Here is a 136,368-nt window from a genome sequence, read left to right as displayed (position 1 = left end):
TTGTTGAGGATAATAAAGTAGTTTACATAAGGATGTTCTGAGACCCCAGGGTGAGGACACACATCAAGAAAAGGCTAAAAACCTTGACACTGAATTTCTTCCTCCCCCACCCATGTCATCTCCCCAGTTGGCACAGCTTACAGAAACAAAGAGATACCCCTTACTAACTTCCTTAAACAAATGAGCCTGCCCAGCAGGAAATTCTGGAGATAACTACTATCTTTAACTCGCCAGGGTTACAGGAAACAATCACCAGGGTTAAAATGAGCACTCACACGAAGTAAGCGCCCACTAAGCCACAAGGGAGGACTTTCAGCTGAAGCATCTCCATCACTGATGGGCTGGCGGATTGAGCAACAGGGAGATGTGGGCAAAAGCCTTCACAGCTGTTTCCCTGGGGAAGGACTGGTGAGGATGAGGGTGGGGAACGGTTAAGCTGTTGAGTGAATAATACGCCCAGGCTCACAGGCACAGGGACTGTCTTTAGTTGCCTAGACTCTGACCCTGGGGTGCGTAAGACAACCGGACAGTGGCTAGAGCATAAGATCCCATCAAGAAGGTAGCTAGGTAGGGGTAGTGCTGATGCTACCTTCCTGCTGCCCAATTGGTTCTTGATCTGTCAGTAAAGAAGCCATGGCCAATTGCTGGGCGGAGAAGGGACTTCCGGGTCCCTGGAGAAGGCAGACAGACAGAAAGGGAGGAAGGAGAGCGAAAGTACGCTAGTCTTCTGATAGAGAAATGACCAACCATGTGAGATCCTGGAAAGTAGCGGCCACACAGGCTGCTCCTACAGGCAGCTGGTCAGAGGAGTTTAGCAACTAAAGTTTAGGACAGGTGGGAGGTGCGGAGCTAAGAATATTAATAAGAGGCATGCTTTTCCAGGTGGGAGATAGTAGCACCCAACATTTATGCCAAGAAGGCAAGTTGAAATTGAACAACTGTGTGTCTGTGTCTTTTATCCATAGATTCGAGGGAAGCTGGGTGGGTGCTGGTAGCACAGCCCGTCCCAGAGCTTAGGCGGGGGTATCGGAAAGCCAGATGCAACAGTAAAGTCTCTGAGTTAGTTTGCATCTGAAACATGAATGGCAGGTGACTTATTTGCTATTTCCAAGAACTGGTTAGCCCTGGGTCATAGATCTGGATCATAGGGACCTTGTACTCCAAGATTCCAGAAGACATCTATCGCCTCAGACAAGCACAGAGACCTAAGTAGTCGCTGATTTGTTGAAACAAAGAGCTACACTTTCAAGGACAGGGTACTTACCAAGGCAGCCAAGTGTCCCTGACTCTCTGGTGTTGACTTTGAGAGACCTCAGAGGTTGAAGAAAGACTCACTCTAATCTCATGAACATTAATGTGGAATTCCCTACGAATTGACAGGGTATTCCTAGGATCCAGAGGAAAAGAAATGATTGCACCAAATGTGGCGAAAACACATTTACATTAATTAAGGGTAAGAACAGGTGACCAAGCTCGGCATCCCTGGAGTCCACAGGTAACTAACTGTATTAGTCAGGGTAGCAGAACTTACAGAATGAAGCTCTCTCTCTGGGGGAGGGGGATTCATTGGAATAAATTATAGGTTATAATCCAGCTAATACAACAATTGTGGGCTATGACCAGAAAGTCCAAGAATATAGAAGTTACTCAGTGCACAGGCTGGATGTCTCAGCTGGTCTTCAGTAGACATTAGAACCCTAAAAAGGTAGGCTGCCGTGCCAGGGATGGATGTGATAGCAAGGCGAGAACATTCAGGCAAAGAACAAGATCTTTCTTCCCAGTCCTTACATAGGCTTCCAGCAGAGAGTGTGGCCCAGATTAAAGATGTGTCTTTCCACCTCAAGATCCGGATCATAGGTGTGTGACTTCCTACCTCAAAGGTCTGGACTAGAAGTGGATTCACCTGCTTCAAATCAAGCAAGTTATCTCTTACAAGAGTGACCCCTGTTTCCATATGTAGTCAAATTGACAACCAAAAATAACCATCAAATGCTCCCCAAGAGTTGAGTACTCCAGCAGGCTATTATTATAAAGGGCTTAGGATAAACTAGATTGTACATTCACCTATGCTGAGTTGAGACCATAACAATCTGTTAGTACATTTATACTTCATTGCTCTAGGTCTCTCGGGATGCTCAGGCTGCGGGGAAGGGCAGATTTTCTAGGGACAGTGAGATCTCTGAAGTCAAAGCATCAGATAAATCATTCTATCATGCATACCCTTGTCTTAGAGCTCCTCTCTGAGCTCACCTCCTTGGGTTGTGCCTCAAAGGAAAACTCTGCTCACTAGACCTGCATAAATGCATATGTTTTGGGTAGAGAAGGAGTAGGATGGGTATTAGGTAGCCTAGGAAAGCATTTTTTCATATACTCAGTTATTCATTTAAATATTTTTTAACTAGCTATGAGGATGCCAAACAGGGTTGCCTCCTGAAGGAGGGAGGTGAGCTTAGCCTTAGATGGAGATCCATCCATTGAGCAGAGAACTCTCTGTTACAGTGGGACATGGGCGCCATCAGACTGTGTCCAGGCCATGGACAGAGATCAGCAGAACAGAGGAAGGTGGGGAAGGGGAGGAGGTGTGCTGTGGAAGCAATTAGCAGAAAGCCGAAATGGCTAAGGAGTCTCCAGGGATGTCACAACGGTGAGTCTACCAGGAAAGGGGCTCACCACGGACAAACCGTACTTCACACATGAACTCGGAGCCTGTAGTGGTGAATTAGCTGTGTGCTGCGCCCACCTGAGAGCTCTCTGAATTCGAGAAATGAAAGACACACCTGCACCACCAGCTAATTTTGATATGCCTTGATTGGGCAATTCTAATCCTCCCCAAGGCTAGTATACATTTCCCTCTGGTATTCCTGGCTTAACACCTTCTAAATCTATGTTTTCTCTTTGCTGCCCTATTACCTTTTGGGCAGCCCTCCCCCCACATAGGGCCTCTTGCCCTTTCCACCTACATTGCTGGATGTTTTCTCCTGGAATTCTTAAATCTGATCCTTCTCCCTCTGAGTCATGGATTCTCTCCTCTTTCTCCCTCTGTCTGTCTCACCCCCTCTCCCTCTCCTACTCTCTCCCTCTTTCTCCTTCTCTTTCCCGCTCTTCCTCTCTCTCCCTCTCTTTTTGCCCTTGCCTAAGCAATCCAAAAGTCCTGCCTCCATCTTTCTGCCCAACCATTGGCTGTATGGCAATTCTTTATTATCAACTGAAACCAGCTGGGACAGGGACCCTCCGGGGAAGTGAGGCTTTGGAAGTTGAATTAAGACAAAGCATCAGAACTGATTCCCAACAGGAACCACCCCTGGTTTATTCACCTTTGTAAAAATACCAGGTCTTTTAAGCAGACAAAAAACAAAACAGGAAGTGGAATGGGTTCGACCCCCTAGTTTCTAACTACAAAGACTTAGCATGAAAATGAGGAGAACATGAATAAGTTTGGGCTAAGGTCTAGTGACTACTGGGATCTGAATCCCTGGGAAAAAAAGAACTGTAGAAATAAATCAAATAAATAAATGAATTTAAAAAGTATCCCTGCACATGTGGAAGACTTAGCCCCTTCACATTGTTTCTAAGATAAGTCATTTCCTATGCTGAAACCAGAGTTCAGTCTTAGTGTGAACTTGGCCATGAAAATGTTGAGTCATGTGGGAAGGGGTGGGTGAGAGAAGGGCCAGGCAGGGCCAGCTGCTGCTGTAGGATATAAATAATCATGTGGAAGCTACGTGTTGATATTTAACTACCCAAATATTACTCAAGTCATAACGGCAGGATTCAATTCCTACTTTAGACACACTTGTCTCAGGATGGCAATACAGGGTCAGCCTAGGCATAAGGAAGAAAAGCAAGAACATATTTGACATAATTCAAGCTGCGGTGAAGTAGGAATTTTAAAAATAATAAACAGGTTGTAATACAACTCATATTGCCCAGGGAGATGGTTAAGAGACTTTATTCCCCTGCAGGAAGTTTACTGGGGGAAGCTCTTGGGACCTGTATTGAAATGGAAGTAGGTCTGGACAGAAGTAAAAACATAACGTCTTAGACAATCCCCTAGGGAGCTTTATGCTGGGATGCCTTGTAAAACTGTGCCAAGTTGCAAACTGGGGACCAGGCCTTACTACCCCGATAGTGATCATCACCTGTAGATGCCTTGCAGTTCCTGAGGACAAGATGAATTAATTTTATATCTTTTAAAGAATACAGAATGCCATTGATTGTGGTTGGAGGAGAACATGCCTTTGTTATCATCATAGAAAGAACTAGGGAGGACTGGGGACGTAGCTTAATCAGTAGACTCCATGTCTACCATCATGAAATACCTTTAACCCTGGGTTTGAGCACCAGCACCACATATATCAGGCATGATGGCTCATGTCTGTAATCTCCACACTTAGGAGGTTGAGGCAGAAGAAGCAGAAGTTCAAGACCAACCTCAGCTGTCTACAGAGCACCAGGCCAATTTGGGGTTCATGAGACATCATGGAACCTATCCCTAAAGCAAAGAAACAAGCAGGAAAGAACTAGAGCCAACTTTTTTAAAATTTGTTTTATTTAATTTAATTTATTTTATATATGTGAGTATACTGTCACTGTCTTCAGACACACCAGAAGAAGGCATCAGATCCCATTTAGACGGTTGTGAGCCACTAGGTTGTGAGCCAACCATCACTTCCTAGATGGTTGCTAGGAATTAAACTCAAGACCTCTGGGAGAGCAGTCAGTGCTCTTAACTGCTGAGCCATCTCTCCAACCCTAGAGTAAACTTCTAACAGCAAAATGGGGCTTTCCCTTCACCCCTTCAGACATTTATTGAGCAGCTACAATGAGGAAAGCTACATGAGGAAATAAGTGAGGTCCAAGGCAGCGTCTGGTTGTCTCCATTCCCTTCTCTCCTCCATCCCCTGGATTTTGGGATGCACTCTGAACTTCTAGAGTATGTAAACTAGTAGTCATATATTTTGATAATGACACTATATCATTAAAAAAAAAAAGCAGAAACATGAATGGTAAATTGCAAGTTAGCAAACACTGGTGTTAGATTTGGCTGTAGACAGCCCATGACGCTGATTTATACCAACTAGATATCTTAAAGTCTCATAATCCGTTAAGTGTCCTTTCTCAGGATATTTAATGCTGCCAGTAACAACTTCCTGTATACACTTCCTGCTCCTGGCCCTTCTTGCATGTCACCCATCTTGTTGACAGTTACCCACCCCCTGGCCCATCCTTCCCGACTTTCTCCTAAAGATTCACAGCCTCTGTTTCTGCCTGTCTCCATCCCCTCTCCCTAGGGTGTACTGTTAATCCCTCTGGGAAAGAATAAGACCAATATCACAATTTTTGAGCCAAATTTGCAGCAAGCTTTATTGAATACTGAGAGTAGTCAAGTCTATATCTGGAATTCCCAAAGAATGGCTGAGAATTATGTTAGTCAGATCCTTATAAAGGCAAAAGCCACAAAGCTACTCATTTTCCTCCTTCATCCACTGGAGGCAAGCACACATCCTGACATTCTTCCTGCCTACCTGGGATCAAGCACATCCTGCACAGCTGAGACAGCCAACCTTGTTGACAGAAGTAAAAACATGTGGCTTGTCATCTTACCTGAACAACGCCCCCCCACCCACCCACCCCCAGCATTCTCTTATCTGCAGGGCTTACAGGTTAGAGGCATTTTTTGTTCTATAGATCTCCTAAGCATAGTAATTTGAATTTAAAACATAACTTTAGCCCTCACAGCTGTTCCAGGTAGTTAATGGAGAAAAGGTTCTGGTGAGTGATAACATCACGGCTAAGTACAGAGAAGAGTGGTTGGGAATGGAAGGATCTAGGAGAAAATAGATGCACCTAGAATAGTTCATACAAGGTTCTGGCATTTCCCGACATCTCTATGGCCATTAGCATCACGTTGGTTCCAAGCCAACTACCCACGGAATGCGTGTAACATACACTCTACCACACTTTGGCAACACGTCACAGTGAAAATGAGAAATTGATACCTGTGATGTAATCCCTCCCACGTGAAGCCTCTCTAGTACTGACCCAGTCTTTAACCTCACGAGCTTTCTGTGAACACCACTAATGATACAGCATTGCTGGGGAAGGAAAGGGGCCTTCAGCCAACAGTGGGAGGCAGAGGTGTCTGTGAAGGGCATGCTGGTTTGCGGTAAGGTGCATACGTGATTGTGAAATGCAAGTAGAAATGCCAGTGAGGTGTTGCTAATGTACAGAGTGGGGGTCGGGAGGTCAGGAAGGGTTGCTGTCTCTGATCCAGCTGCTAACTGTCACAACATGGCTGACGGTAGGCCTCATCCAGACACAACTAAGCCGGCCAGACTGTGTGCTAAAATGTTGATTTACTAAAGCTATCCTTTGAGAACTCATTGGGTGATAACTTTTCCACTTTTCATTTTCTAATTTGTCAGATTGGAGAATGCTCAAGTTCTCCCCGGATTCCTCGAGAAGTGATTTTTAACCCCAGTTTGCTTTCTTAGTGTGGTCATTCTGGAAAAGTTAATTCACTGAGTGCTTAGCTTTCAAAATGTCGGGTTTAAGCACAGTGTTTCCAAATTCTGAACAGAGAGGGAAGTTTTAGGACCAAAATTAAAAGAAATGTGTGCTTTGATACCCGAGGAGGAATGTATATGAGAAGCTGTGATAACCATCAGACAGGATCCCAGAAGGAACATTTTTGGAAAAGGGCATGTATTAGCAACCAAATAGATCAGAATCCAAGCCACAGCAAAGGCTGGTTTGTGTGTGTGGAACTAATCTCAGTCTGTCATGTTCCTCTGCAAATGCCTGAACATGTTCCCGGAAGGGACAAACCCCATAAACAAAAGTTTTCAAAACCCCTTGTGATTAGCATCCTGTTTTTCTTTCCTATAGAGAGTCTGAACCTCTGAGATTAAAGTTCACAGTTGTCTGAAAATGAACTATTTCAAGGGAATAGAGAAATCTCCTAATAAAGTTTCTTCCCAAGCAGCTACTGATCCCACTGGGGGGGGGGTCTTTCCTCCATTGAGCACTCAAATGGCTAGCACAAAGTTCAAGTTGGAACTTCTAGATTTCTCTATGTGTCACGGGAAGATAGACATTACAAGTCAAAGACTGATGCTGAGCAGTGGTGGAGCACACAAATAACCCCAGCCCTGGGGAGGCAGAGGCAGGAGGATCTCTGTGAGTTCAAGGCCAGCTTGGTCTATAGAGTGAATTCCAGGACAGCCAAGCTGCATTTCACTGAGGATAGTATTGGGCATTTCACCATACGTCTATTGACCATATAATTCTTCTGTGCTCTCTCTCTCTCTCTCTCTCTCTCTCTCTCTCTCTTTGAATCACCTATTCAAACCTTAAATCTAATTAAATTTTTATTTCTCTGTGAGGAGATGTATGCATGAGCAAATGTGTGTTCCTGCAGCAGCACCTGTGGTGGTCAGGAGGTCAGGGCCATCATTTAGAAACTGTTCTCTCTTTCTATAGAAGACTCCAGTGATCCAACTTAGGTTATTCAGCTTGCGTGGACTCACTCTGAGCCCTTTTGCCCTTAAGCCCACTATCAAATTAGAGTATTTATTATTTTTGTTTGGTTGGTTTTTGCTTGCTTTGCTATTGGGTTATTGGAAATTCATTATAAATCCAAGATATTAACTCCTTGCTAGATGTGTAATTTATGAATATTTTGTCCCACCCTACTGTCTTCTGATTCCTTTGTTTCCTTTGATGGTCAGAAGTGTCTTAGTTGACTGCCATCCTATTTGTCAATATTTGCTGTTACTCTTTATGCTTTTAGTTCATATCCAAGAAAAAAAAGGGGTTCTTTTTTTTGTTTTTGTTTTTGTCTAGACCAATATCTTAAAGAATTCCCCATGTGTTTTCTTCCACTAGTTTCAGAACTTGGGGTCTTTCATTTAAATCTTTAATCCACTTAGAGTTGGCAGTTGTTTCTATTGTGAGGGAAAGGTCTCACTCCATGCTTCTGTATGAAGATAAAGGGCAGAATTCTTTTCAGTTTGAGAATGAATGGGTTTTCTTTTGTTTGTTTGTTTTGTTTTGTTTTTTGTCTACTCAAGACAAATGTTAATCAAGAGTGCAACTAAAATGTCGTTATGGCCGCATGCTATACCTCACTCAAATATTAACCCAGAATGTTTACACAGATCAATTATTCATTGCAGAGATGAACGGAGAGCATGCGTGCCTTCCAGGACTCGTTCACTGAATAACTTTCCTGATTCCTTTCAGTGGAGGACACTGGTGAAAACCCATGCTCTGTCATAAAGAAAACTTAAACAAGACAGAGATTTGGGTTCTAATTCTGCCTTTCCCATTAACCTCAGCTTGGGGCTACTGTTGGGCTTTGTTCTTCCCTGTGCAAAACAGAGCTAAATGCGCCTTCTCTCTGGCTCTGTTCACATGAGGGAGACAAAAGGAACCGCGCGATGGGAAGCATTCAGACTATAAAAATACATGCTGACTTTGGCTTGTGCTCAGAAATTCCTAGGAACTAGCACTCCCTAGACATGTTCCCACTGCTGCCTAGATCCTGGCATGATCCTAAAGTCCCTAAACCCACTTAGGACGAGAAAGGAGAAACTGGAATATCTGCAAATGCAGATCTACCAATTCGTAGAGAACGGGCTCCAGGACCCACCCCCGCGCACACATATTCGATTGCTATATGTTAGAGACAGAAGTGGCTCTCGCCTCTGCAGACCCTGGTAATTCGATGATGTGTTTACTCACACCCACTACGATGAAGAGAGGGGTGGACAATTTCTCCAAGGCTAAGCTTCCTCTACACAGAAAGTGGTGAGAAAATGACCGGAAAGATTCGCGCTAATGTTCTGAGTTTTGAGAGCTGAAGGAGAAGGAGATCTGAACGACGGCCGTGTGAGTCCTTGACCCGGTCAGTCAGATGCTCGGCTGCTTGGCCGTTCTCTAATCATGAAAATCATTTCAGTTCAGTTAAGGCCAAAGTAGCTTCAATCTACACCTGGTTCATGAATCAGTCTGTAGATGAACCCAGAAGCTGCTGGCTCTATTCCTGTATGGCTTTCCATGCCAAAACCCAGCCCCCAGTTTATTTGGTTTTAATAAATTTATTCTGTTTCGGACATTGTGTAAAATGGAAAAAAAAAGTCTAGACTGGTTTCAGTTCAGGATGTGAGGGCAGGGTCTCTGTACTACAAACAAACATCCTCCCTCGGCTTCCTCTCCGTTCTTCCTTGCCAAGCAGCTCCCTAAAACCCTTGGAATCTGGGGCTCCAACATCTGATTATTGCTGGGATCGTGTTCAACACCTGACCCTTTTGGAATGATAAAGCTAAGAATAAACAAAATCAGTTCTTCAAGGTCTGCAGCGTTCACTGAAGATGAATGATCGGCTTCCTCGCAGGACCTTTTGTTTTTCTGTTATACAAGTCGCCAAATCAGTTCCAGGGAGTGAGCTGTATTTTTATCTGAGTTTTGCATGGTAACTTTTGGCTTTGGCTCTCCTCTGGGTTACTGGCATGGCTTTCCGTGCAAGAGCACACATAACCACACACACACACAACACACAACTCACACAACACAACACTCACTCACACACATATTTACATACACGAACACATAACTATACATACACACAAAACACATAACCACACACACACACCACACACACATACAACACACACAATACACATTCACACACATTTACATACATGAACACATAAACACACACACATGACAACAACACACACACATTTACATACATGAGCACATAACCATATACACACAATACACATAACCACACACACACACACAACACTCATAACCACACTCACAATAACAGCACACACAATACAACACACACTCATATAACTACATACATGAACATATAACCAAACACACACAATATACACACACATACACACTCACTCACTGACCCACACGAAAAAGCAAAGGAAATGACCTTGGTTACCACCAAGAATAAATTTGTTTAAATGCCTTGGTTTTCTCCTCTAAAAAAAAAAAAAACCTGTGTATAGGTTGGATTCTAAGAGTCAGAGAAATAGAGATTTGGCTGCGAGAGTGTGTCTCATAGAAATGTCAAAGGATACACACATAAACTCTCACCAACACGGCTGTCTAAACATGGCCCCAGCAAGACAGGAACCAACAGACGAACTAAATTAGGAAGTAGCTCAGAAGGCTGCAACCCTAGACAAGGACTATGAGCAGCAAAGGATGCTGGGAGCAGCTAAGCGTGCTGGGAGCAGCTAAGGATGCTGGGAGCAGCTAAGGATGCTGGGAGCAGCTAAGGATGCTGGGAGCAGCTAAGGATGCTGGGAGCAGCTAAGGATGCTGGGAGCAGCTAAGGATGCTGGGAGCAGCTAAGGATGCTGGGAGCAGCTAAGGATGCTGGGAGCAGCTAAGGATGCTGGGAGCAGCTAAGGATGCTGGGAGCAGCTAAGGATGCTGGGAGCAGCTAAGGATGCTGGGAGCAGCTAAGGATGCTGGGAGCAGCGGAGGTAGTTCCCTCTGGGGAAGGGTACGCCAGCTGGTTACCTAATCCCGAATGCCCTGAAGCAGACATACAAGCAACATTATACAGACCGAGCATGGTGTATTTATGTATTTGTGAATATATATTTCATATATATCGTATATATCAACAGTTAAAGAAAAAGAAAAGGAGACACATGAGAGGGCTGGAGAAAGTGAGGGAAGTGATGTCATTACATTATAATCTCAAAAATGGTTGAAAAATTCTTTTTTTAAAAAAAATCTGTCTGTAGGGACTGGAGAGACGGCTGAGTGGGTAAGGGGTGCTGGCTGCTTTCCGAGAGTCTAAATTAGGGTCTCAGCCCTCATATCTGGCAACTCACAAGCGCATATAACTCCAGTTCCAGGAATTCTGACGGCCTCTTCTCTGCACACCTGCAATCATGGGGGCAAACCCATGCGGACACAGACATATAATTTAAAATAAAACAAAAAATTAAAATCTCATGTGCCCGTGTAGATGGGCTTCTCGAGAGGACCATACAAATTAGCCCCGTTGAGCAAATTCGTGTTTTGAAATTTAGCGAGGTAACAGAGGACTCTCCAGGAATTTGTAAACATAACTAAAACCAAACATCCGTATATCAGGGAAGAGAGAGAAAGAGTTGAAATATAAGAAATTATTTTTTGCTCATGGTTATTTGTGAACAAAGAGTCAAGATTAATAGAGAGAAAAAGAATACAGACAAAAACAGACACGGGTTTCCACTGTGATATGAAAAGGCCCAAGGTATTCCCCTCCCCGACTCCTGGCAGTCCGATTCTGGAGATGATCACCAGGATGATCTCTAGGAGATGAAGACTAGGAGCTCTGAAAGCAACAATTCTTTAATGGGATTCAACAGCTTTAAAGGTAACCTGGAGAAGTGGAGAGTTCTGATCACAGCCTTAGCTTTTCCTGGTTCTGTCTACGAACAGATTATGCTTTCTAAGCCTAAAACAAAAGCAATATTCCCACCCAGAAAAAAAAACCATGGAAATTAGGAATAAACTAGGTGTCTGAAATATAATAAGCCTTTATATCAGTGGCTCTCAACCTTCCTAATGCTCTGACCCTTTGGCAACAGTTCCTCTTCTTGCAGTGATCCACCCCTCCCACCATAAAATTATTTTCATTGCTACTTCATAGCTGTAATTTTACTACTGTTATGAATCACAATGTAAATATCTGTGTTTTCCGATGGTTTTATGTGACCCCTGTGTGAAGGTCATTCCACACCCCAAGGGGTCACAACCGGCAGGTTGACAGCCACTGACTTAGATGCTAAGGGGATGCTAGTGGTGACTGATATTAGCTTTACAAAATACATAAGACAATAAGGTAAGCACAATTCCTAACCTCAAGCAGATTCCCAGGAGACAAACATGTGGTACATGAACTTTAAAAATGTAATTTAATGAGTTTAGATATTTATTTATTTGTCTCCTAAAAAATGCCTGGGGATTTTTAAAAAGTAGCTAAATAAGTTTATCCAAAATTACTGGGAAAGAGAACGATGCTTATGACTCACGAGGGCTTCCAAAGGTCCCTTCAGAAATACACACAGCACAATGCTTTGCTATTTTCATTAGGAAATAGATTTATATCACAACTGTGTTAAGGACAATTCAATAGCTTATCAGTGGACACCTAAGAAATAGGACTCGCTGCTCCATAGAAACCCGGAAGGAGCTGGGTGCTCCAAGATCCAAAAAGAATGCATTGATTAGAAGCAAAGAGACTAAGACCGTGGATGGTCCTGGGCTTTTAGACACCATTCAAGACCTGCACGCCCAGACGGGGGTTGGGGGGGGGGCAGAAACTCTGGTTAGCTTTGTACATCCACAGCCTCTTAGACGGTTCCTTTCCCGCACTCGTCACAGTGAGCTGCGATCCCAGCTCTTGTCTGCCCACGGTTCCTATCTACAGCCTCACAGCCTGCCTGGGAACCAGTCCCTGGCCTTGCTCCGATGGTTCCACCCTCTGGTACCCTCAGCCTGTCTGATCTGGTCCCTCCAGACTCCTCCAGCTCATCTCACGAGCCTATTTCTGCCAGGGTTCATGGCAAGGCTTTGGTCCCTAGGGACAGAATGGAAAATACAAATTGTCGTTCATTTTCCTGAAGTACAGCATTTGAGAAGATATGTCGTTTTGAAAAAGCCAAAACTCTTTTTCAAAATCCTAACATTCTTTCCACACTGTCCTTCTGGGGGGAAAAAAACACTCCATATTTGCCAAATTATATTAGTTGATTAGGCTCACAGTACCCAAAAGCTAAGTGACAGATTGAAACTGGGTCTAAAGTCATGCCAAGTCACTGACCTACCTTTGTCACTGAAAAAGTCAGCCTCAGGGGTAGGAAGGCCTTTCACTTCATAAACGGGGACACAAACTCAATTATAAGCTATCCCTAAAAAAGTAATTTAGCTGTATTCTCAGTGTGATTTGGTCAAACCAGGATGTCTATTCTATGAAATTCACTCCTCCCGCCCCCGCCCATGGATTCCTGTGTTTTGACCTCTCTATATTTAACTCACTTTTGTTGAAATTATGCAATATTTTGTTTGGTTTTATTATTACTCATGGAGGAATAAGAACAGTAAGTCACCATAGGAAGTCCTCCTTTTACCCATTGTTGGTCTAAACACTTGGTGTTTCCACAGGGGCAAACAAGTGGGAACCACTTAGGAAGAAGGAAGATCCACTCGTGCTGGAAATAGATAGGTGTGGGGTTTGCATGAATTGATAATTCCTAAGTTTGTATTTCTGAGACAGATCCAACATTCAACCTCAATGGCTATTTTACTTTTTTTAGAACTTGATACGTGGGCACCATGTTTCCATCATTCCCACTCCTCCCTGTCTGTTCCTCCAACACCTCCTGTGCCCTCCATGACCTCTCAACTCTACAATCCTTTCTTTTAAGTGTGTGCGTGCCTATGCACATGTCTCCTGCTCAGTCCATTTAACGTTCACAAGTATGTATGTTTAAGCCCGACTACTTGGGATTGGATACGTTATCAAGGGGCTCATCCCTGGGTAAGACTACTTCTTTCTCCCTCAGTAGCCATTAATCACTTACAGCTCTTAATGTAGGCATGGCTCCTTGTGAGATTTTCCTGTCTGTGCTGGCATATCAGTTCGTGCTGTAGCTGTGGCTGTCTCGCTTAGGAAGCTAGATGTTGAGAGTTCATGGTTGTAGCTTCCCTGGGTTAAATAGGAGACACATTTCCAAGAAGACATTGCCAGATCTTTCTTTTTTTATTGTTGTTGGGGTTTTTTGTTTTGTTTTGTTTTTGTTTTGTTTTTCAAGACAGGGTTTCTCTGTGTAGCCCTGGCTGTTCTAGAACTCACTCTGTAGATCAGGCTGGCCTTGAACTCAGAAATCCTCCTGCTTTTGCTTCCCAAGTGCTTCCCACCACTGCCAGATCTTTCATAGTCTCTCTGCCCTCTGGTCCTCCATGTTCCTTGAGCTTTAGGTCAGTGACTTAGTTTTATATTTCTAGCTATCACAGAACAATCTTGACTCAACACACCCATTTTTATTTCTCCCTGAAAACTCAGCTGCTCTAGAGCATCCCTAATTGTAGAACACAGGGATGAACACAGGGATGTAGCCCCCCTTAAACTATATTTTGATCCTCTGATATTGTCTTAATGTTAACTCTATTTTTCCTTTATTAATTTTATCAGAGTTCATAATCATACTCTTTTTTATAGTTACCTCATTTTACAAATAATGCTTCCCCTCTGGGAAGAGGCCTCCTACTCTTGTCCGTTAGCATAGCACAGTGCACTGTTGGATATCTGGGAGATAAATGGGGGGGAGCTAACCCAAGAGAGCGTCAAGTGACTCCTGTGCAGGGTGCAGACTCTCCAAGCTTGCCTCCCACCCTTCCTCTTCTTCCCAGCATCACCTCCTCCGGGAGTTTCCCTTCTCTTGTTTGTCTAGTCTTTATCGCTTCTACCAGAACACATCTCCGGGAGAACAGAATTTTGGCTTCCCATGCATAAACCTGCCTACACAGAGTAGGAAGTTCAAAAAAAAAAAAAATCACATGGTTTGAAAACTGAGTGAAAGCAAATGCTACATTGAAATGAAAACAAAAAACATTGTAATGATTCCAGAAAAATGGCTCTACGCTAAAAATGAACTTGCGAGTAAGTCTAAGGAAAGAAAGAATGATGTCTGTAGCAGGGAATTAATATAAGGTGTAAGGGTCTGTGGACCCGGAGAGCAGAGCACAGCACAGCCATAGGCACACCTCATGCTGAGGTGCGTGGCCACGATACTTAAATGTGTCCTTATATCTCTTCACTTATCGTGATCATTGTGGTTTCACAAGAATGGGTAAAAGCTAACAAAAACTATTAGCCAGAAAGGAAGAGTCTAAGAAGTATCTTTTGTTGTAATCACCAGTCCTACCAGGACTGTAGGAAGCCTTCCCTTTCCAGTGTTCGTATGTTAATCAAGCTGTAGAGCCAGGGATCTATGGACTAGGAGGAGGGGCCCAGGCCAGTGTTACTCTAGCGCTTTCAGAGGCTGAGGACAGTTCTGCTTGTGTGTCTGATTATTTACTGCAGTTCTGGAGATCACGCTCAGGGCTTCGCACATGCTAGGGAGGAGCAGAACCACAGAACCACAGAGCAGCATCCCCATGCACAGGACTTACGTGGTAGTAAAGCAATAACCAACTCAGGCAAGGTATCCTCTGGCCTCCACATGCATGTCATGGTATACAGACATGTGTGCATGCACACACACACACACAAATAAATGAAATAACATTTTTGAGCTGAGCCTGATGATGTATGTATGCCTTTAAATCCAGTAATTGGGAAGCAGAAGGTAGAGCTCTATATTCAGCATATTAATTCACTATATGAATGTATTATACGTTCATATATAATGAGTTCACTATAGTAATACAGTAATTAGTACCTACTATGTGGCGTTTCTTTCCTCTCTCTTCCTGGTCTACCCAAACAAGCTTCTCATCTATGCTACAAAGTTTAAAACATGGCACATTTTTAATTATATAATTTTTGTAACTTTTTTGAGAATTTCCTACAGTATAGCTTGATCTCACTCACTGCTCTTCTTCCAAGTCCTGTCTTGTGCCTTATTTTTTTTTAGAACCCATCCAGTCCAATGTATGTGCACATATATGTTCCTGCATGAGGCCATCCACTGGGCTTACTCAACTTGCTAGGGGCCCAGGTACAATGGTTAAAAGGAAAAATGCGAATTCAGTGTCTGTAAGTGACAAAGAGACAGTTAGCTCATGAAGAAAGCATAGATCTTTCAAAGACACTCCATTTTTTTTGTTTGTTTGTTTGTTTTGTTGAGACAGGGTTTCTCTGTGTAGCCCTGGCTGTCCTGGAACTCACTCTGTAGACCAGACTGGACTCAAACTCATAAATCTGCCTGCCTCTGCCTCCCAGAGTGCTGGGATTACAGGCGTGCGCCACCACCGCCCGGCTAAGTCACTCCATTTTAAAAGAATGCTCCTTCTCCTCTTTCTTTCTTTCTTTCTTTCTTTCTTTCTTTCTTTCTTTCTTTCTTTCTTTCTTTCTTTCTTTCTTTCTTTCTTTCTTTCTTTCTTTCTTTCTTTCTTTCTTCCTTCCTTCCTTCCTTCCTTCCTTTCTTTCTTCCTTCCTCCTTCCTTCCTTTCTTCCTTTCTCTCTCTCTTTCTCTCTTTCTCTCTTTCATTTACAATCACACATTTACTGAGTAACTGAAAAGAAGACAACTCTGCCATGTTCCTCCTTTTCCAGGGCTCTGTGGTGTATTTGTTGGAGCAAATCTTGAGCTTCTCATCCTCGGCTGCCAGTGGCCATGTGAACTTTCTCACCAGGTCAGGACACGAGCTGAAGCCTGCGGAAAATGCGTGCTCTGGAGCGAGAGGCTGCGGCAGTGAGTGGAAACCAGTGTGATGTGAGCGGTTCTCTGTATCACAGCAGTGCCTGAATGCTTCATATTCCATGGCCAGGAATGAATCCAACGGGCAACAATACAATAAGAAAAATGTTCTTGGAACAGCTGCGCATCAATGTTGACCTTAGCTAAACTTAGCTAAGCTATCATGGGTTTATTTCTCAGGCCCCATCTGGTCTTTACAATGTGTCAGGCTCACCCCTTCCAGGGCCAGCCAGAACCTGGTTGAGACTTTTCCTGTGTAGGCTCGAAGAGATGTGAAGTGCCTAACCCACTGCCTTCCTATTGCATAGGAGAGCAAGAGCACAACTGGCAGGGCCACCCTGGCCAGGCTGACCTGAGGGAACGGTTTCCATACCAGTAGATGGTTAACTCAAACACAGAATGCTAGGAGAATCCTAAGCCATTTTGAGTGTCCTGAGATTAAGATCGAAGTAAGAAGATCGTAAGCCTTTCGGCGACCCTCTGAGTGAATTTGTGCATGCATGGCCGATGGCCTCTTTGTTAAACTATCAAGGTTTCAGTCACATCTTAGAAGGAGAAAGCCCACTAGCTGTATGTGCCAATATTTGAAGGTTTATTTATTTCCTTTTCTTATGTGGGTGTGACGGATGTGATGGGTGTGACGGGTGTGACGTTATGTGCACCATGAGCATGCGTGTGCCCTCAGAGTCAAGAAGAGAGTATTAGATCCTCGACAGCTGGAGTCATGGGCAGACATAGGCTGGGATCCAAGCTCAGGTTCTCTGTAAGCACTGCGAGGGGGCCCTGGGAAGATGAGAGAGGTCAGTAGGTGATGCTCGATGCTAAGTCCTAGAGCATCTCCTTGACTCCAAAGATCTGGCTCTCTCTCAGTCTCTCCTTACGCCATGGTGGAACTGAGCCTGCACACAAGAATGGTATTAGCTCGGTTCAGGAAGTCACAGTGAGGTGCTGTGTATTTTAAAGACAAATATGGTCCCTGGTGGTAGCATACTTTGTAGTACCCCAAGTGCCCTTGGGAAGCTGAAGCTGGAGGATTCTGAATTTGAGACCAGTTTGAGCTACTTAACAAGGCCATGTCTCAAAAATAAATAAATAAAAACAAGCACATAAGTAAATATTAATATGACCCAGAGGCTGTCTTCAGAGAAGTCTGACAGAACAATAAGATCAACAAATATCCCCTGGACTCTGACTCACACCACACCCTTTACTGTGCCTGGTCTGCAAGACTTCTCTTGCTTTCTCAAACAGAATGAGTGTGTAAAGGCATCGCACTGTGGCCTGTCCTCGTCATCTGTCTCCCGTCCCTTTGGTCCCGCCCATCCCCCCACTCATGTATCTCCTACCCAAAGAATCCCAGCAAAAAACTTGACTTTCATTTTCTTGACAAAATAAAATTTTCTTCCAAAAATGTCTTTATGTCGGGAGGTAAATAATGGAGGAGTAAGAGAAGACAGGAAACTTGGGAATGATAAGTTAGAAGACTCTCAGCCAGCAGCGAGACCTTTCAAACTCAAAGGAGCAGTGATTATAGAACTCTTGCCCAGACTCCAAAGGGCAGGGCTGAAATGAGCCCCCACAGGTCAGCTAAAACCCCACTTCTCTGCATTTTTCCATTATAATTCTATCAGTGAGGCTCGGATATGGAGACACCCTGCTCTCAAAGGTACGGCCCTGTAGTCTACCCTGCTTAATATTAGCCTGGAAGCGTTTCCTCTGCGCCCTCCCTCCACTTCCTCTATGGACTCCATCTAACCTCTGAGTTTGCAGTAATTAGACTAGGTAGCCAAGGAGACGAATTACAGAGCTTTAGATCTGCCAAAGGAAGGGTTTTCTCTCAGGAACCAAACCCTGGCTGGAAAGATTGCTTTTCTTGTGGTGTGCATTTCAAAGCCTGTCGGTGCAGTTATTTGATGGCTGAGAAATTACAGCAGAATGTATGATTGGGCAGCGATCTAAACGGGGCTTTTGCAGGCTGAAGTGCGGACATTCCAACACAGGCAGCCCCTGAAGGACCAATGGAGACCCTGCAGGAAGAACTAAGTGTTCCTTCAGGCCCTGGCTCACAGAATTCTCTCCCCAGCTTGTTTAGCCTTTCGAGACTGAAATAATTTAGAACCCCCAAACAATAGTGGTCTAGTCCAGCCCTTCGGCTTACAAACACAGGTGACCTGTTCCGAGTTCACACGGCCATGGAGTGGGTTTCTCAGAACCAAACAGACTTTCCAGGTTCCACGTCATCTCTCACTGCACAAGCCCTTGCTGAGCTGACCCCAGACACACCCTTCTGCATTGCTTATGAGCAGTGGTACGGTTCCCCTTGTACTGAAGGAGAGGTAAGGGACAAAAGGGGGCCGGGGCGGGGCAGGGCGGGGAGACACTTGATGGAGGTGAGCATGTGTTGTGATTGTTTTAGTAATGCGCATGTGTGCATGTTTCATGATATCTCATAACGGCCTTTAAACTGGTAACTTTCTGTGTGTCTTGTTTAACTTAGCCAATGCTCCTCCAGAGTTGGATTTTAGAATTCCCACTTGTGTCACTGAGAAGCAAGAGACTCTTGAGTTTAAATAACATGATGAATGTAACATGTGAAACAGATGGGAGAACTGGGGTTTGGGTCCAAATCCAGGCTTTCTTATCCCCCAAAACCACTTACAACCAGAAAGGTGTCACTTTCTGGGAAGCTGGTCCTTCAGAATCCAATCCAGCTGAAGTGGGGGCTGTTTTCCAGGGCACCGGTAGTTTGGAAGGGGCAGCAGGATGCGGGGAAGCCCGGACAAGCTCACTCTTCTAACGTTCATTATTATTTTTTAAAAAGCTGCTTCTTCTTTTTTTTTTTTTTGTTTGTTTGTTTGTTTGTTTGTTTTTTGTTTTTTGTTTTTTTCGAGACAGGTTTTTTCTGTGTAGGCCTGGCTGTCCTGGAACTCACTCTATAGACCAGGCTGGCCTCAAACTCAGAAATCTGCCTGCCTCTGCCTTCCAGGTGCTGGGATTAAAGGCGTGCGCCACCACTGCCCGACGAAAAGCTGCTTCTTAGAGCTGCTTTTGGTCAGCATTATTTAAAGTGTTATTATTTCCATCTTGTGCTGTCCAGAGTCCCTTTGTTTAGGTTGAGTCTAACAGTGTGTAGTTCAGGCTAGCCTTTAACTTACAATCCTTCAGGGTCTTCCTCCCTGGAGCTGGGCTTACATGCCCGAGTTCTGTGTATAGCACTTGGGTGAAAAGATCATCGCCTTCTCTGCTTTGTACATGATGAGCGTGGTTCCACTCTGCCTCCACGCCCCTCGCAGAGGCTGCTGTCACCTTTAACCCTGCACCTCACCTGGGCAGCACAGCAGAGCTGACGTGCATGGCGGAGTCATGGGTGAGCTGGCCTCAAGGGTGTAAGCATGGAAGAACTGATCCTGCAATCTGTCTGCCATGGGCCAGTGTGGGCGAGGGAAAGATGCCTTCACCATCCTCACCCTTTGCTACCTACAGCGGGCAGGAGAGTTGGTCCTGCCTCTCAACGTTGCAGCACTTGGGAGAGCTGCCTGGCCCTGCGCCTCATCTGGGCAGCACAGTAGAGATGGCCCTGGTTGCAGGGGTTCCTGGTGAGACCTCTTAGGTCATTTGACCAGGAGACCCAGTAGGCTGACCAGTTCAGATACCTCTCAGGCCCAGATCCAGGGCTTTGAATTGGTTCACCCCCAACATCTACACCATTCATGATCTGCTGGAGCACATAAAGGGGCTGGTCCTACAGATCCAAAACTACAGGATCTCCATGACATGGGCCAACAACAGTACATCTGAGAGGAGTCCCAGTGAGGTTCCAATATTGACAGAGTAGCAGAAGCCAGAAGCCTTGTACCAGACCAACAACTCATTCCAATGAACATTTGCAAACAAAAAATTGTGTGTGAAAGGGTATACACACCACAGATACTACAATGATAATTTTTCCCCTCTGTTGTTGGGGGAGGTTGCAAAGAGGCGGATGGGGCAGTTATGAGGAAAAGAGGATTTGGGGTGCGTGATGTAAAACTCATAAAGAACCAATAAAAAAATTATTTAAAAAAATGCCTTGGTCTCCAACTAGGACCTTGGAACCAGAAAAAGTTCCCCAGACTTCATCTTCGTTAAGTTTCATCCAGAGAAAACAGCTAGGGTTGAAAGCATAAGCAGAGCGCTGGCCTCACCTTCATCAGTAGCCAAGCTGGGCAGCAGACCCTGCTGTCTATTTTGCTTTGACTTGAAAGAGCATTTTGTAAACGAAGCCTATATCCCCCCTCCCTCTCTGAGGTCTAAGTAACCGTAGGAGCTGGCTTTACAGGCACTGGAAATGGCTGCCTGAGTTCGCCAACCAGGGAGCTGGTATCAGATGACAGTCAGCAAACATGAGTTCCCAGACTGGGAGGAGACATCCGTGGTGACTCCTGAAGTGAGCTGAAAGGTTCTTGGAATGTCACATGTTTAAACTGGAACATGTCTGGGCAGACAATACAGGGGTAGAGTGCCGGCGTGGGAGGCGGGCCCAACACCTTTCTGCTTCCTAATTCATTTTGGTTTTCTGGGGCTTCCATGGTCATGTGTAAATCATCAAGTCCTGCTGTTCTATTTTAAAAGATATTGAGGAAACTTATTTTTAATATATACAACCTTTTGCTTGATTTTGTCTTTAGCTCTGTGGATACAGTCTATGGTCTGTGAGGATGTCTGATGCTTGAGGGATGTTGAATGATTATATCTATGAAGAAAATCACATTCTTTGAGTCCTTTTGGCACATACTTACTGTGCAATCTTACATAAACCATAGAGGCTCCTAGAGCTTTCATACACAGAGGACATGGATAATATTCTATCATTTTGAAAAGTAGAAGACAAAATGACTGAAAACTGAGCAAATTCTCAACACAGAATCATACCGCACAGATAGGCAGTGATTCTTATCTGGTGTTTACTCTCTGTGTCCGTAGTTTCTGTCACTACCACAAAAATATCCAAAATAATAAACTTGCAAGGCGTCTGAGTCACACCATTTTGGAGTTTTTGGTCTGTGTTAGTCTGTGTCAGTCTGTTTCTTTGCGTCTGGCAGGGAGATAAAATCTCACCGTGGGAAAGTGTGGTGAAAGAAAACGGCTCATCTGGCAAAGCAGGGGGTAAAATGGCAGAGAAATGGCAGGAGTCTTGCGATCCCCTCTAAGGTACTGCAGGGACCGGAGCACCCACACCCGCACCCACATCCACCACTAACTGCACCATCACCTCTCCCTGGCACCAATCTCAGGACCAAGCCTTTACAACGGGCCTTCCTACAGCGCCATCCTACTGCAGTACCATTGTTTTGTTATTTTTTTTTTGAGAAATGAAACCTTCTATAAGAAGGAAGCACATGGCTGACATAATATGGGGTAAGGAAAATGTGAAGCCGTCCCAACCAGCAGTTCCGTTGCTTTACCGTTTCCCTGGAAATGTCTGCCCATGGTCAGCCTCTGCACCCCGACCTGAGGCTGACAAAAGCTTCTTCTCACTTAGTTCAACTTAGACAAATCAAGAAAAGGAGCAAATTATTCTATGACTGGAAAACTAAGTCAATCAAGGAGTCAGAGACAGAATTCATTCAAGAAACTCCCATTAAACCAGTGGTTCTCCGCCTGTGGGTTTTCAAGCCCTCGGGGTGTCTAGCAACACTCTCATGGAGGTCCATAAGACCATCGGGAAAACAGTTACAGTATGACTCATAACAGTGGGAAGATTACAGTTATGAAGTAGCAATGAAAATAATTTTATGTTTGGGGTCACCACACCATGAGGAACCGTGTTAAAGGATGGCGGCATTAGGAAGGTTGAGAACCAGTGAGCTAAAAGAATGGACTTGAAGGGCTGAAGAGATGGCTCAGCAGTTAAGAGCACCGACTGCTCTTCCAGAGGTCCTGAGTTCAAATCCCAGCAACCACATGGTGGCTCACAACCATTTGTAATGGGATCAGATGCCATCTTCTGGTCTGTCTGAAGACTGTATTCATGTATATATAAAATAAATAAATCTTAAAAGAAGAATAGACTTGAGTCAATAAAGTTGGCCTTGTTTCTGTTTCTCAGTCATTGTCACGTAATATTCTAGGAAGTGACTGCTGTTTTTTGTTGTTGCTTTGTTTTGTTTTGTTTTGTTTTTAATTCTCAGGGCTTTTGCTTCCTACCTCTCTTCTCATTTGCCTTTCTCTTTGCTGGAAAGGGTAATAGTTTCTGTTCTGCAACCAAAAAACTTTTAATGTACTTACAAAGCTAATGTTCCACTAATAAAATTGAATCTCATGGCACAGTAAGATTTTTTTTTAACTTTATGGGAGCCAGGAAAAATTTTCAGACACAAAATGCTTAGCTATCAGAAACAGGGCTTATTAGAAATTGATAGGCAAGAAAAGAGGGGAGAGAGAGAGAGACAGAGAGAGAGAGAGAGAGAGAGAGAGAGAGAGAGAGAGAGAGAGTGAGTTGATAGAGAAAATATATTACCTTTATAATCCCTGTGTAATTGTTATATGCTTCACAAACACCAAAGAGGCAGGAGAACTCTTGGGTGATACCTTCACTTCCAAATGCTTTTCTGAAAAGCATCTCCCCACAGGAAGGGCTGACAGCTTTCTTCCGTTCTCTCTCTCATCTTCCCCGATGGTCATCAGTGCTTGTCTTGTTGCTCTGGATATCGAGATGCACTCAGGTGCCAGGAAGAGCCAGTCCCATATAAGCCGTGCATGTCAAGTTGTCTTCTCTAAGGCCAGCCAGTGGCTGCAAACAAGACTTTAGATAAAGGAGACACTAATTAAATCTGTGTCCTAAAAGCTCCTGAATGCACAAGGATAGGAAGCATAGTGGTACTTTTGTTTTCCTTCTCTGTATTTCCATCCTAGAATTACACATAGGAAGTACTCAAAACATTGGATGGATGGTAGGTGGAAGGATGGAAGGATGGATGGGTAGGTAGGTGGATGGATGGATGGGTGGGTAGATGAATGGATGGATAGGTGGGTGGATAGGCAAGTGGATGGGTGGATGGATGGATGGATGGATGGACAGATGGACAGAAGGATGGATGGATGGATGGATGGATGGATGGATGGATGGATGGATGGAAGATGGGTAGATGGCAAATTGATGCTTGGCTAAACAATGATATTCTGTCTTCCTCCTGAGAGTGGTGTTGGGACATCTTGTTTTCTTCTGTGATCTCAGTCAACTGGTTACTACCCTGCCAGTTTTTCTTGAGAAGATTCTGTAAATTAGGAAAACTAGCACTGTGTGGCTGCCTTCCACTGTAGCAGGTGCTCCTGAGAGTGCCAGTCACTCTCTACTAAGTAGCACCTCTCTTTGATTAAGAAATGATGGCTCTCTAGATGTCTGTCATAATTATTTAAATCCAAACATGAGTTGGAGTGACAGATGATTCAGAATTTATATTATCTGAATTAGGAAAACATGCACTGTCAGTCAAAATGAATTGGGTGATTCTCAAGTGATAATTAATTATCTCAAGGAATTCTGTTAATAACCAAAGGAGCATTTTGTCTTCCTTTGTCTATTCAGTACATCTAAGGGCATCTTAGAAGTTTAGATAGAGTAAATTAAACTCTATCTAAACCTCACCATAAACACCACACCTGCAAAGACCTACTCATCTCTTTCTCCCCAATTTCTTTTCTATTTCCATTCTTTTTTTAAAACGATTTATTTATTATTATATCCAAATTCACTATAGGTGTCTTCAGACACACCAGATGAGGGCATCAGATGTCATTACGATGGTTGTGAGACACCATGTGGTTGCTGGGATTTGAACTCAGGACCTTCAGAAGAGCAGTCAGTGCTCTTAACCACTGAGCCTTCTCTCCAGTTCCTTTTATTTCCATTCTTTTTTCTCTTTATTCAGATGGGTCAGTCTGGGCCCTTTGCAATGTAGAGTCCTGTGAAAAGAAACACACTCAAAGCAAACCAAGGAAAGTTGAGACTCTTAGGTTGGAGAAGGCATGTTGGCTTTAGAGCCTATGAGAAGCTGAAAGAGTGCTGTCGCCGTCTGAACCCAGGAACAGAGAACGGGCCACTGGGGCCGAGTGTGTGTGTGTGTGTGTGTGTGTGTAGAAGATGGAACTTCTACAGTGTGTTTCTGAGACCCAAGACTGTTGGGCCATGAAGACGACTCAGATTTCCAAACAGCCAAGACACTACGGCGTAGAAAAATTTCCTAAGGGAGGGAGCTAGAGAAAGAGGCCCTCCAACTAGCCAAGGCACCATATTGAAATTCTCCTTGTAAAATAAGCAGCAGCCTCCAGACTTAACAGTACAGAGAAATACAGACTTGTGAAACCTGCATGGGAGGGTACATTTCCGTCAAGGGTAAGAGGCATAGCCGGAGCTATTTCTGCCTCCTTGGAGAGGTGCTCTCTCAGTCTGTCGCTAGCACACAACACCCGAATCCAATGGTTGCTCGTGGCTTTAGCTCAGTAGCGAGGTAATGCTTGGAGAAGATGGGCAATCCGCATCTTCATCCCTGCCTTACTTGCTCAGGCAGTAGCATCAGTCTGAGAGAACATCAGGGCACAAGACTAGATTCATATCACAAAATTAAATAATCAAATTTTTGTGTAGCTAGTGAGCAAAACCAGGGTACCACATCTGCACCCCCAGTGAACCCTTGAAAACTGCATAACACGACTATGGCCAAGTAAATGCTCAATTGGTCTAGGGTTCAAAATTCTGCCCTTCCGGGAAGATGCCTAAGATGTCACAGCATGGGGGGGGGGGTGTCTTTCTCCCCCAGCCTCTCTCCTCCATCCATCCGGGTAAGCAAAGAGAACACTACAGCTCTGTCTGTGAATCAAGCCCCAACGGCCAGTGGTCAGGGCCTGCGAGTAGATCAGAGGAGGAATTCGAAAGGCAAACCTGTGTTTGTGGTAACTGCCCTCTCCGTGGACATGTGCCCGGGGTCTGGCTCGCAAACATGGGGTAGCCACAATTTCTGCATCCTGCTATAGCACGGCCAGGACTGGGAGTGAGGGGAAACTGCCCACGCTGTGTGTAGATACTCTCTGGAAGGAATGAGTACTCGGGCGAAGTCCCAAGGCAAGTTTAGTGCCAAGCCATCCCACCTTTTCCAGCCCCCTCCCGCCGGTTCCTCCCCTTTCAGCTGCTCAAGTTCCTATAAAAACAGCTCAGCCTTCCCCAGAAGCATGTAGGAGCCTCTCCCCTCGGCTGCTGCGCCAGACACAGAGGCAGACTCAGAGGACACCCGAGACACCATGAAGAGCCTGCTCCCTCTGGCCATCCTGGCTGCGCTGGCCGTGGCAGCCCTGTGCTATGGTGAGAAACCTCTCTCCCTGCCGTCGTCCGAGGGGTTTTCCCTTCCTCCCTCGGGCTTCCCTTCACACTGTCACCGCTGTCCTCATCCTTCCCGTTCTCTATTACAACCCAGAGTATCGCGAAGTGAGTTTCTCTGTTCCCATGGTCATCGGCCATTCCACTGCATGTTTCATATTCTAGATATCCTAATGCATATTTTAAGGGGGGGCACTTTTAGGGATAAATCTACACACCTAGAAACCAAAATATTTCAGGGATGCGTCAATTTCCCGCCTTTATAACCTTACCTTTAAGAATGCTTATTCAGACTTGAATTTTGAAGGATAAAGGATAGTTAGTGAATTATTTACTTTAAGAAAATAAGTTCTCATGGCAAGTATGAGAGAGAGAGAGAAAGAGAGAGAGAGAGAGAGAGAGAGAGAGAGAGCCCTTTTTAGGGACAGAAGAAAGTACCATGCATTTAGTGTGTTTTTGTCAGCCAATTTATTTGTAAAAGAAACTTTACAGATGAATGTTTAGAAAAGCATCAATTTCACAATTGTTTACAAAGGACAATTTTTTTCTGCTCCCTATTTGTTGTTAAGTCATATGTGATTTGTTCACAGGTTTGAAGCCCAATTATGTACATAGGGCTGCTTAAATTGTTTTGATTATCTTTAGTTGTTTTTTAAAAAAATCTAAATGGTATGAACAGCTCTAATGTCGTGCCTCTCGATTTTCGAATTATCCATAAACTTTCTGCATGTTTTTTGCTCGCCGTGACTCCTTTCTCACTTCCCGGGCAGGCAGACGCTGATAAACACAGGCTCTTGCTCCCGCTTTGCGCGCCGTGTTCAGGAGACATAGAAAGCAGAAGCTTTGGCTTTGACGTCCTCTCCGCCCTGGCTTTGTGCCCAGCTTTGAGCAGGGAGAGGGAGCCAGTGGTTTCTGAGGCTGCCAATTTAACACCCATTCTTAAGAGCCGTTCCGAACCCTCTTAGAAACTGTCTGGGTCACGCAGCTCAATAACTACCCTGGAGCTCCCGACCTGGAGAAGCCTGCCGCTGTATACCCACCTCTAACGCCTCGTGTCTAGTCTCTGACTGGCCCCTGAAGGCATCGGAAGAGAGGGCATTCCAGAGTCTCCACGTTACACTGAACACATTGTCCCAAGTGAGTTATGTCTGAGCACTTCAGCGACCTCAGGAAGCCTTAGCCCAAACTGGCAAACTACCTCTGATATCGGCAGATGGGCAAAGATAGAAATAAAGAAATACCTCATAATTGCTATGCGACCAGAATTTCCTCACAACAATCTTGTTACGTGCACCGCTCCCATCTTTTTGTCCCTACAGCGACGGTGTGTGACAAATAACCCTAAAACGAGTCTTTCTTTAATTCCAGAATCTCACGAAAGCATGGAATCCTATGAAATCAGTAAGTAGATGCTTGGATACCTCATTAAAGAATATCACCCCATTTTCTTTTAAAGCTAGAGTGCTGGTCAGGTCTGTGAGGGGGGGAGGGAAGAGGGGGCCTCTTTGGGAGAGCTGAATTTTAAAACCCAGTGACTAAAACTGTCCAAGTAAACAACGTTCAGCACTGTAAGTGGTGTAATGTGACATTAAACTGCATCCAGAACCCTTGGAAATGTTAAGTTGACATCACATCAGCCACACAAATGGAAAATGAGGAGTCATGTCAGCCGAGAAGGCGCAGAGAGGGAGCTGCCATCTGGGAGACCACAGGCGTCGGCATTAGATTGTGCGCCTGAGCAGACAGACTTGGAAAGTCTGGCTACAGCATTCACATTTTTTTGTTTGGTTGGTTAATTAGATGGATTTTTCTTATTTGGTTTGGTTTTTGACTCGGGGTCTCCTGTAACTCAGTTGGCTTCCAACTCAGTACACAACTGAGGATAACTTTAAACTCCTCATGCTCCTGCCTCTGCCTCCCAAGTAATAGGATGGCAGGTGTGCTCCCCCACAGCCCCTACGGGCCTCCATCTTGGGTTTAATTTGCTCCTCATTTTCAAACCGTTTACCTTGTTCCCATGCTGGTGGTGCTAAGGGTGAGAACATTTCTCTTAAATACATTTAAAAACACCTTGAGTGGATATTTCCAAAAATAGCAAAGGATTTCACAAAGACAAAGCAGGTAAGACTGTTGTGGCCCGTGTCCTAAGTCCCCAAGACACATAATTGGTTACTCATTTCCTTCGATCATGCAGTTTGTAAAGTCTGCTTTAGACTCTTTTTATATGTTTGCCTAGCTCCAGTTATGTAAAATATAGGAAATTAATGAGATTTAGAAAATACTCCCATCAGCTGTTCCCATGAAAGTACATTTGTTTATTTTTCTGTTTCAGGTCCCTTCATCAACAGGAGAAATGCCAACACCTTTATATCCCCTCAGCAGAGATGGCGCGCTAAAGCCCAAGAGAGGTGCGGACTGGAACTCGATGGCCATTCTTTCTGGGGTTGTAGGCTGGCTCTGAACAGGGCGTGGAAGACCACTCGCACTATGTCTATGTCTTGAACTGAAGGAATTTGAAAAGCAACACAGAAACAAAGCAGAGCGCTTAGAAACTGTTTTGCTTTGGTCTTAGAAAGGAGGCAGGGAGGAAGGAAAGGGAGACCGAAAGAAAGCTTCTACTTTGATTTATAAAAATAATACCCAAACCAAAACCTGCTCTCCCCATGTCATGTCTGTTCTTCAGATATCTCTCAGTACTCGGGGAAGGGCTCTCCAGTCCCCCCTTTCTGACTGTACCATTGTCTTTCTACCACTCAATTGTGCCTCTTTCTCTACTCTCCAGAGTCCGGGAACGCAACAAGCCCGCCCACGAGATCAACAGGGAGGCCTGCGATGACTACAAGCTGTGCGAGCGCTATGCCATGGTCTTTGGCTACAATGCTGCCTACAACCGCTACTTCAGGCAGCGCCGGGGAGCCAAATGAGAGCGCAAATGAGAGCGCAAATGAGAGCGCAAAGAAACAGTCGTTCTGTCGTGCTGTCCCATTTTATATCCCCTGCAGTAGCATTACTGAAGTAAGCAGATACATTGTGTCGCTTGTTCCTTACATGATACGCTGTCTGGCTGGCCCACTCCTTCCTTCCGCGGGTTGAAAGTAATGAAAGAACAGTATTAAGAAATGTGTTTATATATAATAAAATTCTGGTTTGATACTTTCATTTTGTGATATCAGTTTTTTTTTGAGGGGAGGAGGAATGCTAAGATGTTTTAAATCATAGCCAGCCTAACCAGGAGAAGGAGATTGTGTCAATCTTGTGTGTATTGTTGAATGGAGGTGTAACCACATAGAAAAGAGAGTTCTCTTCATTTATTTCCCATCTCCTGTGCATTAAAACAAAAATCACCACGGTGCCATGGCCATGTAGAAAAGGAAAAATAAAATGAAAAGACAATAATGGAAAACACAGGCAAGATGGACGACTTCGGTCCAACTCTGTCCACAATCACACGTGGGAATAGTCTATGTGCAATCCAGTTGTAAGCATCTCCATAAATTAGTGTGGTGTGTGACTTTTCCTTAGTAGACACAACACACATACATAATGCACTCACACAACCACACATATACGCAAGTCTAACTACCCAAGATAGGAAACCTGTGACATCTCAGTGCTGTGAACCATTGAGTTTCTATTGTGGGTCACATACAGGAGTGTGCGGGGAGGGTTACTTAAAGGAGTAGAGACAACGCCAAAGCAGTTTCATCGCTGAAAAGCCCACCCCAAGGAGCCTGCAGGCAGCTAGCTCACTGTGTGGGGAACCTCCTCTCAGCAGCGCAGCTGCTCAGCGCCCCCTCCACCTTTGCTGCCTCCACAATCTTGGAGCCGCCTTCCCCAGCCTGTAAGGCAGCTTCCTCTGACAGGTGGAGCGTGTTCGCATGCCAAGTCTTATTCCGGAAACGAGGTCTCAATCAGAGGAAACTGTGGTACAACCCTTAGTATATTGCACAGTATAGTAAGGTTTTTTTTATCATTCTTTTTAAAGATTTGCTTTACTTTTAATTATGTGTTTGTATGTATGGGGGGGGGGCACGCATCATTCCACCTGAAGTGCGTCACTGAAGTGAGTCACCTTGCCCCAGTCAAAACTTTCTCTCAAAGCTGCTCAGCACACGAGGTATAAGGTATTCCAGCACTCTCTGGTCTCTTTAACTCAACAAAATTAGCTAAAGTAAAATTTTAATGATTCACAATTCTCTCCTGAAGTCAGTTGATCCCTAACTGTGGCGCCTTGCTTAGACTCCTTCTGTTTATCTGTTCCCCTGCCAGGGCTCTGCCTTCCTCCAGAAGGCCTGCTGCCACGCCCCCTCCCCAGTGATTAATTCCCAGGCATCCATGCCACTTTGGAGCAAAAGAGACGGATCCAGTGTGAGGGTCTAGCCCGTGGTTCCCCGCAAACTAAGTACCCCCCGAGCAGAATGTGTTACAGCCTTGATCCAGCAAACATTTGTAGCAGTGTTTCCAATGAGAAGAACATAGGAGCCAGCAGCTAAGGCGAGAAAGCAAAAATCGCTGGGTTTATTCCCCTTTAAGAGCTTCAACTCTGCTTCTAATCAATGGATCTGGAGATCCTGGTTTACCCGGAGTGGAAAGCCCAACTACAGAACACAGAAAGAGTTCCACATAATTCCAAAAACCCTTGGGAACTTGGGTCCTTCATGCTGGAAGGAGGCTGGGTGGTGAAAGAAGTCAGCGTCTTCCCCATAGGGTAATCAGCCCTGTCCATCAGGAAAAGGCGGGGCTTCTGCGGAAGCAGGAAACCCACACTTCAAGCCCTGGCAATGCACTTTCGCATCTCTTGCTACTTCTCAGATGAGCTGTGGTAGCAGACGGATGAAGCAAAGCCAAAGACAATGAAGTGAGCTAAGTTTGCCACACTCAAGAGTGGGGTTCTTTGTCCCCAGATAGGTTGGACACCAGGGTCACCAGATGTGCTGAGAGTTAGGGAAGCCAAGGGGCAGGGAGTCTCTAAGAGGGAGACAGCACATGTTAGTGGTGGCCTTGCAACCAGCCACACAGCTACAGGGTTACAGTGATCCCGCTAACCTTCACAGACCATGGCTTTCTGGGAGGTGTGAACTACCGTCACCAAGATCTGACACTGAAGGAAACATTATACGGAGGGAAGGGGGACTTCTAGTGCATGAAAACTGGAAAATAATATTTCTGTCAAACCAGCACAGCATCCGGGAGCAACTAGAACCTCTCCGTGATCCTCTTTTCCGAGAAAGACGCCAACTAGAGAGTCCTAGAGAGGCTGCTCCCGGAACATCCTGTGTGGAGCTAGTGGGAGAAGAGACTGCAATGTCTCGGTTCTCGACTTGTGGGTCATGACCCCAAAGGTCACTCTCACAGGTGTCACTAAGACAATCGGAAAACCCAAGATGTTTCCACTATGATTCATAAGTGTAGCAAAATTATAAAGTAGCTAGTAGTTTTATGCTTGGAGGTCACCACAGCATGCGGAGCTGTATCAAAGGGCGACAGCCCTGGAGGGCCACTGCCCTAAGAGAATGAAGTCCTGCTGGAGCCACGTTGTCAGTGTGTCGCAGTGTCTATTTCAATTATGGCTTTCATGATTACATAATTGTGGAATTGTATTACTAAGATGGTATAATGACTTAGCAATGTAGTAAGGAAGGCAAGGACACAAACCTGCAAATAAATAAATAAATAAATAAATAAATAAATAAAATAAACCAACCAACCAAAAAAAAAACAACAACAACAACAACAACAACAAAAAAAAACAAAACAAAAAACAAAAAAAACGGATGAAGCCCAGAAGTGAGTTAAATCGTCTTGAGACAGTTGAGACGCATGACAAAGAGATGGGCTAAAGAATTTGGAAACCCAGGGTGTGTATCACATACGATTACTTTAAGAATACATTACAGAATGATTTGGAAGTGATTTCATCAAAATAAACATCTAGCTTACATCCAGTTAAATAACTCATTTGTATATCACTTTTGTTGGTTGTATTTCAATAAAGATGGAAACGTCAGTTAAAAAAAGAAAGCGGAGCTCCCCGCCCACCTAGTGCACAGGAGGGATCTGTGTGCCCTGAGATCTGTGAGTTCCTTTAGAGGAGTGAACTGGGTGACCCAAGGGGGTTTTTCCATCTCTGGCTTTTCTGAATTCAGGCATTGAAAGGGAACCAGGAAACATGAAAGCCAGCAACCCGAGTCATCTGGGGTTGGTAAAGCATGAGGTGAAACTTTGAAAAACACTGTTCAAGAAATGTACTCCGTGCTCGCTTAGTTAAAACAGGGCGCTTTTTACGATGTTTGCCTAGAAACCGTCTGATCCCTTTACTTTGGGTCCAGCCACACACAGGGCTTGTCTGCCCGCTCCTTTCATCTAAGGATAGTGGTCACTCCTCTGGCAACAAATTAAAAAATAATAATAATAACCCATCTGCATACACATGGATGTTTCCAAACAGCCCGAGCAAGAGTTCTGCGTCCTTAGGAGAAATCTTGGAAAGACGCAGAAAGGGTAATAGCTCTTGTATTTTAAAATTATTCGAAGAAAATTCTATTTGCTATGGTTTACCCATAACAGTGAGTTGGACCCCAAACACTACAATGTACCAAAAAAAATGAAATTGGGGGGGAGGGAGGGAGGGAGGGAGGGGGATGGAGCGAGGGAAGAAGGGGGAGGGAGGGGCATTCTTTTCATTGTGCAGATAAACACACAGGGGAATGTGGAACTGAAAGAAAATACAAGGGAAAAGAGGTTGTTATTTCCCAGTTGAGTAGTCAGAGCAACAGAGTTCTGGTTGGTGTTCTGCTGGAAGTTTCTGTAAGCCCAGATAGACTATTCAGCTTTGTTGTTATTGTATCTTGCGCGTGCGCGTGTGTATGTGTGTGTGTGTGTGTGTATTCTTGCACATATATGTCTATGTCTGTATGTGTTTATGCATAGCTGTGTGGGTGTGGGTGTGTCTGTAGGTATGCATGTGTGTCTGTTGCATGTATGTGTTTTTGTATGTCTATGTGTGTCTGTGTGTTTGTATGTATGCAAATGTGTGTGTGTGTCTCTGTGTGTGTCTGTATGTGTTTGTGTTTATCTGCTTTTGTGTGTGTGTGTGTGTGTGGGTATGTGTGTGTCTGTGTGTGTGTGTCTGTGTGTGTCTGTGTGTTTGTGTGTCTCTGTGTGTTTGTATGCTCACATGCATGTGCATGTGTGTGTATGTCTGTTTGTATGTGCATATGTGTGTGCATGTGTGTCTGTGTACGTGTATGTGTTTGTGTGTGTGACCTAGTGAATGTCATTAAACTTGTTTACAGGAATATGGGTGCCTTGTCAATAGCTACACTTCTGGTAGGGAAGTCTCCTCGTCCCTTATTAACAGTCCTCCAGGAGGGTGGAGTCCCAGGAGCCCATCCTTTTTGTGTGATGAGGTGTTGAAGGGCCCAGTCAATCTACAAATCTTCCTCACTCAGGAAATCACAACTGTGATTTCCAAGAATGTCTTAAACAGAAACTGGAACATGGGCAGAGCAGGCTTGCATTTTCTGTATAACATTAGAACGGGGACTCTTCACTTTTATATCACTGAAAATTAATTCAACAAGTCATTGCAATGAACATTCACAAGCAAAGAAGTGTAGACAAAAGGGTCCCGCACTGAGGGCCGTGCTGTGACACGCTACAGCTTCCACAACAAAATTTGTGGAATACAAAAGGTCACAATGAGTGTCATCATTGGGCATAATTAAAATAGGCTAGTAATTTGTTTTAAATATTTGTAAAGGCATAGGAAGAGAAAGAAATCATTTTCTACTGAAAAGTAATCAGTCCCTTTTCTAGAATGCACTAGATCCTTTGGACAAAAATCAAATAATTTTGCAAGAGGGAAAAATAAAACTGGGCTTCAAAATATAAAAATATTTACAGATTTTTTTTTACCCCTTTGCACTCTGTGACCTGAAAGATGAAAAGAAGGTTCTGATCCAAACCAAAACCTGCCCGTGGTTTTCTCCAAGCTGGACTGAGTATTTCTTACGGTTGCCACGGGAGAGCTTCAAAGCCGGGCTTCAGGTCTGTGCCTGCCTGGTGTGCACACAACTCAACAATTTCAACAATACTGTGATTTATCTCCTCACACTGAACGCAGGAGAGGCTAAGAACTGGGCGGGGTGAATGAAGGTTGTAGACATTTGTTTAAGCTTTTGAACTGGCCCTATGTGTTCTACAAAGTCATTTCAGTGTCTTTGCTGATGAGACTCTGGCTTTCTCTTCGCTTTCCCTCAGGCTGCCCCACAGGACAGCTTCTTGTCTACCAAGAGCTGTCTTGCTCTGCTCCTTACAGTGCCCCAAGGCAGGTTCTCAAAGAAAATTGATGAGATGCCCTCATGGTGGCTTCAACTGCACAACAAACTACAGAACACCCTAGGAAATAGAGGTCCACAAAAGTGAGGCCTCTGGACGGTCCGTCCCTATTTGGTGACCTCGCTCCTTGCTTTGTTGTCACACTTCATCCTTGCCTGGCATTTTAGAACCTGTAGTCCCCTGGGAAGGCTGGGCTGGCCGACTTGCTGCTTCCCGGAGGGTACCGGATGCAAATCACCTTCATCTCCAGTGGTTTCTCTCGAAGCTTAACTGGGGCGTATTCAGGATCCCTTGCCATGTCTTCTTAGGTCTCAACTTTAGGGGGAAAAGCCTACCCATGGAATAGTAGAGCCCCCCACAGGCCAGTCTCACAAAGCCCACCCACATGTTTTTGCAAGCGCAAGGCAATAATGCATCTCTTAAATCAAAATGGATGCCTGTCTCCTGATCATTTCAGGAGTCTACACCGTGTGGGCTAGAGATTAGGGGACCACATCCAAGAAGGGACCCAGAAAGCAAGGGCACTTAAGAGTAAGCCTGGTGATAGCTCCGTTGTGAGGGTGTTCGGCTACCATGTTCAAGGCCCTGGCTTCAGTCCCCAGCACTGTGTATAAGCAGGCAAGATAGCACGTGCCTGTGATCCCAACCCTCGGGAGGTAGAGGCAGGGGGTCTTAGGTTCAGGGTAATGCTAAGTTGGATAGTGTCATTAGGAAGCTTGGAGCTTCAAAATTCAAGAGCTGAGTGCTTGCCTATGGTAGGTGAGGCCCAGGTTCATTCCCCAACATTGGAAAAAATAGATTAAATAATCATAACAGCACCCATTTGTTACTAGATTCCCAAACCACCTTTGTTTTGTTTTAAATTTCTAACACAAATCGTTCATATCATGACTTCCCCTCTATTACACATAGAAATATAAAAACGTACTATGTGTCTCTGCATTTCTAAAACTCAAAAACTTTTTTAAAAGGTTTCTTATTTATTTCGTGTGTATGAGTGTTTGCCTGCATTATGCATGTGTGCCGTGTGCTTGCGAACCCAGGGAAGCCGGAAGAGGGTGTCTGATCTGAAACTGAAATTGCAGATGGCTGTGAGCTGCTATGCGGATGCTAAGTACCAATCCAGGGTCGTCTGCAGGAGCAGTGAATGTTCTCAGCCAGTAAGCCATCTCTATGGCCCCCTTCAAATGATTTTTAAACTAAATCTGATTGATGTTTTTATCATTAAAAAAATCCATGTAAAATACTAAGAGAGATCTGCCTACTCAGTGACCCTCATTTCCTCGCCCTCCCTCTGCCACTCTTTATTGCTAGGTTAAATTGAATCTGGTATCAGCTTCCTCAGTTCACGCCCCTGTTAAAAATCTCCCTGTGAGGAACAATCACCCACCCATCTCAGTACCCTCTAACGTTTTGGATAATGACTGCTCCTTAAGATTCATCTACCTCTGTGACCTGAAAGCCAAGACTAAGGTCACAGAGTCCGAGGCTGGGTCAAGCACACGTGGTTGAGCAAGAGACCAGGCGTGGAACCTTCCCATGCTTTCCCGCCGCTGGCTTGGAACGTAATGGTTCAAATCACAGAGAGGATTAGAGCTGGCCATTTACCCAGTCAATACGTGAACAGTGCCTAAGCTGGACTCCGAGTGTGAGTAGCTGTTTTTCCTGCTCATTAGTCACAAAAAGTCAATGTTTATGTGACTGCAATTGGAATCCAGAGGCACCAGATTGACCAAAACTTTCCTTTCTCAACATTACAGTTTTGTACACAACTTACATGAAAGCGTAACTGTGTGGTCGATCTTGCGTTGGCTGCAAAACACTGTTTTCCTTGACAGCAATTAGGGTTTTACCCAAAGATCTGCCAGCCTGAAACAACATTTAAAGACATATTTTTTTTAATTAAGGGAAGAAAATTACTATTAATGAAGCGATGAAACCACATGCTAAGACCAGAAAAACCCATGTTACGTTTCAGCTAAAATGTGTCTTGCTGGGTTCTACATTAGGATAACAGCATTGTGTCTTTCAGTTGACACATTTACAATCAAAAGTGTGTTGAACTTGAAAAGCCTTTGTTTGCAAGATACACACGGCATCATCTTCTTCTATAGGAACAATAACAACAAAGTACAGTTATCCTTAAAACATCCATGACAGAATAGGAATCCACTGAGCTAGCAAGACCAAGTCAGGAAACCTTTAGAATACTACTTATTTTCCCCACTGTATACGCACCTAAAGAAAAGCTCACTTAACCATTGGCACAATTGATGCCAAGTGTGTGAGGTCTCTAAGGATCTGTAGAGCTCACCTGGGAAGCTCAAAAGCATCTAAACCAAAATCCCTTGTCTCTACCTGGCTTTATGGGACCTAAGTTGTTCACAATAAAAGGATATCAAGTTCTAGAACAAGTTAGGTATTTAAAAATAACCCAACTCTAGGTGGGCATGGTAGCACAAGCCTGTAATCCTAGCATCTTGGGAGAAGCAGGAGGATCAGGGTTACAAATGGTACTTTGGTAGCTTGAGGCCACGTGGACTACATGAGACCATGTGACAATAATAATAATAATAATAATAGACGTTCAAACAAAAAGGATGAAAAATTTGCATTGTTGTAACCCACAGGGATGTCTCTAAGGCCATGGGAACTGGAAGGAATTTGTCTTAGAGCCTAGAGAAGCTGCAAGGAAAACCGAAGGGAAAATTAAGCAGACGTGTGTGTAAGATACCACAGACTGTGGAAACTATGAGGTGTGAATCCCTGCCTACCAGTGTCTAGTTTGGCACCAGTTGTATTTCTGTGGGTTGCCTTATGTCTTAACAACAGTCTGAATTTCTGGTCTGTATCCTGGAGACCCTCAACTTCATGCACAATGGGCAGCTAATTGTGTTAGAAGTTAGCATCTTACTTAGGGGGGTGTGTGTGTCTTGAGTTTTGGATGCTGTTTGTGGAGAAAGCGTAAAGACTGAGGTTGGTGGTACCTGAAATGGACATTTACTGTCTTCTGCCGAGCAGCCAATCAAGCTTCTGAGCTGAGTTTGGATTGGGTATGCTGGAGTTACCTAAGGGAGCCATGACTTCGTGTTCATATAGCTATGGACTTCTGTACCCTGTCCTTAGTGTGAGGTTTGGGGGTACTGAGGGATTTCCTCTGGGGGGTTCTGTTTTACTCTCCTCAAGCTTTGTCATGCAAGCTCTGGGAGTAGGGAGTCATCTCCTCCATCCATTCCTGCCTAGGTGGCAGTCTTGTTTCCCCCCCCCCCCCCCCGCTCGATCCCTACTGCTGAGCCTGTTGTAGGTGGAGGAAGCGACTCTCTCCTGGCACAGCCTTGAACTTTGTTTGTTCGTAGGAAAGAATTGAGAACAACACACGCACACACATTTCTTGGGTCCGGGTTTCTCAGCGGTTCTAAAATAGTTCACCCACGCACACATAAAAGTTAAAAACCTTCACTGCACAGTGACACTGTAGATGCCCATGCAATGACAATCCCAGTCCTTTGCTCTCCCAACCATCTCCTCCGTCCTTTTTCTGGTGGATGAACCAGCTCATTCCCCCTTCCCCCGAAGGGGGTCCTCCTCCTGTCTAGGACTGGGAAAGTTAGAAAGAAGGAAGAGGTTTTGTTGGCCACACCTTGCGCAGGCTGAGAATCATGTCACCATGCCAGGTTTTACACCAGTTCTTAGGGTTGAACTCAGAGATTCATGTCTGCCAGCTGAGTGTCCTTCCAACTCAGTCACATCTGTGGCTGCAATAATGAACACTTAGGGACCAAAGGTCTCAGCATGACCTGGGCCATCAGAGGGGAGGGAGGTGACCCCTTTCCTTTACATTGTTCCCTGACTAGAAACCTGCTAACTGCATCTCCCTTGAAATAGGGTATAACAAATAAAAAAAAGTAAAGATTTATTTAGCACATGGCCTTGCAGAGCGGGAGTCCTAAGACCTGCTAGGGCCTTTTTCCCGCATCTCAACATAGCAGAGGTGTCCCTTGGCTGGAGCACGGAGCTACACGGCCACGTAGTTCCAGGCTATGTTATCTCCAGCTGGAGCATGGAGGGTGTTTTCCGGGAAGACAGTGAGCATTTTAACTCCACCGGGGCTCTTGGAGGGATTCCATTCATCCTAATTACCACCATAGCTCCCACCTTCAAATGCTGCTGACATAAATTTAGAATGTAAGTTTCTGAAACATCAGCTTCTGGAGGACACATTTGAATGAGAGTACCATTTATTCAGTTTCTAGGAAAATGTCTGGGAGGCAGGAATCCTGGTGAAGACCCAGAAATGTAACAGTAACTGAAGGTTTACGGTCCCGACGCCCACGAAACTGAGAGCTTTGGAGGGATGTGAGGGCTAGTCCATGTATGATGGCGACAGAAGAGTTAGGAGGAGATGAGGCGAACATCACTTTCCCACGGGGGATCTCAAGCCAAATAAACAAACAAACTAAACTAAAAACTCCCACTCGGCTTATGTAGCTAGGGAACTGAGATTATAACGGACAAGCAGTCCCCAAATTGTCATTTTTTAGCAGAAGATGAAAGCTCTACAGAGTAAGAGACACAAAGCTAAGGGTGCTGGAAATCACGCTCTAGGGAAGATCGAGGTCCCAGAGGAGTCTAAGGTGAGGATGTAGGACAGCAAGAGAACCTCTGAGAACCTTACACAACATCGGGGCAGTGGGGCCCAGGTGCTTCCGAGGACCTGTGTGAGGTAAGAACGGGCTGTCTAGACAGACAGTGATAAGCACAGAAAACTACAGCTGAGCAAACGTGGAAAGTGTCCAAGGAGTACTCTACCACAAATGGGACATCTACATCACATACACACACACACACACACAGAGACACACACAGAGACACACCCACCCACAGACACACACACACACACACACACAGACACACACACACACATACACACACCACCACCACCACCACACCACACCACACACACTCACGCCATTTCAAGGCTCAAGAAACTTCACAGAGAGGGGCGGTAGAGCAGGAAGAGTCGGAGTCCTGGAGTATCAGGTACAACAATATCCACTGGACGTGACGGTACCTCTGCACTCTTGAACCCACAGTAGCTGTGGCCACTGTCACAAGGCTAAGCCAATGAGCATTCTAACATGGAGTGCAGAGTCTTACAAGCCCCCACCCTAAATCAGATGCTATTGATGGTCGATGGCTTCTGGAGAAGGCAGACTATTTTTCTTTAAGGGGGTGTCTGTCCCCTGGATGTTCCTGAGGATGGCCCGGAACCCATGAGCATATGGGCAACACACATGGACTTGGTGGGATATCTGTAAAGAGGACACAACACTGGGAGGGGTCGGGGGAGGACTGAAGACCCAGGAGGCACTGGGGAGTGGTGGGAAAGCAATATGATCAGAATGGATTGTATAAGATCTTCAAGGAATTGATAAAAAAAAAATTATAGTCCTCAGAGGTCTGTCCAGAATAAATGAATGTATGGGGGAAGATGAACAGCAATAGGTGCTCCCTCATTCATTCATTCATTCATTCATTCATTCAACAAACACCTTTCCAGCTGTTGTAGGACACGGCTACAGCCGAAGATGCTTCCTCCAAAGGGCTGAGAGTGGATCGGTCCCCAGTCACCCGGGCAGCTGACGGCTTCACTCACTTCTCTAAGGAAGTCTTGTCGACGGTAAATGATAACTGAGAAGTTAAAGTACAGATAGCTTAAAAATGATTTGACTCTCAAATGGCAGGGCCTCTACAAACTCCTTTCCTGCCAACAGCATGGACCGCTCCCAATAGCATTGCCTTGATAAAGCCGACACACCTGTGAGAGCTCAAGAGCTCAACAGGAACCGCTGAGACTCGTGTAAGGCTATACAACATCTCCCACCCCTAGACTCTAGGCAAGACCCTCCCAGCGACTAAACTACTTAATGTAAGGTCTGAAAGAAAAAAATCACACTGAAAAACACTTTCCTCCCACAACACACAACACCGAGGAGTCACATTAAAATGTTATCAAAGTCCTGCTGCCCTCTAGTGGTCGTAGTCTAGAAGTGGCGTTCACAGTCAAAATGTTAAGGAACGCTGCCCAAATAAAAATTACAAATTGACACCACTTGTTTAGTCCTTGGAGAGACAATGGAGTATGAAGGAGAGAAGAGCAAGTAACTCGTTCAACTTCCAAAACTTCACTCAGTAGCCACATCTAGGGAGTGAAAGTGAAGGTGACTCTTCCGGGACTGGAGAGGTGGCACAGAGGTTAAAAGCACTTACTACTCTTGCAGAGGACCCAGCACCTACATCAGATGGCTCACAACTGCTGTGACTGTGACAGTTCCGGGGGAGCTCATGCCATCCACTGACCTCCAAAGGCACGTGTAGACACGTGGAGAATATAAACTCATCCATGCACATATAAGTAGGATACATACATATATACATGCATACACACATATATGCATACATAAGCACATAGACAAATGATAGGGAGAGAGAGAGAGAGAGAGAGAGAGAGAGAGAGAGAGAGAAAGGAGAGGAGAGAGAGATGTGGTTGAGTGGTTAATAGCACTGGCTGCTCTTCCAGAGAATCTGAGTTCAATTCCCACACAGAGGTTCGCAGCTGCCTATAATACCTGAGGTTGTGATACCCTCTTCTGACCTCCACAGACACCAGACACACATGTGGCAAAGAGAGATACTTGAAAGCAAAACATTATTATGATACAATAAAAATGAAGATATAAGATTCTCAACGTCTCTTCTTATGGTGCTCTTGCAGGCAGAGAAAGCAAACATAAACCCAGACAAAAGGAGTGCAGAGCAGAACCTCTTACTAAAGCAGGACTCTGACCTCGCCAGCCTTCCCAGCTCTAGGAGGCCCAGCAAGACCGCTCACTTGAAAGTGAGCTCAGCCAGTGTGCAGAGCGAGGCGGTAGCCATAGTCGGAATGCTCGGAGTCTGACTCCAGTTCATGCTGGGCCTGAGCACCCTAGGAGCAGCTGGTAATGGGGAATCGGAAGAATTTAAAACATCTTAAGAGGCTATTTTCAAACATCACTGGCACTTGCCATTAAACCTAAAAATACACATTCATATCTCTACAGTCAGTTCTCTGGATTATGTCTTCAAAGCTGTGGAAAACACGTGTAGGCTTGGGCCAAGAGCACGTCCGAGAGTTAGTAACGATAGTCCAAAATCGAACGCAAAAAAGCAGGCGTGGTCTGCCCGAGACAGAGCCCTCAGTGGTCCATAAGTGAGACCACCGAATGAAAGATTATACACCCACAAAACATAAGTCCTGCATATCGGCCTCAAGGGTGATAGGCTAAGTGGGAAAGGGTTAAAACTAACTACACCTTGCGTGATTTATTTACCAATATCCCTCAAGTGACAGAGGGATGGTGGGAAAATGGATGCTATTTCTAGGGATTAGGTGGTGGGGAGGAGAGGGAAGGTGTGACTCCTAGAGGTCACAAGTTCATGATTAGGTCTCTGTAACGATATATAGTTTTACATTTTTCTTATATTTTATTTATTCATCTATTTATTTTGTGTGGGGGTGCTCTGCCTGCCAGCATGTCTATGCACCCCATGTGTGCCTTTTGTCTGTGGAGGCTGGCTGAGGATATAAGATCCCCTGTAGCTGGAGTGACAGATCATTGTGAGCTGCCACTTGGGTGCTAGGAATGAAACCTAGGTCCTCTGTGAGGGCGGGAAGCCCTCTTACCCACTGAGCCAATTCTCCAGCCTCTAGTTTCACATCTTGATAGTGATGGAGTCTCCTCAAGGCTACACACGTGATGAAATGCCACAGGCACACACGCATTCCACCAGGGTCTGTTTCCTGGCTTTAATACTGGGTCATGGTTCACAAGACATAGCTACTGGGAAGAACTGCGTGTGGCAGAGCACACAGGCGTCACTGCGCTGTGGTCAAATCCATGGCCAGTTCAAACTGCTGTTAGGTGTAAAGGTAAATTTAAAATTTACAGAGCTGCTGGCTGTGGCGGAAAACACCTTTAATCAGAGTACTCAGGTAACAGAGGCAGGTCTCGTTAACACTGAGGCCAGCCTACATCTGCATGAAGAGTTCCAGGCTAGCCAAGGCTACAGAGTCAAACTCTGTCAGAAAGAGAGAGAGAGAGAGAGAGAGAGAGAGAGAGAGAGAGAGAGAGAGAGAGAGAGAGAGGGAGAAAGAAAGAAAGGAGAAGGGAGGAAAGAGAGGAGGGAGGAAGAAAAGCAGGGAAGAGAGAAATGAATCACAAAGTAAAATCTTATTTAAAGCTATTATAAAAGGCAGTTAAGAAAGCGGCTGGATCGCACCTCCTGGCAGTACACTCTGTGCTCATCCTAGCCTAATCCTCTCTAGTCCTGATGTCTCCACCTAAGCATCCTGATCGTGAGCAGGCAAGTTAATTTCGTGAAGTATTAGGTATTAGTGGGAAACAGTAAACATGGCTTTATCTTAAGCTGGGAGCTGTTGTGCACACCTGTAATCCCAGCACACCTGAGATGGGGACGGCAAGTCAGAGCCCTACACACACACACACACACACACTTTAATAAATATTAAATTATGTATATTTACTTACAGTAGAATGCTACGGTGCCGGCTGCTGGTGTCGCTACATTGGTAAAGTGCTTGTCTAGCATAAAGACATGGGCGGTCTGACCCAGTACCATATAAACAGGTTATGATGGCTTTCCCCTGCTATCTCAGTACCCAGGAGGTAGAGGCAGAGGACCGAAGGTTGAGTGCCAGCCTCAGTTCCACACTGAGTTCAAAGCCAGCCTCGGATACATGAGACCCTGTCTTGAAAAAAAAATCCCTTGAAGCATTCATCCTTAGGGCTGGAAAGATGGCTCTGCGGGGAAAGCACTTGCCATGCAGCTCACAAGAACTCATAAGGCAAAACAATAACAAAAGAGCAAACACAGTACAGGCCTGCAGTCCCAGAGCAGGGAGGCAGACAGGGCTTCTCAATCTGTTTCCCAAGGTCTGTGAGCTCCAGGGCACTGAAAGCCTGGGTCAAAAACTAAGGTGGAGAATGAGGGAGAAAGACACTTGAGTTGAACACATACACACACACACACACACAAACATATACACATGCACAAGCACAAGCACACACTCATACACACACACATACACGCACAAACATACATACATATACAAACACACACACATACATACACATAAACATACACGCACAAGCACAAGAACACACTCATACACACATACACACATATACACACAAACACACACATACACACATGCATAAGCACACGCTTATACACACATACATGCACAAACATACACACACAAACATACACACACAAACATACACACATACACACACAAACATACACACACACATACATACATACACACACACAAACATACACATACACATGCACACACACATACAAACATACACACACACAAACATACACACATACACGCACATACACACAAACATACACACACACAAACATATACACATGCACACACACACATACATACACACATGCACAAGCATAAGCACACACTCATACACACACACATACACGCACAAACATACATACATATACAAACACACATACATACACATAAATATACACACATACACACACATACACAAGCACAAGAACACACTCATACACATATACACACAAACACATACACACATACACACACATGCATAAGCACAGGCTCATACACACATACACGCACAAACATACATACATACACAAACACACACAAATATACACACATACCCACACATACACAAGCACAACACACCCATACATACACAAGCACAACACACTCACACACACACATATATAAACACACAAACATACACAAATACACATACATACACACGTATGATAAATAAAATGTTAATGGGAAACTATACAAAGTCTTGTAATTTCATTTCTTCTGTGTGTGTGTGTGTGTGTGTGTGTTTGTGTGTGTTTGTGTGTGTGTGTATGCACGTGTGCATGTGGGTGGTCGGTATAAAGCCAAAATGTAAATCAAAATAGTGGCTTTCTCCGAGCAGTGGGTTTGGAATAATTAGCATTTCTTCTTTTATGCTTCTCTCTATATTCTGAGCTTCTGCTAATGAGCGAGAACCACCGTGGTCTTCAGAGACTTCAGGGAGACCAATATTTAACATGGTAAAAAAAAAAAAAAAAAAAAGGCAGGTCCACAGTTTCCAAGAACGGAATTTGGTTTCTCGTCACAGTTAGATAAGAGGTAGGGAACATAAACAATGTCTGTGAGCTAGCAGACTCTGAAAGGCCGGGAGCAGGGGAAGGACAGGCAGACTTGAGCAGGAAATGTGTTTAAGAGTGGAAGGTCGGACTTAACTCTTGCCTGCGGGACTCATCACAGAATACCGAGATAGAAAACCTGAAGCTCTCAGAATAAATAAATATTCAAAGCTGTGGATCCAACAGCCACCGTCTCTGGACGGGGATGATTCCAACACACTGAGGAGAAGCGGCAAAAACACACACTGTAAAGCCCGTGCTGTTGCGGAGGGCAACATCAGGGCAGGGCTATCAGCAGCGCCAGAAGAGCCTGACACAGGTCCACCTTAAGATCGCATCTCCGCAGCTGCGCCCGCTGCACGTGCCACCGTCCTTGCTCACAGGGAGAGCCTGGGGCTCCAGATAATGGGACTTGGCCCCACTACGGCTGGAGCATGCCTCTTCTTGTCATTCCGGGAAAGCCAAGGCTGAACTGCGCAGCCTGACCCCGAACAGACCTTTGGCATTCCCCAGGATGCCGACTAGATAAAGAGAGGAATTTGCCTTCTTTAAACTGAAAACCATTGTGTGCCGCACACATCTGGCTAGATGTCTACCTTGGAGGAAGCTGTTGGTTGTTGATACTCAACAGAAGTCACAGCTGCGGCAGGAGCAGAACCTCGGACGCAGCCAGAAGAGAAAATGCCAAAGGAGGACCTTAGAGTGTATTACGGGATGAGGCTTTCAGAAAAAAGAAATGTTGCTGACACAAACCACCGCGGCGGCCCACTGACCAGTAGATCTAAGAGAACGTGTCTACCAAGTACTACTGACAGGAGGATGGCACTCTGGCTTCCGGGAGGGCAGCTCACCCTGCTGCTGCTGCTGCTTCTGCTCCAAGTCCAACAGACACCTGCGGGGAGCACTGAGGTAGGGGCTATCAAGAAGTTGGTCTCTCATGTGATCAACGCACCATACAATATTCACCTGGTGGCCACCTAAGTGCTAAGAACTTAACCACTGGCAATCTAAGAGTAAACCATGTTAGGAAAAGAGTGACAGGAACAAATGCTATAAAAATTTTAAATTTCTGTACAAGTCATAAATCTGGCATAATTGACGTGAGTGCCATGGAGTTATTTCCCTGGTTCTTTTAAGTATTAAAATAATGTTTCCACAGGAGAAATAAGGTGAGATCACCTATTTGACTTGAAACTGCTTTATACAGACAGCACACATTTGGAGTATTCTAAATTTAAAAATCTATAGACTGAAAATAAGCTAGTGATAATGGATGACAGGAAATATTTGAGATCTGGCAACATGTTAAAAATGTGTCCGAGTTCATTTTGATATTTGACAGAATGTGATTCTTGGCTTGGATTAATGAAGGCTTGTTTTAAAATCTGGTGGACTGGTTAACATCATTCAATCAGTCTTAAAAAACTGAATCTAGATTGGATGCAACTAGACAGCATGTCATCATAAATCACATGGTTAAAATACCAAATCCTATGTTCTCTAGTTCAGTCCCCAACAACACTGACCTTGGGCAGAATCTTGCCTTTCGATGAGTACTGTTCACGAGAAAAAGCATCCTTGCTTTGCCAAGAAATAAAGATCTGTTTGAATGTGGGGGCCGTTGACACGGTTCTCACTGATGAGTTGAGAGACAGAGAGCCTCTTTTCTAGTCCTCATTTCTGCACTCTCTAGACAATACCACTGTTTCCCCGCCTTAAAGAGGAGTGTATCCCCAGCCCCTCGCTACCAAAGAGGAGGCACTGCCAGGCACTGTCCAGCTCTGCTCCCCCAGGCCTGGGTAACCTTATGTCTGTGGCATAAGTGCTTTCCCCCCATGACAACTCGTTACCTGAGAGGCCTCAGTCCTGCACTGCCAGCAACCGGGGAGACAAGTCTGACAGGCTCTGGAATTTACTTTGTCCAACTTGCCACCAGCTGCAGAGGTATGTGTGCCCCCGGGGCCTAACTGAGGAGGAAGGTGATACTTCTGCTTCCTTGTTTGCTTTAGGTTTTTTCCTCCTTTCCCCCCTAGAATCTAAGTCAGCAAGAAGGTTTTTATTTACCAAAGTCTCTCTTGGAAAACCTAACGCTACTTATCACTCAAGGTTTTTCTTCAATAGAGTTGGAAGATTTATTTTAGGGTGGCTGCAAAGACGGCTCGGTGGTTAGAGTGCTTGATGCACAAGCATGAGGACCTGAGTTCGAGTCCCCAGAATGCACATAAACTCCAGGAGTAGGGGACTGCACATCTGGAACCCCAGCATGGGCAGTGGGGAAGGGTCGCAGAGACAGTCTAATCCCTGGAGCTCTGGAGATCCCTAGCCAACCACTCAGCTTAACTGCCAAGCTCCTGGCTCAGGCCAAGACCTTGTCTCAAAATATGAAGTGGAGAGTAATACAGGAAGACCTATGTCACTGACCTCTGGCTTCTGTGTGCATGCAACCCACAGCGAAATATACAGTTATGTGTGAATATAAGGTTGCTTCAGTATTACTGGGTTGGTTGGGTGGAGACAGAGTCCCACACTGCAGTGCAGACCAGCCTTGAATTCACTATGTAGTCAGGCATGTTCACACTCATAGCAATTCTCCTGTATCGGCCTTCTAAGGATTATGAGCAGGAGCCACCACACCCAGCTCTTAATGCTTTCTGACACCCATGAGAGAATATGAGGAGGAGAAAACTGAAGGAGGTGGAAAGTCTAATGAAACCGCAAGGTTAGTGCAGAAACACCATAGTTCTATTGTAGACAACACTTCCTTCCTGGGGAAATGAGCCTCGGAGGGTTCTATGCCACTTAGGAATAATAATAATAATAATAATAATAATAATACCAGCCCCAGTAGGAATAGCCTGGTGTCATTATAGTGGGCACAGCTTGACCATGTAAAATACTTCAGCCAGCATTGTTGGGCACAAAAATCTGCAACCTCGTTTCCATCTGATTTGAGTAATGCAAATCTAGATTTCTTTTTCTCATAGGCTGCTCCTAAGGTCGACGTTGACTTGACACCAGATTCCTTTGATGATCAATATCAAGGATGTAGCAAACAGATGGTGGAGGAGCTAAATCAAGGAGACTATTTCATGAAGGAAATAGACACTCATAAATATTACTCCAGAGCATGGCAAAAAGCCCACTTAACTTGGCTGAACCAGGCAAAGTCTCTCCCGGAGGGCATGACTACGGTGCATGCCGTGGCCATCTTGGTTTTCTCCTTGAATCTCAATGTGAGCTCTGACTTGGCCAAGGCCATGACCAGGGCTGCACGGTCTCCTGGGCAGTACAGTCAGTCATTCCACTTCAAGTATCTGCACTACTACCTCACCTCAGCCATCCAGCTGCTGAGGAAAGACAGCTCTACAAAGCACGGCAGTCTGTGTTACAAGGTACACCACAGGATGAAGGATGGGAACATTGACGCCAGTGTAGGGTCCACCATCCGATTCGGCCAGTTCCTCTCTGCCTCCCTGCTAGAGGAAGAGACGCAGGCGTCTGGAAACCACACCTTGTTTACTATCTTCACTTGTCTGGGTGCCTCTGTGCAAGACTTCACTCTCAGGAAGGAAGTCCTGATCCCCCCCTATGAGTTATTTGAAGTCATAAGTAAGAACTACACTTCCAAAGGACATCTGATAAACTTGTGGTCTGCTGGGAACATGAGCGCGTATGACTGCCAGCTGCTAAAAGGTGAGCTTGCTCTAAATTGGGTCTGTACACATGAGAATGAGAAGTCACTCTTCGTTTATAGACGGTATATATACATATATATATACATATATACATACACACATATGCATGCACATGCATACATGTACATGCATATACATACACACATATATATACATGTGCATGCATATGTGTGTATATACATACACACACACACACACATATATATATATATATATATTTACTGAGTGGGCTTGGAGTGAGGGAGTGGAAAGCAGGGAACCCTGTCCCCAGTGACAAGGAACGGACACCTAAGTTTACTTTCTGCTTCATGTCCCACCCTCTTCTACCTTTAAAAAGAAAAAGAGTCTCTGCAGTGGCCCCATATTAGGTCCTTATCCACTGGGGCTCTGTTCCAGCAACCCAGAAGATGCTTGCAAACCTAGATACTACCAAACTCTACATATATGATTTTTTCATGTATATGATAAAATTGAATTTATAATAAGCCAAACGTATTTTAAACATTCACTCTCCCCACTCCACAATATCTTATTGCAGCTTGCCCCCCTCCTCGCTGTAATGTGACTCACCACAACGCATGCGTGTTGAGGAGACATGAGAGGAACGGTCTGGGTGGGTAGCACACACAGTGATTGGCATCCCGCTAGGGACGGAGTAAACTCATGCACGATTTCATTCTGCTGCTCGGAATGAGACCCAATCTAGTTTGAGTGGTGACGTTTCTGAAATACTTTGTGTACAGTTTTCAGAGCAAAGTTGACTAGAAATCAAGTCATTAAAAAGTAAAATTGATGATTTTATTTTCTTATTACACGAAAAACACAGACTTTAAAAAGCCTTGATTGCTGCCCAAGTTCCAAGTACCACAGAGCTGAACCATTCAGAAGTAAGCCAAGAGCTCAAACTGGTAGCAAAAGAAGATTCTAGGGAGCATATATGTAAAAGGAAAAGTTAAATTATTCTACATTGCCCTGTCTCCCCTGTAATTATTTTGTTGCCCCTCACATGACCTATACTGGTTACCACAGTAATGTGTTTCCATTTTTCTTAAAAGATTCAAAGTATGCCAACTAATGTGAACTTGTTTTTCTCCCTTAAGTGGTTTCTTTCAGCAAAACAACGTGTGCTGAAAATACACACCCACAAATACACAATCTACTCTTTATCACTGCACTTACAAAGAAGGATTTATGTCAAAATGTTTCAGATCATCAAAATTCTGGGCATGCTTTTTAGAAAAAACACAGACAGCTGTTTGGAGCAACTTGTTTCACCTGTGACCTTTGCCAGGGACAAACCATGGTGTTGTGGCCTTGGGGGAGGGGCTTAGCCTCTGTGCCTGTTGCTTCCCATGAAAAAGGAAAAGTTATCTTTTGAACTTGTCCTGTAAGATTCCAGTGACAAGAAAATGACTTAGTGTGTGGGAAGGCTCAGTGCTGGCCCTTGGGCACACTGAAGGACTCAGACCTCTGGCTCCATTACAGTTCTCTCCTGTTTCATCTTAGCCTGGACTTCAGTCCTCTGGACCATCTCCTACCTGTGGTGTAGCACTGGCCCTGAAGTGCAGTGACTGTCTGGGGGATTGGGTAGAGCTGCCTAAGCTGTCTAATGACTGTAATCTTGACTCTAGGAGAGAGAGGCTGAGGCAGGAGGATTGCTGCAAGTTCAAGCCTATACTACATAGTGAACTCTAGGCTGAGACCTGGTCTGAAAGAACAAGTCATTGAATCTGACCTGTTAAGAGTTAAAAGTGAGCGGATGTTGTAGTCTGGGGCCTTGTGAGCCCTTGAGCTGGTTAGTCTGCTTATGAAGTAGAAGCAGTGCCTGCTTGTGGAAATGACGTGACAGCACCTAGGTGTCCACTATCCCCTCAAACAGAAGCAAGAAACTCAGAATGTTTTGCATGTAAAAGGGGGATAAATGGCTTAATAGTATAGCCATTTGCTTTAGTGACACTGACAGTGAGGACAGAGACAGGCAGAAAGAGAAGGTCTAATACATTTTAAGTGCACACTTTTTATAGGGAATATTCTAAAGATTAACAGGAAGGAAAAGCTAATTTAACCTGATAGGATGGCATTTTAAAAATACAAAATTGGGGCCTGGAGAGATGGCCCAGCAGTTAAGAACATGTACTGGTTGGCACTGGGCAAAGGGTCTGAGTTCGGTTTCCAGAAGACCCCGCAGACAGCAACACTAGCTGTAACTCCAGTCCCAGAGGCTCTGAAGGTTCTGGCTTCCTCAGGCACCTGGCCTCATCCAGGAGCCACACACACACACACACATACACACACACACACACACACACACACACACACACCACAGTTAAAAATAATAAAAAATTATTATGCCAGGGTCTGAAGAGGATGGACAGGATTATAGGATGCCAATGCCACTTTTGTGACTGATGTAGTAGCATCCTCATAATAAAAACAGCTAGAGGGCCTGAATCAGGCAGCTATTCACACACACCTGTGTCTGCACACACCTGTGACAGTCACATCCTTTTGCTACAATTTTATCGATTACAAAATGAAGACAAGGAAAATAAATGGTGTTTAAGTTCATTGTGAGGCCTGAATAAGCTAACAGACGGTGCAGGAGGCTGGGTAATGGTGGCCGAGCCAGAGAAGCAGGTGCTATACAAACTTGAGCACCCGAGTGCGGATGGCCAGCAACCAGACCATCAGAGTTCAGGCTCCTGGTGCTTCTACAAACAGCAAGTCAGTCGGGGAGAACAGGGTTTAATCAGCTCACACTTCTACATCGCTGTTCATTATTAAAAGGAGTCAGGACAGGAACTCAAACAATGCAGGGTCTTCGAGGCAGGAGCTGATGAAGAGGGCATGGAGGGGTGCTGCTGACTAACTTTCTCCCCAAGGCTTGCTCAGCCTTTTTCTTATAGAACCCAGGACCACTGGTCCAAGGATGATGCCGCCCACAATAGGCTGGGCGCTCCCACATCAATCACTAAAGGAGAAATCCCCTACAGCTGGAGCTCATGGTGGCATTTCCTCAACTGAGGTTCCTTCTGTTCTGATGATTCTAGCTGTGTCAAGTTCACAGACACACACACACACACACACACACAATTCAGGTGTGGTGACACACATCTATAAACCTAGCACTGAAGGGGAACAGGAAGAGACAGGTAAAACGCCAGCCTGAATGGCCGACCATTATAGCCAATCAGTTAGCTTCAGGGTCAGGAAGAGACTCTCTCAAAAAGCCATGTGGAAGTGATAGAGGAAGACCCTCAGTGACCTCTGGCCTCCACACACACATGCTTACATGTCTATGTGCACTTTTACACATGCCCACAGAGGCACATCAATACACAATTAATGCCAAGGGCTCAGAACAGATCCCAAATAACCATCAAACATTAGCTTTCATGGCAGTGGTGGAAATAGTGATAAAGATAGGGATGGGGGAGGGTGGAGTCACACTGCTGCTGCTGCTGCTGCTGCTGCTGATGATGATGATGATGGTGGTGGTGGTGATGATGATGATGGTGGTGGTGATGATGATGGTGGTGGTGGTGGTGATGATGATGATGATGGTGGTGGTGATGATGATGGTGGTGGTGATGATGATGGTGGTGGTGGTGGTGGTGGTGATGCCAGGGCAGCAGAACAAGTCTCTGGACCTCTCCCTGTGCCTCTCTCTAGTCTCATCATATGCAAAATGACTTGAGCTCTCTGAGTTCAAGAAACCTAAGAGGATGCTGCCTGGGTTCCATTTCTCAATGCCATGGCAGTAGCTTAAAGGACCAAGGGTTTATTTTGGCTCATGCTTGAGGAGATGTGGTTCATCATTGTGGGGAAGGCCCCGGGACAGGAGCATAAAGCAGCTTCTCAAGGTGAGTCCTCAGGAAACAGGAAGCAGACAGGCAATAGGGCCCTCCTCCAATGAGTAATTCTTCCACCAAGGCTGCACCCAGTAAGGGTTACCATACAGCACCACCAGCAAGAGACCGAATGCAAGAGCAGAGCTGGCGGGACATTTACATCAAACCACAGGAGAGAGTTGTCTGGGTTTTTAAAAGTAACTGGTTTCAAAGTTTTCCATTAGAAAGTCATTGTGCCAAGTTGAATCAAGGAAGACATGAGCTAGTTCCCAAAAAAAGTTCTCTGCTGCTGGGGCCGGTGAGATGGCTCGTGAGTTGAGAGCCCCTACAGCTTCGGCAGAGGAATGCAGTTCAGTTCCCAGCACTAGGGAGTCACAACCGCCCATATGGACTTCTACACTCCGGTATTTCAAAGCAAAAGCAGATGTCGCACAGGAGGCAGAGGCAGGGGGATCTCTGCGAGTTAGAGGCTACCTGTCTACATAGCAACTTCCAGACCAGCCAGAACTGGAGAGTGAGACTCAATTCAAGCATACATAAATGCATGCATACATGCATGCATGCATGCATACATACACACATGCATGCATGAATACATACATACATACATACATACATGCATACATGCATACATGCATACATACTTACTTCTGATGCACTGCCTCACTATGTAGCCCTGGCTAGCCTTGATCTTGCTACATAAACAGTCCAGCCTTGAACTCACCGAGAATCACTTGCTTTTGGCACCCGAGTGGGAGGACTGAAGCCATGCTCCCCCACGCTCATCTCTCCGTTGTGTCTTGGTTTTCACAGCTTCCAGCCAGAAGCGCACCCCGGCCCCAATGGTTATTGTCTGCCTCTGTCTGGTCACTGTTGTTATCTCGTCCAAAAGCGGAGAGCAAAGGAATCTACTGGCTCCTTTTTAAAGGAACTTCTTAAACGTTTTTGCTCCTATTTAGTTACCAGAATCTGAGGCCCACACTTCCCACCGTACCACAGAAGACGCGAGAGACAGAAAAGTCTGAAATCCCCACCTAAAGGGGTCTATATTGGCTGCTTTTTCTTGTTGCTGTCACCAAAACCAATCACAGAAGTTCAAAGTTCAGGAGGAACGCTTCACTTGACTTATAAACGTACAGAACATCGTAGCCAGTATTGTTTGGGACCAGAAGCACCAGGCACTATAGAAGCCAATATGGGGCAGGATATCCAACCTCGAGGCCCCGCCCCTTGTGACTCACTTCCTCCAGCCAGGCTCCACCTCCTGAAGGTTCCACAGCCACAGAAAAATAATGTCGCCCTCAGGAGATAAAGCACTCAACACATGAGGGCCGTTTAACATTCAAACCACAGCAAGGTCTTAGTGTTCAGTGCGCTCTTCCAGGAGAGGAGATGGGAGTCCAGATAGACAGGGGCAGAATATCCCTGCTCTGAGCAGGCTTTGCCCTACACAGACCTGTCTGCTCTGCCCTCTGCAGGGATCTCACAAAGGCCCACTCTCTGCAGCCACTCAAGCAGAACTGGAAAAGGCCCTTATCACACTATCACTGAGAGCCATGCATAGCCTCCTCCTTGTCCCTCTGTGCCTTTGACTTACCCAGGCAAGGCACCCAAGGACACCATGTGCCCATTACTTGGTCAGAGATCCACGTCCAAATGACAATCTGAAGGAATCAGGCTACATTTTCAAAATTAGTTTTAGGTGCGCAGCTTTGAGAATCTTTCTTTTGCATGATTACAAAAGCAGAGCACACAGGCACTCAGACTTGTGGCCAGCTATCTCGCCACCAAGAAAGAAGAATTTGCCTCCCTGAGAAGCTAACTCAATGGAGGCAGCGCTAAGAAACAGGAAGGCAGGCAAGAGTGCGTTGAGCCTCTAGTGCCGAACTGTGCCTCTGCCGTACAGTCAGCCTCATCTTTTCGTGAATTAATAAATGGCGTCTGTGCTAACGCAACACAGGCTATGTCTTCTGTCTCAAGTGACTGGAGAGGTTCAGGTGAGTATAGGCTTGCACTGTTTTTTTTTTTGAAACTGGTGACCCTAAGAGAGGCAAACGATCTTTCTCCAGAGATTTTTATCAGTTATCGAGATCAGATCAATGTGTTCACAAAGCGGAAGACACATGGGAACGGGGGGGGGGGGGGGAGAGTGATGGGATATGTTAGTGTGGGAATTCCTAAGGCAGTGGAGAGAGACAGAAAAAGAGACTGGAGACTGATCCCAACAGACCTGATTGATTATTCCAGAACAGGGTGGGGCAGACACTCCCCTGAGGGAGAGGGGTGCCTGTGCCCAGCAGAGTCTCTTCATAGGAGTGGAGTGAGGGTATTGCTTGCACCCATAAGGGGATAGCGCAGTCCCAAAGTCTCTCTTTCCGTGGGCTTAGGATGCAGCCTCGGGGCACCAGCGAGGTGCCAGGTGCAGGACAGATGATTGCCCGTCATGCAGCCGCACGAGCCAGCTCCTCTGGCTCTGTTCTTTCTGTGCCCCCTCTCTGTGACAGGCTGACCCAGCAGCATCATTGCAGGCACCCTGTCCTATGCCATTCTACCAGTTTGTAAAAACTTCATCCATGCCTGTAACAAGTTCCTACATGCATATCCCCAAAACATTCTTAAAAATTGGGGTTTAGGCATGTTACCTTATAGACTAGATGGAAACCTTTATTTCAAATCTCTATAGAAAAATACCTCTTATCTTGTCGGGGGTGGTGGTGGTGGATGTATGTGGAAGTCAAGGTGAGAATATGGAAACGCTGATTATCAATGACTACCAAAATATCTGAGCTTCATTATGCACTAGGAGATACAGAATATAAACTACCAAAATTGAGAACTGGAAACATTTTCCACCCTTTCCCTCAAGAAGTACACAGTGTAAATGCAGACCTGATCTCCAAAGGCCCTGCTACTGGGGGACATGGAGGGAGGAGTCTAGGGGCTTTTGAGCTGTGACTATATGCGCCATTCTTGGCCTCTTGAGATAAAAAGTAGCAGAAATGGAAATCAACTCTTGTGCCCCAGGGAGGAGTATGGGAGGGGCTGTGCTACAGTTCAAACATCAGAATGGATAGCTAGCAATGCTAACCACCTGCTGTATGTTCAGCCTTTAACACACTATCTACAAGTGGGCAATCCCAGACTACCAGGGCTGGGATTCTATTGCTGCCACAAAGCACAGTGGCCAAAGCAACCTGGGGAGGAAAGGGTTTATTTGGCTTATACTTCCACTGCACCATTCATCACCAAAGGAAGTCAGGACAGGAACTCAAGCTGGGCAGGAACCTGGAGGCAGGAGCTGACTCAGAGGCCATGGAGGAGTGCCACTCATGGGCCTGGTAGAGTTTCCCCGGGTTGCTTTCTTATAGAACCCAGGACCACGAGCCCAGGGATGGAGCGACCCCGTCTAGGTCCTTTCCCCATCAATCACTTAAAATGTTCCACAGGCTTGCCAACAGGGCAGTCTTCCAGAGGCATGGCTTTTTAACTGAGGTTTCCTCCTCAGATGTCTATAACACTATCCAGCACAAAGAACAAGAACTTCCACAAATAATTCCTGTCGACCTTGGCATGAGGTCTTTGGTAGCTGTCTAGGAGACAGCTTTGCAGTGAGCCCTGGAGAGGTAGCAGTGAAATGACATCACAGGAAAAGAAGCCACCCAACATCTGGCATGTATTTCTTTTTTGTGCTATAAAAATACATGTATTGATCTGTATGATATGCAAACTATCTGGGAGTGTTTGAAGGTGTGACTACAGTGAGCAAGCTGATTCCTCAGGTGAAGGTGCTGGCTGCACAGCTTAACAAGCCAGTGAGATGGGAAACAGAGTCAGAAGAACCTCACGGGAGACCAGAAACATCAACAAGGCCTAAGCCTTAAACACAAGGCAGGAGGGGAAAAACTTCCAAAGGTTACCTTCTGACGGCCCTGTGCATGCCATGGGCGTGGCCATAATGTCTCTCTCTCTCTCTCTCTCTCTCTCTCTCTCTCTCTCTCTCTCTCTCTCTCACACACACACACACACACACACGCACGCACGCGCACGCACCTGCACACACACATGCACACACAGCAGTAATTACAAACTTCTTTTAACTTTTAAAAGTTGAATATACTTGAATAGATCTCTCATGGATTTGTAATCTCTAAGAAGAAAATTAAAAACAAGCCACAAGAGGACTATCAAAAGAAATGAACACCAAGTTTTATGTTTGTGAGAGTCCAAACAAAAGATGCCTTGAAGAGCCAGGAAGCTTTGGATGGAGGCGGCATCTGAGCCAGGACGTAGGACGTACAGTGGGAGAAAGGGGCGAGGGAGGGAGCGGGGAGGAAGACAATCATACATTGTACATGGCGGCGCTTTGTGCCAAAACCAAGTATGAACCATAGACGCTTGAAACTGAGGAGAAAACGAACCGCCTCTGGTCCCAGGATAATGGAGGTTTCCAGCAGAGGAAGGGGTTTGTTTAGGTGAGATGGAGCCACGTGTGGGTAGGAGAGAGGCAAGCAGAAAGGCACCACAAAGCAGGGACGATCCTGGAGCTCACAGAGCCAGGAAATAGCTGTGGCAGAGGATGAAGGGGGAAGGATTTAAAGCCACAGTGTGGGGCTGCCGAGAGGGCTGTGGGGCAAAGGCACTTCCCGCTGAGCCTGATGACCTGAACTCGATCCCCAGAACCTACAAGGTAGAAGGAGACTTCCAGAAGTTGTCCTCTGACCTCCACATGTGCATCACATGCCCATTTGCATGCACACACACACACACATATTCTATCTAAAATATTTTTAAATTTATAAAGCCACATAGTGACGTAAGAGAGCCAGTGGAGAGCTTCCCATCTCATGCAGTCAGGCTTCTGAGTGAAGCGGTTCTTACAGGTGAGCTTTACAGAGTGCTCTCCACCCGTGCCACATTGGACCTTGTGGTATCGCTTCTTTCGTTTGTTTTTGTTGGTTTCCGGTTTTGTTTTTGTTTTTGTTTTGAGCATCCCTGAGTGAACACAGTAGAAATGTGGACTCTGAAGCCAGGAGCTGTGTCCTCAGACTCGCTAGCAGTCTGCGCCCTCATACAGTTTTGTTCTCTGCTCCATCAACGGAGAGAGCACTGTGCCCGGGATGCAGTCATGATTCTCCAGGCGGAAGTTTGCCAAGGATGGCTTGATTCTCCCTCCTTCTGCTGTTCACAGGGCCTTTGAAGCTCTGAACACAGAAATAATTCTCTCCAAATGATGTAGATTTATGAATTTGGTTAAGGATAAATGCAGGGCTCATAGTCTCTTGAGCTTTCCCAAAAGATCAATGATTCACAGTATGAAATCTGCAAAGTGGGCCATTTATTTAAATTAGGCCAAAGTTCAAGTGAACATTTCTTGGTTGAAGTTAGACATGATAACACCTAAAATCTCACCACTGGGAGGTGGAGACAGGAGGACACCTAGAGTTTGCTAGAAGATAGTTGTAGGCAATCTGTGGGCTCCAGGATCAAAAACAGAACATTTCTCAAAAAATAAGGTGGGAGGCAATAGAGGAAGACACTTGATATGGACCTTTGGCCTCTACACAACACACACACACACACACACATATATACACACAAGCTCTCCCACACTCATGAAACCTTAGAAGACTCGTTTAAATATTTCACTGTAATTTCTCATTTCTCTTCCTCTGTTAGTCTGGAATATCTTCTATAGGTAAAACCAGTGCTCAGATTATAAATTTGCATGGACTGTTAAAAGAAACTTCTAGACAAGGTATATAGTGAGTTATCTCTCATAGTGATTTCATTGAAATGATACAAGCATGTCTTAGTTAGGGTTTTACTGCTGTGAACAGACACCGTGACCAAGACAAGTCTTATAAAGGACAACATATATTTGGGGCTGGCTTACAGGTTCAGTGCATTATCATCAAGGTGGGAGCATGGCAGCATCCAGGCAGGCATGGTGCAGGCAGAGCTGAGAGTTCTACGTCTTCATCTGAAGGCTGCTAGTGGAAGACTGGCTTCCAGGCAGCTAGGATCAGGGTCTTAAAGCCCACACCCACAGTGACACCCCTACTCCAACAGGGCCACACATCCTAACAGTGCCACTCCCTGGGTCGAGTACATACAATCCATCACAAAGCATATGTTGTCTGTGTACATAATGATATCCTGAATCAATTTACTATTTTATTTCTGTCATAGTGCTGTGTTCTCTTTAATAGGCCCAGCTGACATTCTGTGTGGCTCGGAGACTGGTCCATCATTTGTTCTTCTTGCACAGGACCTAGATTCAATCCACAGTACCCACATAGTCACTTACAACACTCTAAACTTCCGGTTCCAGGGTATCCAATGCTCTTTTCTGGCTTCTGAGGGATCCTGCGTGTATGCAGTACACATACATATATGCAGGAAAAACACCCATAACTTAAAATAAGAAGTAAATCTTAAAAAAAAAAAAACAGTGGAAAAAATGTTTGGATAATTTGCTTACATAATCGGGATTCTGGGATTTCTTTCTCCAGTGATCTGATTCCAGCAGATTTAGGTTGAATTAACTCATTTTCTTTTTTAAATAGTTTGTCGTTTTGTTTTCTTTTTCTTTTTCTATATTCTTTGTTTATATTCTGAATGCTTTCCCCTTTCCCGGTTCTCCCCTCCCTATATGTCCTATAAGCCCCTTTCTCTCCACCCATTCTCCAGTCACCACCCCCCCCTCCCTTTTCTCTGTCCTGGTACTCCCCTACAATGCTGGATCAAGCCTTTCCAGGATCAGGCCCTCTCCTTCCTTCTTCATGGGACTCATTTGATATGCGAATTATGTCTTGAGTATTCAGAGCTTCTAGGCTAATTAATATCCTATCCCAGACCTCAAGCAATACCACAGAGCAATAGTGTTTAAAAAAAAAAAACTGCAAGGTATTGGTACAGTGAGAGGCAAGTGGACCGCTGGAATAGGATTGAAGACCCAGAAATGAACCCACACACCTATGGCCACTTAATCTTCGACAAAGGAGCTGAAAACATCCAGTGGAAAAAAGATAGCCTTTTCAACAAATGGTGCTGGTTCAATTGGAGGTCAGCATGCAAGAGAATGCAAATTGATCCATTCTTATCTCCTTGTACTAAGCTCAACTCCAAGTGGATCAAGGACCTCCACATAAAACCAAACACACTGAAACTAATAGAAAAGAAACTGGGGAAGACCCTTGAGGACATGGGCACAGGGGAAAAGTTCCTGAACAGAACACCGATAGCTTATGCTCTAAGATCAAGAATTGACAAATGGGACCTCATAAAATTACAAAGCTTAAGGCAAAGGACACCGTCAAAAGGACAAAACGGCAACCAACAAACTGGGAAAAGATCTTCACCCACCCTACATCGGACAGAGGGCTAATATCCAATATATACAAAGAACTCAAGAAGTTAGACCCCAGGGAACCAAATAATCCTTTTTAAAAATGGGGTACGGAGCTAAACAAAGAATTTTCACCCAAAGAACTTCGGATGGCAGAGAAGCACCTTAAGAAATGTTCAACATCATTAATCATCAGGGAAATGCAAATCAAAACAACCCTGAGATTTCACTTCACACCAGTCAGAATGGCTAAGGTTAAAAACTCAGGAGACAGCGGGTGTTGGCAAGGATATGGAGAAAGAGGAACACTCCTTCACTGCTGGTAGGATTGCAAGATGGTACAACCACTCTGGAAATAAGTCTGGTGGTTCCTCAGAAAACTGGGCATGTCGTTTTGTTTTCTAAAACAATGTTCCTGAACTCCAGGCTAGCCTCAAACTCCCTCCTTCGCTGAGGATGATCTTGAACTTGTGATCCTCCTGCCTCCACCTCAGGAGCACTAGGCCTGCAGGTGTGTGCCACCAGGCCCAGGTTTATTCAGTCCTGGGGATCAAGCCAAGGGGTTAGCACAGGCTAGACAGCAGCCTGACAGCTCAGCTAGATCCTCAGCCCTAGCTCATCTTGATTTGGCAAAATGCAACATTTAGCCTCCTTGACAAATGCTTAAGGACAATAGCTTTGCACCCACCAACATCTTACATATAAGTATTATAAAGACAATGAAATATGATCTTAATTTACTTTTATTTAAAATTTTATATATTTTATATTATATATTCCATGCCCCAGACTCTTCCCAGAACCTACCCACCTCCCTATCCACGCTACTTTATGCTCTCTCTCTCTCCCCCCCCTCTCTCTTCCCACGCCTTCTCAAAATTATCAATTCAGGCAAATCAAAAGAACAAACAAAGCACCAATTAGATAAAATAAAAATAAAACAAAAGGCACCCACAAAAACAAACTTACAAACAAAAATGGAGGTTACTTTGTATTGGCCAACTATTCCTGGGGCACCTATCTGGAGTGTGGTTAATATACTCAGTATCACTGCTCACTCCATTGGAGAAACTGATTTTCTCTTTGCAGCAGCTGTCAACTGCAACAGTTCCTTGGTGAGGGTGTAACTTGGTGTCCATTTAATCTTTTCAATGCCCAAGCTGCAGTGTGACTCCTATCTGAGGAGACCATACTCACACACTCGGAGGTCCCCTCCATGTTTAAAGCATATATTAAAAATACTCTTTTAGTGAACTGTGGCTCTCCCTGGAGGAGCCCACGCCTATGCTCTGGGTGTGGCCTGCTTTCCTTCTGAGAACTCTTAACCTTCAGTCTCTCCTGAGCCCCAACTCTGTGTTATACTGGACACTCCTAAAATTGTTTCCTGTACTGAAGCCACGATTCCTCGTTTGGCCTGAGGGGAGGTCCCCAAAAATATGAAGAGGAACTTTCTGAACTGCTGTCAATGGGAGAGTGGAGCTATGTCCCCTCTGTCCACCCCACAACAATACCTATCCTTTGTAACTACTAGTGTCCCCTTACCTTAAGACCTCAGAGAAAGCAAATGGGAACAAGCTGTGTGCTCTGGTCTTACTCATGTAAGCAAGAACATTATATTGCTATCCACGCATTGTTTTACTTAGTCCTAAGTAAATCATATCAGGAATAACTAGTAGTTTATGACAGTCAAGACACTGGAAATTATAGAAATTGTACTGAGGAAGGAGAATAGGACTAAGAGAGCTCCAGGAAAAAAACTGACAAGAAGGAAGTGGAAACTCTAAGGGTTCTTTGGAAAGTCAGTTGTGTTGGAAGGTGTTCTGCTGGAGCAAACACATGAAGGAGTGTTTTCTTGAAGTGGACACAAGTGTAAGACTAAGGCAGAGTTGTAAAGGAAGGTTTAGCTGAAGCAGACACAGGAAAGAAGACGTTCTGCTAAAGCAAGCATATGAAAGGACATGTGATGAAGGATTCTTCGCTAACAACACACATGTATTGGTCTGCCTTACACTGAGTAGTTGATCTGCATTTGTTGGGACTCTGTGGACTTGGGCTGGTTGGACTTGATGCTCGTGCTAAGGCAAGACATGAGCTGAGGCAAGGCTCATGGAGGACACGTGATGTGTGGAGGGATAAAGAGGGTATACACAGGGCTCGACAGTGATGGAGACAATTTGGCTTGCTGGTACGCTAGCTGTGCATCTTCGCTGATCTTCACTTCCCTGAGGGAGGCACAGCTGACAACTTCTCCTGGCGTCCCTCTGGGACTCAAGCTGAGGCCAAGGCCTTGCTGTCTCTGCCTCGTCATGCGACCCCTGCTGATTCATTTGCTATCCAGAATTTACCTAACTGGACTGCTGGTGTATCTGTGAAGTGTTTGAGTGGCTTGATCTGCCGCTGCCTGCTAACCTATGAACTAAGCTGATTTCCAGACAAGGAAGACTTTGCTCCAAAGAACCTTTCTAAACAGGTCCACTTTTCTTCGTTTCTTTCCTACAACCTCTGGTGGGTAGTGGGCTACAAGGGAGGTTTAAGTGTTTAAGAACCATCATTTAAAAGGGGATTTGAAAAAAATTAAAGTCATATACTAGTTAGCATATGAAGCAAACTTTTAGCATAAGGGAAGACTTTGACTCCCTTAGGTAGAACGGCCCATGACAAAAACCGTGAGAAAGCTGGCACTATGCAAGTGTCCATCAAGGTCACAACCCTCCCAGAATGACCCCGCTGAGCATCTAAACCTCCCTCTCAGCTCTGGCCCACTTCCTCTCTGAAAGCACATCCTTCTTTAACAGACTCGACTTCTGCTACAGTATAGATTTCTCTGTCCAGTTTTTTGTCCCAGGATGCAGGGACCTGGAAATCACAACAAGGTGACCATGAGACTCTGCTATCAGCCTATATCAGCATGAAGGACAGACGCAGTTTGTCTACTTCCTAAGCTTGAAGAGTCATGCCTTCTAGATTACCGTTAGGTATAGATTACCATATGGAAGTGAATAGATTGCCATATGGTAATGCCAACACTTACCTGGACATCACACTGTTGCCATTGGAGATAAGACGTGTGAGCAGGAGAGATCAGTAGCTTTAATTATGCTTTAAGTGCAACAACTTAGAACTATCCCCGAGTGTAATTCTGCCTGGATCCTTACAGCAGGACGTTCTATTCAGTCACTGCCATTTTAAGCAGACTTTCTTGGTTATTCCTTTTTCATCTAACAAAGCAGAACTACAGGTAAGTGGTTTGCCACGCGATGACTCCGCCCTTGGGTTCTAACACACGGAATACATAGCATCAATGACATGTACACAGTACCATGAAAAAGTTCGAGAACTCAAGTTGATTTTCATTTGGAAAGGAACACATTTTCCTCTACTTGCCCTGGGCCTGTGTAAGTACAGAGATATCCCCTTCCATGGTCTTTATGGATTTCTGGAGGGCCTGTAAAGTCATCTGCATAGTCTTGACAAACTGTTCCAGCTCATCTGCGGCTGCTTCGACCGGGGCGTGGGCATTCTCCGTTGTGAGCACACCCTGCAGCTTCTTCAAGGTTTCCTCTGAGGTGGCTGTGGGACGGTCTGGACTTGTGCTTTTCTCAGATGTGGAGGCACCTGTGGGAGCACCTGTGGGGGCACCTGTGGGGGCATCTGTGGGGGCACCTGTGGGGGCATCTGTGGGGGCATCTGTGGGGGCACCTGTGGGGGCATCTGTGGGGGAACCTGTGGGGGCATCTGTGGGGACATCTGTCCGCCCTTTGGTCTCCTCTCTATAGAGGTCACTTAATCGGAGACCCATGATGGGGAACTGCATCAAGAGTGAGAGAGAAGTTTCTAGATTTGCAAGAATGTGACTGTTCTTCAGGAGCAAGGCAGCACCTGACGTCTGGATGTTTTTGAGCATTTCTTCTGCTGTGTGGTGTGGAGCGATGTTAGCACACTTCTCCGCGGCAGAGGTCACAGCAGTCAGCACCTTGGAACACAAAGGCTCCTTTTGCGTTTGTGTGTGCTTCCCATCCACCATCAGTTGCATCTCTTTAAAATTTTTGATCATTTGTTCAAAGAAGTCTTTAATGCAGCTCTCTTCATTCACAGCCATGGGGAGGATCTGAGTCTTCATCGTGACGTTGAACAGCTCCACGAACCTGTTTATGAAGGAAACCAGATCTTGTATGTGGAAGAAGAATACTTTGGCAGCTTGAATCAGTCTTTCTTTATCTTTTTCTGACTCGGAAGACATTTCTCCAACAAAAAATTTCAGCCCTGTTAGGCAAAGCAGAATACAAATGAAAACTAAGCATAGAACTGGCTGTGAAGAGCCTGGAGGATGCGACAAGCGCACCAAGCTAAGGCTTGACAAGGGTGACAACGCAAACATGACTCTCTCTCTCTCTCTCTCTCTCTCTCTCTCTCTCTGTCTGTCTCTCTCTCTCTGTCTGTCTCTCTCTCTCTCTCTGTCTCTCTGTCTCTCTCTCTCTCTCTCTCTCTCTCTCTCTCTCTCTCTCTCTCTCTCTCTCTCTCTCAGATTTAATGGAAACAGGAACAGAAACAATGAGGAGGGGAGAACAGGAGACCCTTGCTGACTGTCTGCCACACATGTTGGGAAACTAGCCGGGCATCAGCAGTCCTGGAGGCCGTGGAAAAGCCATCCTCCCTCTCACACTCAGCGTTGGATCCCATTTTTAGTTTCCCTGGTAACACACTAATTTTAAGAAAGGGAAAATATCACAGAAGTGCCACAGAAGGGGCTGGAGAGATGGCTCAGCGGTTAAGAGCACTGGCTGCTCTTCCCAAGGTCCCGAGTTCAAATCCCAGCAACCACATGGTGGCTCACAACCATCTGTAATGAGATCTGATGCCCTCTTCTGGGTGTCTGAAGACAGAGACAGTGTACTTACATTTAATAAATAAATAAATCTTTAAAAAAAAAAAAAAGTGCCGCAGAACACAGGAAAGGAGAAAGGCTGTGTGGAGGAGGCTATTTCAAGCGAGGCACAGTGCTGCGTGCCTTTAATCCCAGCTGAGGCAGGTGACCTTACAGAAGCAGGAGCCCCACACACTGGTCGTGCTGTATCCATAATCACCAAGCGGAGAGCAAGGAGTGCATGCGTGCAGGCACTCTGCTCACTCTCCACTCTGACACGGTCCAGGATCTCCTCCCTAGGGAATGATGCCACCCACAGTGGGTGGGGCTTCCCACTCTAATCAATATAATCAACATAATCCCCAAGATCAGTCCAGGGGCCCAGCTCCCAGGCAATTCTAAATTCTGCCAAGTTGACAGCAATAAACATCACATCCCTCCTTCTGGAAGCTGACAAGATTTACAACTTGTCTGCATCCCTCCCCCACCCCTTTTATTGAACTCCAATAAAATTGTCTACAATTCAATTTCTATGTGGGTTCATTTTCAAATTATTTTATCTCTAAGGCCAATAACCCACAAAAGAGTTCTACCATGCTCCTTGGTAACATACATGATCAAATATTGTGCACCACCCTAAATACACATTCACTTGGAGATGACAGGCAGGAGTCCTAACAGACGATGAGTCTAAGCTACCCCTTCTTCATTCCTCTCTCCCCCTTATAATGCCTGGTGTCTGGGGCTTCGTAGTGTGCCTAGACCCCCTCCCTGCCATACTACGACAACAGGTCCTGCTCATGCCAGGACAAAGCAGCACAGTGGGTGCCAGACAAGTCCTATGATTCGACCCAGGAGGGAACTCCCAGATAACTTCTGCACTTAGGGCCAGAGGCAGCTGCATTTCAACCGGAAGGCCTGGGCTGATCTACAGCTGTTGGCCAACCCCATGACAAGCCCAGGAGATGAAGGAATCTATAGTCCTGCTGGGAACTCAGGCCTCAGTGGTAAGTAGGCTCACACATGTGGCTCCCTGACCATTCCCTACTGAGGACAACTGTGTCCTCAACCAAGATGGTGGGACCACACATGGCCATGGTGGTGTCAAGAAAGAGAATGCCACCTAGATGGCTGCCTCAGATCTACACTGTTGCAGCCCTGACTCCTCTAGGACCACGGTACTCCATACTTTCCTGCACAGACATCCATCTGCCCGCCCATCCTCCTCCTTTTCCTTCATTTCTTCCCTTCTCCCTTCCCCTCCTGCCGTCCCACTGGGCACTGGAAACAGCAGGCAGAACTGGCCTGGACACAGGGTCTGCCATAGCAGCCACAGCAGCCATTGCCGGGTCATCTTCACAGCCAAGGCAATGGCTCCAAAGACCAACTCCTGTACTGGGCTATGGTAATGGACACTGAGACAGCGACTCTGTGACCACGCCTCCCACACCTGACCGCTTATCTCACCTGCCCTACAAAGCCAATCCCTTCTGTGAATGGGGGTTGAGTGTGGGATGTCCATGTCAAACAGCCAGGGCAGCAGGAGGGGCAGCCCGGGAGAGGGTTCAAGCAGAACAGTGCCCAGGGTCGATAGCCCGGAGACCATGCTAAGGAACAAGGACAACTGCCTGGGGGGGGGGGGGGAGGATGTCGCGCCCTCTCAGATCTCCTGGACAAATTGACTCCATGCTTTCTGATCTCTGCATTGATCCCGTCTGCTTTGTCACCCTAGTGTCCTCAAAGCAGAACAGAGATGGGCAATCTTCTACTAATGAAGTCCCTTGGGAACTAAGACGTTTCCTTAAGCATGGGGTCCAAAGAAGTATATGGATAAGCACCCATCTTCAGTTTGAACTTACAGGTACGATATCAATAGACACGCTGGGCTGGAGGGATTGCTCGGAGGTTAAGGGCATTGAATGCCCTTCGGGATGATCTGGGTTCAGTTACAAGCACCTACACGGCAGTGCACAATGTCTAACTCCACTGGCAGGAATCCAATGCCGTCCTCTGCCCTTGGCAGTCTTCCACACATGTGGTATTCACATATAAATATATACACATAAAATAAATAGACTAACACATAAATGTATACACATAAAATAAGATTACAAAAACATATTTTTGACCTACATTACTTACACGGAAGAGGAAAATCTCAAGGGCTTTACCCATAGCCAGGCAAGAAAGGCATAGAAAGCAGAGAGGCAGAGAAATGGTCTTCCCAGGGAGGAGGGGTAATGAGCAGCCTACTGGAGTATCCAATCCCCTCTCAGCTCAGAAACCATATCCATGCAAGCAACAGTATGAAATGAACAGGCTATATTTATGTATGTAGGAGTAGGGGTGTGTCTGTGTCTGTGTCTGTGTCTGTGTCTCTCTGTGTGTACAATTAATAGCTAAAGAGGAAGAAGCATGATTTAAAAAAAGCACATGGGGAATTGCAAGGGAAGGAAAGGGCTGAGGGAAGGGAGGATGAGGAAAGGGACATCCAGGCCCAGAGCCCTCTGGGCAGTGCACCTGTTAAAAGACAGTAAGTGATACAGAGCAGAGCTCCTAAGGGGGGGGGGGGCCAGGGGAGGGGGGCTTCTGTCTTCATTTTTGGCTCTATCTGGATTTTTATTTCCTGAGAACCTAAACAGCAGATAAAGGCCCAAATGCAGCAGAAGCTGAGGAACATGTATCCAACTAAAGAGTCATCACTGATACTGAACTGGACTTGGGTGGTTTTATGGCATTTAAATAAAGAACAGAAAATACAAAAACACTTTTACCAGTTTTATAATTGCTCAAGTTAACATTGCTTATGTCGTCAGCAGGTTGTGGTACAGGAAACGGAGGTATTCTGAAAACGAAGCCAGGCAGAAATGGCTACAAATCAGATGGGCAGAGGGACCCAGCGGAGACCAGCAAACCCTGTGGCTCATCACATTCCACCAGAAGCTTCCAGATGAGCCCAGATGAAAAGCCCTCCAACAATACTCCTGAGCAACGGAGGGACACAAACTCGGAGATCCAACGAGGTAAGTGATGTGGAGGAGACTCGAGGAGCATTAGAACACCCTGAAGGACAGGACTTCCGGGCTCTGGGATGATGCCAGCTGTGAGTGGCCATTACAGTGCCTGCTTTGTTTGAGGGGCTCTCGGGGCATGCTTGGGAGATTCCCTCCGTGAAGATTCGAGAGAAGGGAGAATTTTATTGAGGGATGTAACACTAAGTCACAGAGGAGAGAGGCAGCAAAGACAGGAATTTTCAGAAGGCTGGAGACGGCGCCACGGTACACGGGTGAAAGTGTAATGCATGTCTGGAGGACGACGTGTGTCTTCAATGTCACGAATGAGACTCATACACTGTCTTGAAAGAATGAAGGTGGCTCTCAGGTGAGCCAAAGCACAACTCCTGCCTGTACTCCATGAAGCTGCTCATACTTTGATACAGTCTGTGCCTCTAAGCAGCCTTTGAGGGGGAAACACCGTTTTTCTGAGAAATGTCTTAAGTGCACAATGAAATCCTGTGATAAGTGGTACTGGATAACTTTTACAGGCTTCATTCTGCTCAGAATTATGAGATCCTTTTGATTAAATAATCGAGGGAAATTTAGGGAATTTCTATCAGAAAATGCACCATGGCCTCAGGATTAACTAGACACTGACCACCATGACTTTGATTTGAATGAATTGAAGCTCGTGGATAGACAGCAGCTGCCCTTTCCTCTGCAAAGCTTCCAGCCTCACTTGTATGCTGTGTTCACTCACAAGTGCACAGTGAGGAGGGAGAGAGCAGGGCAGGAGCTGAGAGAACATCTCAGCCCCCCCTGCATCTCTGTGTGTCTGTGTGTCTGTCTGTGTGTGTGCTGTGCTGTGTGTGTGTGTGTGTGTGTGTGTGTGTACTCGCGCCTGTATGTAACAATACTTACTTTGCCCATCTTATTTTTCTGTTAGTCAGCTCACTTTACTGTGATGGAAATACCAACAGCCTTATCATTTTATCTTAAATGCATTTAGTTTGTATTCTTGAGAGAACAACTCTGTCTGAAATATAACGATCCTCAAGTTCAACAACACCATAGCAGAGAGAGACCAGCATCGTGGCATAAAAATTTACTGTGGTGTCAGCAGGAAAGCTTTGAAATGCAATTTGAATATATGTCAAAGACAATGAAAAATGTAGGATCAGCAAGATGGCTCAGGAAGTAAACGTGATGGCTAAACCTGACACCTGAGTTTGCTTCCAGAAGTCACAGGGTGGACAGAGAGACCTGACTCCACAGCTGTGCTGTGGACAGACAGACCTGACTCCCCAGCTGTGCTGTGGACAGACATACCTGACTGCACAGCTGTGCTGTGGACAGACAGACCTGACTGCACAGCTGTGCTGTGGATAGAGAGACCTGACTCTACAGCTGTGCTGTGGACAGACAGACCTGACTCCACAGCTGTGTTGTGGACAGACAGACCTGACTCCAGCACAGCTGTGCTGTGGACAGACAAACCTGACTCTAGCACATCTGTGCTGTGGACAGACAGACCTGACTCCAGCACAGCTGTGCTGTGGACAGACAGACCTGACTCCAGCACAGCTGTGCTGTGGACAGACAAACCTGACTCTAGCACAGCTGTGCTGTGGACAGACAGACCTGACTCCAGCACAGCTGTGCTGTGGACAGACAGACCTGACTCCAGTACAGCTGTGCTGTGGACAGACAGACCTGACTCCAGTACAGCTGTGCTGTAGACAGACAGACCTGACTGCACAGCTGTGCTGTGGACAGACAGACCTGACTGCACAGCTGTGCTGTGGACAGACAGACCTGACTCCACATCTGTGCTTTATGTCCATGTCAAACAGCTCCTATTCTATTGTCTTTCTACCTATTTATTCCCAGGAAAAAATCCGAATGATGGAGGGAAAAATAAGATATGCATATAAACATTACAAATGTAACACAATTCATGGTTTATTGAATTATGATATTTAGAATAGTTTAACAAATATACTGCTTATAAAATTAAAAGGACAGGAAAGTAAATAACTTAAAATAAGAATCTCATTTTACTACAATTTTCTTGTCTTTTACAACTTGGTAAGATTTTCATGCACACAGATAAATTTTAGAAATAAAAACACCTAAGATAGTGGGATTGCAGGTGTCTTTCTTCCTCTGTTTAATAGGTTTATACATTAGGGTAATGGTGTTATATAAGATACTTTATCAGTTACTATTTTTAATGTCTCAACATTATAATGTGAGCATTTGCCAACACACCTATCACATGTCACTTTCTAGAAGATTCCTGCAGTCCCTCAATCCCAGTTTCTCTCTTTAAGTTCCTGTAGCTCTGGGCAGAGGATGCACTGTGTTCTCTAAAGTCCCCTAAAAGGTTGTATTTGAAAAGTGACAGCAAGAAGAGGTAGGCAGCAAGAAAACAGAGAAGAACTAAGCATAATGACATGTACTTATAAAAGGCCCAAGAAGGCCACTAACTTGGAATGATAATCCTAAATTTAAATAAACAACTGAAAGCAGGATAAACAAGACCAAGTGGGGGAGCACACACCTTTAATCCTAGCAGTGAAGTGCAGAGACAAGTTTATTTCTATGAGTTTAAAACCAGCCCTGCTGACAACTAGAGTTCTGTGCCATCCAGGGTGATGATGATGATGATGATGATGATGATGATGATGATGATAGTAATAATAATAATATTTGCTGACCCTTTCTCTTTTAAGGTGGTTCTTTTCCAGAAAAACTGAATCACCTATATAGTGGCACGAAATTAACCTTAACTTTCAGAAGTAATCATCCTTTCTTTTCTTTCATATTTCTCTTCTCCCTTCTTTTTTCTTTCTTTCTCTTGAGACAGAACCTCAGGTAACCCAGGTTGACCTTGAACTCACTGTGTAGTTGAGGCTGACCTTGCATTTCTGGTCCTCCTGCCTTTACATCTCAAATTCTAGGACTGCAGTTAATCGTGCAAGACTACTCTTGGTCTCAGAATCCTGTTTTAACATCCAAGCACTCACATCGAACACAGTGTTACGCAAGAGAGCCCAGGTGCAGACCCAGCAAGCAAAGCACAATTGCTTCAACAAGGCTGGAGTGAGAGGGGAGTCCCAGGAGCTGTGAGCTCCACCTGCTGGGTAGCAAGCCACCAGCAGGCTGCTGTAAGGCTCCCTAGAACGGAGGGAGGACACAGATGCTGCGGAAGGAGAGAACAGCATCAAACAGAACTCTTTCACTGACAGGAAGCACTGGTATGTGATTTCTCAAGAAAGCCCAACTAAGGCATACATAGTACTTAATCAAAGCTGTGTTAAACTCACCTCCAAAGCACCTGGTAACGCCACAGCCTTCAAGAGGCTCCAGGCAGGCGACTGTTAAAATGGAATAAAGTGGGAGTAAGTATAGGCCCAGAAGGCTTCTTGGGCTTCATTGGCAGGATCTGGAAGTGTTCAGAGGGCTGGCCCAAGCAGGTCTCCCATTCCACTGAGTGGAGGGGACAGATTGGCATTCAGAAGTAAGTTGTTGAAATCCAGAATGAAAACACCACACATTATCAACTTTCAATTCTCCAGGCACCTCTGAGTATATATATACACACTTGATATAATATATCAAGCATATATCAAAAGCCCCCAAGTTGAGAACCTTCCTGGATGACCAGGTGTCTCCACCTAGTGGCAGTATCAATATATAGTAAGAAAAGAAGTAACTTGCTTAAAATTTGAATTTGCACAAGACAATCTCCTCTATCCAAGTTTTTTTCTAGTTTGACATCATCATTATCAATGTCTTAAATTGCTAACTGATTGGAAATGCAAATGAAGGAACTTGGCACTATTTCTGCTTTGTGTGTCACTCCTGAAAATTGGGCCAAACACCAACTACAAACAAGAGCAGTTCCAAGATGGTAACTGGCTATAGTTTTAGTGCGTACAACATCGCATTCTTATAAACCTGCTCTGATGCACTGAGCACGGGATAATTGTTCTTTAAGCAGAAAGAATGGAAAGAGAAATAAGAATAGAATACAGGTTAGTCCAATAAGGTACAAGACAGAAACAGGAAGACAGGCTTACAACATAGAAAATTATTTGTTCTAAAATTCGTGTGTGTGTGTGTGTGTGTGTGTGTGTGTGTGTGTGTGTGTCTGAGGTATCTGACTGAGGTTAAGAGAGCCCTGGCTGCGTTTTCAGATTACTTGAATTCCATTCCCAGGGCCCACATGGGGGCTCACAACTCTCTGTAAGTCCAGTTTTAGGGATCCAATCTTCTTCTGGCATTAGGGGGTCTAAGCATATACATTATGCACAGACATACATACATGCATGCAGGAAAAAACACATATACAAAAATATAATTATAAAACTAACCATTGCAGAGTTTAGCAGAGATATCCAATAGCCAGTCACACAGAAAACATATTCACAGTATGTTACATTAAGTAACTCGTTTTTTTCTGTGCTCAGTTTTTCAGGAAAACAAATGCAGAAAAGTTTGGTTATTCATTCTCCAAACAGAATGCACTGTGAGTCACAAATACACACCCAAGAAGTTCCCTCCTGGTTAGCTGTAACATCTACAGAATGCTTAAGCTATTTCCTAGAGCCTTTGTGAGATACTATTGCCTTCTCTGTTTTTGTTTTTTAAAACAGGGCTTCTCTGTGTAGCCGACTGTCCTGGAACTAGCTCTGTAGACCAGGCTGGCCTCAAACTCATAAGGATCTGCATGTTTCTGCCTCCCCAGTGCTGGGATTAAAGGCATGCACCACCACCACCAGGCCACCATGACCTTCTTTCTGACAACCACTCTAGCTTGTCTTAATGATGGCTGTGGAGAGAATGTGGTGGCTGTTACCAGCACTGAGAAAGGTGAGGCAGGAGAACCACTGTGAGTTTGAAGCTATACCGGGCTACCTAGTGACTTCATGTGAGGCTGGACTACAGTAAGACCGTCTGTCAAAAAAAAAAAAAAAATGCCCACATGCAATACAGACCATCCTAATTGGTTTAATGTGTTAAGAGTCCCAGACATGATCAGGGCTGCCCTATACTCATACGGTGTCCATTGTCTCCTCAAATGACATTCCCATCCACAGTCTTGAATGTATACTCTTATCCTTAAGACTGTTTTTCAAAGCAGGATCTCACTGTGTTGCCTTGGTTAGCCTGGAACTTGCTATGCAGTGCAGGCTGGCCTTCAACTCACAGAGATCTACATGCCTCTTCCTCCAGAGTTCCAGGATCAAAGGCATATGCCACCAGGCCTGGCTCTTGAGGAATTCTTTTGTAAAAATGTTAATATTGCATGGGTGTTATTTTTAGATAGTCCTTAAGTTTTAAAAACAATTTTGCCCATAGAGGTATAAAATAGCCCTAACATTTACCTTTTATAAATTGTAGAATTATTTATTGGGGAGGGGTGAGGTGGTTGTGGGAGTGACCCTGAATGTAGTGGTAGGCACGTAGAGCTCAGAGGACACCTTGCCAGAGTCGTTCCTTTCCTTTTATCATGAGGGTCCCAGGGAGCAAACTCGGCTTTTCAGGTTTGTGAAGCAAGGACTGTGACCAACTAGGCCTCCCGCCAGCCATGGTGTGAATGTTTTAAACTATCAAACACATAAGCACTAAATTTGTATCAGTGTTGCCATGAACCCAGAGATCTTTAGAATATTGATTTAACTCAAAATTCTTGAGGAATAATCTGGAAAACTCAGAGATTGGGAAAATAAGTAAAGGTAGTAAAGAGCTAGCCTGTGGGAGGCTGAGGGTTTGTAGAATGCTTCTGTGGCACTCACAAACTTCTGGCCTTGACCCAGGGCATAACCCAGGCCTTGACTGGCAGAGGGGTGCAGGCCTGTAATCACAGCTCCTGGGAAGTAGATGCTGAAGGATCAGGAACTCATACCTACCTTGGGCTACATGAGATCTTCTCTCAAACAAGCCAACAAATCACCCCTGCTGAGCCCTCTGAGGCAGTCTTCAGCTATGGCCACTGGGATGGCTGCCTGGTTAGTCACGCAGTACTCAAAGCTGACTTCTGTTTGATTTTTCAGAGACTTGCTGAAATATGGCTCAGAGTGACTTCCTCTACCCACAAAACCCACGGAGGCGACAGGAAGTGAACCGCCTTCACCAGCAGCTGCTGGGCTGCTTGTCTGACAGCTTCCAGGTCACCAACAAGCTCACAGGGGTTCTCAACACCCACTTGGGTTGCAGGCTGGCCTTCATTGAAATGAAAAGCGATGGGACCATCAAAGACAACTGTGACATCATTATCCAAGCCATGACAAAAATCCAAAAGGAACTGCAAAAGGTTGACGAGGCTCTGAAAGACAAACTAGAGCCAACCCTTTATAGGAAGCTGCAGGATCTTAAGGAAGGGGAGACAGAGAAGATTGCCATCGTGCAGAAGGTCATTTCTGTCATCCTGGGAGAAGCTACCTCTGCAGCCAGTGCAGTGGCTGTTAAACTGGTGGGCTCCAGTGTCACAACTGGCATCATTAGCAAGCTGGTCTCTGTGCTAGCTCACATCGGGACTTCTCTCCTGGGAAGCATTGGAGTTGCGGTGCTCAGCCTGGGCATAGATATGATCATTCAAGCCATCTTGGGAGCAGTGGAGAGAACGCAGCTCCAGGCAGCCATCAGAAGTTATGAGAAGCATCTGGAGGAGTTCAAGGCTGCCTCAGAACAGTACCATCATGCTATCACTGAGGTCACCACTGCTGTGAAGCGCCAGTTAAGATGAACAGTCAGGTCTCTACACTGGGAGAGTTCTGTGCTTCCCTCTCTAGCACCATGTTTTTTTCCTTAGGTTAATTTTCCCTATCTCCCACAATGTGGATACAGATAAACGATTTGGGATGCTTGGGTCTTGGATAAAAAATGAGGGTCCAAACCATCTGTACTATACCCTCAGAGGATACAACTCTTTTCTTACCCTGTTGTCAGAACTACTGAGATGTAAAGGCATCATAGACCAGCAGGCACAGGCTATTGCTTCCTTGATCCCAGGCAATGTCTTCAAACATTCCTGCTAAATAGAGAGAGCATCCCCATTACCTGTTTCAAGCATCACTTATGTCTAAGAAGACATACTTAATAACATCTGACCAGACATAAACCTGTGGTCCAGTAAAATAGACATACTTGTATTATTTTTACCCCCAGATTAAAAACAATTGTCTGTAAACTGGAATAGACTACAAAACCTTATCAACATTTTCTTCCACCAGATTAAATACAATTGTCTGCAATCTGGAAATGAAGGCAAAACAACATCAAGAACATTGTCTTCAAGAATGAAAGGAAGCAATGCGTCTGTGAGCTTCTACTTATTACAAAGTGTGTCTGGGTGGGTTTGGAAAAGGATCAGATAATAAAAGTTGAGTCTGTAATGCAGTTAATATGGACCACCTATCTGTCATCTATCACTTCAGTGGTTGAACACTGTAGAGCGCTGTAACAAACAAGGAATAAACCTGTGATCCCTGCATAAAACACGTTAGAGTGAGAAACAAGACTCACTCCCCTTTAAGAATTTGTTGATTGGCGGAAAGTAATTAATTTTTCGGGGGTATAATTTTATTTTCAATACCACTAGAAAGAGACAGCTCATTCTGCCCCAGAAAGCATTTCAGGCCTCTGTTAATTGACACCTGAAATCAGAAAAAGGAGAAGCTATGGTAGTCTATTGATTGAACTTAACTTCTGTAGATAGAGCATTTGTTTTCTAAACCCTTCATCTGACTTGTTCTCAGCGAGCCATTCTTAGTGTCTACTTCAAAAATCATTATATGTAATGATGCTGAGAATCAGCATTTTGAGAATGAGAATTTTTTTAAGCATAAAAAAGTACATAGGAATAAAATACTCAGTATATCAAAAAAAACCTCTTACAAACATGAAAAACTGTAAATAGCCATATGCGTTTTTAAAATTTATTAATTACTATGTTACCACTGTTTTTATAAATTAGTGTCAAAATAATACAATTTGGGTCACCTTCAAAATTTATTACCTGGTTTGTATATTTTGAACTAATAGATCTTGCTTTTTCTGACACTCAAAAGAGTTATCAAAACAGGAATTTAATGACACACCCAGGCATCATGGCTTTTGACTGTAATCAGTCAAAAGGATGAGGCAGGATGGGGAGATGGGGGCCAGCCCAGGCTATTTACTGAATTCTTATTTTGTCCGACCACATAAAAGCTTGGGTTCAGTATGGGTCTGATGTTAAATTTTTCGGGGACACATTCAGATCATTCTAAGCATTAATATACACCTCCATCAATACTTTTAAATTACTTCATGTCAAAAATTCCTTTATGACCATTTCCTGTTTCCTGTAAAGAATGGTCAGATGAAGGTGCAAAATAACCAAGCATGAGCTTAATGAAACTTTCATTTAACATGCTTACCTTTAAGGGGAAAGGGTAGAGAGGAGTGTTAAGGAGTGAGGATGCAGAAGGGAAGGGAGGGACGAAGACTTCCTGATAAATCAAGACTGTGTAAATGACATCATAAAGGAGTTTGGGCTGATGAAAAGACCGGGCAGAGCGCTGTGTACCAACTTATCCTCTGGAAAATCTACAACATGTTTATCTTTAAAATATATACTTTCGGGTAGATTGTCAATTTGCGAATCTACCCCAGGCACTATTTGTTTAGTTCATCTCATGCTGTGTGTTTAGAAGTCTTCACGTTCGCTGAGCGCTTTAGACTCGGTGCCTGGTGTTGTTTGGTAACTTGTTTTCAGTGGAGGTATTCCTGAAGGACAGCATCCATTTACACCCGACAACTAACTACAGAATCAATGTATGACTCAGAATTGTACAGGTACGGGTGCCTGGCATCTTGAGAGAAGTAGCTGACAATAAATCGTCAGAATTCCGAGAGTAATCGGTCAAACAGCAGCTTCCTTAGTTTTTATTCTTATTGGGCTACATTAGTGTCAATCTACAATGCTTCGAAAAAGGGGCCGGGCTCTTAGCCTATAGTTATCCAATCGGATAGTAAATTCGAGCGGAAGTAACTCTGGCCCCGATGTTGTTGTACTTTGTGGTCCCAGGACTTGGCATTGTGAGCGCTGTCCGCGGGTACAGGAAGTGACGTAAAGCTGGCCGGAGAGGCGCGAGGTTTCAAGATAATAGTTCCTGGGTGGTTTACAGAGAGGACCACAGAAAGTACTCAGGAACGCGCGCTAGTTGCTCTCGCCGTCCCGGGAGACTCACGGACTAAGTGCTCAGTTTTCCGCGACCCTCCCCGGGACCTGCGAAGCCTGCTCAGACACAAAGCCCAGGGGCCGCGCTCTTCCTCCGCTGCGCCCGGGTGGCGGGAGCCCCGGGTTTCAGGGCTCCCGGCTGGCGGGGCGCTGCTGGGTCAGATCCACCTCCTGAGTTTGTGTCAGTATCCCCCGTCGCTATGGTTTCTGCAGTTGCTGTTGAGGCCCCCTTCAGTGGATCTGGACCGGTCCGGTTGCACTTGGGCTGTCTGGGTCCCCAAGGTCTTTTGACCTTGTTTCTCCCAACTTCTTCATATAGGAGAGTCGCTTTTGTGGACGAAGGCCCGGTGTGTGGTCTTGTAAAACTCCCCGTGACTGGCTATTGATGTGTTTTTCGTTCGGGGAGTGGGGGAAAAGGCAAAACGTGAACCTGAGGCTGGTTTAAGAAGGGAGACACTAAAGAAACGATCAAATTTAGAAAATGTTGTATCCGTGCCTTTTTTCTAGTTCTCTGTAATCAGTATCCTAGTCTTCCCTTCCTCCCAAACTCGTGCCCCTTCTGCTTTCTGATAAAGAGACATTTATAATGAAATAATCGACACCGGTCAGTTCTGAAATACCTGGGAAGTAGCAGGGAGCCGGGCAGTTGTACCTTTGATGAAAGAAGCATTAACTAAAGCAACTTAAAAGTCTCAACCAAAGAGCCAAGAGAATTACAGCTGTAGAGTCTTAAATTTACCTCGGGATCTTCCCTTTCCCAACCTAGGAAGAAAGTAGATTTATTTCATGCTCAAAAGGGAGCCACAAGAGGGGTGGCTAGTAGGAAAATGTCACACACTTTCACCGGAAAACATTTGTTCCTTTTTTATTATTGGAAAGGTTAACTTTTGAAAGTTTCATTCATTTGAAATGGAAGAGAAAGACGTGATACTAATGAAAGCCTGGCCTTAAAATATTTCCCTACCGTGACTACCACTTTTAATTCCCTTAAAATATATAAATCAGGAGTCATGTGCTACTAAGAAAAAATATATCTTAATATCAAGTTTGGAGAGTTCTAATACTTCATTGTTTTGCTTGAGAGTCATGATGCATTTGACTTGCTATTGCATATGTTGGAATGGGTTGCTTTTTGCCATCTGGGGTGTTGAATGACCACTAAAGGGAGGAAAGGGAGAGCATGCGTTTGTGAGCCTAGAATCATCATCCTGGCTTCATTTCCCCTGGTGATGGCTATTGGCTGTCAATTGACTGCTGCTGGATCGAACTACAGTCCAGGAAGAGGGGGAGGGGTGCGCACCTGTGATCCGGGTATTGAGGCTGGAAGACACCAGTGTCTGACCAAGATCTCATCATGGAGATCTTGAGGTACAGAGGCCATGAAAAGCTTAGGCCCAGGTAAGGTAGACTGAGGCAATCAGAACTCGGCTCTAGGGCTGCGTATAAGCCAGGGAATCACTGGATTCCACAGGTGAGGGCCCTTTGCCTCTGCCTGCCTGCAGGAGGTTGTCACCTGGTGCTCCTTCAACACTTTAGATTACTCTTAGGCTCAGACACTGGAAGAAGAAGGCCTCAACCTGTTCTTATATATTAAAATTATAGGCCCTTGGCATTTGAAACAAAATAAGGTGTTTTCCCCCACAGATTCACTCCGGTACTTCAATTTACCACATTTCTGAAATTGCACAACTAAGTAATATCAAACACTGATTAAAAGTAATTTTTTTGCAGCTCTGGCTATTATAAATAAGGCTGCTATGAACATAGTGGAGCATGTGTCCTTATTGTATGCCAGGGAATCCTCTGTATATATACCCAGGAGTGGTATAGCAGGGTCTTCCGAAAGTGTCATACCCAGTTTTCTGAGGAACCGCCAGACTGATTTCCAGAGTGGTTATACCAACTTGCATTCCCACCAGCAGTGGAGGAGTGTTCCTCTTTCTCCACATCCTTGCCAACACCTGCTGTCTCCTGAGTTTTTAATCTTAGCCATTCTGACTTGTGTGAGGAATGGATACAGAAAATGTGGTATATTTACACAATGGAATACTACTCAGCAATTAAAAAAAATAAATTCATGAAATTCTTAGGCAAATGGTTGGAACTGGAAAATATCCTAAGTGAGGTAACCCAATCACAAAAGAATACACATGGAATGCAGTCACTGATAAGTAGATATTAGCCCAGAAGCTCTGAATACCCAAAACACAACGCACATATCAAATCATTCCCAAGAAGAAGGAAGGAGAGGGCCCTGGTCCTGGAAAGGCTTGATGCAACATTGTAGGGGATTACCAGGACAGAGAAGTGGGAGGGGGTTGATTGGGGAACAGGTGGAGGGAAGAGGGAAAGGGAAAATCATTTGGAATGTAAGCAAAGAATATAGAAAAAAAGTACATTTTTGTATCCAGTTAATTAAAAGATCATAAATTTATCCTCTCAGTCTAATTGCTATTTGATTTCATTGAAATAACCTTCACAGAATTAAGTGTAGTGGAACCTGACTGTGATCTTAGTATAAAGGAGGTGTGGACAGGAGGTCAAGTTGGTCATTAGCTACAGAGAGAGTTCCGACCTAGCCTGAGCTACAGAGGATCCTGTACTAAGATACAAAATATTAAACACACAAAAAGAAAAACCAACCCCATTTACTTCTGTCTAAGTGCATCTTTATTGCCTAGCACAATACTGAGCTAACCAGGAGCTGGGGTCTCCCATAAACCCCTTCAGATCTGAGAAATACATTGTCACCATCAAGGAGGTCATCCTGGAGCCAACGTCCTCAAAATCCTGGCTGTACTACCTAACAGCTGACTCTCATATACTATTTAAAGTACCTAAGCATTCGATAGGTTATATATACTAAGTCAAGGCATATGGAAACCTCAGGTTGCAGTTTTGGGGAAGAAAGTTCTAGAATGACTTCTGTAAACCATCTTAAATGTGTGTTGATATCATGGAAAGGTCTCTGCTTTCTTTTCTCTCTTTATATATATATATATATATATATATATATATATTTTTTTTTTTTTTTTTTTTTTTGAGACATGGTTTCAGAGATTTGGAAAAGTATTCCAGCTGCAGCTTTGTCCCTCATTTTGGTAAGAATTCTGAAGAGCAAACGATTTAGATTCATGAGGTAAAACTAAATGATTCAGGCTTCTTCCCCCCACCCCCCCACCCCCAGCTATCCTAGAGCTCAACTAATCTCTAAGAGACAGGGAGCAAACAAAATACTGTTTGAGTTATGGAACTAATGGAAATTGTAAAGTACTGCAAATTAAAAGCATTTATAAATAGAAAGCTTCAGGAAACAGTTTTCCTACTGGGAAGGTTTATTTTTATGACTACAGACCATGAACAGTTTACTAAAATACCTAATCCTCAACATGCACAGTATTACCTGGGAAAGTATTGGGAACCCTCCCTTGAACCCTGCTGTCTTGAAAAAAGCAGTAAACTTCAGGACAGTCCTGTTCTTCAGTCATGCTGCTGACTTCTGGTACTTTACCAGCTATTTGAATGGGGAGGAGGGGAAATAACCTTGAGTCGGTCTAGCCTAGGCTGGCCTCTAGCTCTTCTTGGCAATCCTCTTGCCTCACCCCCAGAGAGCCTAGATTACAGATGTGAGTACCAGGTCTCTTAAATGCATGCAATGAGAATCTCAGATTTAAATGACACTACAATAGTTCAGCTAACTAACTAGAAATAGTTGGCTGAAAAGCACATACTAATGTGTTTGCAAGGCAGGAGAAGGAGAATCCATACCCTGCAGAAACAGTTGAAACTAAGGAGGAAGTGGGAACTAAGATAATTTTCCTATCGTGGTCACAAAAGAAAGTCACTAAAACACTTCTATTCCCCCTCAAAAGACCCCCACACGAAAATGTAAACTGCTTTGGTAGAAGATCTAATAAGCTAGATTTCTATTTTTAGCTTCTTTTCATTTTCTCATTAAAGTTGTATAAGAACAAGCATGCTGCTTAGAAAAATACCTGATCAGCGCGCACTGGAGATAGCAAGCATGATACGCCGTTTTTATTTGTGCTTAAAAGAAAAAAAAAAAGAGGAAAAACAGTTACCTTATGTTGTTTAAACTTTCAGAAACGCTAGGGTTCCAGAAATTTGGAGACGAACCTCAAAGGGTTTTTTTATTTTTTTATTTTTTTATTTTTTTTTAGATCTTGGTAGACCAGAGCACAAAGAACAAGGGGGTGGAGCCTAGAGCTCCGCCCACTCCTGGCTGTTTTCAAACAGGTCCGCTCCCAGGAAATATAGGCTCTTGCTTGGCGGCGGGTTACCATAAGTCTCTCTTGGTTTCCTCCAAGTTATTGCTGTAGCGATGTCGGGACGTGGAAAAGGCGGCAAAGGCCTGGGCAAAGGTGGCGCCAAGCGACACCGCAAGGTCCTCCGAGACAACATCCAGGGCATCACCAAGCCCGCCATCCGGCGTTTGGCTCGGCGCGGCGGCGTGAAGCGCATCTCGGGTCTCATCTACGAGGAGACTCGCGGCGTCCTCAAGGTTTTCCTCGAGAACGTGATCCGCGATGCCGTCACCTACACGGAGCACGCCAAGCGCAAGACGGTCACGGCTATGGACGTGGTGTACGCGCTCAAGCGCCAGGGCCGCACTCTTTACGGCTTCGGCGGCTGAGCGGGCTCCCTCCTGTGCCTAGGCCTCCTTGACGGTCGGCTCTCATCCACAAAGGCCCTTTTCAGGGCCCCCAAAGCATCAAAAAGGAGCGGTGGACACTTGCAACAGCGGTGCTTCGCATGCTTTTTTTGCTGTATGCAAATTAGGCTGCCTGGGTACACTTTCCCATTGGAGGGCTGAGCGTGGTGGCTCCGCCCACCAGCGCGGACGTGCTCAGTGTTTGCTCTGCGTTGCCAGTCTGAATGAATTTTCTTCTGTGTCAAGACAAGGAGTCTTGAATCTGAGGATCCCACTAGATGTCGTAGGAAGAGTTAACGCTCTTCAAGGGGAAAAGGGGGAAACGGTCCTGTAGTGACAGTGGACCTGAAGGAGGACTGAAGTCGTTTGGAACCCCACACTAAATTCATCCTGTAGCTTAAACTTGGTTGTCTCAGCTGTAGCTGTTTCCCTGCCTCAATGACATGGATTTGGGGAAAGGGGGAGCACTCTTGTACATTTAGCTCTACAAATTTTATACATTTGTAGAAGCCTCTCAGTGGTCCTGTTTCAGCTTGCATAGACCATATGCTGGGTCCACAAACCACGTGTCACATGTTTAAAATGTCCTTAAGTTCCTCCCTGAGGGCACGACCCTGGTGCATGCCCTGGTCATCTTGGTTTTCTCCTTGAATCTCAATGTGAGCTCTGACTTGGCCAAGGCCATGACCAGGGCTGCACGGTCTCCTGGGCAGTACAGTCAGTCATTCCACTTCAAGTATCTGCACTACTACCTCACCTCAGCCATCCAGCTGCTGAGGAAAGACAGCTCTACAAAGCACGGCAGTCTGTGTTACAAGGTATACCACAGGATGAAGGATGGGAACATTGACGCCAGTGTAGGGTCCACCATCCGATTCGGCCAGTTCCTCTCTGCCTCCCTGCTAGAGGAAGAGACGCAGGCGTCTGGAAACCACACCTTGTTTACTATCTTCACTTGTCTGGGTGCCTCTGTGCAAGACTTCACTCTCAGGAAGGAAGTCCTGATCCCCCCCTATGAGTTATTTGAAGTCATAAGTAAGAACTACACTTCCAAAGGACATCTGATAAACTTGTGGTCTGCTGGGAACATGAGCGCGTATGACTGCCAGCTGCTAAAAGGTGAGCTTGCTCTAAATTGGGTCTGTACACATGAGAATGAGAAGTCACTCTTCGTTTATAGACGGTATATATACATATATATATACATATATACATACACATATGCATGCACACGCATACATGTACATGCATATACATACACACATATATATACATGTGCATGCATATGTGTGTATATACATACACACACACACACACATATATATACATACATATATATATATATATGTATATATATATATATATATGTATATATATATATATATATTTACTGAGTGGGCTTGGAGTGAGGGAGTGGAAAGCAGGGAACCCTGTCCCCAGTGACAAGGAACAGACACCTAAGTTTACTTTCTGCTTCATGTCCCACCCTCTTCTACCTTTAAAAAGAAAAAGAGTCTCTGCAGTGGCCCCATATTAGGTCCTTATCCACTGGGGCTCTGTTCCAGCAACCCAGAAGATGCTTGCAAACCTAGGTACTACCAGACTCTACATATATGATTTTTTCATGTATATGATAAAATTGAATTTATAATAAGCCAAACGTATTTTAAACATTCACTCTCCCCACTCCACAATATCTTATTGCAGCTTGCCCCCCTCCTCGCTGTAATGTGACTCACCACAACGCATGCGTGTTGAGGAGACATGAGAGGAACGGTCTGGGCAGATAGCACACACAGTGTGGAAACACTGATGAGAGGATGATTGACATCCCGCTAGGGACGGAGTAAACTTACACACGATTTCATCCTGCTGCTCGGAATGAGACCCAATGTAGTTAATGGGTGGTGACGTTTCTGAAATACTTCGTGTACAGTTTTCAGAGCACAGTTGACTAGAAATCAAGTCATTAAAAAGTAAAATTGATGGTTTTATTTTCTTATTACATGGAAAGCACACTTTAATAAGCCTTGATTGGAAGAGATAGGACTTGATACATCTGTTTTCACATTTTCCATCAAACTTTTTTTCTTCAGGAGGGAGATCAAGGTCATTACATGAATAAGTTCTCAGTACAAAAAGTAAAACTTTTACTTACTAATTTTCTATGTGTTAACCCTATTCTCCGATAACTAGGCACTCTGGCAACACAAAATGAATCAAAATAACAACACTATCCTGGGAAGAGTTTGGTCTAATGAACAGTGAAAGCAGAAATGACATTATGCATTTGAACATCCCTAAGTGGTACAACAGGTGTACCTGTTACACCTTCTCCATGCAGGGATATACTCTGCTTCTGGGGAAAGTAACATGGGCTTCCCCACAGAGAGCTGTGTGGAACTTGAAATGGGCATGGAGACTGAAGCCCTGGGCTGCTAGCGAGCAGGGTGTAGGAAGGAAACAGACGTAGAGAAGGAGTGGGGGAGGCCAGGTATCCAGGCAGCGGAGATCTAGTGAACCTGATTGCCCATCTAACTTAAGCCATGGGTGACAAAAAGTCATCAGAAGTATGGAGGACATCAGCCAGGCGTGGTGATACCTAACTTCAATCCCAGCACTTGGGAGGCAGAGACAAGTAGATCTCTGTGAGTTCAAGACCAGCCTGGTATACAGGGAGTTACAAGCTAGCCAGAGCTATACTGTAAGACCCTATCTCAAAAACAACAGACAAAACACAAACACCACCAACAAAAAGATAAAGGAGGTTTAGGGCTGGGGCTGTTTTGCAGCTCAGCTGGGAAGGCTGACCAGCACAAAGGCCTGGGCCTGAACCTCAACGTGGCATACAGCCAGGCATGGCAGTGCAGGCAGGAACACCAGAAGCTCAGAGCCACCCTTTATCCTAGAGCAGTTCAAGGAAAGCCTAGGATGTATAAGACCTCATCTTTAAAAGCAACTGGGAAGATGGCTCAGGCATTAAGATTATGGACTTTTCTTCTAGAAGACTCATGTTCAGCTCCTAGGACCCACATGGTGACTCACACTCCAGCTCTGGTTTTGATGTCTTTTCTGGCCTCTGTGGGTACAATGTGCATAAGGTACATGGACATACATAAGGCAAAATACTCATGCACATAGCATAAAATAAGTAAATCTTTTAAATGCTTAGGTTTCCATTGCTGTGATAAACATCAGGACCAAATGCTACTTAGAGAAGAAAGGATTTATTCCATTTTATGGCTTGGAGTTAATCCATCATCCAGGGAGGTCAGAACAGAAACTTAGAAGCAGGAGCTGATGCAGAAGCCATGGGGTACTGCTTCCTGGCTTAGTTCTTCTTAGCTTGCTCGGCCTGCTTTCTTAAAGAACCCAGGACCACCAGTCCAGAGATGACACCCACAATGGGCCCTCTCACATCAGCCAATAATTAAGAAAAGGCACTACAAATCTGCCTACAGGCCAGTCTTACACATTTTCTCACCTGAGAGTCCCTCTTCCCAAATTACTCTAGCTCCTGTCAAGTTGATGAGTTACCAACCCGTACACACATAGTTTAAAAGCGGAGAATATATAGGCCATCTAATTGATCAGTGTTTTAAAAACAGCTCTGGGGATATTTTGGGAATAACCTTTAAAAAAACAGGTATTCAAGATATCACAACAAACAAAAGAACATTTTCTTTAGATAAAAACATCACAGGCGCCCTATCACCCTTTGCTGTTGTTGGTTACACTGCCAAGGGGTAGTCCAGGAGCAAGTTCTGTGCCATCCTATCCAAGACATTGTTCCACATACAAATGTCATACATACATAGCCGTAAGGCAGCTGTGACATCTACCTTTGATTAGTTCCCAGTCTCTCTCTACTCCATGGTCAACACTACCGTTTGTGCCTTGGGCATAGCACTTCTCAGTCCCATACCCCATAGTGTCGTGCCAGGCTCCCTCCTGCTGAGGTCCTGCCTGCTCACTCTGTCTGTACATACAGACTAGGTAGAGGGGACCTGACAAGATGTTTCATCTTTTCCCTCTTCTCCTTGGCAGCAATAAAAATGACATGAATATTGGCCCCACAGATCCAAGACAGTAGTGCTTGTCTGAGGAGAAAATCCTGCAGTAGACTATGAAGAAAAGAATGATACTTTGATAATTAATAAGAACATACCTAGCCAGGTTCCATGATTCTTAAAATACTCCTGCCTAAGAATAGAGGCAAGAGAATAAAAGGTCATCCCTCAATTATATGTCAAATTCAAGGCCAGCCTGGGATACATGAGGCCTTGACTTAAAAAGAAAGGGAGGGGGCAAAGGGGAGAAAAAAAGAAAACAACTTAAAACACAAACAGGAGACCGAGGGAATTAATATTGCCAAAGAACCCATTCCAGAGCAAAGATGAGGATGTTACTCAGTGGGAGACTACTTGCTTAGCATGCAAAAGGTCCTATGTCTAATACGCAGTACTGAAAAAATTAAGTGAGACAGAGAAAGAGAGGGGGGAAAAAGATTCTTGGATTCCCTCCTCCTAAAACACACTGGAACACACGCACGCACGCACGCACGCACGCACATAGGCATGCGCACAAACTGCTCTCCTGTTATGAAACCACTTTTTTTTCTGGTTTTTGAGACAGGGTTTCTCTGTACAGCCCTGGCTACCCTGGAACTCACTCTGTAGACCAGGCTGGCCTCAAACTCAGAAATCCACCTGCCTCTGCCTCCCAAGTGCTGGGATCAAAGGGGTGTGCCATCACTGCCTGGTCATAATGAAACCACTTGAACACAGCTTTAACTCAGCCTTGAGTTAATACTTAACCAGGATAGCCACATTTATTATCAGACATTGGATGATTGGTTGGTCACTAGTGAATATTTGAAACCATAACATACTTATGAAAATCAGTGACCTTGTGCTGCCCTATAAGCTCTTTGTGGACAGGTCCTGGAGTGCAGAAAATCAAGAGTGAGGCTGTAAATTGGCCAGCTTGACCCCAGACCCAGGCTGTGTGATGCTATAGCCATCAGTCGGACTCATTAGTACATGTTCTTGGTCAAGTTCCTTAAGCTCTTTAGGTTTGTCTTCTACATGAGGCTAGAGTGGCTGCAGAGAGGCCCCAAGTCCAGACCCCAAGCTCTCAAATAGAAATAAAGAAAAACTACACCATGAACACCATGGCCCAGCCTCACAGGCTTTTATGGAGAGAAGTAAAATAAGATGCCAAATGACTTCCCAGTTCCTTAGCAGATAAGAAATGGCAAATCGATGTTACGAGAACTTTAGTCCTCTGCCGCAGGGGTGCCCTGCCTCCTCTTGATAATGAATGCCTGGATAATGGTATAGGGATGAAGCTTGTTCTGTAACTCCCAGTCACCTGGTCAGCCACTAGACTAGATGCACTTCTGCTAGCTGAGGACCAACTGGGATGGGGTCTGACCCTGTGTCCAGAGAGAGGAGCTGGAGCCAAGCACGAGTGTCTACAATGTGCTCACCAACAGTGTGGAACCACTTTCTTCCCCCAGAAATTTGTTAATTACAAGCTGTGAAGCCTCCAGAAGTAAACTTACAAATGGCTGAGGGTTGAAGGCTGAAGGCAGGGTACCACTGTGTTCTAGGTGACACTGTTTTTCAGAAACTGAAAAGGGAAAAGACGTGTCAGCCAAGAGCTGGCACTAACACTGGTCTCCCCGCAGCTGCCCGACCATGAAATGTCTGGAAGGGAGAAGGAGAAAGGTAAGCACTTGGTGCAGGGAGGGCATCTTTCGTCCTTTGAGAAGGGACTCTGAAGGATGGAGACTGTTCCACCTGCTGGCTCTGAGAGACCTCCCTTACACCTCATCTGCCAGGCTGGAGGCTAAACCTTACTTAAGCTGAGCACAGACTGACTGTATAATCTCAGATTAGACATAATTAGCACCTACTTATCTCAATTAATGAAAAAGAGTTCATTGGTCACTGCAATGTTTTAATTTTTCTTCCACCAGCACACCTGGGATGCTCTTGATGTCTTGAGAAACTCCCCTTGAGCCATTTGGGTTCATTAATGTTCTAATTATCCTAACTTCCCAGAACTGTTTCAGAATGATCCACACGTGAACCCTGGGAAGAGTACGCTGCTACCAGTTACTTGCTTTTCCTTTTTAGTCTATACCCCAGACTGTTCTAATACTTTCTAGCTCCCCAAGCTCCTGATCCGCCTGCTTTTGCCTCCAATGTGCTGGGATTACAGGTGTCTGCACCACACACCAAGCTTGATGCTGCAGAGGTTTTCATTGCATTTTTTCCCGTGTAGGGTCAGTGCACCCTTCCCATACCTGATTGTTCTAGATAGCCGCCACGATAGCTCGCTTCTTCTCCACTGAAGTCAGGGAATTCCTGGACGTGGTACTATGCAGACACCTAGTGCCTCAGGACACTCGGATCCTCTCCTGAGACTGCTTCTTACCTTTCATCATCTTTCCATTGGCAAAAGCCATACTCTACTATATCTCTCCAAAGTCCTTATGAGCCAGGCAAGGGTGCTTCCCCTCCTCTCTCCTTATAACTCAAGACCATTTCATTAAAAGACCATATACAGCCAGACATGGTGGCATGTGCCTGGAACCCCACTACCTGTGAAGAAGAGTCAGACAGCATTGGGGTTTCAAGGACATTCTTAGTTTACGGGGTATGAGGTCAACCTGGACTACATGAGACTCTAGAGAGAGAGAGAGACAGAGAGAGAGACAGAGACAGACAGAGAGACACAGAGAGAGAGATCAGAGTTAAAATTAACTAGTTACTGTCTTTGGCTCAATGAGAAACAGTATACTTAAAAAAATAACTTGCTCAGTCCTTTATGTCAAAGTTGGTCTTGTGAATTTGCTGCCCAAGTTCCAAGTACCACAGAGCTGAACCATTCAGAAGTAAGCCAAGAGCTCAAACTGGTAGCAAAAGAAGATTTAAGGGAGCATATATGTAAAAGGAAAAGTTAAATTATTCTACATTGCCCTGTCTCCCCTGTAATTATTTTGTTGCCCCTCACATGACCTATACTGGTTACCACAGTAATGTGTTTTCATTTTTCTTAAAAGATTCAAAGTATGCCAACTAATGTGAACTTGTTTTTCTCCCTTAAGTGGTTTCTTTCAGCAAAACAACGTGTGCTGAAAATACACACCCACAAATACACAATCTACTCTTTATCACTGCACTTACAAAGAAGGATTTATGTCAAAATGTTTCAGATCATCAAAATTCTGGGCATGCTTTTTAGAAAAAACACAGGCAGCTGTTTGGAGCAACTTAGTTTCTCCTGTGACCTTTGCCAGGGACAAACCATGGTGTTGTGGCCTTGGGGGAGGGGCTTAGCCTCTGTGCCTGTTGCTTCCCATGAAAAAGGAAAAGTTATCTTTTGAACTCATCCTATAGACTGGACAGATGGCTTAGAGCACTGACTGCTTTTCCAAAGGGACTGAGTTCAATTCCCAGTAGTCACATGGTGGCTCACAACCATGTGTAGGATCTGATGCCCTCTTCTGGTGTGTCTGAAGACAACTACAATGTATTCATATAAATAAAATAAATAAATCTTTAAAAAAAAAAAAGAAGAAGAAGAAGAAGAAGAAAGAAAGAAACTTGTCCTATAAGATTCCAGTGACAAGAAAATGACTTAGCGTGTGGGAAGGCTCAGTGCTGGCCCTTGGACACACTGAAGGACTCAGACCTCTGGCTCCATTACAGTTCTCTCCTGTTTCATCTTAGCCTGGAATTCAGTCCTCTGGACCATCTCCTACCTGTGGTGTAGCACTGGCCCTGAAGTGCAGTGACTGTCTGGGGGATTGGGTAGAGCTGCCTAAGCTGTCTAATGACTGTAATCTTGACTCTAGGAGAGAGAGGCTGAGGCAGGAGGATTGCTGCAAGTCCAAGCCTATACTACATTGTGAATTCTAGGCTGAGACCTGGTCTGAAAGAACAAGTCATTGAATCTGACCTGTCAGAGCTAAAAATAAGTGGACACTGTAGTCAAAGAGCAATGAGGCCTTGTGAGGATGCCCGAACCTTTGAGCTGGCTGTTCTGCTTATGAAGGAGAAGCAGTGCCTGCTTGTGGAAATGACGTGACAGAACCTAGGTGTCCACTATCCTCTCAAACAGAAGCAAGAAACTCAGAAGGCCTTTGCATGTAAAAGGAAGATAATGGCTTAATAGTATAGCCATTTGCTTTAGTGACACTGACAGTGAGGACAGAGACAGAAAGAGGAGCTCTACCACATTTCCAGTGCCTACTTTTTCCTAGGGAATCTTCTAAAGATTAACAGGAAGGAAAAGCTAAAATAACCTGGTAGGATGGTGTCTTAGGGTTTTACTGCTGTGAACAGACACCATGACCAAGGCAACTCTTATAAGAATAACATTTAATTGGGGCTGGCTTACAGGTTCAGAGGTTCGGTCCATTATCATCAAGGCAGGAACATGGCAGCATCAAGGCAGGCATAGTGCAAGAGGAACTGAGAGATCTACATCTACTTCTGAAAGCTGCTAGCAGTATACTGGCTTCCAGGCAGCTAGGATGAGAGTCTTAAAACCCACACACACCCACAGTGACACACCTACTCCAACAAGGCCACACCTACTCCAATAGGGCCACAACTTCTAATAGTGCCACTCCCTGGACCAAGCAAATACAAACCATCACATTCCACTCCCTGACCCCCCATAGGCTTGTTCAAACATATAAGACTATGGGGGCCATACCTAAGCATAGCATAATAAAAAAACACATTTAGTCCAATTTACAAATCCCCCATAGTCTATAGCACTGTCAACAATATTAAAGATGAAACTTCAAGGTCTCTTCTGAGATCCATCTAATCACTTAACTGTAATTCCCAAAGGAAGACAGGAAACCAGTTGGGCAAACTCCAAACTCTGCATCCCGTGTCTGATGTCAAAGTGGTCTTCACATCTCCAACTCCTTTTTCATCTTTGTTGACTGCAACAAACTGTTGACTGCACTGGTTTCCACTCCATGTTAGCAGCTTTCCTCAGCAGATAGCCCATGGCTCTGGCATCCCGAACATCTTGAGGTCTCCAAGGCAACTTCAATGTTGCAGCTTCTTATGTCAATGTCTGGGATCCACACATGATCTTCTGGGCTCCTTCTAAGGGTTGGCATCACTTCTCCAGTTCTGCCCTCTGTAGCACTCTAAGCTCAGGTTGATCCACTCCACTGCTGCTGCTGTTCTTGGTGCCCATCTGACTTAGCTCACAGTTCAGTGTAGAGTAGTTACAGAAGCAGGAGCCCCACACACTGGTCGTGCTGTATCCATAATCACCAAGCAGAGAGCAAGGAGCGCATGCCTGCAGGCACTCTGCTCACTCTCCACTCTGACACGGTCCAGGATCTCCTCCCTAGGGAATGATGCCACCCACAGTGGGTGGGGCTTCCCACTCTAATCAATATAATCAACATAATCCCCAAGATCAGTCCAGGGGCCCAGCTCCCAGGCAATTCTAAATTCTGCCAAGTTGACAATAAACATAATATCCCTCCCGGAAGCTGATAAATTTACAACTTGTCTTCACAACTTTTCTTGAACTCCAATAAAATTATCCACAATTCAATTCCCATGTGGGTTCATTTTTAAATCATTTTATCTGTGAAGCCAATAACCCACAAAAGGGTTCTACCATGCTCCTTGGTAACATACATGATCAAATATTGTGTACCATCCTAAATACACATTCACTTGGAGATGACAGGCAGGAGTCCTAACAGACGATGAGTCTAAGCTACCCCTTCTTCATTCCTCTCTCCCCCTTATAATGCCTGGTGTCTGGGGCTTCGTAGTGTGCCTAGACCCCCTCCCTGCCATACTACGACAACAGGTCCTGCTCATGCCAGGACAAAGCAGCACAGTGGGTGCCAGACAAGTCCTATGATTCGACCCAGGAGGAAACTCCCAGATAACTTCTGCACTTAGGGCCAGAGGCAGCTGCATTTCAACCGGAAGGCCTGGGCTGATCTACAGCTGTTGGCCAACCCCATGACAAGCCCAGGAGATGAAGGAATCTATAGTCCTGCTGGGAACTCAGGCCTCAGTGGTAAGTAGGCTCACACATGTGGCTTCCTGACCATTCCCCACTGAGGACAACTGTGTCCTCAACCAAGATGGTGGGACCCACACAGCCATGGCCATGGTGGTGTCAAGAAAAAGAATGTCACCTAGATGGCTGCCTCAGATCTACACTGTTGCAGCCCTGACTCCTCTAGGACCACGGTACTCCATACTTTCCTGCACAGACATCCATCTGCTCGCCCTTCCTCCTCCCTTTCCTTCATTTCTTCCCTTCGCCCTTCCCCTCCTGCCGTCCCACTGGGCACTGGAAACAGCAGGCAGAACTGGCCTGGACACAGGGTCTGCCATAGCAGTCACAGCAGCCATTGCCGGGTCATCTTCACAGCCAAGGCAATGGCTCTAAAGACCAACTCCTGTACTGGGCTATGGTAATGGACACTGAGACAGCGACTCTGTGACCACGCCTCCCACACCTGACCGCTTATCTCACCTGCCCTACAAAGCCAATCCCTTCTGTGAATGGGGGTTGGGTGTGGGATGTCCATGTCAAACAGCCAGGGCAGCAGGAGGGGCAGCCCGGGAGAGGGTTCAAGCAGAACAGTGCCCAGGGTCGATAGCCCGGACGGAGACCGTGCTAAGGAACAAGGACAACTGCCTGGGGGGGGGGGGAGGGATGCCACGCCCTCTCAGATCTCCTGGACAAATTGACTCCGTGCTTTCTGATCTCTGCATTGATCCTGTCTGCTTTGTCACCCTAGTGTCCTCAAAGCAGAACAGAGATGGGCAATCTTCTACTAATGAAGTCCCTTGGGAACTAAGACGTTTCCTTAAGCATGGGGTCCAAAGAAGTATATGGATAAGCACCCATCTTCAGTTTGAACTTACAGATACGATATCAATAGACACGCTGGGCTGGAGGGATTGCTCGGAGGTTAAGGGCATTGAATGCCCTTCGGGATGATCTGGGTTCAGTTACAAGCACCTACACGGCAGTGCACAATGTCTAACTCCACTGGCGGGGATCCAATGCCGTCCTCTGCCCTCGGCAGGCTCCAGCACGTCCTACTTTTGTACACCCATGCTCACAAAACACTTAGCATAAAAGTTCAAAAGGTATTTTTAGACATACATGCTCAGATGGAAGCAGGAAATCTCAGACATCTGCTCATAGATGGCATAGCCAGGCAAGGACAGCACGCTGAGAGCTGGGATGGGGAAAAATGGTCTCCCTAGGATAAGCAGCCTAATGAGCAGCCTACTGGAGTATCCAATCCCCTGTCAGCTCAGAGACCACATCCATGCAAGCAACAGTAAATGAAGTGAACAGGCTATATTTATGTAATTAGGAGTAGGGATGTGTGTGTGTGTGTACACAATCAACAGCTAAAGAGGAAGAAGCATGATTTCAAAAGAAAACACCGGGAAGTGCACAGGAGGGAGAGGACTGAGGAAAGGGACATCCAGGCCCAGAGCCCTCTGGACAGTGCACCTGTTAAGAGGCCAGTAAGGGATACAGAGCAGAGCTCCTAGCCTTGGGCGCAGGGCTTCTGTCTTCATTTTTGGCTCTATCTGGATTTTTATTTCCTGAAAACCTAAACAGCAGATAAAGGCCCAAATGCAGCAGAAGCTGAGGAACATGTATCCAACTAATGAGTCATCACTGATACTGAACTGGACTTGGGTGGTTTTATGGCATTTAAATAAAGAACAGAAAATATAAAAACACTTTTACCAGTTTTATAATTGCTCAAGTTAACATTGCTTATGACGTCAGCAGGTTGTGGTACAGGAAACAGAGGTATTCTGAAAACGAAGCCAGGCAGAAATGGCTACAAACCAGATGGGCAGAGGGACCCAGCGGAGACCAGCAAACCCTGTGGCTCATCACATTCCACCAGAAGCTTCCAGATGAGCCCAGATGAAAAGCCCTCCAACAATACTCCTGAGCAACGGAGGGACACAAACTCGGAGATCCAACGAGGTAAGTGATGTGGAGGAGACTCGAGGAGCATTAGAACACCCTGAAGGACAGGACTTCCGGGCTCTGGGATGATGCCAGCTGTGAGTGGCCATTACAGTGCCTGCTTTGTTTGAGGGGCTCTCGGGGCATGCTTGGGAGATTCCCTCCGTGAAGATTCGAGAGAAGGGAGAATTTTATTGAGAAATGTAAAACTAAGGAATTTTCGGAGGGCTAGAGACGGGACCCATGGTACACATGTGAAAGTGCAATTTGTGTCAGGAGGACATGTGTCTTCAATGTCACGAATGAGACTCATATACTGTCTTGAAAGAATGAAGGTGGCTCTCAGGTGAGCCAAAGCACAACTCCTGCCTGTACTCCATGAAGCTGCTCATACTTTGATACAGTCTGTGCCTCTAAGCAGCCTTTGAGGGGGAAAAACCGTTTTTCTGAGAAATGTCTTAAGTGCACAATGAAATCCTGTGATAAGTGGTACTGGATAACTTTTACAGGCTTCATTCTGCTCAGAATTATGAGATCCTTTTGCTCAAAATAATCGAGGAAATTTAGGGAATTTCTATCAGAAAATGCACCATGGCCTCAGGATTAACTAGACACTGACCACCATGACTTTGATTTGAATGAATTGAAGCTCGTGGATAGACAGCAGCTGCCCTTTCCTCTGCAAAGCTTCCAGCCTCACTTGTATGCTGTGTTCACTCACAAGTGCACAGTGAGGAGGGAGAGAGCAGGGCAGGAGCTGAGAGAACATCTCAGCCCACCCTGCATCTCTGTGTGTCTGTCTGTGTGTCTGTCTGTGTGTGTGTGTGTGTGTACTCGCGCCTGTATGTAACAATACTTACTTTGCCCATCTTATTTTTCTGTTAGTCAGCTTACTTTACTGACATGGAAATACCAACAGCCTTATCATTTTATCTTAAATGGATTCAGTTTGTATTCTTAAGAGAACAACTCTGTCTGAAATATAACGATCCTCAAGTTCAACAAGACCATAGCAGAGAGAGACCAGCATCGTGGCATAAAAATTTACTGTGGTGTCAGCAGGAAAGCTTTGAAATGCAATTTGAATATATGTCAAAGACAATGAAAAATGTAGGGTCAGCAAGATGGCTCAGGGAGTAAACGTGATGGCTAAGCCTGACACCTGAGTTTGCTTCCAGAAGTCACAGGGTGGACAGACAAACCTGACAGAGACCTGACTCCACAGCTGTGCTGTGGACAGACAGACCTGACTCCAGCACAGCTGTGCTGTGGACAGACAGACCTGACTCCAGCACAGCTGTGCTGTGGACAGACAGACCTGACTCCAGCACAGCTGTGCTGTGGACAGACAGACCTGACTGCACAGCTGTGCTGTGGACAGAGAGACCTGACTCCAGCACAGCTGTGCTGTGGACAGACAGACCTGACTGCACAGCTGTGCTGTGGACAGACAGACCTGACTCCAGCACAGCTGTGCTATGGACAGACAGACCTGACTGCACAGCTGTGCTGTGGACAGACAGACCTGACTCCACAGCCGCACTTTACGTCCTATTGTATTGTCTTTCTACCTATTTATTCCCAGGAAAGAATGAGGATGACAGAGGGAAAAATAAGATATGCATATAAACATTACAAATGTAACACAATTTGAGGCTTATTGAATTATATTTAGAATAGTTTATGTAACTAACACACTGCTTATAAAATTAAACGGACAGGAAAGTAAGTGACTTAATAGAAGAGGAATCACATTACTGCTACAATTTTCTTCTTTTTACAACTTTGTAAAGATTTCTATGCACATAGATAAATTTTAGAAATAAAAACACCTAAGAGAGTGTGGGATTGCAGGTGTCTTTCTTCCTCTGTTTAAAGGTTTACACATAAGGATAATGGTGTTATATGTATGATACTTTATCATTTGTTATTTGTAATGTCTCAACATTATAATGTGAGCATTTGCCAACACACCTATCACATGTCACTTTCTAGAAGATTCCTGCAGTCCCTCAATCCTAATTTCTCTCTTTAAGTTCCTGTATCTCTGGGCAGAGGGTGCACTGTGTTCTCTAAAGTCCCCTAAAAGGTTGTATTTGAAAAGTGACAGCAAGAAAAGGTAGGCAGCAAGAAAACAGAGAAGAACTAAGCATAATGACATGTACTTATAAAAGGCCCAAGAAGGCCACTAACTTGGATAATCCTAAATTTAAACAAACAACTGAAAGCAGGATAAACAAGACCAGGTGTGGGAGCACTTGAGATGCAGAGACAAGAGGATTTCTAAGAGTTTGAGGCCAGCCTTGCTGACAACAAGAGTTCTGTGCCATCCAGGGCAATAATAGTAATACTAATAGTAACAATAATAACAACAATAATATTTGGTGACACTCTATACCCTTTCTCTTTTAATGTGGTTCTTTTCCAGAAAAAGTAAATCACCTACATAGTGGCACAAAATTAACCTTAACTTTTAGAAGTAATCATCCTTTCCTTTCTTTCATATTTCTCCTCTCCCTTCTTTTTTCTTTCTTTCTCTTGAAACAGAACCTCAGGTAACACAGGATGGCCTTGAACTCACTGTGTAGTCGAGGCTGACCTTGCATTTCTGGTCCTCCTGCTTTACGTCTCAAATTCTAAAACTGCAGTTAATTGTACAAGACTACACTTGGTCTCAGAATCCTGTTTTAATATCAAAGCACTCACATCAAACATAGTGTTACCCACTAGAGCAAGCAAAGCACAATTGCTTCAAAAAGGCTGAAGTGAGAGGGGAGTCCCAGGAGCCGTGAGCTCCACCACTAGCAGGCTGCTGCAAGGTTCCCTAGAACCTAGGGAGGACACAGATGCTGCAGAAGGAGAGACCAGCCAGCCCTGGTGTGAATGTTTTAAACTATCAAACACATAAGCACTAAATTTATATCTTTAAACTACTGATTTAACTCAAAATTCTTGAGGAATAATCTGGAAAACTCAGAGATTGGAAAATAAGTAATGGTAATAAAGAGCTAGCCTGTGGGGGGCTGAGGGTTTGTAGAATGCTTCTGTGGCACTCACAAACTTCTGGCCTTGACCCAGGGCATAACCCAGGCCTTGACTGGCAGAGGGGTGCAGGCCTGTAATCACAGCTCCTGGGAAGTAGATGCTGAAGGATCAGGAACTCATACCTACCTTGGGCTACATGAGATCCTCTCTCAAACAAGCCAACGAATCACCCCTGCTGAGCCCTCTGAGGCAGTCTTCGGCTATGGCCACTGGGATGGCTGCCTGGTTAGTCATGCAGTACTCAAAGCTGACTTCCTGTTTGATTTTTCAGAGACTTGCTGAAATATGGCTCAGAGTGACTTCCTCTACCCACAAAACCCACGGAGGCGACAGGAAGTGAACCGCCTTCACCAGCAGCTGCTGGGCTGCTTGTCTGACAGCTTCCAGGTCACCAACAAGCTCACAGGGGTTCTCAACACCCACTTGGGTTGCAGGCTGGCCTTCATTGAAATGAAAAGCGATGGGACCATCAAAGACAACTGTGACATCATTATCCAAGCCATGACAAAAATCCAAAAGGAACTGCAAAAGGTTGACGAGGCTCTGAAAGACAAACTAGAGCCAACCCTTTATAGGAAGCTGCAGGATCTTAAGGAAGGGGAGACAGAGAAGATTACCATCGTGCAGAAGGTCATTTCTGTCATCCTGGGAGAAGCTACCTCTGCAGCCAGTGCAGTGGCTGTTAAACTGGTGGGCTCCAGTGTCACAACTGGCATCATTAGCAAGCTGGTCTCTGTGCTAGCTCACATCGGGACTTCTCTCCTGGGAAGCATTGGAGTTGCGGTGCTCAGCCTGGGCATAGATATGATCATTCAAGCCATCTTGGGAGCAGTGGAGAGAACGCAGCTCCAGGCAGCCATCAGAAGTTATGAGAAGCATCTGGAGGAGTTCAAGGCTGCCTCAGAACAGTACCATCATGCTATCACTGAGGTCACCACTGCTGTGAAGCGCCAGTTAAGATGAACAGTCAGGTCTCTACACTGGGAGAGTTCTGTGCTTCCCTCTCTAGCACCATGTTTTTTTTCCTTAGGTTAATTTTCCCTATCTCCCACAATGTGGATACAGATAAACGATTTGGGATGCGTGGGTCTTGGATCAAAAATGAGGGTCCAAACCATCTGTACTATACAAACCACCTGTACTATACCCTCAGATGATAAAGCTCTATTCAGTTTTCTTACCCTGTTCTCAGAACTACTGAGGTATAAAGGCATCATAGACCAGCAGACACAGGCTATTGCTTCCCTGTTACCATGCAATGTCTTCAAACATTCCCTCTAAATGGAGAGACCACTCCATTACCTGTTTCAATCATCACTTATGTCTAAGAAGACATACTTAATAACATCTGACTAGACACACACTCGTGGCCTTCAAATAAAATAGACATACTTCTATTATTTTTAACACCAGCTTAAATAAAATTGTCTGTAAATTGGAAAAGACTGCAAAACCATACAAACATTTTTCTTCCACCAGATTAAATACAATGGTTTGCAACATGGAAACGAGGGCAAAAAACATCAACAACATTTTCTTCAAAAATGTATGGAAGCGTGGGGCGATGCTGACGCACGCCTGTAATCCCAGCACTCGGGGAGGCAGAGGCAGGGGAATTTCTGAGTTCGAGGCTAGCCTGGTCTACAGAGTAAGTTCCAGGACAGCCAGAGCTATACAGAGAAACCCTGTCTCCAAAAAACCAAATCCAAAAAACAAACAAACAAACAAACAAACAAAATGTACGGAAGCAAAGCATCTGTGAGTTCTTCTCTTTACAAAGTATGCCTGGATGGATTTGGAAAAGGATGAGATAATAAAACTTGTTTTTATAATGCAATTAATATGGACCACCTGTCTGTCATCTATCACTTCAGTGGTCAAACACTGTAGAACATTGTAAACAATAAGAAATAACCCCTAGTGATCCCTGCATAAAATACATTAGAGTGAGGAAAAAGACTTGCCCCATTTTAGGAATTTTCAGAGGAAATAATTTCACTTTCAATACCATTAGAAAGGGGCTGCTCCCTCTGCCCCAGAAAACGTTTGCAGACCTATGTTAATTGCCACCTGAAATCAGAAAAAGGAAAAGCTATGGCGGTCTATAGATTGAACTTAATTTCTGTAGATACAGCATTTGTTTTCTAAGCCCTTCATCTACACGTTCTCACTGAGCCATTTTTAGGGTCTATTTCAAAAAACATTATATGTAACAATGCTGAGAACGGCCTTGTTATAGCTGCTTTGTTTTTTGAGCACAAAAAAACAAAATCATTGGAATAAAATATTCAGTATATCTCATGAAAATCTTACAAGCAGATGAAGAATTTTAACTAGGCATATAACTTTTTCAGATGTATTAATTTCTGTTATCACTGCTTTTGTAAATTAGTTTCAAAATACTATCATTTGTGTCACCTTCAAAATGTATTACCTGGTTTGTATCTTATGAATAGCTCTTGCTATTGCTGACACTCAAAGAGTAATCAAAACAAGAATTAATGACACACCTAGGTATCATGGCATAGGACTGCATTCCTATCAATCTAAACAATGAGGCAGAAGGCTGGCAAGATGGGAGGCTATTTATTGAACACTTATTTTTTTCCCACTAAGTCAAAGCTAATGTATGGTATTGATGTTACATTGTTAGGGGACACACTTAGTTCTATTAGTTAGTAATAAATTCTAACATTAGTGTCTATCTACAACATGGTAAAAATTAATATACACCTCCATCAATTATTTCAAAATACCTGATGTCAAAAACTCCCTGTGGAACTTTTTCTGTTAAAGATGCTGAGACCAAATTGAAAACTAACCAAGTGTGAGCTTTATGAAGATTTCATTTAAAATGCTTACTTAAAGGGGAAAGGGTGGGGAGGAGTCTTAAGGAATGAAGATGTAGAAGGGAAGTGTAACAGCTACTCCTGGTGTCAACTTGACTATATCTGGAATGAACTACAATCCAGAATTGGAAGGTTCACCTGTGATCCAGATCTTTAGACTGGGAGATACACGTTTCTGACCTGGATCTTGGCATGAAGATCTTGAGGCATAGTGGTTATGTATCCCGAGAGACTAAGGCAAGGAGATCTCTGAGTTTAAGGTACAGATCCAGGTGTGGTGGTATGCACCTTTAATCTGGATCACACCTTCTTCTGGAGGCGTATATAAGGTCATTGGGAGAAGATGTGCTCTTCTTGGCCAGGTTGCATTTTCTTGCCAGCACATCAGTTAGAATCTACTAGGCTTGTGGGACTGGGCAACTATAGATTCATGGACTTCCATTCACAGCTGGAATGGGGAGCTGGACCACAGACATTATGTCATCATAACAAATTCCCTTACTATATAGACACTATCCATACGTTCTGAGACTCTAAAGAGCCCTGAAAGGAGCCGGACAGTTGTGCACGCCTTTAATCCCAGCACTTGGGAGGCAGAAGCAGGCAGATTTCTGAGTTCGAGGCCAGCCTGGTCTACAGAGTGAATTCCAGGACAGCCAGGGCTATACAAAGAAACCCTGTCTCAAAAACAAAACAAAACAAAAACCTGAAAAAGACGTCAGATAAATCAAAGTGTGCAATGACACGATGACATCATGAAGGAGTGTGGGTTGATGAAAAGATCATTTGAAGTGTTACGTACTAACTTTTCCTCTGGAAAATCCACAAATTTACCCTGTTTCTCTTTTAAAATATACATTTTCGTGTAGACTATCCATTTGTGAGTCTCCCATTGGCACTATTTGTTCAGTTCACCACATGCTGTAGATTTAGAGGGCTGGTGTTTGCTGAGTACTTTAGACTCGATGCCTAGTGTTATCTAGTAACTTGTTTTCTATGGAGGCATTCCTGAAGGACAGAATCCATTAACACACAACTAACACCGAATCAATGGACGACACAGAATCATACGCATACGCTACCTTGTGTCCTAAGAGAAGGAACTGCAGGAAATACGTCAGAATTCCGAGCGCAATTGGTCAAATAGCAGCTTTCTTGCCTTTTATTCTTATTGGGTTATATTAGTGTCAATCGACACTGCAGGAACGAGGCGGGTCTCTTGGCTTATAGCTATCCAATCGGATATTAAATTAGAGCGGAAGTAACTCTGGCTCTGAGGTTGTTGCATTCTCTCTATGGTCCCAGTACTTGGCAACGCGGTGAGAGCGCTGTCCGCGGGTACAGGAAGTGACGTAAAGCTGGCGGAGGGGCGCGAGGTTTCAAGATGGCGGTGCCTGGGTGGTTGACCGAGGGGCAGAGGTGAAGGCCCCTTCGCAGAGAGTCCTCGGGGACCGCCCGCTAGTTGCTCTCGCCGTCTCGGGAGCCTCGCAGTCGTGTGAGTGCGTGGGGACTAGGTGCTCCGTTTTCCCCGACCCTCCCCGGGACCTGCGAAGCCTTCTCTGAGACACAAGGCCCAGGGGCCGCGCTCTTCCTCCGCTGCGCCCGGGTGGCGGGAGCCACGGGTTTCAGGGCTCGGGGGCTGGCGGGGCGCTGCGTCCGGCGGGTCCTGGGGCGATCTCGCCGCCTGGGTCAGTTCCACTCCCGAGTGCGTCAACCGGTGGCCGTGGGTTGACGTCTAGCCGCTCGAGTCAGTATCAACCGTCGCTATGGTTTCGGCAGTTGGGTTGAGGCCTGCTTCAGACCTGGACCGGTCGGGTTGCACTTGTGTTGTTTTTGTCCCATGATCTTTTGACCTTGTTTCTCACAACTTTTGTGGATGGAGGCACTGTGGTCTTGTAAAAATTCTCCTTGACTCGTAGCTGATTTGTTTTAGTGTGTGTGTGATGGGATGGCATCAAAACGTGAACCTGAGGCTGGTTTAAGAAGGGAGACACTAAAGATACGATAAAAATTAGAAAATGTATCCGTGCCTTTTTTCTAGTTCTCTGTAATCAGTACCCTAGTCTTCCCTTCCAAACTCGTGCCCCTTCTGCTTTCTGATAAAGAGACATTTATAATGAAATAATCGACACCGATCAGTTCTGAAATACCTGGGAAGTAGCAGGGAGCCGGGCAGTTGTACCTTTGATGAAAGAAGCATTAACTAAAGCAACTTAAAACGTCTCAACCAAGGAGCCAAGAGAATTAGAGTTGTAGAGTCTTAAATTTACCTCGGGATCTTCCCTTTCCCAGCCTAGGAAGAAAGTAGATTTATTTCATGCTCAAAGGGGAGCCACAAGAAGGGTGGCCTGTAGGAAAATGTCACCCAACTTTCACCGGGAAACATTTGTTCCTTTTTTACTATGGGCAAGGCTAATTTTTGAATGTTTCATTCATTTGAAATGGAAGAGAAAGACGTGATACTAAGAAAGCCTGGCCCTAAAATATTTCCCTACAATGATTACCACTTTAATCCCCTTAAAATATATAAATCAGGAGTCATATGTGTTAGTAAGAAACAAATAGATATCTTAATGTTAAATGTGAGGAGTTCTAGTACTTCATTATTTATTTGCTTGAGAGTCATAAATCATTTGACTTGGTATTAAATCAAGATAAATACATTTGAATGGATTGTGTTTTGCCATCTGTTGTGTTGAATGAACAGTACACATCTCAGGGAAACAGTATAGAGCATGCATTTGCCTTTAACCTAGATTCTTTAGCCCTACTCCTGTCTCATTTTGCCTTATATATAAAGAGAGGCTGTCCTCAGGGTTTGCATTGCATTGTTAGAGCATTTTCTAAATGGGTTATAGTTGAGTTCGTCCCGTATGGCTCAGTCTGTATATTCCAAGCGATGGCATTGTAAGTGCTTTGGTACTAGTTGATTTCTTTATTCAGTTAACAGCACTATATAATCCATAGGAAAGGGTTAAACTTTTGAGTATTTAATGCTATTCTCACTGGCTTGACTAGTAGAAATATTAGCTTTTTTTTTTTTTTTTTTTTTTTTTGTGGTCAAGAAAGGTAAAGACATATTTCTTGGATGCTTCATTCAAAATTAAAGAGCATGTTCTTACCAGTGGAGGACCAAAGGGATATTTCATTCTAGAAATTGATGCAAATTCTTAAAAGGAAGACATTTTATACATACAGATAAACTGAGTTCTTTGTATCTTTTTTTCTAGTTTTTTTTTTTTTTTAATGAAGAAGTAAATCATAAACTTTCACCATGGGGCGAAGATCAACATCCTCCACCAAGAGTGGGAAGTTTATGAACCCCACGGACCAAGCCCGTGAGTGCCTTGGTGTGGGCGGTGGAGGGAAGGGTCACAACTGGCAGGCCTGAGCCCAGCATTGGTGGAGTGGGCTGTGTGAAGTCAGGTAGAATTCTTATAGTTAAATTAAGTCATTGTTAGAATGTTTGTTCTCTCAAAGTTGATTGGCTAGCAGGATAAAATTAAATCTTTTTGCCTTAGAGTTTTTAAACAAATGAGTTTTTAAATGCATGAATAAAGAATCTCTTTTCCTCCTTGTGGTTCAGTTATTTGTCTGTAAAGCACACATCTTGGCATGTTGGGTTGAGAGGTTAGAGGCACTAAGTTCCCTAGTGGGTCAAAGCCGCCGACACTCTTACCTGTCCCAGTGCTTCCTAGCCTTTCAGAAGAAGGGATTGTGGTAGCTTGTAGTGATGTTAATGGTGGGAATTTGAGTTATATCATTGCTCCCTCTCTCCTTAGGAAAGGAAGCCCGGAAAAGAGAATTGAAAAAGGTATGAATTTAGACGCATTCTGTGTATTGTTTTGAGATTTATGAAATTTAAAATTATAAGCCAGGAAAGATACTATACTGATGATGAAAAACAGAAAATTGACTATGTTTAAAAACTGATGTAACTCTGGAGATTTGATTCATGGTGACTTGTATGACATTGTCTATTTGATTCTCTTTCCTCGTTAAGTTAAAATGCTTTGGGGGCTGTAATGATGGCTCGGGAGTCAGCAGCACATTATGCTCTTACGGAGGAGCTGAGTTCTCTGCCCAGCATCCATGCTGGGTGGGTGACTCACATCCATCTGTAAGTCCATCTCCGAGGAGAGGAATCCAACTCCCTCCTGATCCCTACAAGAACCCATAAACACGTGCCCATGCACACAAACATACTCCGATAAGCAAAATTGTATTTTTAAAATGACTTTTGAAAATAGTTCTTAAGCTAAGTATGGTAATTCATGCCTATAATCCTAGCACTTTGGATAAAGAGATCAGGGACAAAAATATCAGGAGTTGAAGGCTAGCCTGGGCTACATCAGACCCTGTCTTGAGAAACTAATTATTTTTACTATTTATCAAAACGTAGCTGCTTTCTTATTAAGTGAATGCCAATAACTGTTGTTGGATATCTTTGTATGTGTCATTAACTATTAAGTTTTGGCAGAGTGCTTGAAGCAGTGAACATCGGGTATCACTTGGGATGCTTTGCGGGACCTTTTATAATCTCTGTTGGCTTTATTGTTTATCGTTTAGCCTTAATCTTTGAAAATCTTTAAAAATTTTTCCCTGTCTAGCATAGTATTTTTTATTTAACTATACCCCTCCCCGTTTTTTAAGTTTTAAGTTTTTCTGTTAAGTAGTTGCTAACAGTATAACTGGGTAGGAAAAAATACTTAAAAGAGCATCATTTTCACTAAAGTTTAGACATTATTGAGAAGAATAATTCTCATAACTGTTTCTGGAAGTTTAAACACGTGATTAGAAACAAAGGAGAAAATTGAATTTCTTCTTAGACTCTTGAGGCAAAGTGAAGGTAAAATGTCCAGAGTGCCCGGCTTCTTTCTCAGTAGTCTTCCTCTCCCTTGTTTTCCAAGAACAAAAAACAGCGCATGATGGTCCGAGCCGCGGTTTTGAAGATGAAAGATCCCAAACAGATTATCCGGGACATGGAGAAATTGGATGAAATGGGTAAGAGTGTAGGAAAGGGCCAGACTTAACCAAGACTGTCACAGTCTGTTGTCTACAAAGGCAGGCAGCACAGCCTAGGGAATCAGCAACTTGATGGCTCCTATTGGGTACCATTTTGTTTTAATGCTAAGGAAAGAAAGAGACCTGTTGCAAGCTGAAGATCCCATATTCTAGAAGGGAGGAACTTGTAATTAGATAACAAAGACCTTGTCTGGCCAGCTCACTTTATAATTTTTCAGATTTAATGATATTTTCACTTTACCTTTATATTAGTGGAATTAGAAAAGATATACACTCAAGAATTCTTATTTACTACGAATGATGCAGTAATAATATTGTCTAGATTTGACTAAATCAAGTTAGTAGGAAGATTTGGGAAAAGATTTAATTCATTTTGTGCTTCAAGAAAAAGAAGAAAAAACCCTAAATCACTAGAGGCGTAATTTTCATTCAAACTGATTAAAATAGAACAGTATATTCTGGTTTCCATAATTGACCCCTAAATAAAGCTGCCTCTAGGAGAAAACTAGAAATCCCCATAAGACTGACTGTGTGCTTAGGTCTCCAGCACCACGCCAATGAATAGCTTGGGGTGGAAACTGGAAGGAGTGTACACCATTAGTGGTAGCTGGAGACGAGGCTGTGGTGGGAAAGTTGCCCTTGATTGACAGTTCCAGAGAGGGCTTTGCCTGCAACTGAGGTGCTACAGTCCTAGCCTGTGGGTCACTTCTGGGAAGGATCTGGGGATATGATTGGGCAGGACTGGGAGAATAGCCCCTCAGGACTCAGAAATGAAATATGGGATCTGGATGTATTCAGGAAGGAGGTTTTTATTGATGTGACTCTTCATTTACAAGTCTAGATATGCTTTTCTCCTAGAGTTTAACCCAGTGCAACAGCCACAGTTGAATGAGAAAGTACTGAAAGACAAGCGGAAAAAGCTGCGGGAGACCTTTGAACGAATTCTACGACTTTATGAAAAAGAAAACCCAGATATTTACAAAGAATTGAGAAAGCTGGAAGTAGAGTATGAACAGAAGAGAGCGCAGCTGAGCCAGTACTTTGACGCGGTCAAGGTGAGCTGCCCAGAGAGACCTGAAGAGGGGCAGGTTGTTCCTTTTAACAGGGGTTTTTTAAATTAAGTGTGTACCTTATGTGCTAGCAAATTTGATCTTTTGTACTTAGAGAAATTGTAACAGTAAAAGGCAAAGACTGGAAACAGCCCAGGTGTCCTTAGCAGGACACAGATAATCAAATCAATGTTTTGTTTTGTTTTGTTTTTTTGGCTTTTTCAAGACAGGGTTTCTCTGTATAGCCCTGGCTGTCCTGGAGCTCACTCTGTAGACCAGGCTGGCCTCGAACTCAGAAATCCACCTGCCTCTGCCTCCCAGAGTGCTGCGATTACAGGTGAACGCCACCAGCACCTGGCAAATCAATCTATTTTCACAAGCAAATACTACTCAGAATTTTTGTTTGTTTGTTTGTTTTTAGAATAATCTGGTGATAATAGAAACAACGCATGGTAAAAATTAGTAAGAGTGAGCTAGACATGGTGGTACACGCCCCTCTTCCTCTCCTGGGATTGGAGACTGTCCACAGTCATGGATGAGGCTCAGTGTTGCTTCTTTTACTGTTACTGCTCCATGGGGATACACTTCCAAGCCAAGCAAAAACTGCTCTGCTGGCACTGCCAGCCTAGTCAGGTGTCCGGAGTTGATTGAGAAGGCTGGGATATGTCCGCTTCTGAGAGCTTTTATAGCTGGCTGTAAATTTCCCTTTACCATGGCAGAAAATCAGAAACCCAAATGACATGGTGTTTGTAAGATAGATGGTGGGTTTCCAACAACACAAAACAATTGAAGAAAGGTGGATGGGTGTGGAGGATATCTATTGTTTGTTAATGGTGTATATTTCTGTCCCAAGGAGTAGGGTTGCCCTGCCACTACTCTGAACGGTTGGATTTCTTCAAAACTGCAACTGTTTCAAATCATATTCAAAAAGAATCAGCTGATGATAGGGATTATAGGAGAAAGGATGAGCTGTATTTGGGTTCTTCATGAAATAATCTTTCAATTCAGAAGTGTTAGCTTGAGTATTTCAGCCATTTTTCATGGTCTTAGTGTTAGATGGAAAACAAATTCAGAAGACTTAAGTTCTGGAGGTGAGTTTGGATCGGTCCCATTCAGCTGGGTTTGTGTGTTTCAGAACGCCCAGCATGTGGAAGTGGAGAGCATCCCTTTGCCAGACATGCCGCATGCTCCTTCCAACATCTTGATCCAGGACATTCCTCTTCCTGGTGCCCAACCCCCCTCCATCCTGAAGAAAACCTCGGCATATGGGTAAGGAGACTGTACATAATGGCGGGCTGCTGCTGTACCTCGAGGTCTGTGGCTGAGTAGACGGCTGTGGGCGGGAGAGCCCGGAGAGCCTCCTTACTACTCACCGCCACTGTCCTGTCTTCCACAGGCCTCCAGCTCGGGCCGTTTCTATCCTTCCTCTCCTGGGACACGGTGTTCCACGCTTGCCCCCTGGCAGAAAACCGCCCGGCCCTCCACCTGGCCCCCCTCCTCCTCAAGTTCTGCAGATGTATGGCCGCAAAGTGGGCTTTGCTCTGGATCTCCCCCCTCGGAGGCGCGACGAAGATGTGCTCTACAGTCCAGAACTTGGTAGGAGGGGAGGGGCTTGCCTCTAGTGCCCTTCCCTCTCCTCTCAGGATTGTTTCCATGGTGGCCATCCTTAACATGTTCACCACATGCAGACATAGGAAATGCGTGAGGATGCCGTGCACTTCCTGCGTGTACCCCGTGGATAATTTAGCAGATCTGCCTGATAGAGATGCTGCTGCAATTCCCGTGAGACAGGAAGAGCTCTTCTTAGTTTTGATAGCGCTGACAAGAATCACTGATTGTGTGTGAGACTTTACACAATCGTTTCTAATACACTTGGTTTGCACTTCTTACAAGAAAACAAAAAAGAATTTAAAACTATTACCCAATACAAATATCATCATAATACATGATAGCTGGCATTGCGTACAGAATTAGGTTACCTTGAGCTAAGGCAGCATGCCTATCTTTGGGTACCGGAGAGCCAACCATGTCGTGATCCTTGTGCTCTTCTGTCTTCAGCTCAGCGGGTTCATGACGACGATATGTCCAGCACCAGTGAAGACGACGGCTATCCTGAGGACATGGATCAGGATAAGCATGATGACAGTACTGAGGACAGTGACACTGACAGATCGGACGCAGAGAGTGATGGGGATGAGTTTGGGCACCGCGATGACAGTGAGCGTGACAACACTGAGGAGAAGAAGTCAGGTGTGTGCAGGGGACTGTGCCAGGGTATAGATTGACACTGCTAAGCCCAGGGCAGAAAGACCTGGCTTTTGTTAATGTGCTTTTATTACATTTAGTGTGTGTGTCTGTTTGTCTGGGGGGGGGGGGGGGCTGTGTGTACATGCATGCTGGAGCATATATGTAGCACTCACAGTTGGTTTTATCAATCCACTATGCATGTATTGGGGATTTGACTTGGGTAATTCGGTTTTGTGGTGAGTGCCTTTACCTCCTAAGCCAACTCACCAGCTCAGGACCACTTTTATTCCTGGTTTGGTTGGCTTGATTTTGAGACAGGTCAGTCATTGTTAATTAGGCTGGCCTTAAACTCATGGTGATCCTCCTGCTTCAGCCTCCCAAGTTGTGGAGTTAGAAATATAAGCCACCATACCTGACCATTTGTCTTGAAAGTTTGAAAGGTTTTGACATATTATTCTTACAGATGTTTTTGAGGAAATAGTACATGTAGCTTTTAAAAAGTTATGCAAGAAACTCCACTTTTAGTTAGGCAAAAATAGTATTTAGTATCATGAAATTGCTAACATATTCTGTCATGAACATGCAGTAGGAAAGGAAGAATATCCAGTTTTTAAATAAGCTTATTTAAAACCCTATACTGGGCTGGGCAGTGGTGGCACATGCCTTTAATCCTAGCACTTGGGAGGCAGAGGCAGGTGGATTTCTGAGTTCGGGGCCAGCCTGTTTTACAGAGTGAGTTCCAGGACAACCAGGGCTACACAGAGAAACCCTGTCTCGAAAAACACCAAAAAAACCCCAAAAAATCCTATACTGGAAACTTTTTAGATTTTTTATTCATGGTATCCTTCATAAACTGGGTGATTTTTATAATTCATATATACTTGTAATTATATATATATATATATATATATATATATATATATATATATATATGCACATGTATTACATTGAAATGTATGACTATATAGTATGTATATGTATAAAAGTATATTTTTATACATGTATGTACTATATTTGTATTTATAAATCATTCAAAATTTTACTCTTAATAATGTCTACTAGTTGGGAAAAGCACCTGTCCAGCACACTTTGACTGCATGTAAAACAATCTGTTCTCCATGGGTCAGCTGTGAAGCACCTTTCACAAAGATTTTGTATGTGTGTGGTGCTGGGGAGTAAACCTAAGACTTAGTGTATACTAACTGCATCCAGTTCTGCAGTGTCCCCAGTTGTGTCCCCAGTTGTTATGCTTTGTCACAAAAATTTTAATCACTGTGTTTGGGTACTAAGCAGCTGGGCATGTGAAAACCTAGTAGCTGGGCGCTTCTTAGGAACTGTGGCTGCAGTCTCCAGGTGGGTAGCTCTATACTGTATTCTTATTTATAAAATCAGCAAATGCCCATCCTACTTGCGCACCACAGCCCTGCCTACTGTATGTGCTTCCTGCACGTGGGTGTTTTAGGTACTCTTTTAGGCACATCTTGTGCCTTGGAGGCTTCAAGATATTAAATCCCTCCGAGCTGGATTATCCAGACCTCTCGGGAATGCATACGTGTTCCTTAATCAAGATTACAAATGAAAAAAAAAAAAGTATCAAAGAAATCTGTCATAAGTTAGTGTAAGAACAAGCCTGACACTGGAAAACTATAGACTCATAGTTGGAACTGGTCTTAGGAGAGTGGGGTGGAGCTCCAGGTGCCGGATTCTCCTGTGAGACCATATCCTCTTACTCTGCCGCTGCAGCTGCGGCTGCCAGCTGTGGTTGGGGTCATTGGGAACTGGGGTGGAGGGCTGGGACAGGGTCTTCTATGTAGCCCTGCCTAGCATAGGACTTACTGTGTAGACCAGGCTGGTCTTGAACTGACTGAAATCCACCTGATTCTTCCTACTGAGTGTTGTGATAAAGGCCTGTGCGAGCAGTCCGTTGGTTCTCATGTGTCCGTCCATCAGTGTGCATGGACCTCAAATGGCTAGCCCAGCTGTGCATCCTCTCACTGGACACTGCCTTTACCATAGCTGAGCATTTCTCTGGGCAGTAAAAGTCCAAGCTAAACTAAAGCTGTGCCCACAGAGAAATATGCCCTTCCTTAAGTGTCAGCTAAGAGGTCTACCACCACATCAGAAGTGTGGTCAGTGTCGCCAGTAGAAGTCTGTCGGTGCAGGAGGTCTTTGTATTGCTCAAGGATTCCGTAGTGGAAGCGCTATTGAGGACTAGTCAGAATCTTGAAGCGCTTGTTAAGGTAGTACTAAGATTTTCCCACCTTTTGTGGGGCCCTTTGTCATAATTAGATGACTAATTTTCTGTTGTAACCCGCCGGGTCCTTTGGGTGCACCCTGCATGCTTATGATGGGTTTCCCTTACCCAGCACCTTAGTCCAGCTGTGGACTCGGTTGTCTTCTATTCTCTGTTGGTTACTAGGGTGTGCTGCTTTCATGAGTTGGTCGGCTTTCCTCTCTGTGACTTGCTGTTTTACTGAATTGCTAAAGAAAATTGTTACTTTAAGACACATCTTTACTGTTTCAGCTTTTATGTTTAGGGCTTAAAATTGAATTATCTAATTCAGTTTATATATTTCTTAAGTATCCTAACATTTTCTGAACATATAGAATATGTATATTTTATATGCAACCAATTAGCACAGCACTGAATACTTTTAATACGTCTCTACATTTGTCTTCTATCATGTAATGGGTTATAGTCATTCATAGTCTTTACAGCTTCTGCTCTATCGTGACCATTTCTACAACATTTTGGTGATTCTTTCCCATTTCATCCCTTCTTGACTGTGTAGGTCTGAGCGTCCGATTTGCTGATATGCCTGGGAAATCAAGGAAGAAGAAGAAGAGCATGAAGGAGCTGACTCCTCTCCAAGCCATGATGCTGCGGATGGCAGGTTCGGAGCAGGGACGCATGAATCGCTAGCATTTCCTTGTGCCACTTGTTAAGCGTAGAGTCTTTCATTTATAGTCAGCAGCTCTGAAATGAGCCATGAGTGTATTCTGTGAAACCTAAGATATGGAGCCATTGGTAGGCTGCCCAGAGTTTCAGTGCTGGTGAGCTGTTGAAAGCACTAGTTCTGGGGAAGGCTGTGCAGCCTGTGGTCTGGAGCTGGTGTGTGGAGGGCGACTTGTGGGAGTCAGATTTTCTGTGGCTCCCGCTGGGTCCAGGGACTGAGTTGGTTGTCAGGCTCACTAGCAAGCCCTCTTGCAGCCCTGAGTGCCATTTAATTCCAAGTCTCTTGTTCTGACAGCCTGGGCCTTCTACTGCTGTACTAGTTACAGATGAACAGAGTACTGCTCGCTTGACTTACTGTGTAGACTAAGCCAACTGTGAAGAGAGAGCTGTCTTGCTCCTCTGTCCCAAGTGCTGGATTGCAGGCATATGCCAACACAGCCAGCTGTAGTGTGCTCTTGTCCACTGCTATTCTCCAAGCTGTAAAACAGAAGTCAGCATTTTAGATTTTTTTTTTCAGGTCAGGAAATCCCTGAGGAAGGAAGGGAAGTGGAGGAATTTTCAGAGGAGGAGGATGACGACGACTCTGATGATTCTGAAGCAGAAAAGCAGTCGCAAAAGCAGCATAAAGAAGATTCCCACTCTGACAGCACGTCTGCTGCCTCTTCACAGCAGCAGGCTCCTCCACAGGCTGTTCCTGCTTCTCAGATACAAGCACCTCCCATGCCAGGACCACCACCTCTTGGACCACCACCTGCCCCACCCTTACGGCCTCCTGGACCACCCACAGGCCTTCCTCCTGGGCCGCCCCCAGGTAAGCACCCCCAGGAGGAGGAGTAAGTGCTTTTTTTTTCCAGCCAAGCCAGAGTGAAGTCATTCCTTCAGAACAGCATGTGTCATCAGTACTGATGTTTTCTGTAGAGGCTTCTCAAAGGGGGAGTGAAAGCCGTCCATTGTGTGAGCATTGTTAGTAGCTCAGAGTTCTTACAGTCACCTCTTATGAAGGGTCTTGTCTGATTTTGTAAGCTGGACACTTGTGCATAATTAGACTTTCTTTAGTGCTTGATTATGACAGACTAGCCCAGTTCTGCATTGGTTTTGCTTAATGCTATCTCATAGATTACAGCTGGGACCTAAATGGATCAATCTAGAACGAATCTGATAACCTTTTTATAGAGCTCAAATATGTGTTGAATGAATTTTATTTCCATGCTTTTTATTTAAATGAGATCTCACTTCTGAATAAACTGATTATGCAAGTTGCTTTCATACCACAATTTGACCCACGTTGGTTTTTCTTCTTTCAGGGGCTCCTCCATTCCTGAGACCACCTGGAATGCCAGGAATCCGAGGGCCTTTACCACGACTTTTACCTCCAGGACCCCCACCAGGCCGACCTCCTGGCCCTCCCCCAGGCCCACCTCCAGGCCTGCCCCCTGGGCCCCCTCCTCGAGGACCCCCACCAAGGCTACCTCCTCCTGCCCCTCCAGGTAGTTTGTCAATTTCTGTGACAAAGCTAGCCTTGCCTGTGTGCTCTGTGGCCCTGTGAGAACATCTTGCGTGGGTCTGCATGGGAGTGTGCTCTTCATGAGCCTTCATTCACATTGCTTTCCACTCGTCCCTTCAGGCCGTCCACAGTGAGAAGGCTCTGTTTGAGGTTTGTGAGAACAGGCACAGTGGTGCCCCATGAGCCTACACAATTACCATTTTCAGGTTAAATCACAAGGGATGCTCCCTCCTCTACCCATCGTCCAAGTCAGTCCTACAAATATCATCACGGGCTTTTGCTATGGCCAGGGTTTGGTTCAGCACACTGAATGTTGTACTGTGTCTGAAGATTGCTTCTTAAAACACAACAGCTGAGGTGTTTTCTTAGTCTTGGTGATGTGTAGAATAACTGAGTTTAGGTATCAGCAGTGCAGATTTAATGCAGATTTGATTCTTAAGTGGCTTTTGAAAAAACTACAATCTGATATGGGATATATATGTGTGTGTTGCAGCTATCAGAAGTTTGTAAACTCTGAAAAGACAGATCATGGTCTCTCTCCATTTCCAGTTAATGATCAGGACAAAATCCTTCCCTGTCCACTGGGTGAAAGTGGGAGAAACTAACTAGTGCTCTGGGATCGACCTTGACCTTAATGACATCACACTAGACAGCCAGCATAGCATCCTGGGACTTCCAGATTGGAAACTGTCTGCCACCAGTTGGCATTGTCAGCCTGATGTTACATTTTTCAACTCGGACAGTGTTTGGAAGAAGGAAATCTTGTGAATTCAGTGATCCAGACTAAAGGCGAATGTGATTTCAAAGTATTCTGTCTCTTTCTGTCAGATCATATTCCTGACGTTCACATAACAGGCTGTGGGAGTTCAGTTTAATTCCTCTAAAAGAGCAGTCTCAGCCTATGTCTTAACCATCCTTAGTTGCAGTTACATGTCATTAATTCTTGTACCCCTCTCTCTTCCTCTTCCCTTAGGTATCCCTCCCCCGCGTCCTGGCATGATGCGCCCGCCCTTGGTGCCTCCTCTTGGACCTGCCCCACCTGGCCTTTTCCCACCAGCTCCTTTGCCCAACCCAGGGGTGTTGAGTGCCCCGCCCAGCCTCATTCAGCGCCCGAAGGCGGATGATGCAAGTGCGGCCACCATCGAGAAGAAAGCCACAGCTACCATCAGTGCCAAGCCTCAGATCACCAATCCCAAGGCAGAGGTCACACGGTTTGTGCCCACTGCACTGAGGGTGCGCCGCGAGAATAAGGGGGCTACTGCTGTTCCCCAAAGAAGGTCGGAGGATGACTCTGCTGTGCCTGTTGCCAAAGCAGCCCCGAGATCTGGTCCGTCAGTTCCCGTCTCAGTGCAAACTAAGGACGATGTTTATGAAGCATTTATGAAAGAGATGGAAGGGCTGCTGTGACAGCCCTGCCAGGACAGGCTTCTGGTCAGAGGACTGGTTTGTGGAACACGAGGCTCTTGTTACACTTAGTGCAGAGCAACGTCCACTGTCGGGTGGTTTCCAAGCCCAGTTCCAGGAGCCTCCTCCTGTTTGCCTGCTGGGATCCCTGCACACGGTGTTTCTGTCCAGTGGACCAGGATGTGAAGCACTGCTGCTGAGCCCTGTCCCTGTGGCACTGTCTCCTCCCTCTCGTCCACTCTCCATTTTGGGAATTCTGTCAGCGAGGTCTTAGTTACTTGATTTGACTCCTGTGCCGTGGGCACTAGAGTAGAGAATTCTGGAGGAAAAAAGTTTATTTCATCTTGACTTTTGTGTTTGAGTTATTTTTAATATTTTCCTGTAAATATTTTGTAATATTTTCCTTGTAGTGAAATGGATTACAATATCAATTCCTAATTCAAAACAGGATATGTGGGAAAAAAAATATACAATTCTGGGATTAAAGTTATTTCCCACAAGCTAAAACTCTTTGAGTGTTTCATGGACAAATAAAATGTTCCATACCAAGATACCTTCTGTGTTCGTGGTAATGTGTAAACAGTTCATCTGGCTTGTGGGCAGAAACAAACAAGTTTGTAGTGTTGGTTCTTAGGAACTGCCATTTCTCTCTTTTTCTTTCTTTTTTTTTTTTTTATTTATTTTTTTTTGGGGGGGGGGTTTTCGAGACAGGGTTTCTCTGTATAGCCCTGGCTGTCACGTAAGTACACTCTGTAGCTGTCTTCAGACACACCAGAAGAGGATGTCAGATCTCATTACGGATAGCTATGAGCCACCATGTGGTTGCTGGGATTTGAACTCAGGACCTTCAGAAAAGCAGTTAGTGCTCTTAACCACTGAACCATCTCTCCAGCCCCTATTTAATTATATGTAAGTACGCTGTAGCTATCCTCAGACACATCAGAAGAGGGCATCAGATCTCATTATGGATGGTTGTGAGCCACCATGTGGTTGCTGGTACTTGAACTCAGGACTTTCAAGCAGTTGGTGCTCTTAGCTGCTGAGCCATCTTTCCAGCCCAAGAATGGATTTTATTAGAAATGTAAAAAGTAACTTTGAAATCTAAAGGGATAAAGAGGAAGAATTCCTTCAAGATTATATTGACTTCCCAGAAATTCAGAGGTGTGCACAGTGTCTCTCTCCACTTTGTCTGCTGAGATGGGGGACTCCAGGGAACTGTGGTTGTGGTTTGTGTGAGTTTCCAAGGCACGTTTTCCCCAGTTGGTGGCGCTGTTTGGGGGAGCTTGGGAGTCCAGCTTTGTTGGAGGAAGTGTGTCCTGGGTTATGCAAGGCACACCTTTGCTGGCCACTGCATTTCTAGATGCAAATCCTAGAGCATTGAGGATGTGTTGAGAAATGCTGTGGCATGCTAAGGCCAATGCTTTCTGAGTTCTCAGGTGGATTTCAGATTTTCGTTGAGATTTTGTATGTTCGGTTCTGTTAATCTGACAGAGTAAGACATCCTTACAAAACACTAAATTGTCCATTTGGTTTGGGGTTTCAATGTAATTAAGAAAAGTCAAATGAATTTGATCATTTTCATACAAAGGAAATAATTATATCATCCAGTTGGCAGGGTAAGCACATTTCTGCATAAACAGAATTGCTCTCCACAATTTGGTCTGAGTCTGATGATTTTAATATTCTTGGCTGAATTTATGTTCTTTTGGGGAGAGATTTCTGCTACCTGTTATCCGAAAAAGCTTCTGATTAACAAAACAACACTTCCAAATGTGTTGCTAGTTTTATTTGAAAATTGTAGTCATAAAGCCTAACATTGAATATATCAGTTCAATCTGTAGGGAAGGAGGGAGATGGCCAACAAATCTAATTTGGTTTCTTGTCATGATCATAATTAAGGTTTTACCAAAGTACTCTGCTTACATAACCACTGTGGACACAGACCTGTGCTTGGCTATGTGGACTAGATGGGGCTCACAGGCTCACGTTCAGCTCACTGAACACCTGTCTACATGGGAAAAACTTAGTGTCCTCATTTGCATACCTGGAGATGCAAATTCTATTCAACCCAGAAACAGCAGACCAAAGAAAGGATCCCATCCACTTCCATCTTGGTGAAGCAATGGATTATGAATGTTTTGATGTTACTTAAGAGCATGGTAAGTGGTGTTCCAGTTTGCTTGCTATTGCTGTGGTATACACCAAGGCCAAAGGCAGCTTGCAGAACAAAGGGCTTATTTGTCCTACAGCTCACAGTCCATCCTGAAAGGAAGATAGGACAGGAACCGAAGCCATGGAGGGTTGCTGCTTACTGGCCTTTAGCTACCCTTCATATACCTCCCAGGATCTGGTAAGGGGTATCACTATCCACAGTGGATTGGGCTGCCTTCCACATCAACCATTAATCAAGATAATGCCTCCTACAGGCCAATCCGATGGCCGCATTTTTTTTTTTAAATTGAGGCTCCTCTTCCCAGAAGACACTGGGTTGTCAAGTTGGCAAACCAGCATTAGTGCAGGATGCCTCCCCACTAAGCCTCCCCATCTTCCCCAGTCATGCACAAGGCCTCCTGAGTCTAGTCAGTCCCCTCAGCTTCCTTCAATCCTTCCTGCCTCCCTTCAAGCCACAGAAAACAGAAGCCCACTTAATAGTTATGAATGAGCTTAAAATAAGTTTCCAAACCAGGGGACTGGAACATTCCAAACCTTTGGTGCTTTGAATGACAATGGCTCGCCTTGGTTCAGGTATTTAAAATCCTAGGTCTCTGTTGGGCAAAAATGTTTCTGGGAAGGATTAGGTATGACCTTGCTAGAGGTGTGTCACTCTGGGTTTTGAAACTTTGTCTGCCCAGGCCAGGCCCAATCCTCCTGCCTCCTGTTGGTGGATCAGATGTAAGCTCTCAGCCACTGAGCTCTCTGTGCAACATGCCTTCCTCTCTGTTCCCCACCATGATGGTCATGGACTCATCCTCCATAAGCACTCCCCAACTAAATGCTTTCTTTTTAAACTGCCTTGGTCGTGGTGTTTTGGAAATGGAGAAGTAATCAGGGCAGAATCTAAGTCCAATTCTATCAAGCTTGTGTGTACTTAATCGCCTTAGCATCTGACCTTGCTTCTGCTGATTTGTGTGGAGTAAGGGTTTAGCATGCCAGTCAGCCAGGGCCAACTAAAGCATGGACTGAACCTTTTCTTTCCAGAAATGCCAAACTCAACAGACCAGTTCTCTGGGATCCCAAGTCAAAGCCGGCTCTGTAGGGAAACAAATGCTGCCCACACTACACCCTGTCCCACTGTAAACTGCTTTTCTCTGCAGGGAAGTGTCAGTGTGCAAATAAAACCAAGCACTATAAATCTATCCAAAGTCTGACTTCAGGCCATACTAAAAAAAATGCCTAGACTATCTTCACACGGTCTCATGTATGAAACATTAGCCCTTTAAATTAACCTCATGAACTTTATCAAGGACCACAGGTTGACCTGATTTTGCAGAATGTTTCTGCCAATCTTCAGCAACTCTCAGTATTTGAAAGGATTCTAAGTTTTTCTGGAGCAACGGTAGCGAAGGCTGGGTGGAAATGGGTGCAGTTATCCTGTGTGTATCTCGCTCTTCCAGTCCCAGGGAAGACTGCTAAAGAACGAGAACAAGACAGATGGATTTGGTCTTCCCACCTGTGTCCTTTTATCTTCATGATGTTGGTAATTTCAGATGCTTCATTATCTTTAGTAATTAGACTCAATATCAAGACCAGCACTTACAAACTAGATGTTCGAGCCTGTACTCATGGATACAGCCTGCACACGCACTGGCTCAAAGTGACATCACAACTAATTCTAACACGTGAATCTTTTTTTTTTTTGGGGGGGGGGGGGTTTGGTTTTTTGGATTTGGTTTTTTCGAGACAGGGTTTCTCTGTGTAGCCTTGGCTGTCCTGGAACTCACTCTGTAGACCAAGCTGGCCTCGAACTCAGAAATCCACCTGCCTCTGCCTCCCAGAGTGCTGGGATTACAAGCGTGCACCGCCACCACCCGGCTCCTAACAAGTGAATCTTATTTGAGACAAGTCTCCTGTGTCAACATGTCAACAGTCCTGGAACATGTATCTCAGACTGGCCTTGAACTCAGTCTTCCTCAGTCTTCCAAGTTCTGGAATTTGGGTTCTAAACCACACTTGGCTACAGTGCTTTAAAAATTTCTACTGCTGGGGAAAGCTGTCCTACGGGTATGACAAAGGACTCGTCCTTGTCAACTCTTAGTACCTGCAATAACCCACAGGCAACCTGTACAACACTGGAGGACCTGCCTTGTCATGGTCACCCCATGATTTATGGTCCCTGAGGAAGGGACTCACAAGGTCCCTTCCACTCTCCCTCCTCCCCAGGATCTACAGCTATTTTTTTCTCCAATGGTACAGCCACCAGTGTTGCTGTACAGTTTGTTTTGTTTTTTTTTTTTTTCAAGACAGGGTTTCTCTGTGTAGCCCTGGCTGTCCTGGAACTCACTTTGTAGACCAGGCTGGCCTCGAACTCAGAAATCCGCCTGCCTCTGCCTCCCAAGTGCTGGGATTAAAGGCATGCGCCACCGCCGCCGCCGCCACCTGGCGCTGTATGCTTTTTTAAGGAACCCCAATTTAATTCACTGGTTCACCAAGCAACACTACGATGGTCACATTTGTGATCCTGTCAAAAGAGCCCCACAGGGTGAGCCAATTCTTCGCTCACATCTCACCCTTCATGTTTACCCCTCATGTTCACCCCTCATGCTTACCCCTCATGTTTACTTATGCTTAAGTCACAGAGGCAAACACTCAGTCCATTGTGGATGGAACTTCTCAATGTAAGCACCTAATGCTAATACATGGTACTAAAACAACTTGGTCCCCCAACAACTGTATTAGGAACAGTTTACCTCCTGAAACTGCCCATACCGCCACTGGGGTCTGTTCTCCTCAGGTGTCAGAGGGAGCAACCTGCCTCTTTCTTAGAGGTGCAACAAACCTTTGTACATCTTTCAAGATGTCACTACAACAAACAGTAGAAAACCAAACACTCTCAAGACACAGATTTGTTAATATATTATTTATTTGTCCTTTTTGCTGTCTTCGGAAACCATGAAAAAAAAAATGTGGGTTTCAGGACAGTGGGAGCTAGGTGACCTCATTCACAGCTGTGCCCTCCCAGATACTAGCACGTGGCGTCAAGATCATAACAGATACTGGGAATGAAATAAATGTCGAGGGAAAATACTGCAAATGAAGAGGAAGACTTCAACACTCTGACTCCCAGCGGGGGAAAAAATGAACCTAGAGTGAAACCTACCCTGGGAAGTTTTGTGAATCCTTTGGGCAGAATGATGGTCACTTAGCATGAAATGTAACAGCCAAGGGAAAAATCGCCATTACTAGGGCCCTGATGTTCCTCTCGCCAAGTTAATTCACGTGACCCTTCCCTTACGGTGCCATCACACAACTCAACAGTTATGGGAAAACAAGAAACCAGATTCCAGCTAAGTTTAACAGTCGTGCCTAAAAATCGGGTTTGGTTTTAAGTAAAATCAGGCTGATTTCCAGAATCAATGCTGGAGAGTAGACTGTTCTGAAGCTAAAACTCGAGGGGAAATATAAGTATATTTTGAGACACGGTCTAATGTAGTTCAGGAATGGCCTCAAACGCGCTACGTACCCATGAATGGCGTTCTACTCCCCAAATGCAGGGATGGGAGGGGGTTGCACCACCGTAAGCAACAAGAGAAAATCGTTTTAAGAGCTGCTAAACAGACACTACTTGAGACCGAGGGCACCGCTGTTATGCAACACCATCCGGAGAGCAAAGTTCATGACTCACTTCCATATTGCACAAGTTACTTCATAATAAAGAATAGTGAACACAAGTGTGCAAGGTGAAGATGGCTGGCCTTCAGATCACGAAGACGTAACATCTATTGCCTTAAAATACTACCTTAAACAACTAGCACCCACCAAGGATCCTAAGTTCATGTATTCCAAACAGCTCAACCATTCTTGCTCACAGCTCGAAATACCTCCCCTACCGCTTTTCCCTGAGAAGGTCTGGGGAGTTTCTAGAGTAGTCCCCTGCACTAGCTCCGCTTCTCCGGCCGGTGATGCTAGGGGGATCTCCCAACCCACCGCTGGGTTCCTCCAGCTCGCACAAGGCCACATGGGTGTCCTGTGTCCCGCTCAAGTTTGGGACTCGTCCCCACCCAGCGCCCCGTCGGTCCCGTGACTACACAGCTCTCCGAATTACACGCTTTTCACCAACTTTATTGGCTGCGGGCTGTGGCGGGCTCTGCACCCGTCCGGTTCACTTGTTCTTCACCTTCTGGCTCTCCGTCTTCTTGGGCAGCAGCACAGCCTGGATGTTGGGCAGGACGCCGCCCTGCGCGATGGTCACACGGCCCAGCAGCTTGTTGAGCTCCTCGTCGTTGCGGATGGCCAGCTGCAGGTGGCGAGGGATGATGCGCGTCTTCTTGTTGTCTCTCGCCGCGTTGCCCGCCAGCTCCAGGATCTCGGCTGTCAAGTACTCCAGCACCGCCGCCAGGTACACGGGCGCTCCCGCGCCCACGCGCTCCGCGTAGTTACCCTTCCGCAGCAGCCGGTGAACGCGGCCCACGGGGAACTGCAGGCCCGCGCGCGACGATCGCGACTTGGCCTTGGCGCGCACTTTACCCCCCTGTTTGCCTCGCCCGGACATGCTAGACCCCGCGCCTGGAACTCCAACACCGGCTCGCACAGTTCCGGGATGCCGCGTGCCACCCCGGAAGTGCCTCGCCAAACTGCAGCCGCTGCGCCCGTGACAGACAGGTGCCACTCCCAATCAGCTCATGCAAGCAGAGCCCCCGCCCTTTCATATGCCTCCCAATCAAAAGCGCAGATTTCTAGTCCTAATTTACATACTTCACAGGCATACTTAATCCTGTTGGAATTGGCTGCCAGCATGTGGAGTTAGCCGGGTGGTTTGCCTCTGTAATCCCAGCACTAGGGTAGCCGAGGCAGGATTGCCTGAAACCTAAGGTCAGCTGTAGCTGTTCCAAGATCCACACCAGCCTAATAAAAGGAAGGTACGGAGGGAGGGCAGGGGAAAAGCAAAGCCATACGTGGTTCAAGTCAGTAATCCCAGCTCTTGGAGAAAGCTGAAAAAGAGAATTAGAAATACAAAGCCAGCCTGGGCTACATTGTGAGTTATAGACCAAGCTAGGAAGTGAGACCTTATCTCAAAAAATACAAATTATGGTTAGGGTTGGCGTTTCTTTTATGCTCCGCCCCACAGTTACCTGGCAATAGCCGGGTGTGTCTGACTCACTATAAAAGGAGCTGCTCGCCCGCCCCCTTCACTCTTCTTTGCTCTCTCAACTTCTTACCCCTCTATCCCTTCTCTCCCATTCCCTACCCCTCTGTCCACGTGTTCATGGCCGGCCTCTCTCCCCACCCCCACCCCCACTGCCTTTCTCTGTCTCTACTACCTCCTCAGCTCCCCTCCCCATGCCCTAAATAAACTCTGTACCATACCGTACCGTCCTGTGGCTGGTACCTCGGGGTACCATGGGCCTCAGCATGGGCCTGCAGACGCACCCCGTCCACCCCCTGCGTGCACCGTAACGCTTCTCCCCCAAACATCCCTGGCTTCGTTTTTTTTTTTAATAAAACACAGCAGTAAGCATAGTATGGTGTTCAGTGCCTGTAAACCCAGCTGATGCAGGAGGATGGAGGACTTGAATTGAGCCTGGGCTAGGAAACAATCCGAGGAGAGCACCTCTGTCCTCTCATACTATACTCGTGCAAATTAGAGTCTCCAGTGTATCCAGTGGGGACAGCCAAATAGGTAATTAACTGACTCCAGGGTCTGTGGGTGCCGCAGCGATTCCAGCCCCACCAGAGCTCCTTGGCTGAATTCTGCCCACCTGGAATGAGGCAAATCACCTTCTCCTTTACACACCCACCTGGAGAGTTTGTGTAGCCCAGGCTGCCCTGGAAGTCACTATGTAGACCAGGCTGGCCTTGAACGCAGAGATCTACCTGCCTCTGGGATTAAAGTTGTGTGCAACCACCAGCCTGGGACAAAAGCTGGTTCTTTGACCTGTCCTACCTATACCACATGAGGCTGGTCTCTGGACACTGCTGGTGCTCCTGGGGACAGTCCCTTCCTTCTCAGGGCCTCACGGTCACAGTCACAGACAAGGCAAGAATGCAGTCCTTGTGGATAGCATGGATGAATCTGATTGGACATTAACATTACTCCAAGAGCTGTGTGTGTGTGCCAGAGAAGAACCACTGGATCCCACAGTGGGACACTGCCTCTGCCTGCCTGAGGTCGTCACCTGGTGCTCCTTCAACACTTTAGATTACTCTTAGGCTCAGACACTGGAAGAAGAAGGCCTCAAACTCTTCTTATATATTCAAATTGTAGGCCCTTGGCATTTGAAACAAAATAAGGTGTTTTCCCCCACAGGTTCACTCCCGTACTTCAATTTACATTTCTAAGTAATGTGAAACGCTGATTAAATATCGTGTAGATTGTTTTGTATCCATTTAATGAAAATACCTTCTCTTTAGTCTAATTGCGATTTGATTTCATTGAAATAACCTTCACAGAATTAAGTGTAGTGGAACCTGACTGTGATCTTAGTATAAAGGAGGTGTGGAGAGGAGGGTCACGGTGGTCATTAGCTACAGAATTCCCACCTAGCCTGAGCTACAGAGAATCCTGTCCCAAGATACAAAATATTAAACACACCCAAAGAAAAACCAACCCTGTTTACTTCTGTCTAAGTGCATCTTTATTGCCTAGCACAATACTGAGCTAACCAGGAGCTGGGGTCTCCCATAAACCCCTTCAGATCTGAGAAATACATTGTCACCATCAAGGAGGTCATCCTGGAGCCAACGTCCTCAAAATCCTGGCTGTACTACCTAACAGCTGACTCTCATAATCTATTTAATGTTCCTAAGCATTCGATAGGTTATATATACTAAGTCAAGGCGTATGGAAACCTCAGGTTGCAGTTTTGGGGAAGAAAGTTCTAGAATGACTTCTGTAAACCATCTTAAATGTGTGTTGATATCATGGAAAGGTCTCTGCTTTCTTTTCTCTTTTTTTGTTTTGTTTTGTTTTGTTTGTTTGTTTGTTTTTGAGACATGGTTTCACAGATTTGGAAAAGTATTCTCGCTGCAGCTTTGTCCCTCATTTTGGTAAGAATTCTGAAGAACAAATGATTTAGAATCATGAGGTAAAATTTAATGATTATGGCTTCCCCCCCCCCCCACACACACACAGCTATCCTAGAACTCAACTAATCTCTAAGAGACAGGGAGCAAACAAAATACTGTTTGAGTTCTGGAACTAATGGAAATTGTAAAGTACTGCAAATTAAAAGCATTTATAAATATAAAACTTCAGGAAACAGTTTTCCTGCTGGGAAGGTTTATTTTTATGACTACAGACCATGAACAATTTACTAAAATACCTAATCCTCAACATGCACAGTATTACCTGGGAAAGTATTGGGAACCCTCCCTTGAACCCTGCTGTCTTGAAAAAAGCAGTAAACTTCAGGACAGTCCTGTTCTTCAGTCATGCTGCTGACTTCTGGTACTTTACCAGCTATTTGAATGGGGAGGAGGGGAAATATACTTGAGTCGGTCTAGCCTAGGCTTGCCTCTAGCTCTTCTTGACAATCCTCCTGCCTCACCTCCAGAGAGTCTAGATTACGGATGGGAGTCACCAGGCAAGCATGGAGAACCTCGGATTTAAATGACACTACAATAGTTCAGCTAACTAACAATAGAAACAGTTGGCTGAAAAGCACATACTAATGTGTTTGCAAGGCAGGAGAAGCAGAAAAAATCAATACACTGCAGAAACAGTTGAAATGAAACAGGAAGTGAAGTAGGAACTAAGATAATTTTCCAACCGCGGACACAAAAGAAAGTCACTAAAATACTTCTCCCACCCCACCCACCCCCAAAAGACCCACACACGAAAATGTAAACTGCTTTAGTATAAGATCTAATAAGCTAGATTTCTATTTTTAGCTTCTTTTCATTTTCTCATTAAAGTTGTATAAGAACAAGCATGCTGCTTAGAAAAATACCGGATCAGCGCGCACTGGACATAGCAAGCATGATACGCCGTTTTTATTTGTGCTTTTAAAAAAAAAAAGAAAAAACAGTTACCTTATGTTGTTTAAACTTTCAAATACGCTAGGGTTCCAGAAATTTGGAGACGAACCTCAAAGGGTTTTTTTTTTTTTTTTTTTTAGATCTTGGTAGACCAGAGCACAAAGAACAAGGGGGTGGAGCCTAGAGCTCCGCCCACTCCTGGCTGTTTTCAAACAGGTCCGCTCCCAGGAAATATAGGCTCTTGCTTGGCGGCGGGTTACCATAAGTCTCTCTTGGTTTCCTCCGAGCCTTTTCTGCAGAGATGTCGGGACGCGGGAAAGGCGGCAAAGGCCTGGGCAAAGGTGGGGCCAAGCGACACCGCAAGGTCCTCCGAGACAACATCCAGGGCATCACCAAGCCCGCCATCCGGCGTTTGGCTCGGCGCGGTGGCGTGAAGCGCATCTCGGGTCTCATCTACGAGGAGACTCGCGGCGTCCTCAAGGTTTTCCTCGAGAACGTGATCCGCGATGCCGTCACCTACACGGAGCACGCCAAGCGCAAGACGGTCACGGCTATGGACGTGGTGTATGCGCTCAAGCGCCAGGGCCGCACTCTTTACGGCTTCGGCGGCTGAGCGGGCTCCCTCCTGTGCCTAGGCCTCCTTGACGGTCTGCTCTCATCCACAAAGGCCCTTTTCAGGGCCCCCAAAGCATCAAAAAGGAGCGGTGGACACTTGTAGTTTCACTGGGTTACGTTTACGAGCGCCTAGCTAATTGTAATCCGCTTGCTTTGTCTCGTATGCAAATTTGGCCTCCTGGGCGCACTTTCTCATTGGACGCTGAGCCTGGTGGCTCCGCCCACCATCTGGGGAGCGCTCAGGTTTCCTGAGTGCATCTGTATGGGTCGTTTTTCTTGGTGCCGTGGGGTGTTTGGCTGCGAGGGTGCCACTAGACGTCGTAGGGTGCAGCCTCTAACGGACGTACTTGAAAGGGAAAAAAGTTGACCCACGTTCCTGTTTCTCTGCCTTAAAGAGGATTGGAGGGCAAGGGGAGCACTAGGGCGTCTACCATTTAGTTCAGGCTGGTATAAACCTCTGTGATCCTTCTATTTGAGTTTGCGCAGACCATAAGCTGAGTCCACAGACCATATGTGCTTCATTTTTAAAATTCTAAGTCTTCAGAGTAGGTAAATTACAGCCCTTGCTGCTCCTTCAAAGGACAGATGGGTTAATTTACAATCACTTGTCACTCTGGATCCAGGAAGCCACTTCCTTAGGCCCCTGAACTCGGGTCTCCTTACCTGCTCTCCATACGAATTACCAAAAACGGTAATTTTGGGGTTTTTGGATTTGGCTTTTTCGAGACAGGGTTTCTCTGTATAGCCCTGGCTGTCCTGGAACTCACTCTGTAGACCAGGCTGGCCTCGAAATCCACCTGCCCCTGCCTCCCAAGTGCTGGGATTAAAGGCGTGCGCCACCACTGCCCAGCCTAATTTTGTTTTGCAAACCCCTAGTTCTTTTTGCATCTGATGTTCATTGGTCTTCTGACTGACTGAAGGAATAGGAGACATTCCTACCGTTCCTGGAGCAGGAACCTGGCATTTCATAGATACGGTTATCTCGAGTTAAATGCGTTCTGTGTGGCAGGTACTTGGTGCCATCTTTCAGCAGATTTAAGTGTTGTTACTGACCACAGCTGTGGATGCGACAACGAAGGATAAAAATCTGGAGCCTGGCTTTAAAAACTCGGCTCTGCGATTTTGCACAAGCTCATTTCTTGTGCCTGTTTTTGCCAGTCTCCTGTGCCCCTGTTGGCTGGCATTTCCCTTCCAGAGTATGGGAATACCTAACACTGGTACAGAGAGATCATTAGTCTAGCGAACTCATTTTCTTAAAGCCAGTGAAAAAACGAAATGCTTATTTTTCTGTCTTGAGAAATATTTCAGTTATATGGTTTTTATTTTCTTATAAGTTCACATGTCCTATCAAACTATCAAACACACAAAAAGTAACACTAATGATTATCGCCCCTCCCCCCATTTTAACCTGAGTTTTGATTATTTGAGATAATCAAACATCTACAACTATTGGTAGCAAAAAGAAATGAAACTTAAGTATCATTTATTGTTACACAAATAACAACAACAAATGCATTTGTGCAGCCACTGTGGAAATCAGGTTGGAAGTTTCACAAAAGGCTTAAATTAGAATCTGTGGTGTACTCCTGCCCAGATGGGAATTTACTCAGTGGTAAGGAGAACAGAAATCTTACACTGACAAGATGAATGGGACAAATCACTATATTAAGCAAAATTTGATTCTGAAAAGATAAAAAAAAACAGGTTTTCTTCAATGTAGAGTTGTGTGTGTGTGTGTGTGTGTGTGTGCATGTACTACAGTTGACTAAGTGTGAGAAAGAACAAAACTGGCCAGGAGCAAGGCAGGGAGAGAGGTCACACTATAAAGTATAATGAATGCTATGTGTATGGAAACGCCCTAATGAGGTGTGTTCCTAACATCTGTTATGTCTTTGTCACCTTTCCTTCATGATCGTCTTTGCTGGTAGAAGTCCTGGCCATATAATGCTCAGCGTTAAAGGAGTTGAATATTAATTAACTAGAGAGCCTGCCTGTTCCTGAGGCACTGTGTCTGAGCCATCTTTTTGTAAGGGTGGTGACGTCCTATGATATTCATAGGTTTAGAGATTTGGCTGCAGTCTTCAATTTTACTGTGTCTGGTCATTTTGGGCTTGAGAGACAGACAGCTCCTCTGAGGCCATAGTTGGGTTCTCAGTACCCACAACAGACTCCTTACATGTGCCTGTGACTCCAGCTCCACCCCAAGGGTACCTGTTCTCACACGTACCCACACACATAATGAATCCACATTCAAATCGAGGCCTTGAAGCAATGATCTCACACAGTTAGGTACAGGGATGTCATACACCTGCAGCTGTGAGAATACCCTGACAACAGCAAGCTGTGGGAGAAAGGGTTATTTGACTAACAATTCCAGCTTCAGGCCCATTATTGCAAAGCAGTTAAACTAAGAGCTTAAAGTGCTAGCTATCCGGCTAGCTTTCCGTGCTCTCCCAGCCTGTGGAATGGTACACACACACACACACACACACTCACACGCCACAGGTAACCATCAAGACAATATCTCGCACAGACTTACCCACAGCCAACCTGATTTAGACAAATTTCTCAACTGAAACTCTTCCGTGGCAATTCTAGGCCCGGTCAAGTACTCATGGACCCTGTCATCTGGTGGTGACAGCGCCTGGTAAGAGGCTGTCAGGCTCTTCGGCCTGCACCGTAAGCTTAGCCCTGACTCGGTTGCCCAGCCGGTGCCGGTACTTGGACTTGTATGAAAGCATCCCTTGGGGGGGGAGGGGGCGCAAGGGGAGTGGGGAGGGGACCCGCCCAAGTCTTCACCTCCACTTTCTAATTCCTTACTGGTATTAGTGCTTCCTGGTAGATAAGACCCTTCCCGCTTGCCCACCCCCACTTCAGTATGTGAATTTCAGAATCTATAGTCCTTTTCTTGCAGAAATAAGTGCGTGGTCTGTTCTCATGTGTTGCCCTAAGATGACTTCAGGGCTGGGGATGTAGCTCAGTGGCGAAACGCTTGCCTAGCACCTGTGAAGTTCTAGGATCAATTCCCAGCAGAAACCAAAACTAAAACAAAAGAGCATTCAGCCTAGAGCATTAACTCATCGCCAATTCAGTGACGACTCGGAGGTCGTGTCTTTCACCTAAATCTTTTTAATTTTAACCAAATTAAAAAAAAAATCAGGCTGGCGAGCTCGCTCAGTGGTTAAGAGCACTGGCTGCTCTTCCAGAGGAACTACTTATAATCCGCAGCAACCACACGGGCATCTGTGTGGGATCCGATGCCCTCTTCTGGCCGGCAGGTGTATATGCAGCAGAGCACTCGCGTTAAATAAATAAATGCATACGTAGGAGCGTTTCTCAGCAGCAATGATCAGGACCCCCGCACTCCGTGAAAGCGCTCTACCGCCCCGGTCCTTTCCGCTCTCTGCTTACTTTTGACTTATTTCTTCTGAGACAACATCTAGCCGTAGCCCACCCAGTCCTCATCCTAATGATCTTCCTCCCTCTGCCTCTAAGATCTGGGATCAAGAGCCTTCACTACCACATCCACATTTTTACATATTTATCTCTTTCCAAATAGTTTTTCTTTTCTTTCTTTTTTTTAAACTTTTATTGTTTGTTCTTGTTTAAAGTTATGGAGATCAGTAGCAATATATGAACTCTCTCTCAGACACACACTCACACACACACTTTCACAGGATGCTCTCCTGTTACATGTCTAGTGGATTTTTGTAATTGAATTTTAACTGCTTTTTAACAAAACACACCATTTTATTTAGAGCAATTGGAAGGGCATCGTAGCACACACCTTGAATCCCAGCACTCAGGAGGCAGAGGTAGGTGAGTTCTCTGTGAGTTCGAGGCCAGCCTGGAACGACATAGTAAGTTCCAAGATAGCCTGGGCTATGGAGAGAAATTCTGTCTCAAAACAAAACAAACGAACAAGCAAGATGACACCATGCCTTGCCAGTTACTTAGAGAACAAATAGGCGTCTGGGCCGAGGGAGTCCTAGGGAGGTGAGACCGGCCAGGCTAGCTTTGAAAGGTAGGCACTGCGGGAGCCTGTAAACAGGCTTGGTGTTTGGTGCGCAAGCGCATGAAGAGCTTCCTGCCCCTCTGCCAGATGCAAAGGAAACGCTCCTTTGGGGATGGAAAAGCCTTTTTGCACCTTCCTAAGGAATGCTGGCTTTTATGTGACTGCCAAAAGTCCTTCCATAGTCCTGCCTGACCTCATTTCTAGACATACAAACAACAGTTAAAAACTTGTTTCACATGAACCCAGAACAGCAAGACATCCAAGTTTATATTTTAAAATCCAGTTATTTTACAAAGTGCATAATGAAAACGAGCAAGCCCCTGCTGTGCCTTGCCCTCCCCAGACACCAGTGACTGACTGACTCACACAATACTCATTATTTCCCCCACAGATTTTTCTCCTTTGTCTGTGAAAGGTAGATACTTGGGGTTTGCATCTTTAGCCCTCCCGATGCCGTTTTGAAATGACTTTCAGGTAATGCCGTTCTCCCTCGAAATCATTGTGATAATACTGACACCTCGCCTGTGTCCAGCTGACAAGCCGTCCACCTCTCTGTTCCTTTGGCCACTTTCTAACCCAGCTCCTCCCGCTGATTGGTGGCGAGCTCTCTAAGAACAGCTAAGTACCAGCGCCATGTGGAGCACGGCATCTGCTCAGCTGTGACCCTCACAACAGCCTCACAACAAAACCTTGTCGTCCCTGTGGAGCCTGAAGATGTTCATAAGATTAACACAGAACATAAAGCTGGCGGAGAAGCCTCCATTAAAACTCAAATGACTTAATTCTCGATGCAGTTAGCTCCTATTGTCACAGAAGAAAGTGTATTTTCAACGTAAACGATTATTAAGTTGCATTTACCAATTTTCTTTTAAATTAGTTAATGCTTTTTTGTGTGAACACATCCCTAAACTAGCCCAGAACCATGGTACTTGGCAGAAATAAAACACCATGATGTGAGCCACATATGTAATTTCAACTTTTTAGTACTGTGTTGAAGAAGTTGAAAAATAAAAAAGTAAAATGTTTAAAAACAAAAATGTGTAGTTAGTGTTAATGGAATATTTTATGTGGCCCAGTATGTCAAAAATGTTAGTTTAACCAACAGAAAAAGTATGGAGGTATAATAATTTATAATCTGTTGAACTGAGGTTTTGACGTCAGATATGCATGTTACACTCATTAACAACAACCTTGGGCAAAATTCTATCCTTTGATCTACTTAAAGTTCATCAATAGCTTCCCATGTCCAGTAGCTATAGGCATACTGTATAATCGTGTGCTAACTGAATAAAGTACCCAAAACTATTTTCTTAGACTATGATCATATATAGTGACAAACATTATTTTTGAAAAATAATTTATTTCACTGGAAATAACAGCATAATGCTCTGTCCATTCACATTAAATAATTCAGTATTCTCAACACTGAATTCAGTGGTGTGTTACATTACTTGAAAGTTAATTCCAAATTTACCAGTCTCAGGGCTAGAAAGTGAATTAAAAGGGAAAGAAAGGAGAGAGAGAGAGAGAGAGAGAGAGAGAGAAGAGAGAGAGAGAGAGAGAGAGAAAAGAGAGAGAAAAGAGAGAGAAAAGAGAGAGGAGGGAGAAAGGGAGAGAGGGAGGGAAGAAGGAAGGAAGAAGGAAGGAAGGAAGGAAGGAAGGAAGGAAGGAAGGAAGGAAGGAAGGAAATATGGCTGCTCTTAGTTATGGTGGAAGAGGAGATTCATTGAAGATATGAGGGAGAAGGTGATTAGAGGTAGGGACCTCTGAGAAAGTCCAAAATGGCCAAGACCAGTTTGATCTGTGCTGGGGGGAGTGGGGGAGCAGGAAAGAGAGGGGAACCAGGTGTAGCATCCAGGAGTCCCAAAGGTACAAAAAGCATGGACATCCAAAACGATGGATTTTATAGGGAGGAACAGCCCCGCCCCCTGGGCTGGAGAGTTCAGGGTAGCAGGAAGGCCTTCTAACAGGTAGAGACAGGGGGGTACAGGAGTTAAATAGACACCTCGGCCATTTGTCCCAGGGTTTGAAACCTAACAGAAAGAAGGCTCAACGTTAAGAACACTTGATGCTCTCGGGGAGGGCATGTGTTGGTTTCCCAGCTCCCAACTGCCTATAACTCTAGTCCCAAGCAATCAGATGTCTTCTGGTTTTCTCAGTCACACACACACACACACACACACACACACACATATACACACACAAAATTAAATCTCATAAATTTATCAGTACTGACAAAACACTCTTCAAATTTCTCTTATAGTTTTCACAGCCAACTTATATTTTGTAAGTCACAGTGAAAGCTTCTTATTAATTTTTGTTGGATAATATGTGAAAAAAAATCGCATTATGTAGACTTCATTTCTACTCAAGTTCTTGTGCCTGTGTAGCCATCTAGGCCACATACAAAGGTGACGCCTGTCTGGTGACTTCCAATTTATCTTACTTGCATGTGTAAGATAATGTGGTGTGTTATAGCAGGAAGAACTGTAAATCAGAATGTTGATTTTTATCTTTGAATTGTGGATATTTTCGAAGCATCCCCCAATCCCTTTTTTTGGTTTTGTTTTACACCCTGAGACAGGATCCACCTGCCTCTGCCTCTAGAGTGCTGGGATCAAAGGTGCGTGCCGCTGCCCTGCCCCCACCATAGCCATCACTAGCTCATCAAAGTAAAGTTAAAAGTTTAGTCAATCTTTGTGTAGCTTACCAACACTGGGCATGAGCTGAGATAATTAAATCATTTTCTAATTTTTGGAACAATTTCATTTTTCCATGATACATAACATTCAAGCATGTTCACTCAACGCTTTATTAACTTCTGGTCATGTTGTCCGGGAAATGACAAAATGGAGCCTTGAGTCCAGCAAAAGAGTACGTGCTATCAAAGCAAAGAAATCACAGAGACTGGCAGATTCTGTTCTTGAAAACCATCTTAAATGAAAGTGACTGATGTTCATGGGTTTTGACTGAAACACATGAGTTTTATCCTAATGAAAGACATATTTATTCAAGTGGTATTTTAAATCATTTTGTATGTTTTCTTTCCCTGAGATAAATTGTTATTGTTGATAACAATTGATATTGTTGAATGCTTTAATTCTAGAAGTCATGAAACTAAACAAGGCATTCTTTTCGTCTAGAGTTTTGTTAGTAACAGAAGGGCAATGTGGAAAGGAAAGAACAGAGCCTGGCAAGAAGGCTCAGCAGTTACGAGAACTGGCTGTTCTTCCAGTGAACCTGGGCTCAATTCTCAGCACCCACACGACAGCCACAGCTATCTGTAATTCCAGTTTTAGGGAATCTTCTTGCCAATGCAGGCAGTAGGCACACATGGTGCAAAGGCAGGCAAAAATACCTATAAGCGTAAAATAGAAAAACATTTTTAAAATGAATCTTAAAAGCTAATTTATCCCACATCACAGAATTTGCCATGACTAGTAAGTTTTATAAAACACTTAGACTATCTTTGGCCCTTGGTAAATACTGTATGTTCTGATTACCATATTAATAGCAAGCTACTTGGAGTCTTAGGAAGAATAGCAGTTTGATTTAGTATTTTTTAAAGTGTCTGTCTTAGAGTTTTATGGCTGTGAAGAGACACTATGGCCAAGGCAATTTTTTTTTTTTTTTTTTTTTGGTTTTTTTGGATTTGGTTTTTTTTGGAGACGACAGGGTTTCTCTGTGTAGCCTTGGCTGTCCTGGAATTCACTCTGTAGACCAGGCTGGCCTCGAACTCAGATATCCACCTGCCTCTGCCTCCCAGAGTGCTGGGATTACAGGCGTGCGCCACCGCCCGGTTCAAGGCAACTCTTATAAAGGCAAACATTTAATTGGGTCTGGCCTACGGTTTCAGAGGGTCAGTCCATTATCGTCATGGCAGGAAGCATGGCGGCGTGCAGACAGACATGGTGCTGAAGGAACCAAGAGTTCTACATCTTGACCCGAAGGCAGTCAGTCAGGACGAGACTGTCTTTCTCAGGCAGCCAGGAGGAGGGTCTGGATTCACACTTGTCAGAGCTTGAGCATAGAGACCTGAATGCCAACCCCCACCGTGGCACACCTCCTCCAAGGCCACACCTACTTTAACATAGCCACGCCTCCTCAACAAGGCCACGCCTCCTAATAGTGCCTTTCAGCCTGGGCCAAGCACGGAAATACTTGAGTCTATGGGAGCTATTCCTATTCAAATCACCACAGCGTCTGTCAGCCATTGTGTGGGAAAGGAGGTGTAGGAGACAGGAGCTGAAGCAGGTGGCACAGCAGGAGGCTCCGACAGCATCCTGGGGGAGGGGGAGTGGCTGGACTACTGAAATGACAGCAGTAAAGAGAGGACAAGACTTTCTGATGTGCTCCATCTGCAGAGCTACCCAGCACCCTGACCAAAATAACTCAGGGAAGGAACAGGTTTATTTGACTTACATTTCTAGGTCGTCGTCCGGCATTCAGAGGTGTCAGGGCCGGAATCCAAGCAGAAATCATGATGAAATGCTCCTTACTGACTCCTCTCTCAGGTTTGTGTTCAGTTAGATTTCTTCTTTTGTGCTCAGTTAGATTTCTAGGCAGCCCAGGACCACCCGCCTAGGGATAGTGCCGCCCACGGTGGCTGGTCCCGCCTGTATCTATTAACAAGATGAATCTACACAGATGGGGACACAGGCCGATCTGATCTAGGCAGTTTCCTCGTGGAGGCTGAAGGATTCAATGAAGGATTCAGCAGGATGATGAAGGGGCTTAAAGGTGTGAGTATAAGGGGTCAGGTGAGTGTGGCTAGGCGGCGTGGGGGAAGGTGTCCAGGCGGGCCCTTGCCTGGGCTGCCACACACACACAGACATGGTATAGAATAGAGTTTATTCAGAATAGGGGATGGGAGTTAGTGGTAGAGAAAGAGAGGTAGAGAGAGAGAGAGAGAGAGAGAGAGAGAGAGAGAGAGAGAGAGAGAGAAGGGAGTGGAGGCCGGCCATCACCACGTGGAGGGGGGGGAAGAGCCCCAGGGGCAGAGAGGTGAGAGTATGTGGGAGAGTGGAGAGCAAAGAGAGAGAGGAGGGGCAAGTAGCCCCTCTTATAGTGGGCCAGATCTCTGGGGCGGGGCATACCTGGCCATTGCCAGGTAGGTGTGGGGTGGAGCTTAGACAAAACCCCAACATTCCCCAATGTTTGGTTAATTAATAAAAGAAAAAGAAAAAAGAAAAGAAGTGACGGCACATACGGCGAAGCAGGAATAGGGTCGTTGTTGTGATCTGACTGCTTCATGCTGACATTGGGGCGGCGTGTCTCTGGGGAACCTAGAGAAAGGGGTATGGGGGGTGATTGTCCAGTCTCATGAGGACTGGCTGCTTCTTTGTTGTCCAGGGTTTGTAGAGCCATTTGAAGATAGGTCAGGAGAACAGGTCCAGTAGAAGCTGTCTGCGTCTGGAGAAGCTGAGAGGAGATTGGAGCATCTGAAGGTTGCTTCTCTGGAGCTATCCTGGATATGGCAAGGGCCTGGACTTGACAAGATGTTGGAACACATTAGTATAGTTAGGGAATAAGACTAAGTACATTTGGGAGAAAGGAAAATTTTCTTAAGTTGTACAATTGAAACCCAGAGGAATCCCACCCTTTGGAAAGGTAGTAAAGTGGGAACTTGGGCAGATGTACTTATCTGGATGGAGCCTACTTGGTCCATGAGCAGTAGATCTGGGTAGGTTTCCTGTAGCTAACAAGTTTATTAAAGAGATAACAACATGAGTTAACCACATGAACAGTCTTTAAGATGAGCCTTTGTGGATCAGAAGGAATAGAATTGAAGGTTGGGAAAGTGACAGAGCAAGGAGAGGAGATATGAAGCATTTAATGGAAACCGAGTTTAGGTAAGGAGATAACTGTCTAGCTGTCAATGTAGTCAGAAGTCTGAGGAATAAACAATAACTTAGCAGTTATATTATTAAAGAATGACAGATTCCAGTAGCCAGCAGTTCTTTGTGGTCTCTGGTCTCTATGGTGGCTTTGGCTGTCAGTCTGGCTTTCAAGCACAGAAGATGCATGGCTTTTCTCTGTGGAATGGATACCCATGACATGAGAAATGGCTTACCTTTGTTTAGCTAAGTAATTTGACTCAAGGTATTCGGTTTTGTCCACTGCACTTTCAGGCAGCATCCTGTGGCGGTGTCCATCTTTCTTCTGAGACCTCCTGGGAGAAGCTGTCAGGCCTTTGGGAATTCTGTCTGTCTTAAATCTAATAGCAAACTTCTGACAAGATTGAGCGTAAGATAGGAGAGCAATAGTTAAAGAGAGACTAGGAATGGAAATCTTAAGTAGCTTTGACAGGTTGTATAGGTAGAGGAAAGTATATTGCCTTGGTTAGTAAAGATGCTAGGATCACAGAAAGAAAGCTGGCAGCAATGGATAAAATTGTGGTGTCTAGGCAGATTTAGGCTTGTTAACATACACTTGAGCACGCAGTCTATTGGAGCAAATGAGCTAAGGGTGTGGGAACACAGATGGGAAGCAGGCAGGGCAAAGGGAAGGCTTAGACCAGAGATAGATAAAAGCTTAAATGTATAGGATTCGGTCCCATTTACCGGATTGCTGACAGTATGTATTAAGATCCCTTAAAACAATTGGATCTAGGGTGTCATTAGGTGGCCATTTTGAATTATTGTCTGGCTTATATTGAGTCCAGACCTTATTGTAGAGGTTTATTAGTTTTTAGAGACTTGAGATTTTCCAGGAGACATCCCAATGGGGTGCCTGGAGAGGCTTTCCTCTCGACAATGCTAGGCTGAGTCAAGCTGACAGAGCTTACTAAAACACATGGTGAGGGTTGGAGGGGGAGAAAGGGCGAGCGGTCTAGAGCCTGTTCTAGGCATGCTCAGTTTGCACTTAAGGTCCGCATCCCCACAGAGACAACACAACAGATTCCTTTTCGGCTGTTGTTATTAAATTGGTTTTAAGAATTATTTTTATTCTATGTGCATGGGCATTTTGTTTTGCCTACATACATATCTGTGCACCATGTACATGCAGTGCCCACAAAAGCTAGAAGGGGGTATCTGGTCCGCTGAGCTGGGGTTACAGACAGTCGTGAGCTTCCATGAACGCTTGGGTTCTTGAACATAGAGTTCGGGAAAAGACCATAAGGTTCAAGATGTAAAGTTAAGGTCATTATATAAAAAGGTAATGTCCCAAGAAGAAAGTGGAAATGGCTCCTGGGACAAAATGTAAAAACATTTTATTTTAGATTTAAATTTTTTTATATATATATATATATAAGCTGAAGATACCAGTACAAAGTATATAATCAAATCCCTACTTAGGACATGTTTATACCATGTACACTTCCCTGTTTGGGCGTCTTATGTTCCTGTTATCCTTATGAAACTCTATGTGTGTGTGTGTGTGTGTGTATTATATAAATAGTATATAAATATATAATATAAATATTTATATATAAAAATATATATTTGATATGTGACATTTTCTTTATTTCTTCTAATCTTCATTTCCTTCTATAACTTGTTGTTGTTGTTGTTATTTAAACTAAGCTAATGGCTTGTCCTCCTAGCCAATCCCAGACCCCCAATCTCAGTATGCTGTTAGTAAAAAGATCTGAGGAAAAACCTCCTGAGCTCTGCCAGAACTAATCTAAGCATCGGCTCAATCGCTCACCGCTGTGTGAGTTTCCTTCCTCCATAAAACATGGAAAGCCTAATAAAACTCTCTGAAATCGGGGAAGTTAAAACGATGTGTGGGGGAAGCACGGCTGGAGTCTAGCTGGGGTTCTCAGGGCGGGATCAGTAAATGCTGAAGTGAGTCCCTTAGGTCACAGCCGCTTTCTCCCACATTCGCTTGAGAGGCACTTCGCTCTTGTTCCAGACTCCCGCTGGGCTCCTTGTGGATGTTCAGAGAAGGAGAATTCATTTTTACACCCTGGAACGTCCCCATTCCCTTCCACCTGCGCTAAGTACAGACTCCTTCTTTGCCTCAAAGATTGAGATGCATTAAGCAAACTCTTAGCCAAGGCGATAAGTCAAACCTTATCCGCAGTTCCACTCTTAACTCTTTTCACACTTTTCCTCCGCCGAACTTTCCCAAGCTTCCGCATGCGTCCTGAGACTCCCCACCCCCATCCTGCTCCCCACCACACCCCGCCCCCTCACCTACATCTCAGCGTTAACTCCTCCAGGCTCTGCCTCCTCTCGGTACGCACCGCCCCAGAGGTGGTGGGTTAAACATCTGGCCACTGAGCTAGAGTGAATTGTTTGCTATGGGTACACCATTTCCAGGATCTGAGCATCGGGGACAAGGGGCATTTAAAACGCCAGTCTAACTCTCTGCCCTTGCTTCCTCCTTTTAAAAGTCAAATTCATTAAGGTGCAAAGCAATTTGGGTGTTCCAGGACAACCCTCTCTCTGGTTTTTCTGCGGCGCGGCAGGTGCACAGCAGGAAC

The 136,368-nt window shown here is 45.0% G+C and overlaps 10 protein-coding genes across 14 annotated transcripts; 8 read left to right on the top strand and 2 right to left on the bottom strand.

Moving 5' to 3' along the window:
- The first annotated feature begins 25,650 nt into the window (after positions 1-25,650).
- On the top strand, positions 25,651-28,962 carry Mgp (matrix Gla protein). Its single transcript, XM_052175162.1, has 4 exons — positions 25,651-25,788; positions 27,172-27,204; positions 28,136-28,211; positions 28,586-28,962. The coding sequence occupies exons 1-4, from the start codon at positions 25,728-25,730 to the stop codon at positions 28,725-28,727; spliced, it is 312 nt and encodes a 103-aa protein (XP_052031122.1). The 5' UTR covers positions 25,651-25,727; the 3' UTR covers positions 28,728-28,962.
- A 15,453-nt stretch (positions 28,963-44,415) lies between these two features.
- LOC127679352 (ecto-ADP-ribosyltransferase 4-like) lies at positions 44,416-73,321 on the top strand. 5 transcript variants are annotated; one of them, XM_052175151.1, is made up of 5 exons: positions 44,416-45,324; positions 47,400-48,108; positions 65,906-66,034; positions 66,993-67,196; positions 73,232-73,321. In XM_052175151.1, the coding sequence occupies exons 1-5, from the start codon at positions 45,097-45,099 to the stop codon at positions 73,240-73,242; spliced, it is 1,281 nt and encodes a 426-aa protein (XP_052031111.1). In that variant the 5' UTR covers positions 44,416-45,096; the 3' UTR covers positions 73,243-73,321. The 5 variants fall into 5 exon arrangements, with proteins under 5 accessions (XP_052031111.1, XP_052031110.1, XP_052031112.1 ...); XM_052175150.1 differs by having other exon boundaries at positions 66,990-67,196; XM_052175152.1 differs by lacking the exon at positions 65,906-66,034 and having other exon boundaries at positions 44,417-45,324.
- On the bottom strand, positions 61,958-73,236 carry C2H12orf60 (chromosome 2 C12orf60 homolog). The gene is made up of 2 exons (XM_052175155.1): positions 73,088-73,236; positions 61,958-63,572 (listed from the first exon to the last, which is right to left on the bottom strand). The coding sequence occupies exon 2, from the start codon at positions 63,547-63,549 to the stop codon at positions 62,686-62,688; it is 864 nt and encodes a 287-aa protein (XP_052031115.1). The 5' UTR covers positions 63,550-63,572; positions 73,088-73,236; the 3' UTR covers positions 61,958-62,685.
- LOC127679354 (single-pass membrane and coiled-coil domain-containing protein 3) lies at positions 73,246-75,283 on the top strand. Its single transcript, XM_052175156.1, has one exon. It carries the CDS (start codon positions 73,246-73,248, stop codon positions 73,921-73,923), a length of 678 nt encoding a protein of 225 aa, XP_052031116.1. The 3' UTR covers positions 73,924-75,283.
- A 5,339-nt stretch (positions 75,284-80,622) lies between these two features.
- Positions 80,623-81,587, top strand: LOC127679357 (histone H4). Its single transcript, XM_052175159.1, has one exon. It carries the CDS (start codon positions 80,744-80,746, stop codon positions 81,053-81,055), a length of 312 nt encoding a protein of 103 aa, XP_052031119.1. The 5' UTR covers positions 80,623-80,743; the 3' UTR covers positions 81,056-81,587.
- Positions 81,588-81,654: 67 nt separating this feature from the next.
- Positions 81,655-96,500, top strand: LOC127679360 (ecto-ADP-ribosyltransferase 4-like; the record flags this gene model as incomplete). The annotated part of the gene is made up of 3 exons (XM_052175161.1): positions 81,655-82,192; positions 92,909-93,112; positions 96,411-96,500. Coding segments are annotated over 3 exons (753 nt in total), but the record flags the coding sequence as incomplete, so codon positions are not given.
- LOC127679355 (single-pass membrane and coiled-coil domain-containing protein 3-like) lies at positions 96,425-97,972 on the top strand. The gene has a single exon (XM_052175157.1). The coding sequence runs from the start codon at positions 96,425-96,427 to the stop codon at positions 97,100-97,102; it is 678 nt and encodes a 225-aa protein (XP_052031117.1). The 3' UTR covers positions 97,103-97,972.
- A 4,246-nt stretch (positions 97,973-102,218) lies between these two features.
- On the top strand, positions 102,219-113,726 carry Wbp11 (WW domain binding protein 11). The gene is made up of 11 exons (XM_052175149.1): positions 102,219-102,326; positions 102,771-102,802; positions 103,899-103,992; positions 104,872-105,068; positions 106,198-106,331; positions 106,459-106,658; positions 107,121-107,312; positions 110,102-110,203; positions 110,783-111,076; positions 111,570-111,752; positions 112,743-113,726. The coding sequence occupies exons 1-11, from the start codon at positions 102,263-102,265 to the stop codon at positions 113,174-113,176; spliced, it is 1,926 nt and encodes a 641-aa protein (XP_052031109.1). The 5' UTR covers positions 102,219-102,262; the 3' UTR covers positions 113,177-113,726.
- Positions 113,727-119,431: 5,705 nt separating this feature from the next.
- LOC127679356 (histone H2A.J) lies at positions 119,432-119,968 on the bottom strand. The gene has a single exon (XM_052175158.1). The coding sequence runs from the start codon at positions 119,880-119,882 to the stop codon at positions 119,493-119,495; it is 390 nt and encodes a 129-aa protein (XP_052031118.1). The 5' UTR covers positions 119,883-119,968; the 3' UTR covers positions 119,432-119,492.
- A 3,616-nt stretch (positions 119,969-123,584) lies between these two features.
- Positions 123,585-124,506, top strand: LOC127679359 (histone H4). The gene has a single exon (XM_052175160.1). It carries the CDS (start codon positions 123,609-123,611, stop codon positions 123,918-123,920), a length of 312 nt encoding a protein of 103 aa, XP_052031120.1. The 5' UTR covers positions 123,585-123,608; the 3' UTR covers positions 123,921-124,506.
- Positions 124,507-136,368: the final 11,862 nt, after the last annotated feature.

The sequence above is a fragment of the Apodemus sylvaticus genome, chromosome 2 (genome assembly GCF_947179515.1).
Source record: "Apodemus sylvaticus chromosome 2, mApoSyl1.1, whole genome shotgun sequence".
In the NCBI taxonomy this organism is placed as follows: Eukaryota; Metazoa; Chordata; class Mammalia; order Rodentia; family Muridae; genus Apodemus; species Apodemus sylvaticus.
This window is presented reverse-complemented; position numbering and strand designations above follow the sequence as displayed.

What these genes read in the sequence shown, in the direction of transcription:
- Mgp (XM_052175162.1), top strand. Translation starts at nt 25,728, where the DNA reads ATGAAGAGCCTGCTCCCTCTGGCCATCCTGGCTGCGCTGGCCGTGGCA. An exon ending in CATGGAATCCTATGAAATCA is followed by an intron (nt 27,205 to 28,135) that starts GTAAGTAGATGC and finishes TTTCTGTTTCAG; the next exon opens with GTCCCTTCATCAACAGGAGA. An exon ending in CGCGCTAAAGCCCAAGAGAG is followed by an intron (nt 28,212 to 28,585) that starts GTGCGGACTGGA and finishes TCTACTCTCCAG; the next exon opens with AGTCCGGGAACGCAACAAGC.
- LOC127679352 (XM_052175150.1), top strand. Translation starts at nt 45,097, where the DNA reads ATGCCAAAGGAGGACCTTAGAGTGTATTACGGGATGAGGCTTTCAGAA. An exon ending in TGACTGCCAGCTGCTAAAAG is followed by an intron (nt 48,109 to 65,905) that starts GTGAGCTTGCTC and finishes TTGTCACCCTAG; the next exon opens with TGTCCTCAAAGCAGAACAGA. An exon ending in TCTTCAGTTTGAACTTACAG is followed by an intron (nt 66,035 to 66,989) that starts GTACGATATCAA and finishes TTATGTCGTCAG; the next exon opens with CAGGTTGTGGTACAGGAAAC.
- C2H12orf60 (XM_052175155.1), bottom strand. Translation starts at nt 63,549, where the DNA reads ATGTCTTCCGAGTCAGAAAAAGATAAAGAAAGACTGATTCAAGCTGCC.
- LOC127679354 (XM_052175156.1), top strand. Translation starts at nt 73,246, where the DNA reads ATGGCTCAGAGTGACTTCCTCTACCCACAAAACCCACGGAGGCGACAG.
- LOC127679357 (XM_052175159.1), top strand. Translation starts at nt 80,744, where the DNA reads ATGTCGGGACGTGGAAAAGGCGGCAAAGGCCTGGGCAAAGGTGGCGCC.
- LOC127679355 (XM_052175157.1), top strand. Translation starts at nt 96,425, where the DNA reads ATGGCTCAGAGTGACTTCCTCTACCCACAAAACCCACGGAGGCGACAG.
- Wbp11 (XM_052175149.1), top strand. Translation starts at nt 102,263, where the DNA reads ATGGGGCGAAGATCAACATCCTCCACCAAGAGTGGGAAGTTTATGAAC. An exon ending in GAACCCCACGGACCAAGCCC is followed by an intron (nt 102,327 to 102,770) that starts GTGAGTGCCTTG and finishes CTCTCTCCTTAG; the next exon opens with GAAAGGAAGCCCGGAAAAGA. An exon ending in GGAAAAGAGAATTGAAAAAG is followed by an intron (nt 102,803 to 103,898) that starts GTATGAATTTAG and finishes TTGTTTTCCAAG; the next exon opens with AACAAAAAACAGCGCATGAT.
- LOC127679356 (XM_052175158.1), bottom strand. Translation starts at nt 119,882, where the DNA reads ATGTCCGGGCGAGGCAAACAGGGGGGTAAAGTGCGCGCCAAGGCCAAG.
- LOC127679359 (XM_052175160.1), top strand. Translation starts at nt 123,609, where the DNA reads ATGTCGGGACGCGGGAAAGGCGGCAAAGGCCTGGGCAAAGGTGGGGCC.